The sequence below is a fragment of the Scomber scombrus genome, chromosome 17, assembly GCF_963691925.1.
Source record: "Scomber scombrus chromosome 17, fScoSco1.1, whole genome shotgun sequence".
NCBI classification, from domain to species: domain Eukaryota; kingdom Metazoa; phylum Chordata; class Actinopteri; order Scombriformes; family Scombridae; genus Scomber; species Scomber scombrus.
The window spans coordinates 16320569-16445851 of record NC_084986.1 but is presented as its reverse complement, the minus strand read 5'-3'; the positions used below and the strand labels follow the sequence as shown (position 1 = coordinate 16445851).

Here is a 125283-nt window from a genome sequence, read left to right as displayed (position 1 = left end):
TGTGTGTGTGTGTGTGTGTGTGTGTGTGTGTGTGTGTGTGTGTGTGTGTGTGTGTGTATACAAGACCGCAGGATGAGAGAAATTATTTATGCGTGCATGTGCGTTCATCCTGCAGTAATCCACACTTGCGTTAGTTTTGTTATTTAAATATTTTCATTGTAGAAAATTATTCCCTTTCAATATGATATTTGACCTAATATAGTAATACACAAAATATGAACAAGATCTTACTTTCACTCCTACTTGAACAAGAACAACAGCAACAAATAATAGATTTAAGCAAACTTTACAGTAATGTGTCCTTGTGTATACAGCATGAATGTGAAAACTGTCACAATGCCACTGCTTTTTTTTCAGTCTGTCAGGCATCATCTAGCCAACCGCTATTTCTACCCTTGTAACTGCATGACAGAGCTAATCCTGAAAGCCTTGTTCCTGGCACAGAACATTCCCTCTTGTCTCTGCACTGTTCCCTCTCGCCCAAGTCATTCCTCCTTTTATCAAACATGATATGTTATTTGCCGTTTTCAGAACACCTAAAGCTCTCTACGTCCTGTGTGCATGAGGTACAGTTGTTGGGAGTGAGGGTATGCACGTCATGCCATCCTGATAGAGAGGGAGAGAGAGAGAGATCACCCGGAACTGTAATTGGCAGTGATGTTTGTGTATTAACAGAGAGGCTGTTTGTTAATTGGCAGCTGTTGGCTGATGGTTTGATACAAATGTGTTGTGAGCGACAGAAGAACTCCAGTGTAACCTTGAATGAGTTGGCCTTTGTGTGTGTCTGTGTTTGCGTGTGTGCATGTGACTTTTCACAACTAATAAGAAAATATTTGATTCATAAATGGACCCACATAGTCGGATGATGAAATTAAGTGAAACTAGATACACATTCTAAGTGGTGTGGAGACTGTGGTGCCTCTTTAATTCACTTTCCATTTTGGAGGCAATATTCCAAGAGTGGCTTAATCAAGTACTTTGCTGCTGCTTTTGTGAATGATGAAGGACGTTCTAACTTTCAGGAAATCACTGTCTTTCCTCCTTTTTTGTGGTTATATCTCTATCAAACATATACCTCACACTGTTGTCTTTCAGTGAGGTGTGGTGCTAGCAGATCTCAGCTGGATCTCAACAGTGGCAGCAGTCAAAGGTTCATTAAGTGTTTGGTGTCTTCAGCTCATCACTCAGTTTTTTCAATCATTGATCAAGTGCAGCAGTCTGGGTTTAATAATCTCATTTAAGACAGGTGTAGCTCACCACACACAAGCAGAGTAAAGTACATGATCTTTTATTGCATGGATGCATACATAAATGTATTAGTTCATTTTTATTTTTTAGTTGTTCTATTGGACTGTCTTACAAAGTTAATGGTGCTACAGATACAGGATTCAAGGCTATGTCTTAAAGGAATAGTTCAACATTTGGGGAAATCTGCTTATTCGCTTTTCTGGTGAGAGTTAGAAGGGAGGATTTATATTGGTCTTATATCTATGTTAAATACAGCCAGGAGGTGGTTAGTCTAGCTTTGCATTTAGATTGGAAGCAGGGGAAACAGCTACCTCAACGGTTTTGGACTATGGTTTTGGTCAAAATTAAACAAACATAACATAATGTGTTAAGCTTAGGCAACGCTTGTAGGTGGATTTTTTAAAAATTGCTAAAGCCCTTTGACAAAGTTTTACCCTGCTCCCAGTCTTGCTAAGCTAAACCACACTAATTGTCTCCTGGCTATAGCTTCATATTTAGCGGACAGATATTAGAGTGATATCAATCTTTTAATCTAACTCCTGGTAAGATAGTGTATTTACCAAGATATTCAACCAATTATGCACACAAGGCACATATGTGTCAAAAACATACAGTGTCCTTCAAGTCTCCAAGAGCCGAGCCTAGCCTAGGTTTGTTCTTTTCACCTTTTCATTTACCTGTCTCTACCTTGCACAGGCATGTGCACTTCTCTGCACATCAGCAGCCACACATACACATGCACCCAGAGTGAAACACACACTTCAGCTGACACGCAATGGATACAGTATCCTGTGGCTTATTGGCTCAACATGCAGCAGCATTGTCCCATGGTTGTTACTCTCTCCCTCTGGGAATGAACGTCTCTAGGCCTCAGAGCCTGCTATGCTGATAAAAGGAGGGAGCGAGAACAGAAGCCGGGGGTGCCGTGGCTAAAACTCAGCTCAAACAACATAGAGCCGAAAGGCCAAGCATTTATGATGATAGAACGATAGCAATGAAGGGGAAAAGGTGAGGGCTCACAGATTGACACCCAGCCTTTACTGCAGTAATCCAAACCCCCTCTGTAATTCCCTCTCTACTGCACACACACACACACACACACACACACACACACACACACACACACACACACACACACACACACACACACACACACACACACACACACACACACACACACACACACACACACAAGCTGTAGCCAATGCTGGAGGCTGGACGGAACCCCAGATTTGCAGACACAGAAATGCTGACCTGGTTGCAACTTCATTCTTGTAAACCCAACTATTTCTCACACCCTGCCTCTTCTTGCCTTGGACTCAATCACTCTTCACTCTTCTTTGGCCCACCCTCCAGTAACAGCACCTCTCTCGTCAGCCAGCACAGCTCAGCTCTGCAGACACTGAGGTGGGAGGGGGGTGAAAAAAAAATCAAATAATGAGTTGGGAGTGGTTCACAAAAAAACTGCAACACTTCAGATTTGGCGCAGAGGGAATAGAGCGCTGAACACAAGGTCATCATCAAAGAGAGAAACAGTACCTGTCATCAAATTTAGGTGACAAGAGACCTATAGTGTTAGAAATCCTGTGTAAGAACGTGTTCTGCTGTAACTTATACAGATTAGCTTTCTTATCATATCTTCCTCATTTCCCCTACAGTCCTCACTTATCAATGTCTACAAGATCCTCCCTCGACTAACAATTAATACTTAGTTAAGCTTAGTCTATTCTTATTTGAAGGTCAAACCAAGTCAATATTTAAGCAGAGGAACAGCATGGATCTGGATGAACTCTCTGTGGTCCAGCTTTGTGTACATTTAAAGACTTGCTAGTAACAGCAGAGAGAGGTAAGTTGCCATTCAAAGCACAGGCCGTGGTTGACAGCTGTCCCTCATTCAGCACATCACTACACAACTTTTACGATGGAGGGATTAAGGGATTGTGTGTATGTGTAGGCGCATTGCTTTGTGTGTGCATGTGTCTCAATACATACTGATCAAAGTTTGTTTTTGTATCCGAGTTGCCTTCTGGTAAATTTTAGACGTAACTGCATTCCCTGACAGTTACACTAACTACGACTGATATGAGGGGACTTCAGTGGGTGGCTGCTGTCGTGTGTGTAAAAGTTGCTCGTATCTGTAGTAATCATAGAGAAGGCATTGTGGTAGTCAGGGTGCATCTGATGTAACTTCTGATGTAACATCCTGTTGTGCCGCAGTCTGTCCAAAGTGTTTATTTCAAAAGATCTTTGGATAGTGCTTTTGATTGCCCCACATGTGGTTCTTTGTTTGTTTGTACCTGCACGCAAAGATAAAGCGGTTTATCCTACGTGTGCATGGTGTTAAGGTACAATTCTGTTTAGTGCAGCGCTAATCATTCATCATTTGATGTCGTCTCTTCAAAGCTGTGTCTCAACAGATATGTGGATGAAGGGCAGTAGCAGACTCGGGCTGTCTGAGGGGCAAAGGTGAACAAATATAAAGGGCACCTGATACATTCAGTGGGCTTCCATCAGCAGAGAACAAAGACATATGTTTAGTAAAGAGGGTACTCCCCAATTAATATTAACATTTTATAGAGAGACTTGGAATATGAAGAACACAATGCCTGTATTTAAAAAGGATTTATTTTGCTTACATCTTTGTAATCAAATACAGGGAAAGTGTCACATTTTAAATGTTTATTCCTCAAAAACATCTTTATTAAGAACATGGAACTAATAACATTTACAGAATTAGCTGTTTTGAACAGTCTTGTCAGTAAAGCTAGAAGCAAGACTGGTGAAATCAAAGAATTCTTACAGCCATGAGTTTATCAGTGTTAATGACCTTGTTATGGTCAGTTTGGATGTCCCTCTCAATGGACAACAGCAGAAGATTTGAGAGACCTCCTTCTCCACATCTGTTTCTAAACTGGTTGATGAAATGATGCAGTTACTGACAATGTAGCATTTATTTTGAGGAGTTCTGTCAGCAGTGCTTCTCAAAAGGTTCTCTTTCAGATTTCATCACAGGATACATTTTTTAAAATGTTGTAACCTGCCGAGGCAGAGGTTTAAGTTCCACTGTGCAGCCATCCCAATTGCTAACGGCTAATGCAAATGTACCTTTATATCTCATCTCTTTCTTTGCTGCCTCTAGCTGCATTTTGCAGATCCCTTTGTATTGTCTACAATTATTTGTCTGTTCTTGGCATTCTGTAATCATAGGGTAACTCAATGCTAATCTCCCTCTCGACAAGTGCAAGTTAATCCAAGCTAAAGGGTTTAAACACATTTGAATAAAGAACACTCTAATGATTTCCTTAAAGATGGGACTATATCAGAACATTGATTTTCAGTTTGTACCAATTGAGTTAAAAAAGTATACCATATGCATCTAGCACTACTATCCATGTAGCATATTGTTTAGCATGTTACAGAACTTTGGACAGGCCTAAACATAAAACCAACATAGAAAATACAGTCTACATGAATTAGTAATGCATCATTGATACAATGTAATCATAATTAAATCATACATTAATATGTATTCCAAAAAAGCATTGCTATGTGACCTACCTCTCACTGCACTGACCCAAAGACAATAGAACAATCTAAAGGTGGTGTGACTCAGTATACTAGTGAATAGTACTGTACCAAAATCAACTGAATGGAATGATGTCAGCCACAACCACACAATGATTTAAGGGTGCTTTATTTTCCTAATGGTCAACCTACATAAACTAAACATTGATACACACAATTTCCTTAAATAGTATCACAGCCATTGCTTGAATCATGACCTTGCCTTGAGTGTGTGTGATTGTGTGAGTGGAGACAGGTGTGCTGGAGTCAGAACAGAGCCCCACCAGCTGCAACCTGTTTCATAATCAAGACCTCTACTCATACTCAGCCCTGACAGATCATAGCCTCTGCCCAGTCAGTTTATGCTTCAAGCCATTTCTCCAGCATTTATCCTGTTATCTTGTTGTTGCTTGTTTTCTTGGTCCAACCCTGTTTCCTGTTTCCTGCAGTACCATCTGCTCTGGCTCCCATCCCTGTCTCCTGTTCCCCACAGTCCCGTCTGCTCTGTCTCCCCCTCCATCCCTTCCCTGAATTCTTGGTCTACTCTTCTTCCCCCCCAGGGATTCTACTATGGACATGCTCCCCTTGTCCCAGTTTGCCCCAGCCCGGGGTTCTGGGCTACCAGCCTCAACCCAAACCTGATGTTCCCAGCTTCCCCAGGCCTGCATTTTTCCCCTCATCTTAAAATAAATATGTTGATCCAACCATATCCCTGTCCCCTCATCTGTATCTGCACTTGGGTTCACCTGCTCTGTCCAATGTAACAATAGGGTCTGGCAAAACAACATGAACCTAGCAGACATTTACCTACTCAGACTGCCACTTGTGATGATCACATACTTGTGATGATTTTGGTGCATTAAGGGATGTTTTCCTTGATGAAGAATCAGACTTCTTTACACTCCTCACTGCCATCTAAAAGCAGGACCCTGAGTTTGCCCAGGAAGTGTCTATTTACTGGAAATGTGATGTTAACTCTGTTCCTTATCTTGCTCCTCCCATGCCTCTTATTCCAGCTATGTTTCCCTGTTCCCCCCAGCTCCCCTCTGGAACAGCAGAGAAGCCATGCCAGCTAGCTCCAAGCCTGTGTATTATGTGACTGGCCCCTGGCTAGGGGGTATCTTGGCCTGCTCGCCATCAAGCTGTCAGCTCCATCAATGTCCTGCAGCAGTCAGCTGTCTCTGTTGACCTTCAGCCTCTTGGCCACGCTTTTAAGTGGCTGCATCTACACCCCAGCCCTCAAGGTTCCTGCCTTTAGCATCTCTGTTGACCTCCACAGCTGTCCCGCCAACATTGTCAACCTCTAAAGGGTCCAGCCTCCCTCATTGACCCTCCTCAGAGTGGCCCTGCCTACTTCGTTGGCCTCTAGAGTGGTCCTGCTTACATTGTTGATCTCCAGAGCTATTCTGCCCATCCTGCTTTCTGGTCACTGTCCGTTCATCTATCCTATCTTCCAGTCATGGTTTCCAGCCCCCAGGCCATCTGCTTGAGGGTCCTTGCTCTGCTTCTATTCTGTCCTTGGCCCATCACCTGAGCTCTCCTGCCCTGCTCATCTCCAGTGTCCAAGTTGTCCATCACCTTGCCAGCCCTAGCCTTAGCCCCAACTTCCAAGGTACCAGTCCAAGCTTCCCTAGGCCTGTATTATATTTGCCTTGCCTTAAAATAAATATTTTGGGAGCGCCCTGTTGGTTTAGTGGTTAAAGCACATGCCACATAATCGCAGCTTCCCTGGTTCGAATCCGGCCAGGGACCTATGCTGCAGGTCATTCCCCTCTCTCTCTCTCTCCCTGCTTCTTGTCGGCATCTCTGCCATTTACTGTGTAAATAAAGGCAAAAAGCCCAAAAATAAATCATTAAAAAAATACTTTGTTCCTATCATTATCTCTTTTTCCTCACCTGTGTCTGCACTTGGGTTTACCTGCTCTGCCCTACACAGTAGAACCAGGAGGTATCAGGTTGCCAATAACACAGGGGTGTCATCTCACTATATTGGATTGTAGAATAGCCTTTGCCAATCATGGGGGATAATTGAGAAACTTAATTTACCATCAGAGGCTTTAAGGATACAGAACAAGGGGAGTTGGTCAGTATGATGGCTCACTATAAAACCACTGATCCTTGAGGAAAAATAAGTAGGCTGAATTTCACAGCACCTCCTTGTTTTGCACCACATTCCCCTTTTATTTTAATATATATTAGTTTAGATGGGGCTAAGCAGGTAGAGTGGGCTATCCACTAATCCCCGACTCCTCCTGTCCACATGTTAAAGTGTCCTTAAGCAAGAGTGTGAACCCAGATTGCTCCCAAATGCCAAGCTGGTGTCTGGCATGGTAGCTTGCCACCATGTGTGTGTCTGAATGGGAGAATAAGAGGCAAAATGTAGCACTTTTGATATGAAAGCTGCATGCAGTGCTTTCAAAGCAAGGTAATGATTCTTAACAGACTTTCACCTTTATTGTGTGGACAGAAAGGAATCAATGTGTGGCCACACCAGTTCAGCAACAGCGACATGGTCATGGTGAAGTGCTGATTTGATAAAGTGCAAATTGATTAGAGTTGAAACCAACAGGGGGTGGCTGTACAAGGGAATCATCGATAACCTGTCCTGTGCTCAGCATTGATTATTGCTATCTTGGGTAACAGGACAGGAGACCTCTCTCTCTCTCTCTCTCTCTCTCTCTCTCTCTCTCTCTCTCTCTCTCTCTCTCTCTCTCTCTCTCTCTCTCTCTCTCTCTCTCTCTCTCTCTCTCTCTCTCTCTCTCTCTCACACACACACACACACACACACACTCAAATCCATTTTTGCCTCATTTCCCTTGCATAAATATGCATATGAATGTGCATTAGGGTTAGTGATACTTTTTGAATTCAGTCAGTACTAGAGAATGAATTGGGTCCCTGTCCAACCTGCTACCAGGGAAATCATTGTAGCGTTTGATTGAATGGTATTGGTTTTCCCCTCTGCTCCTTAAAAGGACAGCCAGTAGTAGTGGTCTCGACTCACTGAGTCAGTGACATTGAACTGAGGACAAAGTGGTATTCACCTCCCATGTCTCTTTCTTCAAACTCTGGATGACTGGTTTAAGTAAACTTAATTTTGGCGGCATGCTGACTGCAGCCTCTGTCTAAGAATCTGTCCTCCCAGAGGTCCTGTGTCACTGCAATGCTAACACTGGCAATGCCCTTTCCTTTAATAGTGGCATCCATCTGATCCACTGTATGTATGTGTGTGTTTGTGTTTGTGTGTTGATGGTCAGCTTATACCGCACTCTCTCTCTCTCACACTCACACACACACACGCAAGTTAAGTCATTTTCTGGCTTGTTTGGGATGTATGACCTTATGACCTTGAAAGCTTAATCAAATAATATGAACTAACTGTTCTGTTGGTGGGGACAAATCTCTTCTCCTCTCTTCTTTTTTCTTCCCTATTTGTGAAAAAATGACTTATTCTAGAATTAGCTGAAGAATTTTTGATTGGGAACGCTATGGATGTGATGAAGGCTTTATGGTGTTTTCAATTTCTCCACCCCCATCTCCTCATCTCTTTTATCCTTCCATCAATATTTATAAGCCTCTCTGTAACCATAAGGGTTGAAGGCATGGGACTGTGTGAAGGGATATTTACAGATGTACCTCTAAGCTTTGGTACCTTCCACATGTGACATATTTACATGTGTATTTGGAGGAGGAATGTTTGACATTGAAACCATCCTCATATTTAACCAGGCAGAGACAATCAAGTGTTCCCTTATAGGTAGCGGCTCATTAACTTGCAAGCCCTCTGGGGCTGCTGTGCATTTATGTGTGTGTGTCTCTCTCGCTCTCTTTCTTCAATGTATATTGTCTGTATTTGTGTTAGCTTGGTATGTTTCCTTTTTCCCTACTGACTATTTAGTTGGTGTGAAGGTCCTTGTGACTAAACAACTTGTCTATCTGTTTATTACTTTTAATCACATGGACCTACTTTGTGTGTGTGTGTGTGTGTGTGTGTGTGTGTGTGTGTGTGTGTGTGTGTGTGTGTGTGTGTGTGTGTGTGTGTGTGTGTGTGTGTGTGTGTGTGTGTGTGTGTGTGTGTGTGTGTGTGTGTGTGTGTGTGTGTGAGAGATAGAGAGAGAGAGAGAGTTATATGATGATACTGTACGTCCTCTCACTTGTTAGTTATGGTGCTCTACCAAATATACTTGTTGGATAAGGACACAGCGGTTGAATGCCGCAGGGAGGCTTTAGGGTTGTAAGCTCTAAACTCAGGTGTGCTATAATTTGCTTGATTAACTGCAGCTGCCGGTGAGGGCAGAAGGTCCTTGTCCCTCCAGTCCTTCTGCATGACAGGCAGACGCCCCAAATCTTTGTAACCTACTGTTGTCCCCTGTGTCCCTCTGGGTTTTTCACTTCCTCCAGACAGCATAGGGACTCTGCTGCGATAGGGGTCAAACAGGGCTGACTGTGATGCTGAGCTTTGAGGCTGCACAGTGTGGTGCTGGGGATGGATCATTCATAAGTGTTTGAGAGTGTGACAAGGTCTGTAGCTGTTGGGTCATCTGTGAGAGTTTAAGTGGGTAAAATCCATTAGAGGTAAATTGTCTGTGTGTAAGGACACTTATTTTTACTGCATATTTGATTTTTAAATGTAGAGTTACTCCATCAATGGAAAGAGTATTTTAGCTGTTTCAAGTTTTTTTGGGGGGTGTAATGGCACATTAGTTTTTTCAGATTCATTCTTTATTGTCCCCAGGGGGAAATTTTGTAGTTTTACATTAGTTCATTTTAGCAATGTTGTGATATTTACCATTCCATAGAAACATTTATAACACATTTTCTTGAATCCAATACAATTCAAATGTAATCAGAGTAAAGGTATTGTATTAAGATCAGGGTACATTTGTGCTGCATAGATGTACAGTATGTACATGGTGTATGTATGTACATGGTTGATGCATATTCATAATCTTTATGCAAACATCTGTGTAATGTATGCAAATTTGCTTCGAGTAGGCGTTTCACTTTACTCTGCAAACTGCAGTCCAACAACACACTTTCCCCTCCACTGTATCTGTATGTGTGTCTTTATGAAGAAGAAGTAAAAACATGTCTAAAAAAATAAACAAGTATAGATTGAGTGCATTTTGATTCGGTGTTGTAATAGAGGAGCTCAGCATTGCCTGAGCCAGATGTGTGCCACCAGTGATGTATGTTCAAGGCATTTGACTGAAGCCAGTGGGCATAACACGAATGCACTAGCTGCTTGATACAGTCTGTCATAGTTGCCATGGCTCATATCCGAGCTCATCCAGCCTCACCTCTGACCTGGTATTAGCACTGGATTAGCTCTCTGCTCATGTGCATGACAGCTAATAGATCAGTATGTACTCAATTTGCATATTTCCCAGGGTTGTTGTGTTGAATGATAATACATGGATAATGGAAGGGGCTACAGAGGCAGGATGTTCTGCACTGATGTAGGTGTTGGTCCACACACAGTTGTCCCTAAGAATGGAGTTTAATGTGCTGTAGAAAATAGTTCAACCTGCAAGAAATTAAACTGACTTCATAAGATTAAAAGACCTCAATAAACTACAGAAATACAAAGCTGGACTGAAAGGATAGGCTCACATTTTTCAAGTCTGTCTTACAACAATAGTCAGGTGCCCAAATGAACGCTGAATGATTATGGCAAGACAAACCTATTTCAGTATTCATTTGGGGGACCTGAATATTATTTTAAGACAAACTTGAAAAAAATTGTGAACCTATCCACTAACTGTCAAGTGATCTCTGAAAAAGGCTGTGCAAAAACATCTCATGTTATATACAGTATGGGCTACTTTAATGTGTTTCTACAGCACACTGTTGCACTAAAAGCTTTATTCCATTTTTTCTCAGGTTGTGTTGCTAGCATTTTCAGTAAAAAAATAATTATGAAGATTATGACAGAGAATAAAATAATCCTGACTGCATTAAACATGCAGCATTACAACCAAATATTGGTCAGACATATAAATAAAGCCGCAAGCGGCGATGGCGGGCCCTCGCTCACCCATGCACCGGCGGGGCCTGAGGCATGGCGGGGCTGTGGCGTGAAGCAGAAAGTGAGAAAAAACCTGGAAGGAGGCCAAAAATGCAATGTTTCGTTCATCCAGTAGAGGGCAGTCACAGGTAGTTACACATATGGTCTGGTGTGGTCTGGTGTGTTCAGGGCGGCCACTCATCAGTCATGTGAAGTTTGGAGTGAATTGGACAAAGCATGAAGGAGTTATGAGAGGTTGATGGTTCATCCACCAGGGGGCAGTAGAGTGTAACAAAACACAAGCGGTTGCGTTCAGGGTGGGACAGTGATTACACATGTGAAGTTTTGTGGAAATCGCACAATGATTATGTAAAATATGGCACTTCCTGTTTCCACTAGGGGGCGACACGAGTAAGATCGCCTATGAGCGAATGGAGACGTTGAGGTCGGCACCCTGGACCTGTGTACCAATTTTCATGATGATACGTGTTCAATAAAGCCATCAAAAAGCCAAACGTATTTTCATGGCGAGGAATTGATGGTAACCACGCCCCCACAGGGACGCCATTACTCGTAGCTTCACAGTGTTCATAATGTAGCTTCACCAACTGGTTCTGCATGTTTTAGAAGTTGAATGAAGTTGATGGGGTCAACTATGTATTTTTCATGAATTTAAGTTCACTTCCTGTTACCACCGGGGGGCACTATGAGTTACGTGGGAAGTTATTATATCGGGACGTTCAGGGCGGAGCCATCATCATGTCCAGCAAGTTTGAAGCTGATTGGATGAAGTATGTGGGCGTGAGAGTCACTCGTATGTACATGGCGAGCACGCCAAAGTTAGTTGAGCCCTGGCAGACACGCCCTTTGACCTACGGATGCGCAGAGCACAAGTTAAGCTCAGCTAGGCCTGGATATGTTGCGTACCTAATTTGAACTTGATCGGGCGAACGCTGTGGGAGGAGTTAATTTTAGGCGGGAAAAATCAAAACCAAAATGGCCGACTTCCTGTTGGGTTGAGGTCATGAGGTCAAGAGGCTTTTTTGCATATGTGGGTATAATACATATATGTACCGAATTTTGTGAGCATAGGACAAAGTTAGCAAAATTCCCTATGGGCATTTTTGGACTTTGTAGGGGGCGCTATTCCGCCATTCTGCGTCGGCCATTCTGCGACCACCCAAAAATATCGAATTTCGGATGAGGCCGGACGTCCGTGCAAAAGTATAAGCATTTTCGCATTTGGGAAAGGGGCGAAATTAGGGCACGAAATGTCGGAAGAATAATAATAATAATAATAATAATAATAAACATTACAATTTCAATAGGGCTTTCGCCAGGCGACTTGCAGTCGCCGCTCGGGCCCTAATAACCCTAATCCTACAACCCCACCTCTTGTCTTACCGCCCTCTTTCTTTCCTTTCTGTCCTGCTCTCCTTGCACTTTGCCCCTTCATAAAAAAAAGAACAAAAAAAACCCCCTCTAATACAGCGCTGCCTCAGTGGAAAGCCTTATCAAAGAGCACAAACACAGCAGTCAGACTCTAAATACAACACACACACATACATACAATACAGCTAGATGAATGGCCTGGCCACAACACAATGGTGCTAAATTAAATCACTGATGTCAGACTCGCCAAAGGCCCTCCCCTCCCACATCACTCACTCACTCACACACATGCAAGGATTGACTAATAAGGACCTCTTTGTTTGCCTGCGTAATGTATTCTAGATCAGGAGATATCAGTTGGGGTTGGAAGGTGCGTGTGGTCAATTTCAGTTCATTATGCAAATCACTATTGCAACAATTGTTCTCAAGCCACCATGATATGGATTACTGAATTAATAATTTGCTTTATATCTTTTTGTGTCCTTTTTATTCAATAGCATCTTCCTTTCCTTGATGCATCCTTTACATCAGCTGTGTCTCAACAAAGGACAGCTTACGTGGAAACACATAGAGACTGGCACATATAATCAGAATGCATTATCACAATATGTCATCTTGGCGCGCATAGAAATGCCCTTTTTTGGACTTTTCTCCACTTTAGGACTGAGTTGGCATCAGGTGTTAGCAATAGCGCAAACACAGCTATTACTTCCGCTGCTGCACCCCTGTGCCTGCTGTCGAAGATGAGCGTGTTAGCAAACAGCTCAAACAGGTGGCAACGTCAGTGTCACTCAAGCATGAGCAGCCTCAGCTGAGCTTGTCAAGGCTGGTACTTCCATCTGTGACCTTACAAACACACACAGCTGCACTAAGGTTCTGAACTCATCTTTCTTAAGCTCTTTGGGGAAACATTACCGGTGATAAAGTTGTCTTGAGTGGTAGATCTTTATTGTAGCTGCCCCTGATAGATCACTGTCTGTCAGTCGTACTGAAAGAATACCATGATGCGGGCCACTGAGGTGATGAGGTTTATTTGGACACGCACATTTGTTTGTTTTTTAGACTCTTAAGGGCCATTTTGAGCTCATGGCCTTAACACAGTGTTGTTGCTAGTGGGGTGTATGGAGGTTATGAATTTGGAGAGGACTTATAAATATATATATATAAAAAGTCTAGTAGGATGCATGCATTGATCCCACACTCCAGATGTAGTGAATTTATCATAATTACTATCCTCAGGCTTAATGTTCAGGAGAACATCACAACCAAGTAGAATGTATTTTCTTATTTTGCGACGCTGCTAATATCCTTTGTATCCTGGAACCTTATGTATCTTATCGTACGTTGGGAAAGAGGCTGTGTTACCCCTCAACAAGTCCATCACAGGTTTTACACTGATATAGACAGTGATTCACACTTACAACCTTACCAAATAACTAGTGTATGGACTGTGAGAGGAAACCGGACACAATGAGAACATGAACTAGCAAATGCTAATTAACTGCATCACTTCAACGTATCTGCTACAGTATATTGCAAATAATATATAATAATTTGAAGAGAATTCAAACATAGATGTCCCGAGCTGAAGCACAACGTTCTGCAAGATAATTAAATCCTAATTTAATGCTTTCATGGTGAGAACAGTTTTTAATTTAAAGGATTTATACCCCAGTATTAGAAAAGCAGAAGATAAAACTGCATAATTGAAATCTTGACATCATAGCATATCACACCCTCTGTCCTTATAGTAACCCTCGATTTGGATAAGGATTCTCATGGCTGGATGAACTCTGAGGTCTGGCTTTTGACATTTGATGTGTTGCATCAGTTAAGATGACGCCAGTTAAGTTCAGTTAAGCATCACAGTTAAGGTCAGGGAGGGACATGTAAGGTCACCTCTGGGCTTTTTCCATTCAAAACCCTCCTCACTACCTTTCTCATTGTTAAATATTACTCCTGCTGCATGAGGTCGCACTTGCAGCTGTGCAGGGTTTTCCATATTCAGGGGGAGGGTGTAAATAACAGGTAAACTGTGGGAGTCCACCATAAGCAGGAAACAGCCATCACCATGGATACAGATAGACACATTGCTTCAAAAGGCATTGCTTGGTTTCATCTCCTAAATAAAGAAACCAAATTAGCACACAGTACTGTGTCCTGTAATATACTTACATGATCTGTTCTCTTTAAAATGGATGCCCTGGACATGCAAGTAAAAAGTCAAATGAGTTTTTGGACAAAGTGATACATTTTCTTCACATCATTTTTGATTTAAAAATTACATTATAAGAAACATGTGGCACGTGGTGTTTTTACCCCCCCCCCCCCGCCAAATTCTACATTCTGGCACCGCAAGATTTTATGGTGCACTTCCACTATCCACTGTGGTTTGTTATGGCCTTTAATATGGCGAAGCTTCAAGAGGCGGAGTGGATAGAACGAGGGTGTGTAGTGGATGGAAAAGGACTGAGCCCCTGTCGGTCTGTTTGTCTGTCTGCTTTTCTCTTTCTATACACACTCACACTGCTGCAGCATCCCAACATCACCAGCATCACCAGGTGCAGTGGAGCAAAACCTACTATGTGTGCGTGGGAGAGAGGGATGGGAGGGGGGCGTTGTCGCTGGGGGCAGATGAAAGGAGGAGAGAGAGAGAGAGAGAGAGAGAGAGAGAGAGAGAGAGAGAGAGAGAGAGAGAGAGAGAGAGAGAGAGATGGTAAGGTGGCGGGATTTGTGTTGAAGCCTCTGCTCTGTCAGACATGCGCAAGAGCTGCAGCAGGGGAGGGAGGGAAGCCGAGAGGAAGAGCAGAGCCACCGAGACGCAGTGGGGCACAGCACGGACTCCGAGCAAATTACACCGACGCACCAACATCTCAACGGCCGTCTACAAATTCACACGCCAAGAGGCAACCTGTGCAGTGCGGGCAGAGCCTTCCAGCATGGAGACTGCGCTAAAAAACAAGCATTAAAATGTGAGATTTACAAAGGAAATCAGAAGAGAGAGAGAGAGCGCGCGCGCGCGAGAGAGAGAGAGAGAGAGAGAGAGAGAGAGAGAGAGAGAGAGAGAGAGAGAGAGAGCGTGTGTGTGTGTGTGTTTGAGAGAGAGAAAGTGGCTATCCCCTTTATCTTTTGCGGGTGATCTCAAATTCTGTGCTCTGCAGTCTGAAAATGAAGAAGTTCAACATCAGGAAGGTGCTGGACGGCTTGAAGGAGGCGTCCTCCTCCACCCCGTCTGTCCATGTGGGGCCACAGGAGAACCATCTGATCCAGGAGACCCTTCAGTCCGACCATTTCCAGCTCTGCAAGGTGGGCGAGACTGATGATTTTATTATACAGCTGTATTCATCACGGCTAACCCCTCCGCATGTAGTCTTTTATTCTTATTATGCACAGTTTGCAGTGCACTTATCCCATCCCAGGATACAGCAGGTGCAAGTGGGCTACGTTCACACAGTAAATTAATGAATTGGTAAACCATTTTACTCCGTAGTCTTCTAAATTAAAATAAGCACCTGGCTGGCTGAAGGTCTATTTACTCTTTGGCAAAATGTCCTTTTTAGAAAGGCAATCATTAAAGCGTTCTGTGCCATCCCAAAGCATAGCACACAGCCTATACCTAGATAACTACACTGCGCATACTGTATGGCGAGTGCGCTCAGTCGACAGGACAATAAACAAGTTCCAATATGGTTACATGTTCTGCCTGGTAATTGCAGTTCAGTGGCATAAACCATCTATTTATTTCGGGTATGATAGTAGAAGATATTACCCCTGTGTTAAATGCCACCGTTTTCTGTATGTGCGCTTGGCATGAACTGTTACATCGAGGGGTTGGGCCAAACTGATCCCTTCTTGCATAATCTGCTGGGTTTGGATTAGTAAAAGGGTGATTTCTGGTTGATGTTTGGTTTGGTTTGTGTGTGCGTGTGTTCCCTTTTTGCATTGTCTTTTCCTTGCAGTGTTCATCCCCTTCTTCCTCACCCATATTTATCCTTCTCTCCTCTCATATACACACACCTCATACTTAACTCTCTCACCCTCTCCTTGCACACACACACACACACACACACACACACACACACACACACACACACACACACACACACACACACACACACACACACACACACACACACACACACACACACACACACACACACACACCACTTTAGAGGACATCACATTGACTTACATTCATATCCTGAAGACCTATCCTGAACCATAACCACTACTTGCCTAATGCTAAACCTTACCCTAACCTTAGCATAACATTAACTTAGAATCAAGTCTTCACCCTAAAATGAAAGATTTACATTAAAGGGTCTTGCTTTTTTTCCCCCATAATGGAGGCAAGTCCCCACAACATGACTGTGCAAACAGATTTATGTCTCCACAACATGAGGAATAACTTGAGCAGTCACACACACTGACACACACACTCACTACTTTGCCCCCAGATCATTGATCCATTGGGGACTGATGGCGCCTGAAGTGGGGGCCTGTTTGAAAAAAAAAAAACAAAACAGCTCTGACCTTCCTTTTCTGAATTGGCCACAACAATGGATGGGGTTAATAAACCCTCATGCAATTTACATGCTGTGTGTGCTACATCTTAGTCCCCTGTAATGTTAAATCTGGATTTCCCCCGTGTGCCCTACGCTCATATTGATTTACCCCACACATGAACTTGCAAAGCTGTAACAGAATTGAATGTGATTTCTCGCAAAGGTTTTTATTTGTACATTTGAATTGTAAATGATAGTATCCTTGTAAAATGTTTGCTTTTCCTTATGGGGCATTGTGCTGAAAACACGACCTTTAGGTCAACTGCCACAATATACCAATTGTCTGCATCTTGTTTAACATGGAGAAGTCTCTGTTATCTACTGGAAGTTAACATCATGGTAGAGTAATATGATTATTGTTGTTGTTTAATCAGAGGAACACCAACATAAACTACGGCAGAGTTGCTATAAGGTTCACCTTAGTAAACCGCAATCATCTTTAAAGTTGACAGAGGGACTAAGGAATAAAGAAAAGAAAAAAAACTATTAGAAAACAAGATGGCATAATCAGGAGTTGAGTCTACACATCTAAGGGCTTGGGGGACGTTGTAGTCTACTGACGAGAAGAGAGATTGCAGGTTTCTACATCAGCCTGAATATGTTAATCAACAGCCAGACATCCTAATGAAGTATCTGTGAACAAGACTTTAACCTCCCTCCTTCACCGTCGCTGTCTGTCTGGACAGGAGCTTGCTGTAGTGTTTCTCTGCGAGAAAGGCAGGTGTCTCTGCTGCACTGAGTGCTTCTTATGTAATGTGCTTTAGCCTTCTGCCGCTAAGCAAACAAATCCAACAGCCCACCACCGGCTGACTGATGCCATAAAGCTTCAGTCACACACACACACACACACACACACACACACACACACACACACACACACACACACACACACACACACACACACACACACACACACACACCCACCACACACACACACACACACACACACACACACACACACACACACACACACACACACACACACACACACACACACACACACACACACACACACATACATATATACAGAGGGTGGACAAAAAGAAACCAGCTCACAATGCGATGCACTTCAGTCGAAGGCTCTGCAACAAATCATTATACTCCTTATTGTTGTGTTTTTTGTGTATTTCATTTTCTAGACTTCAGTGTAATCACGACCTCATGTGGGAGGCAGTCAGAGAAAGAAAAATGGGTTAAAAAAGAGAGAAATGAGAGAGAAGAAATCTCAAAATAGGCCTGTGATTATAAAAGGATCCTTAATAGCAAAGCCGAATATCAAGTCTATCACGAAGAACAGGGTACCCATGCATAGAGAGACCATTTGTTCCTGTCTTTCATTTTCTCTTGTTTGCGCAATTTCAGACTTTACATTTGTTTCATAACACTTTTCCGCATCCATCTGTGCCATTTGTTTACCAAAATCAGGTGTGTGACATCCTTTGACAAAACAACACCCTTGCTGTGAAATGCAAACTGATATCCTCTCTAACACATTCTCTTTCTCCATCTCCCGGCGGATCTCCCAGACTGTCCGTCATGGCTTCCCATATCAGCCATCATCCATGGCTTTCGACCCGGTGCAGAAGATACTGGCCATCGGCACCCAGAGAGGAGCTCTCAGATTGTATCCTTTTAGTTATCAATGAGCTTTTACAGGTTACTGTGTCTTTTGGCAGCTCATTTGGGCCTTGCATCCCATGGAGGCAGCAGCAGGTAAGAGAACAGATGTTTGAACGTCTGTAGTTAGATGCTGATGTGCATTGGTGGGTTGTTAGTATATTTTAAAAGTGTGCCGAAGTGTTAATGGCAGCATTCACGGGTTGCCAGTTTGAGCTCTGTATGTGCTTGTGAGCTAATACAATCTTACATTTGTCTCTATCTTCAAATCCAAATTCTAGGTGTGGTAATATGGTAAGATAATTCTTAAACAAAGGCCTAATTAGGTGCTGCTTACACTGACCTTGCTCGATTGTTGCACACTTGCTTGCACATTTTAAATCACAGTAAAGGTCAGTGAAAAGCCTGCACTTATACATATATTGAAGAAAGTGCTGCCATTCAGCTGCAGAAGTAGCTCGCTGAGGTAGCGTTCATCGGCTTCCTTGCAATAAGAGGACGTTTACATAAACAGGGACAACAGCTTGCAATGAAATGGCACCGCAGGGAGTTGTATAGTTTCAGAGAACGCCTGCGAGCTGGCCTGTGTCAGGCTGCTTTAACAGGTCCTCCTTGTGTTCTCCTGCCTGTCCAACAACCTTTGCCAGCTCATTACGGTGTGATGAAGAGCTGCCCGCTTGGCTGTCCCTCGTTCCTACCTGCTGGCAGCTAGCTTTGTGACTCAGACTCAGTTCACCTGCACTGGAAAGGTGAGGATATAAACAGAGCTACTCGCAGACAGAGGAGGGTGAGGCGGCAGATTTGTGATTGTCAGACGATGGCCCATTTACCTTTTTTAATATGTTTCCTGTTCTTATTCAAATCAGAGTGAGAGAGTCAGAGAAGATAAAATCCACCACTTTTTCTCGAGATGACTGAATGTTCCTGAAGGTTCAACTGAAACTGCATGAATTCTTCATCCATGCATTAGAGGAAAGGAGAATCCCTGCTCTGGTAGAAATACTATGATGTAGGAAATGTTGAATAATCTTAATGGGGCTCATGTCTTGCTGGCTGGTACATTACTACCGTGAGCTCCAGACTGGGTAAATTTGTGGCATGAAAGAACCAATCAGCTTAGAGATTCTCTCCCTCAGACTATTCAGAGTTTGGGTGAAATGATCTTGTCAGATGGTTTCTGCTGGCTGAAACTGGTCACTTTGAAATGGAACATAGGAATCTCTCTTGTGTTTGAGTGATGTGGATCTGATAGTCTTATCAGAGTCTAGGGAAGGTGAATTGGGAATCATCTATCTATTCTTCGGTGCCGTTCTCTTCCCCTGTCATTTGCTGTTTAGTCAACCTTGTTTCTTTATCTGATGACAATGATACCTGCGTGGCAGGACGGGAGCATAATGGAGATTTCATGATTCATATTTTTTTGATGTTGCTGTGCTACAGTTTGCAGATGTTTTTTGTTTATGTGTATTGGAAAGTTGCAAGTTGGTTTTTGTGAAAAATGTCCAGGGACTCCTGCACTGATACATATCTATCCTGGAGATAGATATTATGTTCAGTTAGTAGCTACTGGTGGCTGTTGGTGTCTATGCATGTTGGTGTCTATGTGTGCTTGCTTGACTTGCTGGCCTGCCAGGACATTTGGCTGCACCCCTCTCCTATAGAGGATTACAGGAAGTGGTGGATCAAGGACCTCAGCCTGGCAGCGTGGCAGAGGACTGAGAATTACAGCAGGAACAGGACGGGTGTCTGTGGATATGTACATGTGTGCAAGCGAAAATGCGTGTATGTGTTTATACGTGTGCGAATCCTCTGAGGAGACAGCTGATCCCTCCAGCCATAAAGCCAATCATTTCTGTGATCGCCCCCAAAACTGTCCCGTGTTTGATGCTTGCCACTGACTCTGCTTCTGCGTCCACTGTCCAGCTGGGAAGATGGCAATGTCCCTTTGGTGTTGTCCGGAGGAGGGAAAGAGGGGAATAGAGATAGAGGTTGGTGGGGAAGCCAGTGGAGAGAAGAGGCCGATAGATGAGGTGGAGCAGTGAAAGAGAATAGATAGGAAAGAGTGAGAGAGGCAGGTTATCCCCTGCTTCAGGATCTAATAGCCAAGAATAGAATCCTTATTGATCTGTGTGTGGTAATGCAGTGAGACAGATATGCCCAAGTGCACACACTGCTCTCAATTGTTTTCTGCAGAATATCTCATTGGCAAACAGCTTTTTCGAAATAAATTGTGAGCATTTAAAAAACAGGTTTAGCTGTGTAAGCAGTCCATGCACATTAGCTATCCACTGGATTTCCAATGTAGTTTCAAAACGTAAGCAGAAATACATTGTTAAATGCTGAATGAAAGAAGCAGTTTTGGTTTTGGGTGTTATGACAAAATGTTTGTGGTAACAGGTTGGGTTGCAGGTATTAGATGGAACCTTTGTTATGTCCTTGTTCTGTAACCAGCCAACTAATTTAACCCAACACGAAATTTTCGGTCTTTAGTTTGATGGTGGTGGTTGTTTGATAGTATCATAGGTGGTGATATTTTGAACCTTCATTGGAGCTAAACATGACCATGCAAAAAAAAAGAAAAAAGACATTCAACAGAGCATACAGCGCAATCATGAAATCAGTCAATTATGAAAATTAAAACGCATCTCAGCTACAACATTGAGCTCATACAACAGTGTTTTGCTTCTAAATATTCCACATCCTGCCTAAATATTAAGTGTGAAATTCATAAGCAGAAAGAAATGTAGTCCATCCACCCCATCAGCAACCTGAAGGGGCAGTATAGACCCTCACATTTTTGAGTACTAACTGAATTGGATCTCTAAAATTAAGTGTTGAGAATTGTTGTTTAATAATTGGTTAGGTCATAAAATGTCTTATTCTTGGGTCAGATATTTTCTATTTCAAATCTGAAAATATGGAAAATTTGCTCATTTACAACTGTATTTTAATCAGGCAAAATTCTATTATGGCTGCTTGTGTTGAAAAACACATTTATTCCTCTAATTACAAAAAAGTTTCTTATTGGCACTAGATTTGAAAAATGTCAACAATACCCAGCCCTAGTAATGTGTAGCCTTAATAACCAGCTTTCCAGTTATGGGTAGGATCCATCCTGGATGTAAACAAACGCTTTTAAAAAATAGAAAAAACAAATAGTTTATATGTATGTATTTTTATGTGTGTGTTTGCTGGGTGGTTACAGGAGTGATGGTAGCACTATAACTCAAAGACTCCCTGTGAGACAGCAAGATGCAGATCAATAGATCAAATTGTCACTTCATGCTCTGCCAGATTATCTCATCGGCACGCACAGGACATCATAGGACTCACAAATACAAATGGAGGCAGACACACGCACACTCACACACAGTTATTATTTCAGAGAGACGTGAGGAGGTGGCAGAGGTAACACACACAAATAGGCCTTCACATATATGCACACACACACACACACACACACACACACACACACACACACACACACACACACACACACACACACACACACACACACACACACACACACACACACACACACACACACACACACAAGCATATAATGGTAGCTGACTTTTACAAGTGTTAGTGAATGGCACACGCAAATACTGTATGTTTACTGACATACACAGTAGGGCAAACGTTTGCACATGCTGTCGCATACATGTTTGCTGAGACAACTTTGTTCACACACATTCACAAACAGACACAGTAACTGCTGTGACTGGCAGCAGTAGCCCTGTGCAGCTTTTGGTCGTAGCACAGATTGACTATGACATATCTTCATCATTAATCTTCGTTGTGATTCACTCAGTAACTGTGCTACCCTGCAAGCTTTGTCTGCAGCCAGAGGAGAACCTTACTGAGCCATATCTTTGCTGATTGGAGTGCACAATTGAAATGTTGAAATAGAAATTGTAGCCCAGCAAGTAAAAGAAGGTTTCCTTTGGTGTATTACCCACAAGTAAAAGTGTCCAAATGGTAGCTCACATTCTCCAGAGAGCTTCACACTGCGTGTACATGCATATTTCTCTTTGTGAATAAACTTTGATTGTAAATTTCCTTGTACTTCAATGTATGTACGGAATTTCCATTTGACTCTAATGTGATATAGGTTCTTGTTTGAGAGAGCAGTTCACAGATGCTTCAAACAGCACGCTGACTGTAAGTAATTTATATGTTTGTGATAATGATAATGGATTTTGATTGTAATTAGCCATAAGCCTCAACTCTCCAGCTTCTCTCTGCTTGTCTTCAGTGTATTCAGAGAAAGCGGGTTAGTAAATGGTGAGAAAGTGTCTTATGTCAAGCTCCCTTTCCAGTTTATTGCCTAAAGAGTGTGGGAGCTTCTTTTCCGGTCACAGATCATTTGTTTATTCATTTATTCCTCTATCTGTTTTGTTGCATCTTTATTCTCTTCCCCTCTTTTTGCTTGTTGCTCATTGGTGTTGCCACTTGCAAGCTAATTCTTCGAGATGGCACTCCATAGTGCAGACCGGGCCTGGGGTTGTGTATGTATGTGTGTGTGTGTGTGTGTGTGTGTGTCTGTGTGTCTGTGTGTGTGTTTCTGTCATCATTCAGTTATGCAATGTGCTGAAGCTTGGCACATCAAAGCTGAGGCTGACTAAAACAACAACACTCTTATCAATGGAGTTAAACTGCTGCTGCTGTCACTATGCTATATGTATGAGCATGCACATGTATGGTCATACATATGTGCTGATACAATACTGTCCCCATTTTATACTGCTAGAAATCTTCCATTTGTGCTCCTGTGTTGATGTGTTGGAAAATAAATTCCTGTGTCATTCCTGTTACAGTGCTTAGTGTGTTAGCTAGCTATAGCATATAGGGGATTGGGGAACAGGGGAAGAGGTATCCAACAAAATCAAGTAGGATTAGTATCGCATCCCAGTTGACCTTATCTTACTTTCATACAATTGAGACAAGGATTGGCAGGGGGGGTGAGGGGTCGGAATAGCTTGAAATAAAGCTACCCACCCTTGTGGCTGTTGACAGAATTTGGTGAATGCATGTATATCTGAGTGTACAGGGCTGTTGGTTGGGTTGGGGGGGGGGGGGTCAGCTTGTGCCTGCCAGATTTTTTTATTTTTTTTTTTATTGTCAAAAGTAGAGTCTGCAGCGAGGTCATTGGAGAGCTGCTGAGATGTGGCTTTCATGTCAGTCCGGTGCACATCAACTTTACAACTTTACGGGAACAAAGAGTGTGTGTGTTCCTGCAAGTGTTCGTGCACTGTAGTGAAGTACTCTTAATCAAAGACCCCTTGTGTACCAGGTTTCATCTTTCATGCTCTCCAAAAGCACTCAGCATCCTCTGTTCTATCGGTTCTTAGAAATGGAAAACAAATTTTGCTGCATCAGAGCTACAACAGTGTGGTTGCTGCCACTTTCTGTCCAATATCCTGACAGTGTGTCCTGCTTAAGACCTTTAGCCTTGACAAGCACCAAATGGGATTTGGATGATTAAAGTTGTGCTCCTGTGTTGCCTTTCTTCAATAATTTACTGTACATTTAACTTTAGCTTGTATGCCTCTTGCCCCCTGTCCCTTATCTCTGCCTGTTTCTGTCCTGCCAGATATGATATTCATGTGTGTGTGTGTCTGCATGTTCAAGTGAGACATATAACTTTCAAGGTTAGTGATGTTTTACCGACTCACTAATGGGAAAGTTCAGATGAGAGTCAAATGGATTTTTGTCAGGAAGAAAATTCCACACACATGCACACACATGCACAATAACATATCCAAGCACACACAGTCTTTCTCTCCCCAGTGAGTCATCACAATTCAGATATTTCTGTTCAGGAAAGCAATGTTTTGTGGAAGACAAAATATCATGATGACCTGAAGCCTAATAGTGAGGTCTGCTGTCGGGGATCAGTACTAATATTGTATAGAACTATTTTTTTCTTTGTAAATTATGATATTCATAGAAAGATATATTAACAGCTATTAAGGTTTGATACAGCAGGAACTAATTCATTCCTGCTCCTTTTTATTTCATAGGTTACTATAGAAAAATAATAGAAAACTGGCTGTTGAACAGTGTATATGTGCGTGTGATATAGAGCAGCAATGCCTGAGAGGTCACCAACCTGTGCACTAATTATTCCCAACAGACGGCAGGCAACGCTTGAGTGGCTCATCGTAAATACACAGTGACATGTGGTCTGGAGAGAATAAATGGGTACAGATTTGTACACATACACTTTGAGGGCGTACCTAGTGCACTGTTGGCTTTATTCTGACTTGTATATGGTAAATAATCAAAATTCAGAATCAGAAAAAGGTTTATTTTCACCTACAAGGAATTTGCTTTGGTCTGATGATACATAACAATATACATATTGTAAGGACAAAAACAGACAAGTAATGCAAAATACAAGAAAGATAAAACAAATTGAAAATAGAAGATATGAAAAAGTATTGTAAGATATGAGTATATGTCTGGAATGTGCAAAAGTTCTCAGTATGAAGTATGAGGATGTGTGCAATATAGAATATGTGCAAGATGATAGCAGAAGCAAGCTTGTGACAGGAGGGTCGCCGGTTCAATCCTCCACACTGGCAAGATAAATCTGCCCTTGAGCATTGGCTTTGACCGGCTGAACTTCTTCAGCTGCTGCAGGAATTACATCCTCTGATAAGCCTTCTTGGTGCAGTCACTGATGTTCAGCTCCCACTTGAGGTCTTGAAAATGATGGTTCCTAGGAAGCAGAAGGATTCAACAACATCAACTGGGCATTCACACAGGGTGATGGGGGTTGAGGGGGGCTGGATTCTTTGCGAAGTCCACAACCTTCTCCACTGTCAGAGCGTTGAGCTCTGCCATCTGCATATGGACTGTTTCCCCAGCTTAGAGGAAGGTAGAGCTTGTCTTGCAGCAGAGCTGGGACGATGGTGTTAAAGGCGGTGCTGAAATCCATAAACAGGATTCTTGCGTAGTTTCATGCAGGGTCCAGGTGCTGGACGATGAAGTGGATATACAAATTTACTGCATCATCCACCAGACCTCCGTTATGGTTTTGAGGTGGGACAGTACAAGCCGCTTAAAATACTTCATTATTACATAGGTCAGGGCGACAGTAGTAGAGATGCACCGATTGATCAACCTCTGATCAAAAAAGGCTGGTTTTCAGTAGATCAGCCATGACCAGGGGGCGGCTTCCGTCAGTCGACATCTGCTGTTGAAGTTTCTCAAAGTACAGTTATTAAGCATCTCTCACCACCTTGCTAAACCTGTATTTAGACTCTTTAAACTGGTCCCTGTCCCCACTCCTAAACTCCTCCTTTTCCAACCTTAGCTCTCTGAGTTTAGCTGTGAAGCAGGGTTTGTCATTGTTGCAACTAACCCTGGTGAATGATGGTACACTCACAGAAGCTAATGTATGATGTCACAGCCTCTGTGTACTCATCCAGATTGTTGGTAGTAGTCCTGAAAACATACCAGTCAACACAGTCCAAGCATCTGTCAAGATCCTCCATAACTTCATGGGTCCACCTCTCCTCATAACAGGTTTAGAGAGTTTTAACTTCTGCCTGTATGCGGGATCCAGGTGGACTTTGACTATGAGTGTCCCAGTGCAGCTCAGGGGACTGTGTGATAGGCACTGTTGATTGCAGTGGAAAAGTGAGCTAAAATGTTGTCCTCTCTGATCAGGTATTTAATCAGCTGATAGTATTTAGGAAGAGTCTGGGTTTATCTGCTAGACACAATACAGACGACTTTGCCTAGTGTACATGTGCCTGCAGTGGAATATAAACACCAACCAGAATGAATGAAGTGAACTCACAGGGGGCGTAGGTTTTACAGTTGATGAGAAGAGTTTCCAGAACAGGAAACAAGTGCTTCAGCATCATTGTCACATCTTTACACCAGCCACTGTTACATAATTTGGCCAGGCAAATTATATAGTGTTTGCAGCTCTGGAATTGCTTGTCATAATGTTTTGATGCGCTAATTATATAGCATTAATTGAAAGTAAATTGATCGATGCTGCAGTCATGTAGGCATCGTTTACAGATCTTTAATCCTGTCAGAGGGGAACGTTTTGAGAATTGAGAGGCTTTGAATTGCAGTGATTGATTTGGTGTTGGAGGTGGGGAAGCATGCATATCAGACCAACTTGTGACAGCTGATGGTGAATACAAAAAACTTCAGCTGTGAGCAGTGGACAAACTCAATCAAGGCCACACCTTGGAAGATTAAAAAGCAAAGGGACAGATACTGTGGGTGCCAAGCCACATATTGTGAGGTGTTCATGGGAGATGAATGCATAACAGAATAGGAAAAACAGGATTTTAACCCTAAACTTAACCTGTGCTCATTCCAATATTGCACTTCCTTCATGCTCTCACAGTCCCCTTAAGGTGCTATATTAAAGTGCACTGATATAAATTGGCACCAATTTCCTCTTATTTCACTCACTCATTTAGTTTTCTATGGACACATTAAACTTTTAACAAGTGTTTAAGTTTATGATACAAGGTAGTGGCCCCCTGTTTAGTTAAAGAGTTATTATTACTGGAAATCAACTTACAATCATCTATACAACTGTTTCATCCTTCTCCATGCTTATAACATTTATATGTACATTTTTCCGTTGATATTTTTCATCAATGTAGCAAGGTACAGTAGGTACTAGCTAGCATGCTATGCAGGCTAGTGCTTAACATGGTGGAGCTTGCTCACTGTTGTCCTGTGTAATGAGGGAATATTAATGATATTTTCGGTGTGTATATCTTTGGATTTAGCTCCAAATACAGTTATGTAGACACTCTCTGTCTGATCATCTTTGATGTAACAATGTTGCCTTGAGCCCAGATCTTAGCAATTATTTTGTTGAGTACAATTTTAGATAAAATAATCCAATACATTAGAAACAATGGCTGAAGCTACGGAAGTAAGATCCAAGTTGTAATAACCTGAAATTATCCGTTCACTCCTCTGTTGTAAGAAGTGGTTGTACTGATAATGGCAGTGATTTTTTTGAACCTCTTTTAACCATATGGTGTGCAGTATTTGTGCAAATAGACTAGCTGTACTCCTTGGCCTTAATGACAGTGACAAACAGGGACACACAGGGCTGTTACCCTGTTAGGATTTACGACAATCATGTACCTACTGTACTGATTTTCACTCATATTAGTCCCGGTCAATATTCTACTGTAACTTGGCTCTCATGACCAAAGGGTCTGACCACTCTCTAGTCTCTGTACCACAGAGGTCCATCATTGTCAAGAGTCACGTTTCCAAAGTGAATGAGAATGTGCACTCAATTGAATTTGTCTGGTGTCATTGTGCATAGTGTATTATTCGAGAGTTATGATATGTGTCCATTAAAATGAGGCAACACTACTGTATGGGTTCTATCGATTACAAATTGTGGTTCGTTTAAAAGTCTGAGGCTTTCATTATCATGACATTTTCTTGCAAACCTTGAAGATTAAAAGCTTGTACTTTTGTAAACATATTAACAGTAATACCTTTTCAACTGTCGGAATTAAAGTGATCCAAATTGCCCTTTGTCAATAAATAAGGCTGTGTTGGGCAGACTGCTGAGTTGAAGTTGTTGTTTGGTACTTGCCTTGAGCAGATTATGTCATGTACTTATAGCTCTTGCCTGCCCACTGATATAAATAACACTTAATCATACTACATGTTGTAAATTTCGAGTCTTGGTGAAATGTCACTGTCATGGATCAAATCATACATGACAGTGACCGAGAGCTAGCCCTTGGAGATCAATTTAAATGCACTTTAGAGGTTGAATGAGAATCTGATGCTTTTCAGTTACCTTCAGTATACACAGTGTGAGCTCAGGGATTGCTGAGAAGTGACATCTGTTCTATAAGCAAGTGTCCGTCCACAGGTTTAGGACTGAAAGCTTTCTATGTCTCCTCTCCTGCTGCCTAAGAAAATAGTCAAAATACAAAATATGAGACAGCCAATACAAACTAAAATAACTAATGCCAGAAAATGTTTTTGTGTACTGAGTAAAAGACACCTCCGTCACTGGATGAAAATGCTGCATTTGCAGCTTAGGATATAAAAAGTGTGTTGTTGTTCAAGTGTGGAAGTGTGGCAGGGTTTAGTCTAACTTCTGCTGTCAGGTTGGCGCGGTCCCTGTGGTGCTTGTAAGGGGCCTGGCTTACAGAATCCTGTGAAGCACAAAGATGTTTGTCGTCTCGCTTCTCTCCCTGTCCTTCATGTGACCTCTACTGTAGGTCTTTATAGGGCCTCACTGCAGAATTAACTGTGAAGTAGTCCTCCCTGTTTTATTTTCTCTTTCCTACTTCATCTGCTGTTGCACTGCATTTTGCTTTTTTTGAATCTTGTTTATTGTAATTCATATTCCCAGGGATATAATTGTTTAGTTGTTCTAGGATTGTAGGATTTTTGTAATGGGATTTACAGATTTTTTTTGTGCCCTTGGTTCCCTTCTGATTTTCTGCAGCTCATTATTTTTTATCTAGCTACTGTAGGGAATCTTCCTCTCTGTCTCCGGAGGCTCTGTGCTCTCCCAATTTTAATGTTTCATATATTTTCTTATCATTTGCCTTTGTAACCTTCTCCTCTTCTAAGTGTCCCTCCCAAAAATACAGAGGCATGTGTGGCAAGAGGTTGTGCATATTTTAAATGATACTACATCCACTTCATGCTGTAACCACTGTGATAATTAGCCATCATGTGTCATAGATTTTATTATTAATGTGCCGCTTTATGCCACAAGGTTTCTAATCTGATCATATATTCTATCAGAGGGATTTTTAGTTGTGTAGCTATTATAATGTGCTACAGTAATTTCTTATGCTCTATAGATTGTAAATCTTGATAATTGGTGAAACATAGGCTATTGAACTGGCCCTCTCCCATTGGCTGGTGTGGTTACTTTTGAACTCTTGAGTGACATCACCTTGTAACAAAGGCCAGTCAATAGTTTAATCTGCTGAAACCCTTACTCCCCTGCCTCTAAATCCTGTTGTCTTGTTTTCTGTTTCCCAGCTGTAAGTGGCTACTTTAAGTCAAGTGATGAGAAGATATTGTGCACTACTTAGTGTTTTAAACAAAAATTATATAAATGGTTTAATCCTTAGAAGCCCACATATTATCATGCCAAACCTTCAGTCCAACAGTCTATCACCCAAAGATATTCAATTGATTATTATATAAAACAGAGAAAAGCAGCAACATTTCCACTTCACATTTTAGGACCTGCAACCATCAAATGTCGGGCATGCTTCTTTGATAAACAACTAAATGATTAATCTATTATTAAAATTGTTGTTGCTTAATTTTTTGTAGATTGACTAATTGATTAATGGACTAATTGTTTCAGCATTAATTACGATGACACAACAAATTAGTGGCAGGCTTCATTAGCTTTCCAGTCTGCACCATTACCCTAGAAGTGAGCCGTTCTTTTGGCTGATCAGGAAGTCGTTTTTAGAGTAGTTTGGTGTGATATTGTTACGCTATTTGATACTGTGACAGTCCGGTATTGTAGGCCTGTACTAGTTCGGGATAAGATCGTACTATTGTGACAACCCTTTTCAACGCAGCTATATGTCTGTAGTATAACAGGTAGGTTAAGAGAGCAAGACAGTTCTTGTTTGCAGGTGTGTAGGTGTGCAGACGACAAACCGTGAGCACCTAATGGCCATGGGCTGTGTAAATGGTCGGTTATGACCTTACTAAAATCTAGACTGTTTGTCTCTGTCATCAAGGTCCCTACAACCACGTGCGCGCGCACACACACACACACGCGCGCGCGCAGAGGAGGAAGACGACGAGGTTCCCAAGATACCAGACCTTGAGGAATTGCCTGTCACTGTGTTTGTGTGTGTGCTGACATGTGGGTGTATGTGTGTGCCAAGGCTCCTGCAGACAGAGACAGAGCTGTATGTGATTTTAGCTGCATACATACAATAGGTTTGTGTCCTTGCCTGTGGTTCTATATTCATGTGAAGGTAACTCCAGCAAAACATGAATCCAGGAGAATCGTCCGCTGTGGCAGACACACACAGATTTTTCAGTTTTATTCTTAAAAGTGTAGGTCCCAGATTTAGAATTACCCAGATTTGACTGTTCTATTTCACGCTAAAGGCTAATTTCTACATACTCAACTAAACCAACTCCAGCTGGGGAATATTAGTGTCTCTGTCAGCTGTAGCTAACAAGCCTAGACTGCTAGCGTGGCCATGTGGGTAATGTTGCTTTTAGGCATATTATGGAATACATAGCCTACTATAACTAGATATTTAGCTTGCTACTGTTTTCACTGCAGTGAATTCCCTCAAGCAGAGACTATGACTGCCATCCTTGACATACTCCCTGTTATACAATAAAAGTTACCTTTATATGCCAGTCTAACAAAGTGCTCAAGACTTTTATCTCAAGATAATATTTGACACAGTCATAGTGACTAAGTTCTCCCCACAAAAATATTTCTCACCAAGGCGGACCTCTGAAAAAGCATTTTAAGTGTCATGGAACACTGCCTGTAAGTTTCTCTTCACCTCCAGGTGACAGTGGGTGTTGCTTTGTGCTAGGCAAGCTGAGTAGCTCCAGCAATTAGCTTGCTAACTCTATACCGTGTGCCTCTGTTGTGAGCAGTAAATTGACGTTCACTAACATAATTGCTTATCACAAAATTTTGGAATTGTTAGTGCAAAGTAGCTTTTAATTCCATTTTGGGAATTTTAGATGACACTATATATGGCATAAATTTCACATTCAGAATTTAGAATCTCAAATAAATAACAAATACCAAGTAAATAAAGTGCACCATATTGTAGATTGGGAGTAATCTCTGACAAAGTCTGTGAAGAGTGAGCTGAACCTTCCCCCTCTTTCATTTAAGGACAAAGACACTTAAGTCATGCTATCATAAATTATCATTGTGACATAAAGCACAGTGGAGTTAGCTCTGCAGCTGTACTTTTACAGTACTTTCAAACTAGGACAGGGCATGCAACTCCAATTGTAACACCACAAAATAGCTTTTTAGTTTTGTTTGTTATATTTTTGACAATACTGTTGAATATATTATTGTTAAAATCCATACAGTACATTTTATGTAAATGTGATAGTAACTCAAAAATGTTTGTGCCTAATTACTCTTTAAATTGTACAATTAAAATTCACCAGATTCATCCATATGCAGTTGTAGAGGAAATAGTGATTTATGAGATGAGGTTGTTATGTAATGAGATTCTTTTTTTTTTTGTTGAGAAATCCAGTAGTGTGTCAGTAAGCAAACTGGTGCATCACGGTGCCTCAAGTTGCTTTAATCACAGCAGATGTTGAGGACAGTGTGTGAACCCACAAATGATCACCTTTAGTGTAAATACATCTGAACTCATTTTGATTACAGCTATGCTCTGGGAACAACCATCATTTTCTTTTCATTATTTTCTTCTGAACTGACAACCTATCTTGGGCCTGTGGTGTTTCGGTTTTTTCTCCTCTTGCTGACTATGGCATCACAAACAAATTTTCGTCAGTTCAAGTGGGAAAGATGTCAGCTGAAATAGATGGACTTTGCCTGAGTAAAGCCTATGTCCTAGAGTAGACTAACTTCAGCTGACAGAGGCTGTGATTCTCCCTGGATTTGCACAGTCTTTGTCTGCCAATAAGAGCGACGCAAATCTTGACGTTTTCCTTCTTCTACCCTGCTGGTAGCTGCAATGATATGTATCCCCCTGTTGCTCCACTGTAGGCTGCCCTTTAGTATGCTGTCATGCTGAGTGCCTGCAGGGAAGACGCACACATGTGTCGCATGACGTGATGACTCAGGCTTTAATGCCCTGCCACATGGCTGTCATGTGCACAGCCCCCCCGCCCTCCTCAGCCTGTTGGGGTGTGTGATATATGCATGTATATTAAAGTGCGTATGAGTCTTTTTATCTCCAGCATGTGTGTCTGTGTGTGGAACGTGACTGGCCGAGGGGTTGTTTGTGCTTTTCCGTCTGATTGAAGCAGAATGTGGATTATGTTATGATGTGAAATGTGGGAGCAGAGGGGGAGGGGCAACAGAGTAGAGACAGACATAGCAGGACTTGAGGCGATGTATGGAGAGGAGGGAGGTGGGTGGGTGGGGGGTAGTGAAGGGAGATACTTTCATGTTAGTCCAGCGTTACGGTATATTGTGTCTGTTTGCTTCAGCATCATCCACAGGGTGGGAGTTGGCAGACACAGCAGGAGAGATGTACGTCTGATCTTTCACAATACAGAAGACTTTTGGAATGGCGTCTACTTGGTGCATAGCTGTAAAGATACAAATACCTAAAAGGGCTGCAGATGCGTCCTTGGTTTGTCATTCAGTGCAGCACAACCAGACCTGAATCCCTGCAGCTATCAGAGACAGGAGGAAAAGCAACAGAAAGAATGAAATCACTGCGGACTGACGAAGTTGCATCTAAGTTTAGAAAAGTGAAGAGGAGGAAGAGAAATTAGACGGATATAAATGTAAGTGTACTGTAGGAGTGTCTGCTTATGGAGTGGAGCCAGAGTGGTTGCAGCCATTCAGCTCTGTGACTCAGATCCCTGGTGTTGTGTGGGTGGGGTTTGCAGAGATTGGAAAGGTGACAATTGGCTTCTGACCCAACTGTAATCAGACTGCTGTCCCGGCAGAAGCCACCGAACGTTATTTTCCCACTGTAAGTGCAGGATGAATTGTCAGACCCCTAGGAAGTGGGAGACACCTGCCATTTCTCACCCAGCACAAACAGCACTGCAGATCCCCCCCACTCCTCTTCGTCTACACCAAACCACATACAGTACAGATCTTTATGCATTTTGCTTCTCATACATTCAAAACAAGGACAGCCTCTGAAGGAAAGGACAACCTTGCAGCTTGTGCATCACTACTCTCATTGCAGTGATGAAGCAGCTAATTTGTTTGATAAGCCAGAAGCCCTTGTCATCTACCAGACACCAGTGGGAGTGAATGATGAACAGGCATAGCAAGAGGTCTCAGCTAGCCGCACCACTAAGCCCCCATTAAGCCTCGATTGGGGTCTATTGGCCTGATTTCTCTTCCTGTCTGGTTCTTCGCAATGCTTCGCTCTCACATTAGATGCAGGTGTCGATGATTGCTGGTAACACGATGAGGGAGGACAACGGTGAGCACATTTACCCTCACTGGCACTACTGCAGACCTGACAGTATTAGCATCCAGAGAAATAACACTTAATGTTAACTCGTTCACTGAAAGTTAAATCACAGACAGTAAAGCAAGGTCTACCTTTCATGTAATTGGCTGTATATGTCACAGGGAAAGCATTTTTGCATTGTCTAATACTAGAATGACATTCCATCTTGCTCTGTAGGCAGTTCTCATGGTACCAATCAGCAGCTGGTTCTGGAGCTCATTTTTAGAAACTGTTGCTGCAGTGTCATTCATTTTTAATAACCTAGGCCATTGTAGCAGGCTGCTTTCTTTGTGTGTATGCATTTACTCTGTGTTTGTACATGTGTGTCCTTTGTATGAAGTAGCTTGAGTGCTACTTCATACATACCTCAACGCTCACAATATGGAGAAGAGCCAGGTAAGAAGCAGTTGTGTGTAATGTGTCTGTGTGTATGTGTGTGTCTGGGACTCTTTCAGCATATGTGCACGTGAGTGTCTGTTTCCATTTGTGTTTGTACATCGTTTTGTTTGCTAACAGTGATTGGACACTAATGTGATGTGACAGCTTTAGGCCTCAGACACACTCCCTGAATCATTTTGAATAAGACCTTTGGGGCCCAGATTCCCAGAGGTCTGTCTATTAATGCTTCCATGGCTCCTGTGCATCTCTGCAAAATTAATTTGATGCTTTGCCCAGGCTTAAAAAATGGGAATTGTGAAAAATGGAATGGAAAATAAAGTCCTCTTGTGATCTACATGCATTCAACATTTTACAAGACTACAACCACCATCATTTCATGTTTTGTTGTTTTTGTATATATATATAAATATATATATATATATTATGAGCAATAAACTGTGTGCATCCTGGTCAGTTAAAACTGACACTAGATGCTCCACCATCTTTGCTGTAAGCAATATACAGTAGGTTATGGTTAGAAGCTTTAATTAATCCATACTAATATAGCAATAGCCAGCACATATTATCTTTTAATCCTCATCCTACTTAGTTCTTTGAAAGCAACTAACTTAAAAGTAATAATCTAACTGCGTGCTGCAATTTTTAAATGCAGTATGACGAGAGGCTTGAAACCATGTGATCGTCTGGCACGCCACCGTGGCTTTGAGATGCTGCATGTTTTACTGCAGCCTGGCAAGAGTTGATAATTAAAGGCCAAGAACATGAGGTTTTATCTAAAAGCATTTTTATCTAATTATGGTATGCAACTCTGCAAAGAATGAGAAATCAAACAGTAGAAAAATGCTTGTACATTAAATGCATCAGTAATGCATGCTCAATACAGTTGCATCCGTATGCTATTTCGAAATTAGTGTAGCTGCCTCAGTTAATGTGTATTTCAGTTGTAAGCTAAAATTGAATGAAGGGCTGGGCTTGTCCTTCCTGCTTTCTCTTCGGGCAAAGATAGAGAAATAAAACTGCTACCACGGAAGTGTCTGCTGCCCTATTGGGGGATTCTATGATTGATACATTCTGGAAATGAAGCACAAGACCGATGCCACAAATAAATCTATATATGCACTCACAGAGCCTTGTTGCCCTGGTTTCAAAGAACAGTAGCTACAAGTGCCAGCCCATTAGAAATTCCTTTATTGCCAGTCATGTGTTTCTACTTACTGAGTTCAACAGCTTACAAGCTGCAGTGAAGGTATATGTTTTGCGTATATACGCACATGCATGTTGAATATCAGCCGTCATAGTTGGGTTACCTCGCAGGCAATCCTGAAAGAGCAAAGAATAAGAGGGAGGGGGAAATAAGAAGAGAGCGGGATCAGACAGAGAGGCGATACAGATAAAAATGACAGCGATGGTATGAACGAGAGAGGCGGAGGGGCGACGGAAGGGATTAGCAATAGAGCGAGGAAGACACTCTTTCTTTTTTTCTTTTTTCTTTTTGCTTTCACTCCACTCTTTTCCCCGTCCTCCACACACTAGAGGCACTTTTTCTGACACACAGTGATGAAACAGAATACATCCTGGCCTGTGTGCCCTCCATACTGCACGGCACATGTTTGAACACACACACACACACACACACACACACAAACACAAACACACAAACACACATACGAACACACAAACACACATACAAACACACACACTCTCTCACAAGCAGGGACAATCCTCTTGACTTATGTAACTGCCTTTGTTGCACTATGCACTCACTCTAGACCCCTCCCCCTGAAGGCCTGTATATGGTGTTTGATGTGATTATGTGCGCGTCTGCCTCTCTTCCACATCCTCGCTCTTCTTTCTTAACCTAACTGTTATAATCCCTGGCATTACAGAAATAAGGCAACACACAAACACGTACTGTATACACGTCTATATCGCACAGATGGACGTGTGAGTCGTCAGAACGTTGTTTAATTAAGTGCAAAGTGTGTTTGTCTGCAAGTGTGTGTTCCTTTTTATTAATCCTGTCATTTAGGCAGATTGTCTTCCTTTCCTGAGCCCTCAATTACTTAATCCAATCTAATGCATCACCTGCATTAATCCACAGTTTCTCTTCTATCCAGCTCCTCTCTGTTCTCCTGTCATATTGCTTTGTATTTATCGATGCAGCCAGTGATCAGTTTAAATCATTATCACACAATAGTCTGATAATCCTACTTTTGTTCTACAGTATCAAAGGGAGATGTACTGTGTTTAATACAAATGAAACTAGTAGAGGTATAAGGTGGCAGCTCTCTAATAATAGATTAGTTGTTTGGTACATAAAATGTAAGAAAATGTTGATCACTGTCTCCCAAAAGCCAAGGTGACGTCTTGAAATGTCTAGTGTTGTTCAGACCAACAGTCCATAACCCAAAGATATTCAGTTTACTGTTACAAAGGGCTAAAGAAACCATAAAGTATATGCATTTGAGAAGCTGAAATCCGAAAATTCAGAAATTGTCTTCTTTAAAAACAATTACTTAAAACAATTATCAATTATCAAAGTATTAGCAGATTAATTTAATAGTTTGTAGTTTATTAATTTATCAACTAATAATTGCAGTCCTATAAAAAGTACATAGGTTGGTTCATCTATCCCTTTTTAAGCCATTTGTCCTGGTCAGGTTTTTAATTCTAATACATTTACCAAAGTTCTTTTGGCTGACTTGAGGCCTAAAGAAAGGAACATTTCAAAGTCTGCTCTGTTTGTCCAACAGGTTCAGAGGAAAAATTGAATTTCCAACAAATCCGTTAGAGATATTTATGATCCTCAGAGATGAATTTGCAATAATTTTGGACCTAATATCCCAAGGGGAATAAAATGTTTTGATTAAAATATCAACCTTAATCCTTCATTTCCTACTCCCTTTTACTTTTGTGGCTCTGAGAATAGATCTGGGAATAGGAAGTCAGTATCAGTATGATATTCATTCTGTCCAACACTTTATTTATTTTGTACTTTTTTTGTTGCAGTTAGAGATCTCCAGTATCTTCATTTGATCTAAAAAATATGTTTTATTTACTTTCTTTCTCTTTTGCCATACTCGCTCTGCCTGTTTAATGTTTTCAAGAGGTTTGAAATGTGCCTGTCTGAAACGTGAACATGACCAAAATTTACAGAACGGCATCACAGTACAGTCTTGTTCAAGGACACTTCCAGTTAAAGGACAAATCTCTACTAACTTTGCCACCCTGCTACCCTCTGTGTGTATGTGGGTGTCAGAGATCAGGGTAGAGGAAAAAAAAACAGAACTGCAACACAGCAGTGCTTCTATGTGTGTGTGTGTGTTTGTGTGTGCTAGTGCACTGAAAGCCTCCAGTTCAGTGCTGGGGATACTTGGCCTTCTGTTTAGCATTAATCAAAGAGCAAAGGACAGCATTCTAATTAATATTTTATATGCTGCATGACACTTTTGGCAAAATGCCCTTCTACAGCATGCTGTTGGCAAAGTGACAACCATACAATGTACCAACGGTGTGTCTAATTAGTATTAAAGCAGACGCAACAGAGTTCATGCCAGCAGGGAGTGTCGTATAGATAACTCAGTCCATCAGAATGAATAAATCTATAGATATTGTAGGCCTCTAAAATCATCTCAGTGGTAATCTGTTGTGTAATTTCTGCAATTTATAAATCAGGAATATTCTTACATAATTTTTTTTTCTGATTATGGTGTCTGTTTTCTTCTTCTTGGTGAGGCTGTCTTAAGCTTACCTTTCATTTGACCTTTCAAATGATTCTGTGTGTTCTTGTTTTGTGAATAACATACTTTAGATGGCACAGTCAGTCATGTTCTAAAAAGATCAGTTCCATCCCACTTTCTCCCACTGTCTGTGAAACGATTCTTTTGTTTAACATTCGATTTCTTTCACACACGAACCAGTTCCTGAGGTGTGAGTATACAGTCAGCCAAGTGTTACTGCACGGCTGGCAATATACTGATTCTTGCTGTGCTGGCACCTTATAGTTACCTGTCCTTGAAATCAGGGCCTGGCTCTGCATTGGTTGGCACAGTGAAACATATTAAAGGCCAACGGTGGCTAATCTCCCGTGGTCTTACCTTTGAAAAGATTTGTTTGATATCAGTGCCAGAGGGTGCATGCATGTTTATTGCGGGAGGGAGGAGGGGGAACAAGGGAGTGCAAAAACACGCACGCACGCACGCACACACACACACACACAAACATACAGCAGCAAACTTTGCTTTGTTATGGTGTTGGGAATAGCTTCAGGAACAGGCCTCATGGTTGTGTTGTACACCTGCCGATGTTCACTACAGCACAGTACCTAGCACTGTTCTAATAAGATTAATAGTGTAAGTGTTTGATGAGAAAGCTCCTCAGTGTGGATGCATTTCATTGCCTTTGGAGCTTCTATTAGTACAGAGACACATGATCTCACAGTGAATGTGTTAAAGGTTAATTTGGCATTAAGTTACATTCTAATAAAACATTTTCCTCCCAATGACTTTGAGAGGGTAATACATAAAGCCTTCTAAATGCATACGCTGGCTCCCATTCACCACATTCATTATTCATAGACAGGAGAAAATCCAGTTGCAAACTTAGTCCTGCAGTTGCTTGTGTCTCTCTCTCCATCTCCCTTTCCCAGTATACTCACTGTATATAGCCAAATCGTGTTTCTCCTTAAATTATTCTCGCCCTTGTCACTTTAAGTGTTCACTTGGGTTTTGTCTTTGATACCGTAATTGTTGTTTTTTCCTTTTTTCAACCTCCCCTTCCCTAGCCTTATGGTGTCTTTTCTCTTAGCCCTCAAAGCTCTCGCTCATGTGACACAGACATTGATCATAATTGGGTGGAGGATGAGAGCCTTGCTAGTCAGAGAAAATTATTACATTAATACTTTATATAAATGCATACTATATGCATTTCATGTGGATGTGATCTGTGCTTTAAATGCTTCCGGCCTCTCCCCTTTCCAATTCCACCATATCCGATAAGGACTGTGTATCATTACAAAACATTATGTTTACATGCTGGAATTGATCAGATGTCAAGGAGAGTTATGTACCTGTTTCCTCATCCTGACCCTGCTGGTACTAGATACCCCATTGTTTGGACTAGCTGATAGTCTGTTTATGGATTGGACACTGTTTTCATAGCAAGCATGTTCAATATGTGCAATCCAATGATAACAGTGAGCTGGAAAGGAAGCTCCAGCCGATTGTCGAACGTCTGATTCAGCAGGAGCAATGCATATTCTGTCCTGGTCGTGGAACAGTGGAACAGCTCTTCACCCTTGCAAGGATACTTGAGGTGTCATGGGAGTTTGCACATCCAGTCTACATGTGTTTTGTGGACTTGGAGAAGGCTTATGACCGTGTCCCTCGGGTATGGGAGGTGTTGCGGGAGTATGTGGTACTGGGGTCGCTGCTGTGAGCCATTCAGTCCCTATGCAACCACTGAGAGCCGTTCTCTTTGCATTCTCGGAAGTAAGTCAGACCTGTTCTCAGTGGGTGTTGGGCTTCACCAGGGCTGCCCCTTGTCTCCGATCCTGTTTGTGATCTTCATGGACAGGATTTCAAAGCGCAGCCGATGGGAGGAGAGTGTCCAGTTTTGGGACCTCAGAATTGCTTGTCCTCTTTTTGAGGATGATGTGGTTCTGTTGGCCTCAACACATCAGGACCTCCAACAGGCACTGGGACGGTTTGCAGCCTAATTTGAAGTGACTGGGATGAGAGTCAGCACCTCCAAATCGGAGGCCATGGTGCTCTGCTGGAAAAGGGTGGAGCGCCCTCTCTGGGTTGGGAGGGAGTTGCTGCCCTAGGTGGAGGAGTTTAAGTACCTCAGGGTCTTATTCACGAGCGAGGGTAAGGTGGAGTGTGAGATTGACAGGTGGATTTGTGCAGCATCAACAGTGATGCGGGTGTTGCACCAGTCTGTCCTTGTGAAGAAGGAGCTGAGCGTTAAAGTGAAGCTCTCAATTTACCAGTCGATCTGCGTCCCAACTCTCACCTATGGCCATGAGCTCTGGGTAGTGACCGAAAGAATGAGATTGCGGATACAAGCCGCCAAAATGAGTTTCCTCTGGAGAGTGTCTGGGCTCAGCCTTAGCGATAGGGTCAGGAGTTCAGACATCCGGGGGTAGCTAGGAGTAGAACCGCTCCTCCACTTTGAAACGAGCCAGCTGAGGTGTTTCAGGCATGGATGCCTCCTGGATGCCTCCATTTAGAGGTGTTCCGGGCACATCCGACTGGGAGGAAACCCCAGGGTAGACACAGAATACGCTGGGGGGGATTATATATCTCTCCTGGCCTGGGAACGCCTCGGGATTCCCCAGAGGAGCTGACAAGCATTGCTGCGGAGAAGGATGTTTGGGTTACATTGCTTAGCCTAATGCCACCGTGACCTGGCCCCGGATAAGCAGCAGACAATGGATGGATGGATGGATGGATGGATGGATGGATGGATGGATGGATGGATGGATGGATATTTAATATATCCATCCAATATTGATGATCAATATTTTTATATTAACAATTAATCTAATAAATACATGTATATTGACAAGTGTCTCTCATAGGGAAGAACTCGCAAAGAACTGGCACCTGACTTAGCAGCGTCCGACAGCTTCACGGACCTTTGTTGTGTCTTTCAGCTCATTGTCTTGTTTTGATTCACTCTCACAGCTCTCATCAGGCATCTTATCAGGCAGCCTATGCAGGGTGTTCACAATGAAGCTCTAAAAACAAAAACACCAAAACTGCACCAATACAAAGTCAACATCTAGCTTCTGAACTGAAGAATATAGCAGCGTGGTATTTTTCTCAGGACCTGGTGGAGAGCAAAACAGAGCTAAAAGGAGAGTGAATATTGTATTTTAGGTGGACAGAGACACTCCAAATGAACCCTATGCTGCTCTGTGTCTGCTGGATACATTTATAAGAAAATGTTTGCTAACAAATTGGCAATATTAAGTGTGCCTTATCAACTTAAAAGGTCATAATCTGTCAGTGTTGTCGTTTGAGCTTGTTTGTATTGCTCCAAGTGGACACAAATTCAGTTAATACAGGTTAAACATTAAACAGCTAAACAGATATCTGATTGTCAGTATTTGTTATAGAGCCCTGTTTAACATCGAAGCAAAGTTTCAACATCAGTGCAGACTCTATTTAGTTGACTAGCTTTTTCTTTGACTTCCCAATTCTCATTCGTAACAGTTGATGGATATCGAACATTGGACCGTAGAGAGCAGAGAAACTAAAAGGTATAAAGTACAGCTTGGATTTAATCTGAGGCCAGCAGGTGAACTGAATCTCCTTTGCTATATGATAGATGATCGCTGTTATGGTTTCCAGCACAATACCAGTGTGTCTTCTTGTGTTATCTTTTTGTGCAGTTCTTTCCTCTTCAGGCTAACTGACACACACATTCATTGCTTTACTATAGCTGGGACCCGGCTCGGCTGTGCTCTGCAAATGTAAGATTCACCAGGCGTTTTAGATGAAGTTTGAAACTACAGCAAAGTTAGAAATCACAGAGGGCAGATTTGATGTAGACTGCAGAATGAGTTGAGAGCTTCTGCTTAAATCAGTTCAGAGTTCATGCTGTAATTGGCCAAGTGGGGTTCAGAGAGCCAGTGTGTTAGTAGCAGACAGAACGGGTGTTCTTGCACTTGGTGCTGGGCCAGGACTCATGATTAATACATACTCACCTTGTACTCAGCTGATTATGTGCTATGTGAGATGGCACTGAACAAAATGCATACAACCATTGTCCAAATAGATAATTTACTTCTATTTGGTATTAAAATGCTAAAGTAGCATTGCTGACACATACATTGCTACTTCTAAATGCATACATACAAACATTTTCATTCTTGTTGTAAGAATTAGTTCAGAACCAGCCACAACAACCTGCCACTTTTAAACTGAATTTTGCTCGTTTGTCACTTGCAGAGATGTTGTTGTGGCTTCCTGTTGAATATAATCCTTTAACTGGCTTTCCGTTGCTATCACAACACCAGAACTTATGATTTCTGTTAAATCGCTGCCTGTCACACTTGTGTAAAGACTATTAGACTATTAAACAGTTTGACAGTTGCAATAGTAAGGAATCACACGTCTTTCCTGTGTTAGGTTAAATCTAGGATGTTGCAGAGTGCAGAAATTTGTTCAGGTTTGACGCACAAACAGCATATTCTTGTATCTTTATTTCCTATTCACACAGTATCTTCCCCTCTCTGGAGAGTTCATTCTCTTCTCGCTCTTCCTCGCTCCTCCTCCTGTCTCTTTCTGTTTCACCTCTTCCACCCCCTTTTTTTTCTCTACATCTCTCATTTTCTTTCCTATGCTATGCATGCTTTTGCATACGGGTTTGGCCACAAGCTGTTCTGCTGACTCAACATTTGTTCCCTTATAGTTTAGCCCTTTACTCCCTCCCGCTTCCCTTCTATCTTGTCCCCGCTCCCTCTCTGCCTCCACCCTCCCTTCCTCCATCCCGTCTTCGATCCCTACAGCCAGTGAATTTCCAAACCTCTTCCTCCTGCTTTTATTCTGTTCCTTCTCCCTCCCTCCTTCCCTTGCGTCTCATCTCTTTTCAGATATTTGCCTTGGAGTGGCTGTACAGTAGCTCAGTGCTGAGTTATCCTGCTAAAATTAGATAATGTCCTAGGTTGTTAACACCCTAATATTGGGCAGAATTGGCAACACTTCAAGAACCAACACTCCACATTATCACTAAAGAATGTGGGGGGGTTTGCAATTTTTACTGTGCAACACCACTGTGCCCACCTGTGCTGGATCAAGTCCAGAATAATTCATACACAATATTTCTTATTGGGGCTGTGATTCTGATACAACTGACCACATATTCCTCTGTGTTTTAGTATTGTTTCACTGTGATCTCCACAGGTCAGTGAGGAATGATCTCAAGAGAATGGTGACTAGTTAAGTTTTGTGTAATAACCTCTCTGCATTTATTAATCAAGATAAGTATTTAGTTAAAAATGTATCTAACCCTAGCCACTCTAATATTGTTGCACTGTGTAGTTCAGATTATGCATGCATCTGTTCTTTCTGCTCCTAATCAGCTCTCTACCTGCAAACACAGAGCACGCTTCATTTTTAGTTGAATGTGGATTACTGCGATATTGAACAGTGCACCTCAGCAAATAACCATTGTCAAGAATATCATGTAGATGCCTCTTAGGGACAGGGGCTATAATAGCTGTGTGTATATGTCTGTGTATGTGCATTGCAATGCTTTCCAAGGTGAGCGCGAAGAAGCTGAGGCAGCAACAAATATTTAGCAGCCCCATCACAGTTTAATTGTTTGCCTGCATAATAAATCAAATGTGTCAAGGGAGATTATTTATACAAGGACTGTGTTAAACAAATGAATCACCAGTTTGCTCAACTCTGGGTTTTTCTTGGTGTGTGTAGCTGTGTGTCGCTGCCCAAACCTGCCCGTGTGTCTTATTTCCATGTGGCAGTCGTATATTCATGAGGGAGTGCGAAGCGCAGAGCTTCCTTGCATTCTCTCTGTCACTGATGTATTTGCTACTATCTGAATGCTGTAGCAGAGGGAGGGGAAAGGAAAACAAATTAACAGAAACAAGCAGTATTGTACCGCCCCTTTCGAGCTCCGGTGTGTAAGTCTCTGAAGCCAAGAGGGTGAAAACTTGTGTCCAGAGAGCTTTTTAGCTTGCAGTGTGCACCTTGGTGGGATTCTGTAGTCGTTGGTCCTGCTGTTGCTAAGCGACAGCTGAAAACCTGCACATTTTTTGCCCAAGTTGAGATGTTTCCAAATTTCACTGACCGATGTGTTGCTCAGCAAAAAAAAAAAAAGAAGAAAAAAAAAACTAAGAAAAGATAAGCCCTGCCCTCTCTGTCATGTTTTTTTCCCCCATCTGCACCAAGGAAACCATGTCAGCATTGTAAAGAGAGGTCCCTGGTGGACACACAGGATATGCCTCGCTTCCTACTGCTGTAAAGACAAAAAAAGATAAAATAGAAATGGAAGTGTTGACTTGAAGTACTTCCAAATATAAGTTTTGTGGCAAAATCTTTATGGAGGCTGGAATGTGTCAAAAATAATTGGTTAATTAAGTGTTACATTAAAAGCATTTACTGCATTGTTTTCACTTTAAATGATGCACTTCAAATAGCTATTATTGAAAAGCTAATAAAGAGATCATCACATGTGCCAAGTCAGGGTGGAGTGACAAAAAGGCTGACTGAAGGAAGGTAGCGCTAAGTGCCTGGTAATAGCTGAGTGCTGGCCATAGTGCAGGGCTGGATCATGGCCTGGAGTACCTGAGATGTACTGTAGCTCCCTCAGCAGCCTTTAAATTTGATGTAAACAGCCGCAGGCAGTCAGAGGGAGAGAAGGAGAGGGGTGACATGGGAGTGTTGAGGCGGGTTGAGGTCAAGGTGGGCTGCATCATTATGGATGATTTGTAGGATATCACCTCCAAGTGGAAGCTGAGTAATGTGCAGACAAGAAGCTTAGCAGTCTTTTGTGGTTGTGATGGGGGTCTTTGCAAGATTATTGTTTCTCACAGTTTATTACTATGTTGTTTCATTGATTTATTGCTGTGAAGGCATTTCTTATTCTCCTATGTCTTGCTCCTATCCGCCTTCTTTTTTTCATTTTTTCGTTTTCCCTTCTCTGCCATCCTTCTGTTTCTTCTGTTTTCTGCCTCCCAGCTTTCATTTGCTGTCTCTGGGTCCAGTGCAGAGCAGGCTGTGCCCCATGGCCCCGCCTCCCTCTCTGGCAGGGTGATGTATGAGTGGCTAGCTTTGACGTCACTTCAGGCCCAACGTCATAGCAACTCAGTGCTCCCAGGCTCTCTCTTTCTGGTGCTTTCTCTCTGCGCCTCTCCCTTATTCTCCTATCCTCTATTAATCACCACTCTCTTTTCTTCGTTGTCTTTCACTGTCTCCTCCTTTGTGATATCTACTCTGTTTTACTATTCCCCCATTCTCCACATCCATTTTCTTTATCTTTTCTATCATTTTTCATCGCTCTGGCTCATGTTAAGACATAATCTTGCCTTTCTTTTTTGTCCGCCCTCCGTCTTGTTCTGTTGACTTCTGGAGCTTTCTGTTCTCGTCTGAAGCTGCAACCTCCCCTTTATTTTTCAATTAATTCCACACACGGACACACAAATATACAGAGGCATGACATGTTTGAGGTAAGCAGACAAGCAGCAAGCCACCCCCTCTCTCATGTGAAATACAGACTCATCCCTATTCAATTACGCTTATCAAGATCAACTCTATTCCTGGATAACATGGTTTCATAAAACCTGCAGTCTGTTTCCCGCTGTACCCAGCCAATTTTCTCTATGACAACTTTGCTTTGCCAGATACCCAGTGACTCACCTTTATTTGTCACGAAAGTTGCCTGTGGCTTTGACAAAAATAAATACAAGAGGAGCAATATGAAAGTGAATTATCAGTCAACTTTGACTTCCTGAATAACTTGGGAAAATTTCATTGGACTTGACAAGACATGGAGCTGACCCACTTTCTGCTTTCGCTCTTTGTCTTCCTCTCCCTTCCTCTCTCTTCCTGTCTTCTTGTCTCGCTCCTATCGCTGCCTGCGGACAGTCTGTCCACTTTTAGCATCGGTGCAGTGTGGTGGTGGTGGTGGTGGGGTGCGGTGGGGGGGCACAGATAGACACCTCGCTTGGTTAAAATGGAATGAGGAATGCTCTTGTCAGCAACGGTGACACATCTCCTACTGAGCCTGTCCCATGCGGATGGAACAGAGGCACTTTGGAGTAACTTTGGGTCATGTTTGTTAAAATACTAGGGAAATAAATGTGACTATGGCAACTGAGATGTCCAAGAACTTTTCTTGCAAAACAATGCATGTCATTTTAAGATTCAGTAACAGCAACGTGTATAATTTTCAAGGTTTCATTTTACTGGCATTGTCCACAGGAGACATTGATGTAGCCCTTTTTTCAGCTCTTCATATGACTCATTAATCACAGTATGACCAATAATGTCACACATTCTCAGTGTCATCTTTCCATCATTCCAACCAAAACACGGCTGTAGTTGAATATCAGCATAACAATTCAAAACTCCTTTCAACTGTACCAGAGGATTTTTCCAGGTATATCAAAATGTTTTCCCCCAAGGAAATATTGGGAGTAGAAATCATTCAATTAAGTACTTGTATTGAATGGGAAGTTCAAGTTTCACAAAAAAGCATGGTTGTGTTCATTATAGGGTTTCTGAGTTGTCTGGCTTTCTTTCTGTAATATTGTAAAATATACTGTTAATGTTGTTGCTATGTCGAAAGCCATTGATATGAAAACAGAAATTGAATTATGTTATTTCCCATTCTGGCATGAAATCAAGGCAAGGATATACTGCCAGGGGATACATGTATTTTATAGGAAACACATTTTGACACAATAATGGTAAACAGTTGCCCAATGCCGGGGGTTTACAAAAACAAATAGCAAAGCTTTCATGCACTGGGTATAGATTGAATTACCAGCAGATATTGAGAGCAGTGGAAAAGGCATTTAAATAAAATGTAAAAAAAACCTGACATACCTGCAGTATTAAGATGGAGTGATCCTTTTTTGTCAGACTTTATTATAATGATCATTTTAAGTCTTTAGTTAAAGACTGAACTAATTACTTACAAAACATTTATGAACAGTTGCAAATACAAATTTACAAATCATGTGTTAACATTTTTTGAATAGTCATGTTAATAGAACATTGAGAAATAGTATTAGTATTAATAGTATTATTACAAATTATGTTTGACATAACTGGTTGATTAAACTATAAATCATACATGTATTTTAACTTTCATAGTCAGATTAACTCAATTGATGTGAAATGTTATACTAAACCCTCTTACATGCTATTGCTAATCTGTGACAACAAACTTTGGTAAAGGTTGGCCTCAAATAAATTATAAGAGGCATTTGTACTGCTGAATGGTTTACCCTTAGGGTCTACAAGAAACTTGATAAATCTTTCATTAAACATAAAAGAAAAATGATCATGGTTATCTGTGTAATACTCTTTAAAGCATTGAGAAACATTTTACTCCAGTGCACATGAACTAGTGGTTACGTATTGTTACATATAATAGTTACATCTGCAAAGTGTAGCTTAATTGAACATATACAGAGCAGGACTTGTATGCATCAGCTGTTACTAAGGTTTTGACTTAGCTTAGTTATTAGATGTGTTTAAGTGGAGAAATTAAAATTAAACCAGTTGCACCCAGGCGGGGAGTTCGGGTCCTCTGAAATGATGCGAACACGGAAGTAACTTAAAACTGCATTCTATCAAAAGGTCACCAGGGGGCGACCGTTTTGGTGTCGAAAGGACTTCCGTCTCTATACAAGTCAATGGAGAATTCACCAACTTCTCACTTGATTTATAACCTCAGTAATCGTTTTCAAAATGTGTTTATGGTCTCAATTGCTAGTTTAAAGCCTTCTTCAATGCAGTATGATGTTCATTTGTGAAATGTTGGCCTCCCTGATTTTATATTTGACGATAAAGCAGGGTATGCATTAGAGTGTGGCTACGTTGTGATTGACAGGTTGATTGGTTCACAGGTTCAGGAGGGCGCCTCATGCTCCTCCTGATGCCCATATAAGTAGAATCCGTGTTTTTTTTTTACCCAGCATGCACCTGAAATTTTCAAGATGGCGCTGCTCAGATCCGATACTATTGGCTTCCGTGCAGCAGTCCACAAACCAATGGTTGACGTCACGGATGTTACGTCCATTTTATATACAGTCTATGGTTGTACCACACAAACTATATCTTATGTAGAGATTAGTTGTTACTGAATATTTACAACTAGTAACTGCTAGCTTTTGTTATTACGAAGCTAATGGAACCAATCAACAAAACTAACGTTAGCTTGCGAGTATATGACCTGTAGACTGAAAACTAAATGGGTAATATGCAATCTGGTTGACTCATCTGACCTGACACCATTAAAATGGTGTTTAATGATGGTGTAAACTGGGAAATATTTTCTATTACAATTCACAAAAATCTAATTAGAAAAACTTTATGTGGATAACATTAGACAAAAATGACCAAATAATGTTGGTTACGTTGAGTAATTGAATACTGCTGTTTACATGGTTGATTGCTTTTGATTGAAGAGCATCACAGATGTTTACCTACCAACTGATTCATACATTACTGAAGTCTTTCTTAGTGGTTTGATTTTGTAAATCACTAGTTTGAAACTAACTACTAAGAATTACAAACATACTCAGTGATTAATTCATAAATAGTTGGTACAGCCCAGTCTAGGGGTAATTTAGTCCATGGCCAAATTCTTTGCAGTGCTTTATGCATTGAAGCACTTCTCCCATTGGATTCAATGTGTTGTTGTGCCTGCTGCATTTGTATGATAAATGTAATGAACGCATGAACAAAAGCCAGTGTCTTGTTCTTTGATGGTTTGAATTTCTTTTGCAGGATTGTTTTGTATGATCACGTCTGTGTCAGTGTGTGTATGTGCGCTTCATGATAATGCGCATGTGGGTTGGCTGCCTCTTCAGAGAGAAGGCAATGTGAGCAGTTTAAAAAGCACAACCTTAAAATCTTTTTCTCTCTCCTTCTGAGGCTGTGGGAGATTTGGTTGCCAGGCAACGTTAGGAAAGAGTTTTTAATTAAGTCACTTTGGGTTATATCAGGGGTGTCCAAACTTTTTTCACTGAGGGCCATATACGGCAAAATATACGAGGGGCTGGGCCACTTACTAGAGGTGAGTTATATAGCCTCACATCTATTGTATTAAAGTAAGAAAAATCCTTTAAAAGTTGGTCAAATTTGCTATATTGTTGAATATATTTACAGAAAAAATCAGCCGTCATCAAAGCTTTCCATAAATGGATTTTTATTGTTTTTTTCAGAAAAAGGGTTGGTAGCTAATTCTCAGAACAGCAGCCTCAGATTTCTTCTTAGACAGGATGGTGATCCCATTCACAGTACAGAGAAAGAACAATAAAGGGGAAAATGGGATGGGTACCAGGGTTTCCCACACAAAATGTGTTAGTTAAGGTGGTGGGGAGCAGTGAAACGGAGGGGGGGGGGGGGGGGGGGGGGGGGTTATACATTTTTAGTTTTTGTTGACATTGTCAAAAATGTGATAATTCCACTTAGTTTATTACTGAGGTCGTACTAAGAGGTGGTGGTGTACTTAGGTGCATTATATTGAAAGGTGTTCCTAATATTTTGCCCTCCTCATGTATGTTGATGGAATGGACAAAATATTAAGAACACCATTCAATATAATGCATCCTAATACACCTCAATCACTCAATAATGAACATAAAGCAGAATTTTCACCTTCTTGTTAAAAAATGTAGTATAAGCTTCATAAATGTAGAATTTATAGCAGAGCTGCTGTATTGGATTAAATTAGATTGCACAGGTTAGGCCAGTGAGTCTATCTTATATAGTTAACTTATTCTCTTAACTTTATTTTATAGTAATTACAAGTTATATAGTATTTTACAGTTAAGTAGTGATATTCAGCTTCAGTAGCATCACATTTTTGTTGAATCTGCCTCACTCTCTCTCTTCAGGACTGCTGAATGAGAAAACCTGAAACGTGTTGCTATAGTAACGTCACAGTTACCTGTCTGAGGATTAACGTTGTTAATGATGACATCACATGGCGCTGTTTTCATTAGTTTTTCTGAGCAGGTTCTGCCTCAGATGATGTAGATTTATGTTTTAACCAGCGGTCTGTGTTTGTTTCCTTAAACTTAATATCACTGTTAGCTTGTCTGTGTTATGCTAGCGGGAGGTACAGCGAGAGCTACAGGTGTGTTCAGGGTCGAAGTCAGACAGTCGGACACAGCGGTTCCGGCCAGTCGTCCTGCAGTAAACACCGCTGCAGACGTTGGTTGAACATTAATATACATCGCTGTAAATGTGTGCAGGAATATAAGTGTTGGATTTGCGGGAATCAATTAAATTGTGCGCAATACCTGCAATCCCACGCTGAAATTCAGGCCCTGATCATATATATATATTTATTTTTGTTTTTTATTTTTTATTTTTTTAAGACGTTAGTTAAGGCGGCAGGCGTGTGTTGCTAAGGCGGCCGCCTTAACTGTAAAATGCTGTGGGAAACCCTGGGTACATTTCAAGCGTGTTATTTAAGTTATTATGCTTAATAACACACGGATACTGTGTAATATATTTTTAACTCACCTAAAACGGGAACGGCATTGCACTCAGTGGGAGCATTGATGCTGCGTTTTGGACTCAAGGATGGCTGGAAGGTCAGGAGTAAACTTGGTGGTTGAGATGCAAAGCAGTGCGGGCCATATTCTATTCTAATTATAAAATTTCCTGCGGGCCAATTAAAAATGGACTGCGGGCCGCAGTTGGCCCGCGGGCCGTAGTTTGGACACCCCTGGGTTAGATGGACTGGACTGTCACCGGGCCCAAACCATCCTAACTAACACTACACTTGACACTGCTACATGTATGAAGGTAACACATAAAAATGATTATAAACAAGATGTACTGGGAAAAATGGGATGTTTTTTTATTTATTGTGGGACACTGAAAAAATGAGAAAAATCAGGGATATGAGAACATTTTGTATATTTTTTGCCTTATTTAGGGTTGCTAGTCACAGTAGCATTACTGCATTTTTGTTAAAAAAGTTTACTTTCCTCAATTTAGGGAGCAATTTTGAATTTCCTGCAGATCAGTGTCTCCACCATTTATGCAGACAAATAGTCAGTGTCAGTGATTGCCTTCATGTACGATCAGCACATGCACATTTTCCTAAGTTTTAGCAAACAGCAATGACCCTTGTCACCAGCTTCTTTCTCATTGCTTTTTCTCTTCTGAGATTGGAAACAATTTTTTAAAAACATAAGTCAAGCTTTTTGGTGTGAGATACCTTATGATCCTCCTTGAATGAGTTGATATAAGCCCACCCATGCCTACTTCCACAATCCATACAGGAATGTCAGTGTCCCTCTCTTAGTCTGTGACAGTTCAATTTAGCAGCAGTACCCTCCAGGATGATGGCCATACTAGGTCAAGTGGAGAGAGCACTGGGGTCCTCTGTTCTCATGCACTGGCTGTGACAGTGATTTGTTGCACGCTGATGATCTTTTTTTGCCTCTGCCTTATAGTCAGACCACTAGTTTGTTTAATTTCTCCCAGTGTGCAAAACTCTAAACTTTGAATGTTTAGTGCAGCTGTGACCTTCTGTCACTTTACATATTTCATTTTGTTTGAGAAGCCACTGCTGAGACCTCCAAGCTACATCACCATTTTTATCTATTTGTTCATCTATTATGATTCCTTTGTCACCTCTGGTGAAGTTGCTCTTCTTGTGAATTCCCCTTTTTCAATGCCAAGATGAGTGACAGGATGGAATTGTTTTTTTAATTGTTTGAAACCATTTATCAGCTAATTCTATAGATGCAGAATCCCTACAGTTTCACCCTGATGAAACATGTGTTCTGTACAGTATACTGTATGGTCTTTTTATCTCTTGAGTCAGTATGTAAGGTTTGTGTGCACCACATTTCAGTACCATACTCAGCATTCCTTTTATTTGAGATGGCTGGTAGGTTTCTTCTAGTCAGTGCATCACTGACTGGGATCTCTAGGCTGGGCAGGAAGAGGGTGGTGGTGTGTGGGTTTATGTTAGTCGTTAGCCACTGTGCTCTGTGGTACCCATCAGCTCTTCCTGATAAGTGGTTAGATTTAGGTCTAAACTTTAACAGATCAATTAGCACATAGAGTCTCTGGAAATTTGGCTTGAAATAGTAAAAATGCATAAAAATTGAAGAATACAGAAATCAGAGTGAAATCAAACGTTCATAACTATAAAAGCTCATTTTGCTCTTTAGACCATTTCTCAAGCCTGTGTAGACGTGGCAGATCACATTTTGATTGACACTCACACAGGCTACTGTAGGCTGGCTAATGACTGGGTTTCCATGGTGTGGAGCCTTGCCTCCAATAGGATAAATAAACTACAGTTATTACAGCAGATAATTAGCTGTAGTAGTGAAGAATATAGCAAAATGAACTTGGTTGAGATGCAGAAAAGCTAGCAATGACACAGAAGCTCCAGCAAAAAATGAAACAATCCTGCAACATGTCAGTATTTCACATTGTTTATGATTGGTTTGTGGAATTATTGCATCATTTTCGTAATTAATGTCTGAGCATAACCACACCCAGTTCAAACCAATTATCAGGAATTCTTACAAAAACTTAAATGACCACATATCGAATTTGGATATAACTAATTTCTAATACTTGTTAGATGTGTACTATTATTAACATAAGACCCTAATTTACATAGTTAGTAGGCTATTGTGGATCTGGGTTTCCAGTGGCTTCATTACAATACTGATTAGATATTCATGAGACTACAATACACCATCTGATAGAATAACCTGCTATGATTATTTTTGCATTGTAAATTGGCTGTAAACAAAACTGTTTGCTGATGTCTGCTGGTTAGGAAACAGTTGCCTATTTATACATCTTGTAGATTGGACCAACTGAGCAAACTGAAGAACAAGGAATTAACATACATAGTGCTTCTGTAAAGGCCACCCCAAAGGAGAAATGGATGTTCAAGATATGTTCGAGGCTTCTAGCTGAGAAGAAACAAGGTGTGTGGCTTTATTCATTGGGATGGTCACAACACATCTCAGGAATGATTACATGCATTATAGCTTAATAAATTACACTGGCGCTGAAGGCGCGGTTCACTCTGTGGGAGAGGAGGACTTGATTATTGCTGTTTGAATTAGATTTTTAGGTGGAGGCTCTGCTTGTTCGGTTGTTGCCATCATTGTCATTACTAACATGTGATGGTGTTTGTCTTCTGCTTAATGGTTAATTGAAGGAACAGCTCTCTCCCTCTGGATCTATCTGTCATTCTCTCTGTTTTCTGTGTGAATGTAAATGCCTTAAGATCCTATTATAATGCTTGATCAATCTGTATTTAGAAGTAGCTGCATGTCTCAAACTGTGTTTTAGTTGGATAGCTCTGCAGGAAAATTACAGTAGCAGATCACATGCAGAAAACACCAACCCCTCATTTTTACACACACACACATGCACACACTAATGGTGAGCAATAGTGACGTCCCATGGGTTTTACACCTCTATGTGCACCCTGCATGAAAAATTGACACCACCTCCACCTTAGCCCTCAGAGTCATGTAAAGAATGAATGGATAATCAGTAGGCTAACCCATTCATTCTCCAAGGAAGAGGAGCTCGTTATTCTCTGACAGTCCCTTCTCCTTTCCTTCTGTCTCTCTTCTTCCAGTCTCCATCCTTCCACTCCTCCTCTCCTCTGTTTTCTCTCTCCTCTGCATCTTTCATGAGTTGCCGATCTCTGTTTAACTGTATCCCTCCCCACCCTCTCCCTCCCTTTCCGTCTTTGCTATTATTTTCTCATCTGCTCTCGTAATATCCACCTCTTCTCTGCTGATTCACTTTCTGCGTATTTGAATATCTGAACCACCCATCCCCCACCGCTCCTCCTCCCATTTTCTCTTCCTTAGTGCCTGTCCTTGTACAGTTCTGTTTCTTCTCTGCAGTATTGCTTATCTCCCCCTGTTTTATTTAGACTTTTGTATATATTCCTCTTCTTTTGTGTAACATACCACCATCTCTGTATAACTGCAATAAACGGCTGCTTGGTTCAGTATTTCCAAGTAGTTATGAACGCCTGAATTATATATAGTGTTTGGTATCTGACTCTTAAGTGCCTTTATATGAACATATTCTCTTAAAAGGCTCTCTGGTAAAAGTGAGCCCTGTGGTGTATAACTCTAGGGCATATAATGAGGTGTTGAGTAATTACAATATTTCCAAGAAAGGAATATGATTCATAGGAATATGATTCACAGGTATGTGAGGAGTCAGAAAGGGTAAAACTTTAATGTGAAGATCTTGTTGTAGGTGATGAATGTGTTCAAGCTCTGTTGGTAGACCATTAAAAATGTTGGTGTGGATATTCCATTTTCCTTCTCAGCAGGTAACCATGTAGCAGATGTCATGACCTTTGAATCAGCTATAGCAAAGAGCAAATGACCTTCAAAAGGTGTGACACTTGTTCCTGGCTGCCACATATGGGAAAAAAGACACCTCATACAGCTACAGTACATACTGGGCCACATAGTCAAGCAAAAACACATACTAGTGGTCTAGTGATAAATTCCCTAGCTGTAATGTATGTTCCTTGACTAAAAATCTTTCAGGTTTGGTCGTCCAGGTGTCGAGTGTTACTGTCAACATGAGAGTGGAGCGGCCGTCATCCAGCTTCAGTTTCTCATCAACGAGGTAGGTAACAAAAACATGACGGAAACAATGATCACATTGCTTAATTACTCCAGTTAAGTGTCTCTACTCACCAGTACGACAAGTGCCGTCATACTAAGACAGGTAACTGTGGATAATAACATTATTGAAACAATGTGTATATTGCTCTTTAGTCTGTAAAACAAGTCCACTGCACAATGTCATTTAATAAGACTTAGGGGCTGATTCATGAATGTTCATCCCTGGTAATTGCATTTCACCCCTTAAAATGTACTACAAGTAGTTTCAACTGTGTGCTGTTGTAGGGAAGAGTGAATGGCTGATCATATTGGTGGAGTGAAAATAACTCACCTCTCATATCTGCTCACCACTCTCCATTCTTTCCAAGTAATAACACAGTGAGCTTTACTTTTTGGGTATCAAAAGGTATCACTGAAAACCTTTTACTTTTCCTTCCTTTAATCAGATATCTCTACAGCTAATCAGGAAACCATGAATCTTCTCTCATTCTAGACTATATTTTATGGCTGCTTACACTGTGACTAGTAGTTTTCTAAAGTTTATAGCCAATCAGCATTTACACTAACTACAATTTTGTTGCTGGAAAATAATGTTTTATTTGATTCAAGTTGACAATGATGCGCTACAATTTATTCAAACTAAATTTACAACCATTTAGGTGTAAATGAACATTGTAAACACCCAAATCAAAACCACATAAAATGCATAACACTACACGTCCTCAATTTCAGCTCTGATAAAATTGTGTGTCAAGCTCCTTTTGTATGAGACAGATTAAGACAAAGACATAAAACAGGTAGCAAATAAACTTTGTCTGTTTAAATATTTATCAACAACATTAAACAATACAAAGAAGAATAAATCTCTGCAGTAGAGAACACATTTTTTGTTTCCTGATTCAAAATGCCAGAATTCTATATTTTTCCTTTTGCAAGCTGGATATGTGCGCGTGTATGTGTGTGACAGAAAGAAAGAGAGAGAGAGTGAGGTTTTTATCCTCACCAGTGAATGTGAACTGTGTGTAGATGCAGCAGTGAGGTCTGTGAGTGTGTGTTTAAGCGACCTGGCCATGCCCTCAAAGCTGCAGCAGGCAGGCGGGCAGGAGCAAGGGAAAGGGGGTGGGGGGCATTTATCAGTCATCTAAGTGGCTGTAGGAAAAACAATGCTCACTGGGAGTCGAGCTGACAGCAGTTTTCCTCGGATCGATCTGCAGCGCTGCTCCAGTTTATGACAAAAGAGTTCACAAAATGGAATGCCACCCGCCAAAGTGGCCAGTAAGAGTGACTGCTTTTGTTAAAACATTAAATAGTCTAGTCACGTGGACCTGCTTACCAACATGGTCACCTAGGACATTGCGTCTGAAAAACCATTTCCCTCCTAAATTGAATCTTGAAAAGCCTAATTTTGCCATCTACAATTGGTGTGTCATTTGATTACTTGGCATTTTTGAACACTGTTGTTTTTCTCGATGACTGCTACAAGTTCAAAGTCTTTAGCAGCTAAGCAGGGGATCAGCTATGTTAGCATGGCAAGCAGAATGACGCCGAAATCTGAAGGAATGGCCAAGCCCATATCAAGGGCTTATTGCATCAAATGATCTCACAGAACTTCAGGTGACTTTGGAAAAAGTAATGCAAGAGATGTCGCATCTCAATAATGTTCTCAAGGAACTGCAGGAATATGTTTCCTCAGTGAAATCCTCACAGGCTAAAGTTAGTTTGGATATTGCAACTATTTTTGAGAGACTGGAGCAGGCAGATGGTTGAATAATGAATTTAGAGAATAAGAGTGATCAGTAAGTGCTAAGAATGAACTTAAGTGAGTGCGCTGGTTACTGGTGCCTGTTCCAGATGAGGATCGTCCTCCGAGACCTATGAGATTCTAAACTTTTCTGGAACACAAATAGGTGAAGCCTGCAATGAGAGAAATACAAGAACAGAACAGAAATAAAGTCGTACAGCAGGGGAATTTCCTTTTTCCTGGACGTGACCAGAGAAAGAAGTTCACTGAAGTTCAGAGAAAACTACAAGGGATGGATATTCACTTCACACTGGCCTTCTCTGCTTTCTACCAAGGGAAGTGTGTCTATTCTGACTTTTGATGAAGATTGCATGGTTCAAGGTTATCACTATGGGAAACAGCCTGGGTTCACAAAAAACAAAAGACAATAACAATGACACAACACAAGAAAACAGAGCTAGAGTGGGGGAAATGGAAATCCATAGAGTTTAAGAGTGCAGATATGCAAGTCTGCAATTGTGCAAGGCAGGTGTAAGGAATGCAGCCAGAGTACAATTTTCCATTAAGCATATCAATAGCACGAGGGATATATGCAACATGGAATCTCTTAGTACTCTAAACGGGTGCCCTGAAATGATGTCTTGAGGGCAATAGCTTGAACTCCCTCTGGAGTGGATGGCCCTGGTTGTCCAATATAGCATTAACCCTCCTAAGAACCTGCCTGTTATAAATGCCTAAAAGCTTGGCATGACTCCTCCCTGAAATCTTATCAGCCATTTTAGAAAGACTTCCAAGTCTTCTCTTATTAGACATATTTAGGTTCCCAAAGCAAGCAGTAATACAAAAGATTAAAACAGAGAGCAATTATCTCAGAAGAAATATTAAAGGAGTTCATTTTCAAAAAAGTTCAAGTTTTTGCATTAGAAAAAAGCATTGGAATTCACTACCAAAAACCTGAGTAAGCACATCCAATTTGCATGGAGGCCATAATTAATGGGGAGAGGATAAAACTCTAATATATATGCTCCCAATCAGGAGGATACAGATTTTTTCCATAAAGTTAATAAGATTGTCGGGCTGTTGAGAATGGGCCTCTAATATAAGGCCAGGGCTTTAATCAGATTCTAAATGCTATATTGGATAGGACAATGTACTCTAGAATAGTTCTAAAGAATAGACTTGTAATACATCAGCTTATGAAGGACCTGGGCCTAGTAGATGTCTGGAGGCTGACAAATCCAAAAGAAAGACAATATGCCTTCTATTTGCATTATACCCAACTAAATGCGGTGCAAACTAGAGTTGGCAACAAAATCAGTTTGACTGCTTTGTTTTCTATGTAATGTCCTAACTGGCCATTTTGAGGTGAACTTTTGTCAGATGCCCTCCTTCTATTTATTTCCTGTTGCTCGTGTTGAAAGCATGTCATGGACGAGGAACAGCTGATTCATTTAGTTAAAATGAGGAGCTGGCTCATTGGTTGTCATTTCCGGGTAGAAGTACAAATATAGGATAGCAAGTACTCTCCCATCTTGGACAGAGAATGCTCGATGCCACCCAATGCCATGTGCTAGGCAGACCCTCACATAATGTTAGGACACGGTGTAACCAAAAAAATTTTGCATTTTAGAATGGATTATCTTTGTCTAAGTCTGTTATGGATAGTAAAATAGGGGTCAAAGCACTAACCAATCAAACCACAGTGGCGCTGTGCCTAACAATGCATGCTCCAAGAGTTAGGAATAGTAGGTGGATACTTCACACTACTTTATTTAAAGATCCAACATTTAAACAGATAATATATAATCTGAAGAATTTATTATATTTATTAAATAAATGTTGGGTCTACTGAAAAGCCAGGTACTGTTTGGGAGGTCTCCGAGCATTTATTAAGGGCCAACTCATTGCCCACTACAAAACTTCAAAACTGAAACATCAAAATAGTAATAAAATGTTGTATTTTACATATTTAGTCTGAAAACAAATTTATTTTAAAAGTCTGGGTAGAGAATTAAAGGAAGAAGAAGCCACATATATTATATCAGGTACTAGGTTGAATCTGTGGTGACTAAACCTCAGATAATTAACCAAGTCTTAACCAAACATTCTACTCACATCTGTATACTTCAGACACTCCTGTTAGTATTGCAGAAATGGATACATGGTTTTCAAGGACTGATCTTCATAGGCTGTCATCTAATCAAGTAGAAACTTTGGATGCTGCAGTTACAAAGGATGAAGTTAGGAAAGCTAATACATTAATTAAATCAGGTAAGGGTTAGATGCCTTCCCTGTTTATTTATTGTAAGAATTATACCTTCTGACACATTTTTTAAAGATGGTGAGATACCCAGTACATTCAAGCAGGCAGTAATTTTAATGATCCTTAAAGAAGGAAAGGACCTGCTTGATCTAACCAGCTACAGGCCTATCAGTTTAGCAGGGGTTGATTACAAGATACTAATTATGGTATTGGCTATGCGCCTAGTGAATATCCTGCCAGACATTATACATCCAGATCAGGTTGGATTTATAAGTGGAAGGTCATCCTCCGATAACCACAGAAGATTGCTTCCTTTGATGTGGCTACGTACGGAGGATGACACTCTAATCGCAGCCTTTCCCTAGATGCTGAGAGGGTTTTCGATTGGGTGGAGTAGGGTTTTTTATTACATACTATGAAATCTTTTGGATTTGGAGTTGGGTTCTTAAATTGGATTAGATGAAGACCCACAGGCACCAGTCCTCACAAATGAGTTGATCTCACCCTTTAATCTGTCATAGGGAGCAAAGTAGGAAGGCTTTCTCTCTCACCATTATTGTTTACGTTATTTCTTGAAACACTTGCAGTGGCTAGTAGAGCAGACCCAAAGATTGGGTAGGGTCGGGGCTGTTTTTCTATGCTGATGACATTTTGTGGCTTTTTACAAACCCTGCTTCTTCAGCCCCTATATTGTTAGGTTTATTTGAAACACATTCAAAGATGCAAGTTTACAAAAGTAAGTAGTGCAAGTCTGAGGTAATGCCAGTGTCGAGAACTCCTAATAAATCGAGTTTATGGGGAAAGATAAGCTTCATAAAAAAGCATCGGCTACAGCTACAGAACCAATGCAATAATTTACAGACTATTGACATGGAACGGAATTCCTTGCTAGTAGTCTTAAGGCTGTTGGGCCAGACTGATTTTATGTGCCATTAGTAGATAGTTCGATTAGTATGAAATGGGTTTCTGGAATTTATTGCTGGACCTCTTGTAGACCATTAACTGGACATTGTTTACTGTCATGTTGGGCATTGTCCTTAAATTGGACATTTGACCATTTTACTATTTTAACTCAAACCATGATCTTTGCCTAACCAAGTAGATTTGTGCCTAAACCTAATTATTTATAACCCAGACCATGGGGAGGATCTGCATATCATGTGCAAGCAAAAATGTTACTCCATTTTGAAGTGATTTGAATTTGATCATGTAATCTTGCACAATCCATACCAATGTGCATGTGTCATGATTCTGTATCAATGATAAACAGATAATTTACACAGAGAAATCCTTACCAGTAGCCACTTCCTAATAAAAATCTTAGTTGCACTTCAGTTTAATAATATCTCAATAGTGATGCCAGTCAGCATTCTTCCAGGGATTTTAAAAACATTTTATCAGCTAATTAGGGACTTTCTGTGGAGTGGGAAGAAACCCAGAATTAACATTGTTAAATTATACACTACAAGGAATTAAGGAGGGCTGGCATTATGAGATGTAGAGTTGCATGGAATATCATTTGAAATGACAAAATTGGCTAAACATTGGAATAATGTAAATACTAATTAACTTGCTACCCTATCCTCTTGGGGCAAATAGAGGCATTGTCAAAAGAAAATGTGCCAAGCAGTAATAGCAATCCAATTTTGGAGCATTCCAGAGAGACATGGATAAAAGCTCATAAATTGTTACATATCTCTCAATATAAGCAAGGATAGTCATCAATTTGGAACAACCCATTAATCTGAATAGGTGAAAAGGGTTAGGGTTAGGGTTAGGGTGTGTGACTCATGGTTGGATAAGAGTATTAGGAAAGTGTTTGAGCTTAAAGATGATTTTGGCTTAGCGTACAAAAGGGAGTTGTAGTGGTAACTACAAATAGGGAGCTGCATAAAGACCCTATACTAGGTGAAAAGGAGAACAACGTTTTTTAATTTACCTTTTATAAAATCATAATATTATGCATATTAACAGTGAAAAAAGACTTAAGGAGGTATGGGGAAGGATGTGAACTCAAACATATAAGTGGAAAAATGTCATGGCTGACGTTGGGTGGTCATTTAGAGATGCAGTCAGCAAATTTACAAACTACAAAATCGTCCACAGATATTAATATGCCAGTTAATCTAGGAAAAAATGGGACTCATGGGACTAGTTGGAAGTGTAAAAATGAAACGGGTACTTTTCTTCATTTTTTAATGTGGAAATGTTCTTTTGTTTCATTTTTGGAAACAATTAATTGAAAGTATTGGAAAGTGGTTGCGTAGGCCATTGCCAGAATCTCTATCTGTGCTTATTGGGAGAGCAGTCTCTCCTTCCACCAGGTATATACAAACAAAAATCTGGATTTACACTCACAGGCTTTATTGCTGCTTCAAGGATTGTTCTCTGGCATTGAAAGAGCGAGACAAAAACAGATTTTGCTGAATGGTTCAAATTGATAACGGACATTGCCTCTTTTGAATCAAGGATTTATAATCACCAAGGGAAATGTGGTCTAATTTTCTGATGTATATAAAGGAAGAAACCTGGTGTGGAATAACTGGATAATTTGTTACCTAATGGCAGAAAATTTGAGTGTCAGTTTATTCACACAAGGAATTTCAAACAGTATATCAGCTTCTGTCCAAGGACGTTGCTTGGGGACCATACTGCATAACTTACAGTGGTTTGCATATATCCTTTTGTAAAATCACTGGAAATCACAGACGTCAGTCAAGTCTCAACTCTTCCAACCCTTACTAAGCAATTGCTCAGCTAAAATAGGCAGTTCTGTCTATATGTCATGTTAAGCTACTGAAGGCAGCAAACCTACAGGCCACAGTGAAAATGATAAAGCATTTTGTCAAGTGTCGATTGACTAGCTGGAAACATGTTATTGAATACCTACAGCATAGTCAGATTTACGTCATATATGTATATTTATTTATTTATTTCATGTGGTATTTCAGTTGTGTGTTTTTTCTGTGTTTGTGCATGCATGTGAGTGTATGTTCATGTTTGTCAGTGTCTGTGTGACTGTGACTCAGCACCTTAAACAAACTCTCAGGGAGATGGAAATGATTTTTTGTGCCTCCTACACACAAACACGCACGCACGCACACACACACAAAACACATACACACACATTCATATATACATCTTATGAATCATCATCGTTACCTGGGAGGAAGCTGCCTGATTTTTAATCAGTCTGAGTTTCCAGGGAATGCAGTCTGACTCATACATGTGATGCACACAGAGAAAATGTGCAGTCTGTAGATACAGACGGGAGACAAATTAAAGGAAAAACTAGTACAGGTCTAAATGTCTGACCCCCACAGTGGAGGGATCTGGTGGCTCTGTTATTCAGCAGGGGGCATTTTGCTGGTATGGTTTAGGTCCACTTGTCCACTTAAAGGGAAGGGTCACTGCAAATTGACACAAATTTGCTCGTAGTGATCACCTTTATCCTATGATGAAACATTTTTATCCTGATGGGAGTGGTCTCTTCCTGGATGACAATGCATCCATCCACCCCTTGTGCCCGGGTCACTGAATACTTTGATGGAAATGATATGAATCATATGCTCTGGCCTTCAGAGTCACCAGATCTCAACCCACTTGAGCACCTATGGGAGACTTTGAACTGACATGTTAGACAGTGTTGTCCATTACCATCATCTAAACACCAAAGGAGGGAATATCTTTTGGAAAAATGATGCTCATCCCTCCAGTAGAGTTCAGAGACTGTAGAATCAATACCAAGGTGCATAGGAGCTGTTCTGGTGGCAAGTGTTGGCCGAACACTTTACTAAGACACGTAATGTTAGTTTTTTCTTCAATTTGTCGCCCATCTATATGTTTATGGACATTTCTGTAGCTATGTGTCAATGATGTGACCTGTGTTTTCCTGTGTGCTAATCCTTGAATATAACAACAAATTTCCCCTGCTCTTATGACAGGGAGCACTTGTGAGTGCTTTGGCTGATGACACTGTCCACCTGTGGAACCTGAGGCAGAAGAGACCAGCCATCCTCCATTCCCTCAAGTTCAGCAAAGAGAGGTAAGCTATGCATACCAAAACTGCAAATGATGAGAGAGACTGTTTCCTCAAAGTCCATGTGTCCATCTCACTGCCACGCTCCTCTGAGTTCTCTCAACTGTGGGTTTTCAGAGCAGGGGCAGTGTCACAGTTTGTCGCTTGTGTGAACTGTTAGTTTTCACTGACAGTCATACTGTATGCAAACAGAAGGCATTTCATTTGGCAAATATGTTGGTGCGCCTGCAAAACTGTGCACAGGGAAAATGAGGTGACGGAGAGGCTGATACTCTCTCTCCCTCTCTCTATCTCTCCGTTTGTCTCTAACTAAACACACATTATTTGGGTCACTTCCTGCCTTTGAGCCATTGCCATCACTGGGACACAGGTGTGAACATACCCAAACACCTGAAGGTTTACACCAGCAGGTTGTTACATACACACACAAACACAACGAAAATGTATTTACACACACAACCATTTAATAAACACAGCTGCACACACTTATACATGTAAACAAAAACACATTTATATAACAAAATCTATGAATATAGAATAAATAGTATTAAATGGCATCAGTTTAAAAAACACTCAATTGAACACATTTAGTAAATGACAGGTGCTGATGAAAGGGTGCTTGTGTTCATCTGATAGAGCTGCAGGGGTACGTACCATGTAATTGCAACATTTCTAAGTCAAGTACGACGGGGGTCTTTTGTTGCATGTCTTCTGTCCTCTCATTTCCTGTCACTCCTCTACTCTCTGCTATCCAAAAAAATGAGGGGAATTTGCTATAAAAACGTGATTATCCAGTTGCCACCCGGAATCCTTTTGAAAACTCTCTTTGTTGGTATCAGATCCGACATCCAAGAACTGATATTTCACTGACAAGAAATATATGCTGTGACAAGAATAATGTGATGAGTATGGCTTGTTTTTATATTAAAAAGTTCAACAGATACATGAACGCACCAACACTAAAAGCAACACTAAAAACTGCTCCAGCTTACAACTCAGGTATTACATGACCATAACATATTTTTACAATTAAAAATAAAAAAAATAGATAAAATGTTAATTGGGCACATTGGAATGGGAAACAACAATTAACTGACATTGTAATACAACATCAGACAAAACAACCAGAGCATTTTTGTCATTAGGAAATGTCCAAGTTCAGAGTTCACTCATCTTGTCTGAGTAGATAAGATGAGTGAAGTGCAGAATTACCTCACCTAAAGGAAGTTTGTGTCCACTGTGTTCTCCAATCACAGATGCAGTGATTACCCATCCGAGCCAATCATATCATTGGCCATTGATGTGTCGTTGTGAAAAGTAATGAATGGGTTAAACGTCAGAGCCAATGATCTGTGACAGCGTTGATGTGATGAACAGGTGGCCGGCAGCAGCTTTTACGGCGGGTTGTGTTCTCGTGGAGGCGCTTGACCGCCTCTGACATTTAGTTAGCACTGCCGTACAACGCAACAACCCCGAGATACGGCGACACAGAGGAGCGGAGTTACATCAAGAGATGTCAAGATGAAAGAGAAGCTTCAAAGGCACTTGAGACATTTGGAACGGGAAGAGAAGAAGAAGTAAAACTAAAGCAGAAGAATGGTTAAGAATTTGAGGAAATGGCGAGAAGACAGAGGAAATGGGGTGGAAGGAAAGACAGAGAGGAACATGTATCATGAGCAGGAAGAGTACTTGAGCGGGAGCATACATCTCACTCTACATTCCCTGTTCTCATCCCATTAAAAATTCAAGAGGATGAATGCCAGCTTTCAGCCCTCATCTATACATAATATGTAAAACATGGACGTTTTGAGGAGAAAATGCATATACTTTAGCCTCACGAGTGAGACAGTCTAACAAGTTGATCTCAGCATTAGTCTTACTGTTCTGCAAATTACAATGACTTCACCTGAGGGCTTTGCTGTCTCAAAGAATACATATCGTTCTGCTCTGCATATAGTATGGATGTGACAGCTTAGAATAGCAACTTAATAATAAAGAGTTGACATGTTTTCATATTAGTAAGGGTATCTATCAGGTGCTATGTCTTCTGGTTCATTGTGACAGGAGTAAGCATGCATGAATGCATAGTTGATGCATGGAATAATGTGGTGTTGCACAGGTCATATGTTTGGCTTTTGATGAACAAATGTGCTATAACTCTTGATATGACTTTCCCGATTCATTGTAAAATATGAAATATTACATGGCAAGCAAACTTTGAGGCTCTTTATTCAAGCAGTACACCTGAAACTGATTATATTCAAGGTAAATTCTGTCTTGATTTTACATCAATTGTCTGTGTTACAATAAAGTATTTGCAGATCAGCACTTGATTTTCACTCTCTGTGTGCTGATACAACCAACTCTGTAGTCCCCCATTGTTATTAGTATAACAGCTGCCCCAAACAAGAAGCCTCCAAAGTTAATCAGCGTTTAGTTTTGTCCTTATGCTTCATCCTTTCACACAGTGTAGCAAAGTCTTGCAGTCTGATAAGCTTGTAAGATCTCTTGCTCTAAAGGCCACAAATATATTTTATCTTGACTTTGTTCATCATTATAAAAGGTGTGCACCCCTTTGTTACTTGGATCAAGGCTTTTTAATAAAGCTGTCAAAAGAAATAACATGAAGTTACATTTCCAGATGACTATTAGAGGATCACAGTTCAAATTGCCATGTGCAGTTGCGAATGGCTGTGACAGAGAAGCCAAGAAAACTGCGTGGATGGTTTTAGAGACAGATACATTTCACAATTGAATTGGATAGTTCTGTAAAATATATTATATTATATATTCGTCACCCCCTGCCACTCTCTCCCACATTCCAATTTTTACCTTTGCTCTTTAGTTTTTCCCCTCTCTGACTGTTTGTTTCAAAACTTGACACTAACTTGTCAAGCTCTAGAGGACAAGGCAGCCATTTCCTCTGGCAACAAAAGGACAGTCACCCAACTGTAACTGGTTGGGTGATGGTCTAACTGGTTGCCACAACAGCTCGATAACAGAGTGCAAACAGAATCAAAGGATGCCAAATAAAACCCTAATATTTAAATATCTCCAGGTACATCTGCTACCCTGAGGATTGTTTCTGTTTTGGAAATGACAGATTTTATTCACATGTATTGATAATCATCAGTTTTTAAAAGCATATATTGATAATGTAGAAAATACACTTATACACTTGCTTGCCAAGAGTTAGGTGAGAAGGTTTATTGTACTCTTCTGTATGGGGTTAGGGCTGGGAGGTGATTAGCTTAGCTTTGTGTAAGGAGTAGAAGCAAAGTGTAAAAGGTACCCTTTCTTTTTCCAAAGCTAAAAAAGTTTCTTCCAAACACTTCTTACATGTGGCATGTTTATGTAGTCCATACCAAAAAATGTAAATGTGACAATTTGTGGTTTTAGAGACAGTTTCACAGTCTAACCCAACCCAACCCAACCCAACCCTACCCAGCACCTCTGTGCAGCACCTCTGCTGGTTGTTGGGTGATCTCACAGTGTCATTACTTACTATTGTTCACCAAGAAATTGTCCCAGACCAAACTATAAATGTGTTATATTTTATTTCTGTCAGTGTATTCAATAAACAAGATTCAACATGTAAATGAGTGAGGTTTGAAGACAGACCTACATTAGTTGTTTCCCTCTGCTTCCAGTCTTTATGCTCAAGTAATAGTTGACATTTGGAAAGTTCATTCATTCCCTTTTTTTCAGAGAATTTGATGATTATATAGATACTTATCTCATACTCTTGTACACAGTAAAATATACTGCTACAGCCAGCATCCGGTTAGCTAGCTTAAAGCCTGGGAACAGAGGAAACAGCTTGTCTGGCTCCATCTAACCAGCATCTCTAAAGCTCACTAATTAACATGTTATATCTGATTCGTTTAACTGGTACAAAAATCAAAGTGTAAAAATAACAATTCACCATTTTAGCAGCGGTTATGTGCCAGCCTATTTTTCCACAGAATACACCGGGGACAGCTTTCTTGCTAACAATGTCTTTCTTTTTGCCTGCTAGCATAAAAAATCAACCATTATTCCCTTTCCCCACTGTTGAATAGGTTGCGCACGGAAGCTAAAGCATGGCTAACGTCATTGCAGGTTAACAAAAATAAGGAAAAAATGATTCACTGCTGGTCTAAATCAAAATCTAATCCAACTTTTGTTTTCATGACACAATCCATTTTCTTCATGGCTTTAATTCACTGTGTCTATCATCTTAGGGACCGTTCCAATACTGCAAACAGGACCTTCCTTCCTACCTTTTCCTATCCTTCCCTCCTGTGATCAGAATTTGAGGGTGAAAGCAGTGTTGCTGAAAGCCCTCCAGCGTCAGCATCCATTCATATCAGATCATACGCATTAGGAGAGAGGAGAGAAGGGAGAAGAGGAGGAGCTGAGACAGACTGGGCCTCAGCCAAAGAGCAGTGAGTCAGTCTGTGGGTTGGAGTGTGGGGATGGAGGGAGCGCAAAAAGAAATCCTGCCGAGTCATTCTGGCGTAGGATGCTCTCGTCACCTCCTGGCCTCGCAGGAATGCACTGCAGATGTGGAAGCTATCGTCAATGCAGGGTGATATGATGGGAGATAATAAGAGGGGGGAAACAGGGTCAGCCCACCCTCCCACCCCTTACCACACACGCACGCACACACACACACACACACACACACACACACACACACACACACACACACACACACACGCACACACACACACACACACACACAGAGAGACCATGGTCATTTAGGGACATTACAAAGACTTGCATTCATTTATTGGAGGCTTAACCCAAACCCTAACCATCACCACTACTTCACCTAACACTAACCTTACCATTTGGAGAAGACATTGCCAATTAACTGGTGCTGAAATTTGTCCCCAGTAGCCTATGACAGACCACACACACACACACACACACACACACACACACACACACACACACACACACACACACACACACACACACACACACACACACACACACACACACACACACACACACACACACACAACAGTACACATGCAACTGAAAAGAGACCCAGTCGTTTCACTTTTACTCTTACGCTCATTTGTAAGATTTTTTTTTAATGAAATTATTTCTGAAAAAGAACTCATTGTGTTCTTGATATATTTGGGTCAGCCGCGAGAAGCTTATCAGACAAGTCATTTAATATTTGAATAGCCAGAATATCTTGTTTGAGCCTGCAGGAGTCAAAGGCCATGTATTTTTGAAAAAGACATTGAAACATTTACATATATGCTTAGCAGTTTGTCTATCTCAGTTGTGCTTCAGTTAAATGACTTAAAATGTTGAGAAAATATTAATTATTTTGTCAAATAGATTTTACTCAGAGATATTTGACTGATTAAAGTTGCTACTTGGCTTCTGATCTAGGATTTTGTCCTTCCTGTCTCATTTTCTCTCCAACTTAACCTTGTAAATGTGCAGACGCATACTGTATATAAAAAAACTGTGAAGGTGAATTAACTTTACTATTGTTTTAATAATGATTATACTGCAGGCTTGGAATGATTTTCAGTGGTGCTGGGTCTTGCAGAGAAAGTGTGAAAGTGCTTGAGAGATTTGTTGTAAAGACAATCTTGATGTGTTTGTCATCAGATTAAATTCTTCTCAATTCACACCCCATGGGTAGATTGGGGTCTCTTGTCTCTCAGTTTAGAGCAGAATCCTCCATCCAGTAAGGAGCTTTGCCAATTGGACAGTGTATGTTAACAACTTCAATTAGATTTTTAACAGTGATGGCAATTGTCTGCATGTATAAATCAATTGGCTTCTTTGGCTTAATATCCACCAAGTTTTCTGTATTGTCTTTGCCCCAGTAATCAAATACAAAAATGAATGTCATATACTGTAAAACTCCTTTGTTTTTTTATCCTTTCAGAAAAAAGTATTAGCCAGATACAGTACAGTATGAACAAAGGTTTAAAATACAATATTTGATTACTCCACAGTATATGATATCAGCCCTGATGCTCTTTCTGTCAGCATGTTATACTGCCATGATTGTGCACACCAGCATAATGCTTGATTTCATATGTTTGCATACATGTCATTTGCACATAATATAATAAGTCAGTGTTAATCATATCTTATTACAGGAATTCATGAACCACATTACATAATTTTTACAAAACATTACTGTCTAGTCGGCCACTTAGCGTTAGTGACCAGTACTTTGCTCAAGGCCAATTTAAGTTGTTCAGAAAAAGGAAAGTACAGTACCACTAAATTAGCGTTGCCAAGGTCAAACTTTGAAAACTGGTGACTTTCTCGTGACAGTTAGGGGCAGATCATTCCATCTTCAGTGATTATCCTCTTTGACATGATCATCACATAAAACCATGCATTACAAATGATCATTTTCCAAAGTATTCCCTCTTCCAAATTAAGTTGCAATGAACCATGCTCTCATACGCCTAGCCAACAGTGAGGTTAGCCTCAGAGTTGTGTGTGGCAGGCGTCTGTCATTTCTGAGGAAATGTGTTTGGCCCTGAGCCTGCAAGCTGGCAGCTGCCTTTGTGTGTCGTGACCACTTGAAGCTGGAGATTTCACTTAGAGACACGTGCCTGCCCGACAAGTGTGAACACAGTGATGCACACATAAATTCACTCGCACAAACAATTGGGTGTGTATTTACATGTAGGTAGAGAAACTGACACACACACTTAGAAACTGCAAGCAAATTTGTTTAATTATGGTCCTGACACTGCCTCTCTGCTGGCCCTCGCGGACAGGCTCACAGAACAAATAATCAGTTTGCTTGTGTATACCCACATACAGAGATCAAACATATTTATGTACAACATACATTTACATGCAGTACATATCTAAATACATTAATTCATACCAGTGGCTGAGAAGCAGGCACACATGCAAATGAACAAATACACAGAGGCACAAGCATGCACAGGCACATACAGAGATAAACAGACATTTATGCAGAAAGTGTTTATATTTTATAACATCATCGGCCAACACGTGCCCACACTCCAGTCTTCCTATGCATAGATGAGGCCCATGTGTTTGTGCAGATAGAAAAGGACATTACATTCAATAGACAATCTGCCTACTGGATGTTGCTCTTAGTCATCTTGCCTGGTTAAGTGAGTCTGTAAACTCAGTGATCCACTGTCCATGTCTGAGTAAGTGAGCTCATAATCCTGCAACCCTGTCTACTGAAGATGACATCCATAAACAATACACTTGCTTGATAAAATACATTTTGTAAGCATAATGCTGCCTGGATTATGATTTTGTTTTTTTGACCAACAAAAACTCACATTGAACTTGTATGCAAAAAGCTCACAGTAATTTTTTACCCCCCACAGTATCGCTTCTGGCAACTGAAGCATGAGTGATATTTTATGTTATCTTAAGCCAACTATAAGCACTATGAATATAGTTAAATGATTACACTGCTGACTTGAAACATTAGATGGGAAGCAAGGACTTTTTCAGGATTTAACCAAAATGAAGGTTCTTTCAGCCTACCAAAATTCAACAGTATATGTCAGATGCCTCTCAGCCTCATTCTCTGGTGTCATAGGCCATGTCATAGGTACTCCCAATCATCCACAGCCAGCTACTCTCCATGACATCTCTGCAGCATACGTATATCACACTTCCTGCTATTTGGCAAAGCAATGACACATGTATGACACAGTGACACTTGTAGGTGATCGTGTTGCAATGTTGTTATTTTGCTCTTAGTCACCTTGACCGTCAAGTGAGACATACTTTACATGTGCTGTTCCATGTTTGATTAAGCCAGGTCATACAGTATGCCTGCTGTATTTAAGTGTGTGTGTGTGTGTGTGTGTGTGTGTGTGTGTGTGTGTGTGTGTGTGTGTGTGTGTGTGTGTGTGTGTGTGTGTGTGTGGGGGGGGGGGGGGGGTGTGTGTGTGTGTGTTTGTGCGTATCTGCACATTTTTGGAGTGCGTGGATGAGATTTATGTCAAGTAGCCCGGTGCCACTCCTAAAAAATATGAATATATTCATGTGATAGAGCAGAGCATTGGGGCAGAGAGGGAAGGTGTGTGTGTCTTCTGTGTTATAGTAGGAGCTGCTGCTCTCATTACAGTGCTGGAGTGCATTGTGAGATGGACTCACAGACAGAGAGAGGCTTTCTGAGCATGATACACAGGAAAGACATTGAAAGTCACTGCAAGGACATAGTGTATTTACACAGATATGTGCTTTGCTGTGTGTTACGTGCATGTATGTCTACTGTATAACACTATCTGCAAAATACATTCATATACCACCGCATTTTGTAAGATTTTATGGAAAGATTGCAGGTTTTAGTTACATACATTTTTTCCCACCAATATTTAACCAAGACCACAGTCTTCCACTAATCAAGTACTTTAAGTTAACACACCATAAAAACATTACTCATGCTTTACTTGCCAGGAGTGGATAATGAAGGGAAAACAAAGGCAATATGCTGTATACAGCTGATTGCAGAATCCCTCAGTATAAATATTTCCTCATTATCTTGCTAAAAAAACAATCTGGATGCATTACATTTCCCTCAAACTATACTCTCTCATGCAAATTACTTGCATATGAACATAATTTTTAGGAACAGGGTTGTAATGTTATGCAGTTTAGTTATTTAAGTCTGAGTCATGCAGTTATTGTCTTCTTTCCTAGATTACAGTAGAGATTTCTGTCACAATACCATTTAATCTGATTGTAATGGGAAAGACTATTTTATCACAATGCAATGTGTTCTTCATATATCATACCTACTTCATCTGTTGGACAGCACATATTACATTCAAATATTAAACGTGTTGTGCTGAGTGGTTCCATCGCTAAATATGAGCTAATCTGACAGTATCACCGGGGAAATAGTCCAGTGTGTCTTTCTGTTTGGAAATAATGCACAAAGAAGGCAGTGCTGTCAAAAGAAGTAGATACAGCTTTATTTCTCCTCCTACTTTGGTGGGTTCAGCTGAAGAAACAGGGGCTTTGTCTTATGGGTACAGGCCACAGAGGTCTACAGGTGTGTCTCAAACCACTGTGCAGACACAAAAGGATCACTGGAGGAGCCTGACGACCTTGAAATATTAGCAAGCCGGATTACCAAGGTTGTACATTATTATTCTTCAGACGGATTGGAGGTTGAATTGGAGGATGGATGAAAGAACAAAATGATGAAAAAAGGATGAGAAGATGAATGGATAGCCACGCATAAGGAGGGAAGGGTTTATAACCTCTCATTAAATTGAAGTCTGATGGATGGATGAAAGGAGGAGATGAGGGGATGATGACGAAAACAGGAGAATTATGGGTGCCCTCATGTATCCTGTAGGTCTGGAGGGCTGATTGAATGAAAAAATAAAAAGTTAGGTTTGCCACTCACATCTCAGCTGCTTCAACCTGATGGAGTGGTAAACAATCCTCTCGAAGTTTTGCACATTTTGTCTCCTGTTATAAAAGCATGTCGAGTGATTTTTGAGAAACTTCTGTCTCGGGGCTTTCTGTCCCTTCTCCCTGTCTCTTCTGTCCACTTTTTCTCTTCCTGCTAATTTCTTTGCTACTCTTTTAACCCTTTGTCACCTCTTTTTTTTTGTCTTTTGCAGAATAACTTTCTGCCACCTGCCCTTCCAGAGTAAATGGTTGTACATCGGCACAGAACGAGGGAACATCCACATCGTCAACGTGGAGTCCTTTATGCTCTCAGGCTACGTCATCATGTGGAACAAAGCCATTGAACTGTGAGTGTTACAGCCCACGTGTCACCCTCTGATGCTGACTCCCACATTTCATGCTCTATTCTTCTAAATATATTGCATGATTTAGCTTGCTGCTATATAGGTTTTGTGCCATATGGGGGGGGGGGGGGGGGGGGGGGGGGGGGGGGGGGGTGCTTATCCAAACTGAATCACTGATCCGTTGATCAATATTTAAACTCTATAAGAATCAAACTCATATTGCCAGCACTGCAACACAGAGCTCAGGGCCTATTGACTCACCATGCAGCATTTAAGTGAGGTGAGGGATGCTGTGTAATCAGCGTATCACCTTTCAAAAGGTTATTGTAGTTTTAATGTAATGAGATAAGAAAGAATCATTAGTCAGTCTATCATTTCCAGGCACACTATCCGACTCCAGGTAGTGAGCAACCTGTCTCTTCGCTGTTTCAATGCATCTGTCAGCTTGACAGGCTCCATTTTGGTTCCCTGCTGTAGAGACTTAAATTATTCACTGGAGCGTTTTGCTTCACGCTTTCCCCTCATCCCCCTCTGTCCATGTGTGTGCGTGTGTGGAGAGAGGGAAAAGAGGAGGAGGGAGGCAGGGGGTGGAACAGGTGTCTGCCGAGATCAGTGTATGGTACACACAGACGTCTCGTCTCGTCGGCAGGGCTGTAGGGAAGAAAAGGCGAGAGTGAGTGGTGGGCGAGGGGAGGAGGGGAGAGTGTATGACAGAGAGGAGGCAGCAGTGGAGTGGATGAGACAGGGCTTTTGCCAGGGGGAAAAGACCCACAGAGATGAGGAACGATGGAGGAGAGGAATGTAGTGGTGACAAAGGGATAAATGCAGGTAACAAAGGGCAAAGCAGAAGATTTATCCAGAAAGAAGTAGTTGTGCAGATAAGTGAGGACAGAGAGGTAGATGGAAAAGGTTTCCAATTAAAGGAAAAAAAGGAAAAGCAAGATAAGGTGTGATAATGATGAGCTAGAGGGTAGATGTGGATGATAAGATAGAGAGGAAGATACTGGTGTACCTCGTGAGTGAAGGACGAGCAATAACTTCCACTTTTCTTTTTGGTTAACTGTTTTCTCTCTTCTTGTACAGACAGTACCTTTCAGAGCACTGTCTTCTTCTCAGTTGTAATCAGATGTCAATGCTTTATGTCTTTTGCTATCCACACATTATTTGAACCTATGTTTGGGGTCAAGTGCTTTCTAGGAAAGGTCAATCCAGAATGGTAGATATAGTAGCTTGATTCAATTTAAACAGACATTTGTCACAGTCACAAATAACATTAACTCATACATTGCTTGAAATAAGGCAGAAATATTTCCTACAGTAAATGAGAGATCTTAAATGTATAAACCGTCTATTTTCTAATTAATTTTAGGCTACTTTAGCTATAACCTGTGGCAGGATGTGGCTAAAAGGTGGATCAGTTTGTCGTAGATTTAGAAATGGATCCTCGTGTAGCTTTCACATAAAACAAAAGGTCATGCAGCCTCAAAGTACAAATGCAACCAGCCCAATATATCTTTCTTGGCATCACAAATTACAGCAAACTCACCATGTTGGTGGTCTATATAATAAAAATTCATAAAAATTACTTCATGCTTTTGCTTTCACCTCCATTTACTCAACCCACCCAAAGATTCCATTCATTCCCTTAAGATTCAGCTATACCACCAACACACTTTTGTGCAGAACTTTCTTTGACATGTTGTTGCCCCCCCCCCCCTCCTCGTTTGAGGAAATTAGGTTTTCATATCTTTTGGTTTAGGCCTCATCACTCAATCAGCTCCAGGAATTAATTCTCAGATTTGTTATCTGTTTGAGTATATGAGTTTGTGTCTATGGTTCTTTCTTTCTTTCTTTCTTTCTTTCTTTCTTTCTTTCTTTCTTTCTTTCTTTCTTTCTTTCTTTCTTTCTTTCTTTCTTTCTTTCTTTCTTTCTTTCTTTCTTTCTTTCTTTCTTTCTTTCTTTCTTTCTTTCTTAACTGCAATTAGAGCTGTAACGATTTGTCAGAAAATGTACAGAAAATGAATCAAAAACAGCTATGATTATTGATTACTGGGTCATTTATCAAGAAAAAACATTAAAATAATTGCTGGCTGCAGCTTCTGAAATGTGAGGAATTGCTACTTGTTAATAGTTTTGAATCTTTATTTAATATCTGTGGGTTCTAAACTGTTGGTTTGGCAAAACAAGTTATTTCAAGACATCACCTTTGCCTCTGGCAAAAATACTGTTTAACGGATATTCATAACTATTTTCTGACATTTTTGTTGACTGGACACTAGAATAAAGTTCTGTTGCAGCCCTTATTACAGTTGGTTAAGTTCTTGCCTACCTGATAGCATCACTATGCTATGTAGGTCATAGTCAGTATCATTAAGGGCACACTTAGTATTCTACATTAGTATTATTGTCACACACACAGTGTTATTGAAAATTATTAGTTCATTTTCATTTAAAGCCCTGCCTACTACACCTCTGTCCTATTGTGATTTCTGTAATGAGGTTAGGATATGGTGTGTACTCAGGTCATCATCCCTTGGGCACTGCTATTTGGAGACAAGCTGTAGTAGCTGTGCCAGTGGCTCCAGGCCTGGCCTGGCCCAGTGCTCAATGTCTCTGTATGACTCACACCTCTGTTCCCAAGCTGCTGTACTGGAAAGACGAATAGGCAAACACATACCCAACTGAATGGCACTGTAGTTCAGCCAATGCTACAGGCATTAAGGCTGTTGCAGTAAGGCCACATGTGAGTCTTATGTTTGTTCACATCAGAAAGTATTTGTCTGCATGTATGCACTATGTATGAAATAAAATAACATGTGTGCATATGTGTGTGTGTGTGTGTGTGTGTGTGTGTGTGTGTGTGTGTGTGTGTGTGTGTGTGTGTGTGTGTGTGTGTGTGTGTTGATTTGATTCAGCTAGATGGTCACTGGGCACAGAGAGCCAGGGAGAAGTGGGACAGGAGTGGTAAAATGTTAACAGCTTATTATGACACATAGTTCACGTGAACATGTTGGCCTGGGGCCTCTCCTGTTCTGTCCTCATTTTCGTTTCATTTTCTCCTGCTTTCCCACACACGACCCTGAAGCTATTGAAAAACCTTGTTTGCATATTTCATTGTTTTACTTATCTTCCTGTGTTACTATATTTTTATGCATCTGTGAGGTCCTCAGTCGGTATTGTAAGCTAGCACAACCTCCAGTATCCTCAAAGATGTCCACAACCCTTTCAGGGCCCCAGGCTCCAGATGGAGGTGCAGCACAGTGACCTTTTAACAATCAATGGACTTAGAAGTGGAAATTAGAAGACGTTTTGCTGATTCGAATCATTTCATTCAGTTCAGCACAAAGATTTAAAGTCCCTACAGTGTCATTTGCAGTAAACACAGTACGTTGTTCCTAAGGTGCTGCTATAGTCTTGACTTCAGTCTTAGATTCTAAGTAAGTTTTAGTCTGTTGTAGCATGATACTGTGTATGGGTGAGCTAACAATGATGCTTTCAGTCAACAACAAGTGAAGCTCCAATGTAAAACCTACTGATCTGGTCAATTTGATGATTTGGTGGTTAAGTTTTGTTCATGCATATCATGCCTCAGTACAGCTGGGCCAGCAGTGTCATCTGGAATATGATTTTTCAGGCTGGAATAATAGCACATAGCATCATGTATGACTACCTGAGGAACAATACCAAATTATATTCAAATATGAGCTTTACAGACGCTCATATGTGTCAACACCCAGTCTGATGAGATGACACACGGCTACATACGGTTATGTGCGTGCTGCATGAAGGCTGTTGAAGCCATGTTACCGCGGAGACATTTTCATGGTGACTGCGTCTCTCCTGCTTCAAAGAGTGTCACCCGTGGTGAAACCAGATGATCAGGACTTCATTGAGTGTGTATTTGTGTCGGTTAGTGTACATGTTGTGTTTATCTGTATGGAAATAACTCTTCTTGGAGGTTTTTGTGAATGAATAGCTGTGCTTTTATATCTGGAATCATACCTCTCCTACTTTTGAATTCACATGGTGTTGTTTATTGTGTGTGTGTGTGTGTGTGTGTGTGTGTGTGTGTGTGTGTGTGTGTGTGTGTGTGTGTGTGTGTGTGTGTGTGTGTGTGTGTGTGTGTGTGTGTGTGTGTGTGTATATTTGTGAGGGTGTGCCTGCACTGAGGAGCTGTTTTCAAATTCAATGAGGTGTTGCCCTTCGTATCACTTAAACATTCCCCCTGCGACAATGTTTTATCATGCACGTTGGTGTGCCTTCAGGTCTTTATGTGTGTCTGCAACACACACATACAGTAATGGTCCATTTTGTTTTTTGTACTGAAGGCATTACTCGGTGGGAGGAATACTTGATATACAAAGAAGGATTTGGTGCAATCAAGGTTCATAACAGATGACTCTTTGACGTTAAGGTGCCAAGGGGCGAAGATTTTCAAGATTTTATGACGTAATGAACGCGTGTTATATTTGCCATGGGGTATTTAGTGTAGCTCTAGTAGTCATACGTATGTGTGTGAGATGAAAGACCTTGAATCAGTAGCTGCGAGACAGGAATGTGATACTCATGCGAGTTATAAGAATGATGCCATGCTCAGACCCAAACAAGCATGTATAGAAACAAATACAGTTGTGCCCATGCGGGTAAGGCATATTTTTTTATATAAACATGCAAACACTATAAGAGATACACACACACACACACACACACACACACACACACACACACACACACACACACACACACACACACACACACACACATTCACACACACACCCAAATGTTCTGGTCCCTGAAGCCCTTTTTACTCTGTATGCAAAACACAGAGTCATTAGCGGTACACAGGCAAAAATGTGTGGTTACAGGAGCGTGTTGAAGTAGTTAAGCAGGCGTTGTTTGTGTGTGTTCGTGTGGGAGGGTTTTGTGTGTTTGTGGCGGAGTATGGAGGAATTTTGGAAGCCTGTCTGCACTCTGCCCATCCTGCCTCTGTTGCCATGGTGATTCATTTATCTCCGAACCTGAACGTGTATTTGCAGACTTTGTGAATATGTTGATGTCAGATTTGTTTACTGTATGACAACAGGTTTTGACAAAACAGATTTATTACAGAGTCTCATAAGGGGGAACGCAGAGAACTTTGCACGTAAAATCCTGAAACAAGGAAATTTGGGACAGGAGGGCGAGTTGCATTTTCTAATTCGGCAAGAGGGTAATTGTTTGTTATGGGTGCAGGTTTTTACAAAAGGAGTGGGTGTCAAAATGTGTCTGAGTTGTGCTGATGTGCAAATGTATGTGTGAGTGTGTACATGCTGTGGACGGCTGTTTGCTGAGAGACAGGCAGTGAATTGGGATTAGATAAATCAACAGCTCCAGCTGCGGCAGAGCTTAGGTAATAAGGCTCCAGCACTAACAGGCTAAATATAGAGACAACTGACTGACTGCCTGCCTGCCCACTAACTGCTACCTTCTAATACACACACACACACAGATTGCTGTAGACGCTTTCCCTATCGAGCCCTTTGCTTATACTTATAGATTTGTGCAGAGATACAAGTCGAAACAGCCATTCATCCCCCGCTTATAGGCTGTCATCCAAAACATGTATTTTGATCTGAATGTTGATAACCTTTATAGTTTAATGTTTTTATTCCTTTGCCCTGTCCTTCAATGTCAGACTGGGTCACAACAAGGACTTTGCCTTGTCTCCTCTTGCATTACTTACGTTTGGTTGCAGCTTCCTCTTCCTCTCCTTGTCAGGCATCCTTGCCCTTGCTCCATGATACTGGTTTTATGTTTCAGGCTCCAACAGACACTCTTTTTCAGCTGTGACCTTCCCCGGTGTTCCTTAGCTCACATCATCTCTCTGAGGCAGGGCAGGTTAGGTAAATTCTGCTGCCACGTGGCACAGGGAGTGGAGATTTGACATAAGGCTGTCTGGAGGGTAAAGCACAAACAGGAGAGGAAGAGGAGGGGGCGGGCAAGCATTTTGTGCTGTCTTCTTTCGCTGACATGTAAATGCTCACACACACTCGATACAAGCACATACACATAGCCATTGGGGACTGCTTGGCCTGACAGAGCCATCCATCACAATCTTCAGTGAGCTTATGTCTTTGAACGGCCTTTTAGAGCCTTGGAGTGATTGGCACCTCTGTCCTCCCATAGCGGACCTCTTCCACTGGTTCAAAGACACTCACATTCCACCTTAACCTTAAGTACTGTACTGCATCATGGCTTGAATAGAAAAACACTATTTCTCATTCTCTCTTTGTCTCCCTCTCTCACTCTCTCTCTAAGGTCGTCCAAGGCTCACCCTGGACCAGTTGTCCACATAAGTGACAACCCTATGGACGAGGGAAAGGTAAAGGACAACGTTGCCCACACACACATACAATATGTATGAAGTAACAGTCTCTGTTATTCTGTCTTCTGTATCTATCAGTCACATACAGAAAACCCATGTACAGTATTATCAGTTGTTCAGATAGAAAGAAGAGATTGCAATTTGTAATTGGAGTAATAGATCCAAAATCCAAAATGCTTCAAAATACTAGACAGTGGTTTATAATATTCAGAGACAGAACTTTAGAACTCTGCAAACACTTATCACTGTGACAATGTGTTGTATCTTTTATCAGGACATTTGCAAGGTCACCAGTCAAAATACAGTGTTCATGTGGCCGTTGCAGCACCTGGCTGGTAGATACAGCATATTAGTAGGGGCTGCATTTTTTTTTCAGCCTGAACACTGCCTTACATTGCTCACTCTCACCCTGGTTTAAAGTGAAAAGTGAAAATAGATTACACAAGATGACGTCTTTTCACTTGATGATCCAGTGATTCCCCCAGCAAGAAAGAAATGCATGAAATAACGCTCTCCAACCAGTAAACACCTTTACTACTATTACTTTAAACATTAACGTTTGTAATTAGTAATGCCAGTAAACTAGTTTAATCAGTCTAAATTAAAAATGAAGAATGTTATTGTTGTTATCAGTATCTATGGCCCACAACGGCTTGTTCAGTTGACAGTATGAAAGGCTAATCTTTCTCCAGCCCCGTTGCTGTCTCTTCTTCATCGGCTGAGCCATTTTGGCACCACTGTGCCTGGCTCAGCTGTTTGAACAGTGTGAGGTGAGTGAGGTGACTATCTGAGCAGACAATGATTATTCACCACACCCAGTGATATGTATTCCACTTCACCTGAACTCTGTAACACAGAACATACTGTATGTGAATGAAAATGAAACTGTGCTAGAATATTGTCCCAGCTCATGTGATGTAGAACTTGTAACTGTGTTACTCATTTGCAATACACAGTTAAAATTGTATTACTTCTATACCTTTAAAGTGGTGGTACTTAGCAGAGATTGCTTCTATAAATAAATCTTCTATAATTCAAATATTTGATTTGCATTTTACATTTTGTCTTTTATTCAAATCTACTTACAAGTGAGTTAAGACAATCAAAGATTTCATAGATTTTTTATAATATAAACAGCTTTACATAAAAGAAAAAGAAATCTGTATAATCTGTATAATCTCTTGTGAACCTGGATGGGCAGATGTCTTTCCTGAGCCACTGTAGTCTGCTTACACCTGACTTCCTTTCATGCTGCGCATGAATGTCAAATGTATTACTTATTTTTCCTCCCATCATGGGGTCTCTTCTATCTTCGCTCTGTCATCTCTCCTACCTATCTCACCGACTGCCTGACGCTCTTCCTCTCCAGCTTATAATTGGATTTGAGTCTGGGATCGTGGTCCTGTGGGATCTGAAATCAAAGAAGGCCGACTATCGCTACACTTACGATGAGGTAGGCAAATCTCCCCGATTTCCTTTCTTCTCAAACAACTTTCAGTCATTCTTACCACTTCTGACTGTCTTTGATACAAACGTAGGAAATGAAATGACATATTCATGAACCAAACTGTATACAGTGTGTGTGTGTGTGTGTGTGTGTGTGTGTGTGTGTGTGTGTGTGTGTGTGTGTGTGTGTGTGTGTGTGTGTGTGTGTGTGTGTGTGTGTGTGTGTAGACAGTTAATTCCTAGAGCAAACCTAGAGTATGAGATAGCTTTTACTACAGTTGGCAAGGCTTGTGAGTTGAGCCTGTGGATGTACAGCACACATACAGATGAAGCCACTAGAAATTTCCCCTGTTTCCGTGATGGCTCCTTGACCGCCCCTTGATAGGTCCTTGACTGGCCGATAATGGAAGCAGGGGGGAAATGCGATGACGTGTCAATGAGGCCCCGACTGGAAACGCCCCTAAACTGCCTGAGTGAAAACCAGTTGCAATGCTTCATTTTTCCACGGGGAGGCGCAGGTATTAGTGCAGGAGACCCGAGTTAGTTTTACACACTAATATAACTTGTATTTACTTCTATTCTTCTTCATAAAGTAGCCTTATACTATATGTTGTTGTTATTGTCACTGTATCGTCACTATGTGTCTGTGTAATGCTGCTGCTACACTATAATTTCCCAGCTTGGGATCAATAACGTATATCTATCTATCTATCTATCTATCTATCTATCTATCTATCTATCTAATGAAGGGTGCAATATAGTTCAATCCATTAGAAGGATGCAATTGAAGCTGCTGTGCGCCGGTAAAACACAACACAGCTGATCAATTAACAAAAGGCAATATGATTAAAAAGTGCAAGCTTGTTATTCTGAGTCATGCCTGTGTAGTATGCAGTACTAGATACTAGTGTAAAAAAGACTCTAGTAAAAGCAGACGTCCTGATTCAACTCTTTACTCCAGTAAAAGTAAGACTTAGTTTAATGACTTAGAAGTCGCCAAATGACTTACTTTAACGAATTTCGTTAGTTTATATAATGCAGATTTGTAAAATATTACTTTTATGAAGGTCACAGTCACTGACAATAAACTTAGCATTTCATAATTGTGGTAGCAGCGGTGCAGCAGATGTAATGAAGTCCACGCAGCACGCTGGATGCAAACTAATATTAAGCCTTTAGCCTTTTCATTATAATGTCCATGGACATAAACTGAGTTAATTCATTAGAAGAATGCAATTGAAGATACCGTACATTTTACAGGACCTCTGACAAATCATTGTCACTGTCAAACCAAGAAATAGCCCATGTGACATACCCCGTCTAGTGATTCAAAACAGGACGCGCTATTTACTGTAATACATAGTATTTCAATGGACGGTGTAAATAATGTAAATAATGTCACGACTATTTTACTAAGTATTTCTTACTATTATTGTTCTTATAGTTTTTTGTTTGTTCGTTTGTTTTTTTGTATTTATTATTTATTGTTCTTTATTCTTTTCTTATTGCTGCTATTATATTCTGACACTGATACTGGGTTTCCGTTATCCGGTAATTACAAAGTCAAAAGTCAAAATGAAATGAAATGAAATGAATGACGTTGGCGCACAACGGGTTATGAATGGAGGGGGATCTCTCACTCGAGGCACCCCCCGACACGTCACTTTCTCGTAGCCAATCGTAAGCCCTGTTGAGACCGACTGGTTTACACAATCCTTCTCCTGTCGGATTACCTCCGAAATCATCATCCAGCGTGTCATTGTCAAAAGAAAGTAAAATAGATAAAACTTTGAACTCGCTTGAGAAAACACGTCTCTGTCCGTGCAGCTAACATTAACCTCAGCTCCAGTGAGTCTGTTCAATACTTTTATTTTATTGGCAATATGTTATAAAACATAATTGTTAAAATAATTTGATCATAATGAGAGCAGGCATAATAGAGCCGTGGGAGGAAAAATTCAAAGGATTCACAGTTTGCCAGGAGACATGCACAGGTGTGGGGGGAGGGGGGCATTCGCTTTGAAAGACAATGGAACAGGCTCCCAACCATCCCCCCAAACCCATCATCACCCCGCCAAATCCGCACCCCTTCTCAGAAAGTACTGTAGTTGCAACGGCCATGAACACTCTTGCGTGATTTGTGTGGCAATGGAACCAAATAGCCCATTAAGCCCAAACAAAAAGTTAAGCAATGATAATGCTAATAAAGTGGATGGGCTTACCTGACTTACAGCATGCACTGAATAGACCGGGGTTGGCTTGCACATTTTTCAACAATTCTACAATTCACAAATTAGCAGACGCTGAACTACTCATTCTCAGTTTTAGCACTCTGGCATAATTTGTGTGAGAATATTCAAACCAGCATCAAATGAAAGGTTAATCATCCTGTAAATTCCTTGTTTTTACGTTTGTTTCTAATTTCTCACTGTCAAATGTTTATTTTCATATAAATAAAGCTGCGTTGCCTTGTCTTGCCTTGCCTAAAATCAAATACAGTCGTTTACGTTTTTCCATTTCGTATAATTGAAATATGAAAAGCAATTTGTCTTTCTTTTTTGTGTTAGATTCAAAACAAATAACAAAATAATCAGTCAGTAGGCTATTTAATTTTTTGATTTGAAAATGTGTTCCGATTTTTTGCAGTATGAACTCTTGCCAAATCCTGTCACGCACACTTTGTTTCTCTTTCTAGCACAAACATCCCATTCATTTTCCTTTCTTCACTGCTAAACAATAAAAACACTCTAAAAAAAAATACTCTACAGGCAAACACACTTCCTGTTAACCAAGAGAACATCATTAAACACATATTAAACTAATGGCACATAGCAGAGAACCAGAGAATTATCGGTCAAGATTTGATTTCCATCATTTAACAACCTGAAGGTTGTAAAGTCAGTTTTTTCCGGGCTGTATGCATTTACTTAACAAAGTTATGAAAATGCAGTTTTTCCGCTGAAAACATTGTCAATAAGTAACTGCTGCTGCAAAGACTCGAACCCAGGTCTCCCGCACTAATGACGGACACGCTGCCCGTTACGCCACCGCTCCGGTCCTACGTTATAACATGTCTAACTGAGAAACTTACGCTTGTATGCATTCACTGAGGAAAGATTATGAAAATATAATACAACTTTCCCGCCAGAAATGTCTTTAGAACAAACATAAGATATGAAACCTTTCTAAATTCGCCCTTTTCTGTTGGCGTGGAAGATGAATACCCGCCATGTTTTCACGTTGTTATAGGCTACGTGTAGGGTGCAAATAGACACTCCGCATTTTTTATTCAAGATAGTCATGTATCTGTGTCTGCAAATTGTTTGCTCAGTCATGGTCTCTCTTGAAATTTAAAATATTTTTTCTAAGTTGTGGTGCGTGCATATAAAAAGTCAGTGGGTTACGTTAGGTAGTAAGTAAGTTTACTGGTTCGGATGACCAGTAAAAATTCATAGAATATGTGGGCTATTCTGTGACAGAAGCGCCATCACCTGGTCATACCCTGTATTACAATGAATAGGTTGGTTTACAGGAAAAGATAGACACGCCCAGGAGAAGGAGGGGGTTGCTTAGTCGGCTGGCAGCCGGCTGGGAGTCAGCTGCCATTCAGCTGGCTTTCAGCTTGAACGGGAACTTTCAAGGGGCTTCATCTGTACACATTCTGTACATATGCAAGACACACAACTCTGAGTGTGACTCCTCTATCATCTGAGTTTCAATGGTAATGATCATATAGAAAGAGACTGCTGACTAAGAAGGATTTCAACTTTGTACTTCCTGTTTCGTACAGATGGGTAGAGGGTGACGGATCTGTCTTCACGGATAATAGCGTCTCTTCAATGTGCTGTTTAATGAAGATTAAGCTGAAATTACAGTTTTACAGCCAACTATAAGTGAAGTCACCAACTGACTTTGTGCTATACAGCTATGAAAAAAATAAAAAAACTCATCATAATACTTACTTAATGTAACAGTTGTTTCCAGTACGAATGCATGAAATACAAGTAACTTGTCTAAATGAAAACTCTTTTTTCGACTAGCGTTGTGGTACCCACCAAAGAAAAGATATAAGTAGTGCTAGTTATAAATAAGAACTGTTTGTAAAATGCACATTTTCACAATTTCTTCATTTAAACAGCACTGTGTAGTGTGCCATGTGTTCATGTCTCCAGACTAAGGCTGCAAGGCTGCACTGTGATTTTGCTTGCATATTATGGTTGTAAAAAGGGCAGCTTCATTTTGTAAAAGGTCCACCTTTTTAAAGCACTGAGTCATGTGGCTTTATTGGCTTCCCCAGAGGCAACAGTGTGTGTGTGTCTGTCTATAAATAAAAGCAACAATAAAAAAGAGACACAGTGTCAGAGTGTCCAAGCTCCCCTCTGGACTTGGCATATGTCAAACCTACACTGTGGTATACAAATTCAATCTGTACCACATGATACATTACCATTCCCTACATCCATTACAGTTATCTTCACCATCTGTTACCTGTGACTGATTTGCATGCAAAATCTAATTTCTTGATAAATTGAAAATGCCAAATTTTATTTATACTCATGTAGTTGCTGTATTTGGATTGTTTTATGATCTATTATAAATGCGAGAAAATATGTGGCCGTCTATGGTTTTTGGTCAATTGAATATTCAGAAAATCTTGGGCCCATTTACAGTCAGTGTATGTGCTTCAGCTTGATCTCAGTGCAGTCTGACTTCCCTCAGTCCATGGTTTTGTGTCTTATTGAGAGTTGAATATAGGAGGTCTCATTCATAAACCTGTACTTGAGGTTTAAGCTGACTGAATGGCCGTGAGCATGCTTACACCGAAACACGGGCACAGTTAACATGTACATGGTCATGCAGCAGTGTCCATGGTACTTAGACACAGAGCCAAACCGCCTGTTTAAGATAATGAGATTATCGTAACGCTCATGCTGGTGTTCACCTCATTGGCAGTGCTGTGGTGCTCTAAGCACGTAGAGATAAGAGTCACCAAGGACTACATAGACAGAGGAAAGAGTGGATTTTGCATGTTCAGTATGTACTGTATCTATCTCTCTCTCTCTCTCTCTCTCTCTCTCTCTCTCTCTCTTGCTCTCTCTGTGCCTTTACTCTGTCTCCTTCTCTCAGATAAGCTAATATTCTGCCGCTGCTCCTGGGGCATTACAGTCTCTAGTATTGAATCTCCCATGGGAGCTCATCTCTTCTGTCCAAACTCCTTCAGTTACACCTCTCGAGAGACTGGGGGCTGAGTGGGTGGGGGCTCAGGGGAGAGGGATGTGTGGGGACTTGTGCTCCTGATTTCACTCACTATGATTTACTCTGACGAAGCGAAAGAGCCGGCAATACACAGCCATTCTTTCCTCTGTTTTGGAATGTCTTGAGGTTATTTCCCCCCGGATAATACATCCAAATGGTTTTCATAGTCAGATATCTTTAAAGTTTTATTTGGCCCCAAACCAGTCTCCAAGGTCACTAAAGAAAATCATTGCATACTGCTGTGGGGCATCACTAGTGAAATGTTGTTATGATTTATGGCACGACTTCTCTAATATCACTGTTGCGGACAGGGCTGGAGACAAAACTGATGAAATGGACTGAAGTGCTGTGGGAGATTTATCCTGTTGTGTTTATAAGTGTAAATACGTGTTTTGCTTGCTGTAATCATTCATTATACTCATATTGGACTTTAAAAGGTTCCTTCCTAATATTCTTTAAATGTAAATGGTGGACAATCTACACAGGCCTCGTTTTGTGAAAAACTGTACATTTGTCAGCCATCCAAGTTAGTCAAATGAAGTGGGTATCTTCCAAAGTCACATTTTTTAGAATATAATTCACTTCTTGTGTTCCCTATGACAGTGTTACATTTATATGAGCTGTGGTGGCACAATAGTAACAAAATGATGGTTGGTTTGGTCATCAAAAGGACTAACTTTGGAAGTTATCCACTTATTAAAATACATTTTTGCACAAAAGATGGACTGTGGATTTTGTCCAACATTACTTGCACTGATAGCTTGATAGGAGGGGATCTTTCAAAGGGCAGTATTAAAGACCCCCTTCAATGAAAATTAAGTTTTTAACTTTAACATGTCCATATGGCACTTTTCATATGCTACAAGACATATCAGGAGTAATAACAGGAGAAATAAGTAGTGAATGCCATAGCTGAGCATTTCTAGTTTGAAACTGCAGTGTACAATCTAACAATCTAAAAAAACAGGGATTCGATCAGGCAAGAATTCATATGTCACAAATCTAAGGAACCAATTATTAATAATTAAAGATAATTATATGCAGAGTCTACCTCAACTGGTTTTCCCCTAGCAACCCTTTGAATTGAAAAGCTGAGTCCAGCATATTGCCATTTAGCCAAGTTTCTGTCAGAAGAAAAGTAGAACTGTGTCTCATCTCCCGATGAATGTTCAGGCTCAGTCGGATCAGATCCATTTTGTTACTCAGTGAATGAACGTTGACCAGAAAGAGTGTTGGAATGGCTGGCCTGGTTGCGTTAGCTTTTAGCTTGGCTAACAGACCGGCCTGCTATCCCCTCTTCTGCTTCCATGCACACCGCTTCCTCTTGCCTCTAAGCCATTGTAGTCTGCTATGCAAGTTCGCTGCTGCAGGACATTGTGTCCTTAGGAGCTGCAGCCTGCTGAACGCCATTCTGTGCTTTGGAGGAAGTTGTTGGTAATGTTCAAGAGTTCGGTTGGGCTGTACCTTGTTGGCATAGTCACACTGGTCATGTTATCTGCACACTAACTCATGTTAAGACAAGAGTCCCTAACAGTCCCTACCCATAAGCAGGAGCCAGAGAAGCTGTTTTGCATATTCATAGATTTTAATGAAGGGTTAGGGTTAGGGCCTTTTACAGAAAGCAAGCAGAGTTCCAAGCGGAGTATCCTTATATGTCTCAATATATGTCAGGAGGAATGATTACAGCAAGCAAAACCTTCTACAATGTTCATGTTCAGTGCACCTGACTGTTGTTTTATGATAGACCTGAAAAATTGTGACCCTATCCTTTAAGGCTTCAGAGTATACAAGAACTTTGCAAAAATATTTACTACATACATATTGATGGGATCAGTGTAAAAGTAGTTATGTGGAAGGTTTTACTATGTTGGATGATGACATAGACAGTGAACTTCCAACATCAAGATGGTTGCTATGGATACACAGGTCTAATTTGATTTCCAGATATAGATGTTTTACTTTACATAGCTCATTTCTGTCATCGAACATACATTTAACATCACATGTCTATAAGACACATGTAATGCATTGATCAGTAGGTACAATTGAAATTGTTTGCTGTCATTGCCTGACATCATAAATGTTTGCAAATTCCATATCTGTATGGCTTCTGCAAACAATGCGGTCGGGTGAAATAACGTTTTACAGCTATAAAACCCATTGCAAGCTATATTCTTCTTCCTGTGAGCTCCCTCTCCTGCTGGGAGCTTTTATTCAAACACTATTTGCCTAGAAGCTCACTGTCAAGTACCAAAGTTGTCGACTGATATGAACATGAGCTTTTCCTCTTCTTTTTTCAACAGCAGAGTAAGGCGGCAGACCATGCAGTAATGGATTATGATGGACTTTGGAATAGGCATGTTTAAGGCATATTTTAGTTCTGATGGAAATTTGTGGATGTTTAAACAAGCAGAAGGCAGTCTGTGGTTTGGGATTTCCAAGTTTAAATGCTCTTTGTGAGTGATGTTGGCTCCTGTGTTCTTGGCACATTTTTACCCATTCTTGCAAAAGTTCTCACACAACGTCAGCAAATAAGGTGCTCGTGAGGGAAGCAGTGAAATTGTTTTCAACTCAAATGAAGACAGCATTTGTGAGTTGTAGACGATGTCAGAATGCAGAAATGTCAGCAAGTCAAGGGACATAACCTGGCTCCTAGACAACAACAAAGTTTCAGGGAGAGTTTAGACAAACAGCAGAGACAATAAAACTTCAGTTTTTAAAAGCTCCCAAAGAGCTGAGAGAGCATGCCTTCCACTTTTGTGTCTTTCAGTGGATTGTCTATTATTAGGATCATCAGTTTGGGTTTCCAGTGAGTGCTAGCCAGAGAGTATCTGTCACGCTGACCCTGCTCCACTCTCCATCGTCTGAGTCAAAACCTTAGTCATAGTCCAGCCTGATGAATGTTTGATATCACAGCCAGATTGGGATCTCTTCACCCCTCCTTCACCCCCTGTTTGTCTTGTGGTGGCCGTTACTTGTCCGTGTCACACAATGGTTCATTATTCAGTAATTCTGTCCATACAAACACAAGTTTCCTGCCCAGTTTCCTCCATCACAGCTCAATCATTTGAATTTAATTTTTTCCACATTATTTTCCTGTAATGTTTTGTTTATTTCCTCTCCTTCTGTATCTCTTTTTTATCTAATTTTGACTCTGCTCCACTTTTACTCCATTTGCCCCCCCCCTCTCTCTCTTTCTGTGTGATCTCACTCCCTGACTGTCCTTCTGTCATGTCTTTTTGTCTTATTCTCTCCATCAAATCATGGAAAGAGACCAGCAGTTTGTGCTGCGAGGCCCAGTAACTCAGATGAAGATACAAAATTGGCAGTTACCTCTGGTGTGAAGTGCTGTGCAACTGCAAAGATCATATCTGTGACAACCAAGAATCTGTTTCCATATCATAAAACAAAGATTTTGTTCCAAAAAAAGGGTGCACAAACATGCCCCAAACTGTGACATAGTATGTACTTCAACAGAGAATCTGCACCAAAACACAATAAGTTGTGGGGTAAAATGTTTGCTTCAGTTCTATGAGCTATTAATGAAAGCCAACAGTAACACAGTAAAACGTTCAAACTAATTCCAGAAACTATGAAGCATTAATTACGTAATTTCCAACTAGTTAAAAAAGATGTTACTGCTTCAGCTCTGGATGAATTAATGTGAACATATGTGACAGGTTAGGGTTAGGGTGACAGAATTCATATAGTAAAGACCGTGACTGCATTTTCAGACTTAAACTAGGTAGTTGACAACAAATTATTAGCACTTTTTAAAACTTAGTTCCTGATAGGCGACATTCTCCTCAACATACAATTCATTTTAATACATTATCAGAACGTTTTTGTGATATTCTTTTTGATAGAAAGCTCAGTTGACTCCATTTGATATTTCCTTGTGCAGTAAATCCCTCCCATCTGGTCGTCTAAGAAGATTAAAAGCAAATGCTATATATTATTGTCTGTCAAGTCTATCTGACACATGCCTGGCTTCATTAGGAAGTATTCTCTTTCCCACTTAAGACCTGCTGTGAATACAGACAGATATCTTAACTATTCATAGCTGATGGGTCATTTGGCAAGTCTGGTGCAATATCCATTAGTGGATAGAATATCCTTCTTTATATGATGGTCAGTCTCTGTGGGGCTTTTATTCGTCATAGTATTAATGTTGTTGCAAGAATACAAAGACTTGGGGGGGTAGATTCCCACATACGACTCTGACATTCAATGTTTGTTGATCAATTATTTTTGTAATGTCATTCCCAACAAAAATGTGGATGGGCTTGGTTTATTGTGACTGATTTCTAAAGCTGGAGACTTTACTTTCTAGATCCAAAGTGAAATTACTGGAGGGTTTGCAATCAAATTCAGTACATGATGAATCTAAACTGTTTACTGCCTATTGTGTCATCCCTTGGACGCTAGCACAATATAAATTATTCATGGACTGCTGTTAAAAAAATTATAGAAGAACATGAAATATATGTATTGATAGAGTAGACTCTCATCTTCTAAGTGATTGTGGTTATTTGAAAAACAATGTTTTGTCCTTTTAAGTAATCAACACATAGTATACACTTAAAGCCTGTTATATACTTTGTTGATGTTTGTCTACCCTTAAAGCAGTCTGGCAGCCTAAAAATGTCATGAATCTTTGAAAGGTTTATGTCTAGCGTCACCCCAAGAATCCAATGATCACAAATAGTCAAGTTTTTTACTTTAGGCAGGCCTTGACTTTTCATCCAACATCACCAGTGAGTCAATATCTCTACTTGGCTAACACTTCATGAGAGAATACGTCCAAAACTAAGGACTGAATTCTTTTGAGTCTGTTTTGTACTTGCATTTTTTCCTTCCTCCAATTAAAATCTATGATGGCATATCATATTTTTTTGATACAGAAGACATCTTAATTGGTAAATAGAAGCTCACAGGGGCTTGTTTCTTTAAGAGCTTATATAATAGCAAACAGAATGGATTTCATGTTCTGAAAACAAAAATGGATTGCTCTATGGAAATCACTGTTGACATACTTGCCCCCAAATGCTTGTTTTTTAGATTAAGCTTTTTTTTGGTTGAATGTTTTTCTACTTGAACTGAATTATCATTGCAGTGAGAGACTGTGTGTGCGCGAGTGTGCGTGTGTTAAGGGCACTTTAGGGCTAAGCTGTCTTTGTGTCCCAGTGTGGCACATTGCTGGCAGAAGCTATTCTAATTATGTCTGTGATATGCATGCTTAGGCGTACGTCTATTTTCCTTCACCAATCTCATTTTGTGTGTTATTTTTGGTCTTTGTCTTTGTGTGTGTGTGTGTGTGTGTGTGTGTGTGTGTGTGTGTGTGTGTGTGTGTTTGTGTGTGTGTGTGTGTGTGTATTTTATATTTGTGCATATTTGTGGGGACACACTTGCTTGTGTGTGTGACTCTAATAAGTGTTGACTGAATTATCTCATCCCCTAATCCCCCAAAGACCAATCTGTGAAAACTGACCTAATGTAATGAATCATGAAATTTTCTTTTTTTAATTGGTATTGTTTGATATGATAAGTGCCATGTGTTTCAATTACCCTTCTCATTTTCCAATTAAGCACAGTGCATTGTTGCCTAACGGGACTGTCACGGTGAACAATGCACTGATAGAGGTCCATAACTCAGTCTATCACTGTCAGGGCATTTCTGATGGCTGAATGAGGGCTATTTATCTCATAAAAAGTGTGAGACGTTTTAGTGTTTAGCATTGTATAGAGTATCTGCTACTCAAATCCTCCATCTGGGCCACAGCCAACATCTAATACCCTCCTTCACTAGTGTCAGAATTAATTAACATGTGTCTTCAAAACAACTTTTATCTAAAATGTTAGCAATATTACTTAAATATGAACATTTAATTTCATTATACTGATTTCTGGACCTAAATCTATTTTCCATCCAGTCATACAATATATTTATTATTTAACTGTGATTCCTGGATTTGATTGCGAAAATGTTCACAGACTCTGAACTACATCCACATCACCTGGCACTGCACACCGGTGAATCACTTCTGGCAACAAATCCTTGACAATCTCTCTCTCCTTCTGGGCTGCTGCATCCCACCATCACTGCCACTTTGCCAACAAGGACACACATCCTGCATCGTTTTAAATAAGACATCTAAGTGGTTACTCATCATGCCTCTAATTACTTCCAAGAAAACCGGAAATCATGAAACTTCACGACTGAAAAAACACTTGAAGAAATAAGATATTGTAGGTTCAGAGTTGAAGTCATGTTTAGTTTCTGTGTCTTTGTGGGAGTGGAAGGGGGCATGTCATTAAGTGTATCATAAAATAAGTGAGTATGTATGTCTATACAGCATGATGTCACATAACCAGACCCCTGGTCTCATCAAGCCCACAGTGACCTGGAGGAAACTATACTGAAAAGCAGGATAATGAGACCTCTGAAAACCCTCAGGGCTGTTTTCTGAGAGCACTCACCTCAGGAGGCTCTTGTTGTTTTGCCTACAAATATATTCTCTATTAAGTTGAACCGTGTGAGTTTGAGGTCTGGCCATGTAAAACAATGTGAAGAATACTTTCCCAGGAGGCAATAGATTGGGCTCATTGCCCCATCTAGAACAAATAAGCACATTAAAATGTATTCTGGGACAGATAACATTAGATGCCGACATTCAAACAATTTCATTTGACATAATTTCAGAAAAAACTCTTCAGTGAACCTGACAGGCAGCATCATATATGATTAATGACATACTGAAAGCAAAATTGATATACACATGAATAAATAGCAGTTGTAATTGGAAGAGATCGACTTAACCCGAATGTGCTTTCACATCGACAGCAAGGTAATCATTCATTTCAGATGAGCAACTTGAGACAAAGTGTAGCATTTGTGAGAAAAAGTGATAATGGATGACTGGTGGCAAGTTCAAACCGAAACATTAAGTAGAGCTTTAGCTAAAATGGCAAAAGAGAATGTGTCTCTGAAAGAAAGATTTTTTTTCACCTCGCGACAAAACTGGGCTTGTGTTGGGAGATATTACCGATGCTGCAGGTGTTCTGATAAGAAAAGGCCACAAGCACACGGGTAAAAAATTCATGTGACAAACGCTGTAAAACTGCTTTGGAAGCTGCTGTGAGCTTCACGCAGATTTGGTGCACGTCATCATATTTACTTAATGTCAAAACATTCGCGCAGGTTTAATTATGAGTTATGAAAAGGGCATCAATAAGCAAGGTTGCCCTTTACTGGCATACTTTGGTCATGATTGTGTTTTCAATGATTGCTTGTCAGATGATAAATCATGAGCCTGGCTTCCAATTGCAACAGAACTGTTCAGATGACAGGGCAGATGAGAGGGCAGAGAGGGCACTGTCTCTCAAACCCTTGTCTGTCTTTCTTTGCTTGTCTTGGTGTCAATCTGTCAATTTAGGTCTTTGTTTTTTTCACCTGTGTCTTTGTCTTGATTGTGCAGCCCTGACTCAAAGGTCACTTCCTGAACTTTCCTCTTTTAGTACTGGCTTTTCCAGTAAATACTGTGCACATTGGAACTGTGATTACTTCTATCTCCCATTTTAAGCTTGCTGTTGTTTAAACCCCCACACATAATAATTAATGCACATTTTTCACGACTTTCAACCTCAGTCTTTAAATTGTGATTCCTATGATATTCACTCTGTCACTCTCTGTTTTTCTGCTGAACTAAATACTTTTATTTTAACTTAAATCATAACATGGTTTTAAAATCCATGGCTCCAAATTATACCAGATTAACCTAAATCACCATTTCAACTGTGTTTCAGTTATATTGAATGCTGTAGAGTTTTATTAGGGAATATATCTTTATGAAATAGATTTTTAAATTCATAACCATACTAATACAATTGTCTTGGCATTTCTGAATAAAATTACCTATCCATTCTTGCTTCTCTCCACAATCAGCAAATATGTCATGAAAGGCCATTCATTTATGCCACAGGAAATGCTCTGAAGTCACAGATCAGACCCTTTTATCTCACTTTCACCATCTGTCCTATAGTATATAATCCACAGTCTCGGGTCTTTAACCCACATATGTACATTATGTACCGTATGGCCATGGCAATGCAGCAAACTCATAGTATATAGAAGATAGTGGCACATGATGTTTCATCCTGCTAAACTGTTGTCTTCTCTATTGTTGTTTCCTAGGCGATCCACTCAGTTGCCTGGCATCACGAGGGCAAGCAGTTCATTTGCAGTCACTCAGATGGAACCCTGACCATATGGAACATCAGAGGGCAGGGCAAGCCCATACAGACAATCACCCCTCACGGTAAGGAGAGGTGGATACACACACGCACACACACACACACACACACACACACACACACACACACACACACACACACACACACACACACACACACACACACACACACACACACACACACACACACACTCGTGCACACACACTCATGCACACAGCTGTGTGTTGATCTCTCTTTACTTGGATGGGCTGCTAATTTTTCAACCCTAACCTATGGCAGCGTCTGATATACTAACATACTCCAAGCATATTGTATCGTATTGTTCAGACTATAAGGATCTGAGAGAGCTCCCTCTAGAGCCCTAGAATACACTGCACTGTACAACTGTTTCCACAGGCTGAGCAGCACCCTTTTTGGCTAGTAAACTGAACTTGATGTGTAAAATTGGTGGCGTGCCACTTTAAACATTCCAAGCCACAACAGCTTGAATGTTTGTAGTAGTATTATTAGATAATAAAATTTTGCTAAAGTCTGTAGTTCCAAACCTATTTCCTGAGGTAGGAAATATGAAAAAACTCACAACTGAGCTAATTGAGTCAATTCTTACTATATTATACAAATACTTGCAGATGTTAAAGTTTATGTGAGATAGCAATTATCCTTTCCTGAATTTATTAGTTGACACCTCTAAGTGTGTCAGTTCACATGTGGCATTAGAACACGTCTCCACAATAACCTTAAGTGAACCTGGTCACATTAGGCTAACCACTGTTGCTATTTTTGGGGCTAACCCTCTAAAATATACGCACATTGTGCTGCTATGTTCACAGCTATACGGCTAACTTCATTCTGTGCTCCATTTGCTAGCCTTCTTGTTGTTTCACACTTTATTATGACTCTGTTGGCGTACTAATGAATATGTACTGTGTTTACACGGATGATGTCAGTTGAGAAGTTGGGCCTTTAAGGTGGCCCAGGACACATTTGGTATACACTGCAAAAATGATGTAGCCATATGTGGCCCAGACTACCTCCAAAAGTGGAGCAATCAGATCTCAGTGTGTCACACCTGCACTTAGAGTTAATAGTTATAAGATGCATTCATTCTGCTGCGTCCTATCACTTTGTTTTTTACACTGCAAGTTTTACTACACATATACTGTTCAAATGCTTTTAACTAGCTCAGTCTGTCACATGATCCTTTCTGTACTCATCGTAGCCATCCCACAAGAGTCTCCCTACATGGCTCCCTCATCATTCCCTCATTTCAGTTAGAGGATTATTGTCAGTTCAATTATGTCTTGCCTCTGTTTACTTTACTTTGTGTCTGCATATGCATACATTACTGCTGGTGCACTGATTATTTCCTGCTCACAGTGAGTCTGCTCTTTTGAAGATGTATTTTAATCCATTCTCCTCTGTTTCCCCACACACCTACTCACCCCGCAGAGCAGTTTGACAGTCCACCCAGATGAAGGACCTGGAAGAAATAGTTTTTGTGTGTCTATTTGTGTGTGTGGTGTGTGTGTGTGTGTGCAAGTGTGAGTGCGACAAATGGACAGAGAGAGAAAGAGAGTCAGAAAGAGGAACAAAGAAGGAATTAAATAAAAGGAAAAACAAAAACTTCTAACCAGTTTCTCAAGCTGGTTTTGTGTGTAGGGGATTGCTGAAAGGATTTCACCACACAGGCTTTTTAATTAGTTGTTTCTCCCACAGCCACATGCATAATTAGTTTGGTATTTAATGGGCTATTATGCAAATTCATTTGACAGGTTTAAGTAAGGCTTATAAGTCCTCCTTTAATTGTCTTTTTTAGATATATGTTATTTAGATGTAGTTATTAAAAGTAGCTCTTTATTATACAGACCTGCCTTGTATAACCTGCCTTCAGGCTCTTGAAAAATATTCTAAATATATTCAGCCATGTACTCTGCATTCTGTTACAAAATATGAATAGGTTGGCATACATATGATGGATGTGGAGATTTCCTTAATGTGGACTTCCCCTGCAGTCTGGATAGATGGATCCTGTAAATCATCCATGATTGTCACACTTTCTTTGCATGTCCTTGCCCCTGCATTTGTCTTTTCCTTCTCTGATGAATAGCCTTTTGTTATTTCATGACTGCTGTTCAGAGCGGCATTTTCAGTGCATCCTCTCAGGGGGAAAGAAAACGAGATGACAGGAGATGACGGACCACACAAAGAAGAGAGGGGTTAAAGAGGGAGTGAACTTGCAAACTTAAGTAATTTCTGTTTGTTCTGTTTTTAGGAAAACAGCCCAAGGACGGAAAGAAGCCAGAGCCTTGCAAACCCATTCTCAAAGTGGAATACAAAACCACTAGAAACGGGTAGGTCCCTCACTCTCTGTCTCACACTCGCATGTTTACAGTACAGGGATCAAAAGCTGTTTCCGAGGCAATGTGGCTTAGAAATATGTATGTTCCTCAGACTGGGAGCTAACTGGAACTCGGTGTTGCATCAGTCCAGCTAAATCAACTCTTTATCATTTGCAACCCCTCCTCACCAGCCGTGATGTTGTTACTGTGTAGGTAATAATACACCACTGTGTTCTGATATTAAAATAACTTGAGAGATGAAGGAAATGCCTCTTCATGCAATCAGCATTCTTCACTCTAACCTTGTGTTTGTATATCAGGAAACATTAGGGTGTATTGCACCTATGCTATTATCCAGTTATCCAAAAGAAATGTTGGGCCCTTTTACACTGATTTTCAGCTGTCTGCAAAGAAAGTTGACATTTGTGAATGAAATGTCGTGAAATCTTTGGTTGTAAATCCAAAACGGTTGTTTTAGATTGCACCATTAGATATATGCAAGGACGACCAATATGGAGCTATTGACTGGCTCTACACTGTGGTGTTCTGTCCCCTGCCAGCCAAGCACTTTATTAGAAACACCCGTGCAATCTAATGCAATCCAATTTAAGAGCTCTGCCATAAGTTCTGCTTACAAAGCTAATACATTTTCAGTTTTTGTTGACATTATCAGAAAGGTAATAATTCTACTTTATTAGACCCTGTTTGCATTGGTTTTAAAATATGTCTTGGGCAATTGGATCACAAGTGGACAGCGCTAAATGTAAATGTAAACGAACACCAAGACGCATTGTGATCCAATCACTCAAACCACTTGCTGAGGTGGTCTAGGATGCATTTGTCTACATATCTTTTGTAGTGTAAATGCTAATGTGTCCTGATGTGTCCCCGACAACAACAAGTGTAAACAGCCTCTTATTGAGGTTGTAGTGGGTGGGGGTGGTGTACTGGAGTGCATTATATCAAACAGAGTTCCCTGATATTTTGCCCCTCTAATGTATGTTAATAGGTGGTCAAAATATAAGGAACTTTTCAATTGAATGCATTTAGCACACCACCACCACCCACTACGATTTCAATAAATCAAGAACATAAATCAACTGTAATCAATTTAATTAACATAGCCCCAAATCACAACAGAAGTATATAAAAAGCCACTCATGTCCGTGTTTATGTGTGTGTGTGTGTGTGTGTGTGTGTGTGTGTGTGTGTTGTTCTAGGGAACCCTTCATAATCCTTTCTGGTGGTCTATCCTACGACACGGTGGGCAGGCGGCCCTGTCTTACAGTAATGCACGGGAAGAGTACTGCTGTGCTGGAGATGGACTACCCTATAGTAGACTTCCTCACACTCTGTGAGACACCATACCCTAACGGTCAGTGTGGATGTGTGTTTTGTTGTGGCTGTACACACACATGTTAAGAGTATGTGTGTGTGTGTATGTGTGTGCCTGAGCAGCGATTTGTAATCTTATCATCCTGTCTGAGAATGCATTAGGTTCACACACACACACACACACACACACACACACACACACACACACACACACACACACACACACACACACACACACACACACACAAACACAAATTCACAAACACCTTTGTTTTTTAATTATGTCGGATTGCTTGCCCCTGTGTTAGTGTGTTGCTGTAATAAATCTAAAATTTCCCAAGGGGAAGGATCATTTCATCTCTTTGTACACAATAGCCTTCCATCTAAATTAAATTATTATCATATATCCTGTATTCAGTAGTCAACAGCTAAAACAAGTCAGAGTGATGATGAATGGTATGTAATCCAGTATGTAAGCTGTTCAGCAGCATTATCTGGCATATACACTATACAGCTAAAGGAAGGATTAGTGAGTTGTGTAATAATGGTGACTTCATTATGTTACAACCTGATGTCACCACCCACTGATTTCATCTGGTAATGGACATTGCTGGGTTTCTGGATTACACAATACATGTGTGGCTTGTGTGTGTGCAGAGAGTATGTATACATACATAGAATATATGCAATTTGCAGACACATCCAAGATTAAAAGGTGAAGGACAACTCATAAAAAGAGATGCATTGTCAGTCAGAGTACACTTTTTTGACTGCTTGGAAATAACAATTTGACAAAATAAATCTTATCACAAGGCACTTGGTTTTTCTGAAGCTTTCAACTACATCTCGTTGCCTTTCTCAGCAGATGGAGTTGGCTCAGTGTTGAGCATCTGTTGAGAAAGGCAACAAGATAATGCTTTGGAAAAAACAAGTAAGTAATACTTGTTGTGATAAGAATTTATCTAATAAGATGCTATATTTTTGGCCTTGCTGGCTGAATTAAAGTTGAGCTACCCACACACTGTGTGTCTATTCTAAACGTATGTCATTATTTTATTTGCTATTCACATCGTTATAGACAAACTGTGTTTCTTTTTGTCTGACTTGTTGATTAACTGGTTTGTATCGTTAGGTAAATTAGCAGTCAGGGTGGGCATAATGGCTGTTGCTATTTCCACCTCCCAAAAGCAGAACTAGGGGCATACGGTGAGCTGGAGTTGCATAAAAATTCACAACAGGATGTGAATCACCTGTAGACCAGTGCCAGTGAAGTAAAGGGAGAACGACAGTGACAGATGTTGTGACAACAGCTGTCAAAGTATTTCAGCCTTGGGGTACTGTGACAGCCTTTGACCTGCTGCTCTAAACAACAGATTGCTCTCCAGACACCAGTTTGAGTACATGTGTGTGTGATATTATTCCCAAATCGGACACCCAAAAGAAAAGAGGAACTGTTGATGCTCTCTATACATAATTCAAAAAATGTTGCTTTATTACTGCAATGGACATAGACAGCAAGCGATTTAAGGACAGAAAGGCGGATTTCTTTCCTTTCCCATAAATTTAGTGACTTACCCTTTAGGTAAGTGTTTAACCCCCAGCTGCTCTGGTTAAGTGGCTAACAGTAGGAAGCATACGGCTTTGCAGACTTTCACCAAAAAACATATTCTAATGATCTTCATATTCTGTTCCTATTGTGACAATTTCTCTTAGATGTGTATTGTTGACTGTGCTTATATGTGTAAGTCTGTTCATAGAACCAGCACATGATTTTTTATCAATTAATTCATTACAGTGGTTTGAAATCTATTATAATGGAGACTCATCTTAAGGTGTAATATGAATTTTTACTCCCAAATCAAATTGATACAAATATTTAACCATGGAAGTATCCCCCACAGATATAAATCACATAGAAGTATCCATTGTTATTTTCACATACATTTGAAGTATTAAGCTTTCCTGCCCTCACATCTTCAGGGCACAGATATGATAATAACATTTGCCATATAAAGTCTGAGGAGTTCTTCCCCTGTGGTTTGCAGATATCAGGGGAATTTCTCTCTCTCAAGGAATTACATGACTTCTAAAAGTGCGCTGTGGTGAATGGTTTGTCTTGCTGTGTTTCATTGTGTAGATTTTCAGGAACCTTATGCTGTGGTGGTCCTTCTAGAAAAGGATTTAGTGGTGATCGACCTTGCACAAAATGGGTGAGTCTGACTCTTTATGAAATAAATCTCCATCATCCTCAATCCCTCAGTTGACCTATAATTGCTCATTATCTTTATGATATATTGCCCCTTTCTTTCATGATAACAACTTACTTTCATAAATCTCTCTGTACTGTAGCATTTTAGCATTTATTGGATCCTGATTTGGCTGCCAGCTTACAGCAACCATGCAGTACAGTGGTGAATGAGACTAATGCTCTGATACTGGACAGACTAATGTACTGTTATTAGAGTGACTTTGTCTGGGCTCTCTCGTTAACAGTTACCCCATATTCGAAAACCCCTATCCTCTGACTATCCACGAGTCTCCTGTGACCTGCTGCGAGTACTTTGCCGACTGCCCTGTGGACCTCATACCTGCACTTTACTCTGTTGGCTCGCGGCAGAAACGACAGGGCTACAGCAAAAAGGTACTGTATACAATATGTTGCAACTCGTTTGGTGCTGTGTTTTTTTTTTTACTGTTGTGGAAAGAAGATCTTTGATCAACAATAAACAAAGGAAATCATTTACTTCTCAGTATTGGAAGCAATGCAGCCACGATACATTTCAAGACTTCCTCCGGACATGTACATAAAAATACTCTGCTTTAAATAATAATATATGTCTAATATGATTTTTCCTCAAAGAAGTACAACTAGCCCATTAATAACCTTGAAATTCCATCTGCTCCTTCTCCCTCACTGAAAAATGAATCATCGATGAATGTGCAAATATTTTTCATTTAAAAAGTTTAACTGCTGGACTCTGAAAAATCTATTCTCGGTGTTTGTACACTGGAGGCTCCAGGTTTCCACATCATACTTGTGTAAGTTGCATATACAGTAGGACCATAATAAGCCTCCAGACTGGTTGTGTTGTCACACATCCTCTCTTTTTAAAATTCAGATTTTGAATGTGCACAGAGAAACTTTCACTCTTCGTCAGATGATTGTGAAAACAGCCTTCTAGTGTCAAACTCTGCACATACATCATTCTGCAGAGTGAGGGTCAAACATCCAACAAGCAAAACACATTTTTAAGTGGACGTCGACTTTAAGTAAAGGGTTTGGAAAACTGGCAACCCTTTATTTTACGGCTCAGTAATTTCTGAATGTTTTCGTAGTATGTCTGGAGAAAGTTTCCTGGAAAGAAATATGCACAAGGCTTAAAGTTCTCAGGCACTATGCCTGATTTCAGCCATAGAGCAGTTTTTAATTCATATAATACTTTATTCAATACATTGTTAACATTTTCTTTTGGACAACTTTTCAGGCTCACAAATCTTTTCTTGCTTTAATCCATGTACCCAATTTAGTACTAGTTGTACAGAAAACATGAATTTCTTTGAAATTTAAACTCAAGTAAATATACATTTACTTAACTCAACTTATTGTATTGTTGTATCAAAACTTTATTTTTTAACATAAGTTGAATTGTATGCTTACCTGTAGACAGATTTGACATATAGTCAAGTTCAATGGGCCTGTTTTGCACTGACTAAAAGCTCTAGATTACAATGGCAATGAATAACGGAAATTAATTCATTGTGTGTACCAGTTGAACATTATCTTCTCATAATTACTAACAATTGACATAGTTTTTGTTGGGAAACTTCTTTGGAAATTATTAGTAATTTGTAATGAAAAAAACCAACATGCTAACAAAAAACAAAATTAAAAAAATAAATAAACTTCTCGTTCATGAAATAATTCCTCCGGTAACAGATTAATTATGTATAGTATAATAGTATCTCGAGGGTGGAATTTTCCATCACGTTCCTCTGGTTAGTGGTGTCATAAAAGAGCTAAATGCCTAAATTAGAAATGTAAATGTTCCACCTTAAACTCACCATCATGCCACATGCCTTTGAATAACAAGGTGACAGGATACAGGACACACTAAGACATTACCCTGCATGCCATCACTACAAACTACGTTCAGCGTGGGTTCATTTGTCTCATTGTTACTGCGGTATTTTTATCAATGTTTCCATGAAACTAAATGGACTATATAATAGTGTCATATTACCTAACAATCCTTTTCTATCTCTGTACACCTCGTCTCTCCTATCATTCCCTTCACTTATCTTCGCATTATCTGAGACAGATCCCCCGCTCTTTCAGCCGTTATGTATGCCTGTGTTCTTTTTCCTGTCGCCTTGTTCTAGCTTTCTGTCGTAAATGTCAGCATGTACTGACCCAAACTGGCTGCCTAGCTGCTGCTTTATTTTATTTATTTTCCTTTTTTCCTCTTAAGCAAAAGGCCTGGCTGAGCTGCGGGAGGGCATTCTCACATAAAGATCACTATGAGTCATCTTGGTGACCTTTGTATGTGTCAACGTGTTCAAAGCCAAACCCCCTACCAACACACACACACACACACACACACACACACACACACACACACACACACACACACACACACACACACACACACACACACACACACACACACACACACACACAGATGGAGACACACACTCACTGAGGTGCATAATGTATAATTGCAAGACACGCTGAAAGACGTGCATAAAGGATACCTGCATTTTCTCTCATGCGTGCTCATACATGTGCAGTTTTATCATGTCATTTATTCCTAGAATGTTTCTGCTGACACTCTGAACATTGACACAACTTTTCTTCTTTCTGCAATCTCTCATCTACTCTAATATAATATATTATCTGTTGTTTATCCAGGAATGGCCTATTAGTGGTGGAAACTGGGGTCAAGGCACACAGAGCTACCCAGAGATCATCATCACTGGGTAAGACAATACTGATCTCATTAGCATTATCATTATTGCCTTGATGCAACTCCATTATTTTTACCTCTGTTGCACTGTCAGGTCACCACAGCAAAGGGGCCTGTTTTAAAATATTCACTGTAGGTCTTTATATATTCCAGTCATGTGCACTTTGCTCCGTTTTGATGTTTATTATCCCGCACTAAGCTGTCAACAAGGGAAGAGGGGGCGTTTTTAACAGAACACACGCGCTGAAGAAGTGACATTTAGGTATGGGTTTGGAAGTAGGAAGCTCTCGCTCCTCTCCCTCGCCTCCTCTCTTCCTCTCTTCGCTACCTCTACAAGCCATATTCTTATTCTGTCCAGGTTTCTCTCTGTCTTAAAGAGTGCCTCAGCCTGTAAAATATTCCTCTCCCAAACCACTCAGCTGAATTGGCAACAAAACAATGAGGACTGGATGAAAATGACAACAGAAATACATGTTTTTTTCCTGTCAATATAATTTTCTGTGTCAACAAATGGAGAAGCTGTCCCCTGCTGATGAGAGCAATCCTGCCATTTTAGGCGATCAGCGTTGTTCTGTTATTAACGCAATTTACACTGCTTGACCAAAAGTATGTAGCCAAACAATTAAACCCATGTGTAATTGTTTAATATATTATTCCATAACTACAGCTGGGCAGCTGTTGGGTGATAAGGCTCAGAGTCGGTGTTCTAACTCATCTCAAAGGTTTTAGATGGGGTTGAAGTCAGGGCTCTGTGCAGACCAGTACTGGAAACAACTCTCGAAACCATCTTTGAGCACACTGAATTTGTTTGAAAAGTGCTATATAAATAAAGTTTGATTGATTGTATGAAGGAAATGTCATGTTGAATTGGCAATAAAATGTCCTATAATTGGGATGGTCGTGGTCAAGGGTGTCCACATACGTTTGACCATATAATAATAATAATTATAATAATAATGCATTTTATTTAAAGGCGCCTTTCAAAGCACTCAAGGACACCTTACAAGGCACATAAAACACAACAACAGTACATCAAACAATATAAATCAGGTAACATTTAGTGCAAAGATAAAGAATAAATATGAATGTGACTGTATAGTGTACTGACCAGTTCTTACTTGGTTAAATAACCTTGGTACATACTTTGTAGGTAATTAACTTTTATGGGTAATGACAACTAGTTGCATTTTATTAAGAAGAGATGTGGAAGGTGCAAACGTTCATCTATAATTGTAGGACAACAGGATCTCAGAATCTTGCTCTTTTTTTTTCTTCGTCTCTTGAATTCTCAGGCATGCTGATGGAACTGTGAAGTTCTGGGATGCCTCTGCAAGTGAGTTCACTAACAGGATATTTTAAGCTTCAGTTAAATTTGATGTCAGAAAGAGAAGATGATCAAAAGAAAATGACACACAATTTATATTCAAAACGTGTGTACTACTGTATTACTGTGTATATCTGATATTCTTGGATTAAAACTGATCCTATTCTCTTTTCTCCTTTTTTTCAGTAACGCTCCAGGTGCTCTACAAGCTCAAAACAGCCAAGGTGTTTGACAGAAACCGGTCCAAGGAGGACAAGGGCAGCATGGAGGTGTCAGATGAAGACCCTTTTGCCATCCAGATCATGGCCTGGTGCCCTGAGAGCAGGATGCTGTGTGTGGCTGGGGTGTCAGCTAATGTTATCATCTACCGTTTCAGCAAGCTGGAAGTAACTACTGAGGTGGTGCAGGTAGGTAACGGTTTACAATCTGTTGTTTTTTTTAAAATCTATTTACAGAAAACACATAAATTCCCCTTTTTATTGTAACACTCTTGCTACCATACAAGCACGGACACAAATAACGAGCATAATTTTATTCTGCGGCCCTCCATCAAGAATCATTATGAATTGCCCTCAGGACTCACACACTCCGCTGTTTTAAGATATTGAGACACACACACGCACACACACACACACACACACACACACACACACACACACACACACACACACACATCCAAGATCTGCCTAGTCAAAGGCAGTATGGTTGCCATGCCAACAGACGGTGCAGTGAAGAAGCAAAGCTAGACTGTCGTTATAATCTGCCTTGATGGCAACGTAAGTGCTTATGGGGGTGTGATGTGACTCAGTGTTTAATGACATAAAGAGAAATGCTGTGTGTGCATGCTCACAGCTCCTATATTACAAGTGAGAAGGAGCATGAATATATAGGCTTAGTTTCTGCTGTTGGATGCCAGAGTGGTAGAGTGCTAAATTGGTAACCAGCAAGATTATTTATTTATAATTTTGGCAACCTTCTTCTCGCTAGGCAATCATCATTGCTGCGGTGTTGTTGCACTATACTTTACAGAGATCACTTGTCAATCAAAGTACGTGGGCGCTTCTTTGATTTTGTGTTTTTCCTCACGGGTCTGTTAATCTCTTTCAATGATTCTAGCTGGTGGTTTATGATGCTTTATGCAAAAACATAGTTTTCATGAACTGAATATAGGTTGAATCGAGGGCAGCAACTGAAGGTTATATACATTATCAATTCATCTACCGATTTATTTCTCAAGTATGTGATTTGTTGTTTCTGAGATGACAGAAAACAATGAAATATGTCCATCACAGTTTCTTAAAAGCCAAGGTAATGTCCTCAAATGACCTGTTTTGTTCACCTAAGACTAAAATAAGTAGCAAATGCTAACAAATGTGTGTTGGGGCTGTGAATTTCTTTTCTATCGATTGACTTATGGATAATCATCAAACTGTTCATAATAATAAAAAATAATACATTTTATTTAAAGAGCGCTTGACAGAGTAGCTACTCAAAGACACTTTACATAAGAATCAGCAGGCTCTCAGAACCTTGCTCAAGAGCACCTTGACAACACTTGTTGCAGAAGATGAATTACAATTAGAGCTTAGCTTTTAGAAGATTAGGAGGATTTTTGTGTGTGTGTGTAGGGGGGGGACTGCCAGTGAATTTCGGCAACGCTGATGCATTTATCAGAGACATTTCAGGCATTTTTTCCCACACTCCAAGTGTGTGTGTGACTGGGATGTGGATCAGGACTAGATATGCAGTGGTAGCAAGCTGCACTGTAATTAGGAGAACAGCCTCCCTTTGCGCAAGGTTAAACACCTCTCTGTAACCTTGCAGAAATGAAGGTAAAGGAGGACAGAGATGGGGGGGAGTGAGCATCTGAAGATGGGCACTGATCACTCTTCACTCCCACATGTCAGTGGGGCTAATGAGACTGACAGGATGCAAAAGACAGAAAGCTTATGAGCATTGTGTGAGTGTGTGTGTGTGTGTGTGTGTGTGTGTGTGTGTGTGTGTGTGTGTGTGTGTGTGTGTGTGTGTGTGTGTGTGTGTGTGTATATAAATGTGTGAGTTTAGGTGATGTGTGTGTGTGTGTGTGTATATAAATGTGTGAGTTTAGGTGATGTGTGTGTGTGTGTGTGTCTGTGTGTGTGTGTGTGTGTGTGTGTGCGTGCGTGCGTGCGTGTGTGTTCGTGCGCACGTATGTGTGAGCGTGAAGGCGGAGGTTGCAAGAGAAATAGCCTGAAGGAGAACTTAGAAGGAATGGAATATTTCAGAGTTGGAGGACCTCTTTGACTCTCAGTCTGCCTACACACACACACACACACACACACACACACACACACACACACACACACACACACACACACACACACCCATGTCAAATAAATCTCTATCATCAAAGTGACTCTCTGGATGTATGTGGATGTCATTCACGGTCGAATGATTATTCTCATCCTCAGAGGAATTCATGAGGAATTGCTGTTTACAAGAATTTTGTGCCTTTACTTGACTGCTAATATAATTTCTCCTGTGAATGTGTGTGTGTGTGTGTTCGTTGCCTTATATAGTTACTAGAGGTGCGAATGCAGTATGAACTGAATGACATGGAGTCTCCAGACGGTGTTGGGGGTGAACAGACATCAGCGCTTCCCACCCCTGGTGCCTCCCCTCAGACGAGTGGCCCACCATCGCACCCCTCCACCAGCAGCAACAACTCTGACGGAGGCAACATGCCTTGCCTCAAGTATGAAAGAAACACACACACACTTACATAAACTCTCATAAGCACCAGGAGCACTTGCACTCATACCCATACATACTCATATACACGAGAGCCTTGCCTTTTGCCTCAAGCACACTTGCACAGACTTAGTCAGCGCCTGAAGCATTCTCAACCACAGCCTCCCCATCATCCCCGGGCAACCACTTATGCCAGACTCTCAACACACAACTGTTTCAGAACTGCAGCTGCACCACTTGTCATTCTCTTTTTTGTTGTTTCTCTCCCTTTCATTTTTTTCCCTCCTTTCTGTATCTCTTGTGGTCTCTGTTCCCCTCCATTCCATTCTGTCTTTTCCTCTCCAGAGTGCGCAGCACTCCTCTGAAGCAGTCTCCAGGTTACCAGGTAGATTTGGTGGTCCAGTTAGTGTGGGTGAGTGGAGAGCCCCCTCAGCAGATCACAACTCTGGCGCTCAATTCCTCCTACGGCCTGTAAGTATAGACACAGCAACATCTCAGTCAAGACTTAACCCAAATGGAAGTCCTTATTTGGAAGTCTCCAGTGTTAGATTCCCAAAATGTTAAGTATTTTATCTGCATCAAGCATTTTCATCTATTTAGACCATCTTATGAAGACAAAATATGAGCTTAGTGTTTAAAACTGCAACTAAGACAGGCTTACAATCTTGCAGTCCAAGCTGCCAAATGATTTTCCTACAATGACAACCAGGCCTGTCAACATAATTTGTAACTGTGATAAAAATATAGAGATTCCAGCTGTCTTTGTGCTCTGACTACAGCCTTTTTAAGCTTCAAAAACAAATCACCTCCCATAACTAATATTCTTTTACCCATTTCTCCTCTACTCTCTGTCTTTCCATCTGTGTTTCTTGAACTTTTCCTCCCTTCTGCTACTTCCACTTCTTCCTTTACTCTATCACCCCTCCTCAGTGTGGTATTCGGCAACAGTAATGGTCTGGCCGTGGTGGACTATATCCAGAAGACAGTTGTGCTCAACTTGGGGACGGTCGAGCTGTACGGCTCCAATGACCCCTACCAGAGACAGCCCCGCTCACCAAGAAAGACACGACAGCCCTCTGGAGGTAATCACTCAGCACAGCTGAATGATCACATATACTGAATATTTGTCCAGTTTCAAAAGCTAAATGGCTACACACCACATTTTGCTCTGGATGTTGTCAAAGTCTCTGAGATCAGCAAGAGATAACTTAGACCCGGTTAACTCTTCTGTCAGTAAGTTTTCATTATGTATGTGAAATGAAACAATCTTGATCAATTACAGAATATGCATCAGCTAATTTATGAGCAGATATCTCTCAAGTAAACAATGTGTCTCAGCATCTGAATAAGAACGATGATCTGTAAATCCTGCTCTTATTTTAAAGGCAAATGAAACATTTCGGGGACTTTGCACAGAAAATGAACATCTAATACTGCTCCAACTTTTGTTCTCGTATTGTAGGATCAACTTTGATTCTTGCTTCCTGTCAAGAGCAGAATTTATTACTCTCCTTCATAACCATACTGATAGATACTTAACTGAATTACAATAAGCACATAAAGACATCAAAGACAAACAATCGTGTTAAGCTCCAGTGTGAATGAAGCCTAATGTGTCACATGGCAGGTTTAAGGATTGTGGGTACAGTAAAAACAAATTGCATAATTTTATAACAAACTGACTCAAGGAATGCAACATCTTTGTATTCAGTAGCGAAATCTTTGTATTCAGGTATTCATTGTTTATTTTCAGTCAAGGTCTGGGTTATATGACCTCATAGATAGAAATAAATAACATGCATTGTAGCTAAAATGATGATCCTCACTTAGATGATAAGGCTAATGCAAGACAGAGCACTTTGACAACACAAACACTCACATCTGGCTTTGGTCAACATTCTCTCTTTGTCTCTATGTCCATCCACCTCTCTCTTCCTCTCCTCATTCACACACACATACACACACACACAAACACACACACACACACACACACACACACACACACACACACACATACACACACACACACACACACACACACACACACACACAGCCCATCCCTTTTACACACACTGCAGCAAGCTTCATAGTAACAGTGAAAGATAATTGGACACTTTCAGCATGGACACACTGCCACCCTGTGTTAGATGAAGAAAATGCACCTACATAGATGATGCCGCAGTGACATGGTGACTTACCGCCTGTACTCAACCAAAACTTTGATGGATGGATTAGTAAGGAGTGTATGTGTATGCTGAGGGTTTTGTGATACGCATGTACACACTCAGACACAGGCAAATGCTCCCATATAGAAAAGCACACGCACATGTAAATACACACAGAGCATGTGGTGTCACTGACTGATAAGCAGTGGGCTGGCACCTGTCAGAGCTTGGCGAGTGTGAGCAGTAATCAGGCGTCCAGCAGTGCTTCTCTGCCAACAGGGACTGCTGTCTGCTTGGCTTTCTGCCTCACAGGACAATGTCACACACACACACACACACACATGCACACATGCACACATATATGCACACACATGCGGGAAAGGGAGGATTTAGCTTTAAAACGGGATAAAGAAATGTTAAAGTTGGCCTAAATCTTCCTCATGTTTAAAGCATGACTGAAATACCCAAAGTATGAGTGTAATGCTTACCTGTCATATGAAGGGAACATCAGGTGTGGAAATCATCCATTTCTTTGTACGGTATGGTCCAAGCCAGTCTCCCAAAACATGGTGCAATCTTTCAAGGGGCAATTGAAATATGATCTTCTGATGTGGCAATGTTTGATAAAAAGAAGAAAAGGAAGTGTTACAGCTACACAGAATGAACACCCCACATGTCCTTTTTGACTTACTTTGGTTTTAATGAGCTAACTCTGTTGCAGGTCTGTGCGACATCAATGAGGGCTCAGCAACATCAGAGGACCGCTGCAAGTCTCCTACTTCAGGTAACATGTCTTTCAGTGTCTTATTTTAAGAGAAAAATGGGATAAATATAACAGATTCTTTGTGCTAGCTAAATGTTAAAACCCAAACAGTGAACCAGTCAAAAATATCACCATGTATTTGAATGCAAGATGAGCATTGGTAAGGGAAGAGGATTAATGATTCAAAAGCCTCTACTTTTAATGCTGTTTTGTTCAAATTGTTGCTCATCAAACTGGAACTGTACTGAAGGGTTTTTTTTATTGTTGAACAATAGAATTTCCTTCTACCTCAGTCTTTAGAAATGCACAGTTTGAGTTTAATACTGTACATTTATGGGTTTTCGAGGATATTTTTCCCCAGATTCCATATGTGCATGCATTCTTTTTCCATTTTGGAGAGTTAAATAGACAGGAATAAATTTGTTCTAATCTCCTGCAGGATCCTGTAAAACCGGGTTATAGACTTTATCCAATATCTATGATGTTAATTCAATGACAGCTAAGAATTATAAATTGAATGAAACTGTTAAACAAAGCTCTGCATTCTGGTAGAGAAACTCATTAATTTAAAAATATTCTGAATATTAGCTGAAAAGAAAAGGTTTGAAGCGTCGTGGGTGTTTTCACATACACACATATAGCTGCATCATAGCATCATCCTGAAAAATATTCTACGGTTAAATGTGTTATATCACTTGACAAATGACACAAATTAACTTCTGACTTTGACTTTGAGCAGTGATTTCTTTCAGTGAAACTGTACTGAAGCAGATTCCTTACGATTTTTAACATATTCACTTCAGTGAATATGACTAAATACAAACATAGATTGTGCTGTAGGACAAAACTTTTTTTTTCCATCAGCTGGATGTCACTTACAAATATTCAGCCCATTTGAAGATCACCTCTAGGAAGTGAGTTGTGTGTGACAGCAAAAAGACGCTATTTTGCTCATTTACTTGCCTGCTTCTTAATCTGCATCATTAGTATTTCAGCTGAAGGTGCTCAGAGAGAGAACAGCCCAGATCCATCTCATTAGGGGCAACTTGGCATTAGCACACTGAAAATAAGGAGCTATTTAAAAAGGTCAGACAGAAAACAAATCTCAAAGTCGGGAGTCCTGTTTCCAGGTATGATGGCTGTTCCAACACCCATGTCTGCTGCCACCAGACTGTGGCCTTATACATATGTCTGCCCTGCATTATTCATGGGACAGAGAGAGATAAGCTGCCTCCCTGTAAAAAATATCTGCTGTTAAGTGTTAGTCGAGTCATAGCGGGGGTTTTTTCTTCTTTTTTGGTAAGCGATAAAATCTGCCTGTTGAAGAAAAACAATTATAATTTATTTTCCTGGAGTTTAACCTGAAATAATTTGCAGCCTGTTGAATTAAGACTCCTTTAGTGCCAAGATAGTGTCCGTTGATTGAAGATTGGAATAATTTGATTTGCATAAAAAACATATTTCAATGGTCAGTGAATCCAACATAAGGATATACAATATGCAAAGTGTAAAAAACAAAAAAAGTTAGAGCCTGTCACTCTCTTTGTTCCTCTTTTTTTAAACACTTTCAAATCTTGTGACTTTTTGGTGTTTTTAGTTTCTTTCTGTTGTACATATACTGTGTACAACAAATGCTTATTAGCATATTATGTTATTTTAAACTCAAATATAATAATTAAGATGTCATATAGACCTTTCATGTCTGTGAAATTAAGAGATATGAGCATCGACCAGACTTACTGCGCTCAGCTAGTTCTTTGTATTATAAGAAGTAGTCAGTTGTATTATTTTCTCAATGTAAAAACACAACGGTAAATTCTTTTCAGGATGAAGGTTTTTACTTTAAAAAAAACCGTACTTGTGAAAAACAAGTATCATGAATTTTGAACTGGCTAGTTTGCTGCTCACGACCAAAAGAGGTGAACAGTGATAGCTTGTATATAGCAACAAGCCAAAGGGTGTCTCTAACTTCACATTTACTGTACTTTACTTTCCCCTTTACACCCCCAAAAGTGTTGATGTCAAACAGCAATCTACAGCAATTCTACAATGGCGGTGGTAGAGGAGGTAAGACTGGCCAAAGATTTTCATAAGAGCGTCTTTAGGCAGGACAAACCTGGTCGAGATTTGTCCCCCCTGTCTCTGTCCTCAGTGTCATAGTCACCATAGTGGGAGGAAATAAATTCACTGGGTTAGCTTCTGTTCCACTATCTTTTGGTTCTCACTGTATGTAAATATTAACAACTGTGGTTTTTGTTTGGTTGAATGTCAAGGTGCTCCTGTCTCACCTCTGTACTCAAATATTGAGTGCATTAATTGGACAGAAAACTGCATTGAGAACTAGAAGCTCATGGAGCAGAGGCTAACACGGACGTTGGGTGGGACTGCGACTGTTTTTAATACACCTCAGTTGCCTTAGACTCACATTGCATGCTACATGTATGTAGCACGAGTGTCAAACTGTACATGTGCCTGCGTGTGGTATCTGTCCCGGCCTCCTCTACACTGACATGATTGGCGTTCTTTGTCCATAGTGCAGTATGATGACATCACAGAAACAAGAGCAATCATCTGTTCAGCTGTGTCTTTGTGTACCTCCAGTGTGTGTTGATTAAACAGATCATTTCTTATCCACTACTTAAGTATATTTAAACTAACTGACCAGTTAAAAGTGAAGCTTTTTGTGTCTGTCTATATAAGGGAATCTGGAGCTTATCCTTTTTCAGATTCAAGTGAATGAGTGCTGTAGCTATCTAAAATAAGTGGTACATCACAGACTGGAGTTTGGACCTTGCCCAGACCTGCCACTACTCCAACCAGTGTTTTGGATCTGAAACTTCTCAAGGCTTTCTGTTCAAAATATTCTAAGCCTAAGAATGTAGCTACTGGACTAAAAAGTCTGTCTTAAAAGCCCCTAACATCCTTGGTATAAACACCAATCATTTCCTGTGTCTAATTTGAACAAATGTTATTTAATTATTTTTATTATTTGCACCTGTAGGGTAGGATCGTTTCCATTTCGTCATTCTTATTGGTTCATAGAGTTTGATGACCTCACTTAATCATAGTCAGCATAGCTCCATCCAACTTCTGAGACCTGAGTTGAGGTCTAATTAGAGAAATTAAGTGAAAACACCTGTGTGGCCATGCAGAGCCTTTAGATTCCAAGGTAAATAGAAGACAACATTAAAAACCATCACGTCATAGACTTGTGTGTATTAGTTATAGATAGGAGCAAGACAACAGCAAGCATTGATTAAAAAACGAACAGCTGGAAGTGATGCATGCTTCTGCCAATTTATTTTCAAAATGGAAGCAAACTTTTAAAAAATCTAATTAAATATTGGAAAAATACCCCATTTTGAGATATGAGATATCAGGCCTTTGCTTTATATTTCTGATAAATTCCTTTACTTGTAAAGATGAGTTTTATCAGTTTTGCAAGTCCAATGTAAGAAAACCTGCTACTTTGGTTATAAATGTATTACTTCATTACCATTGTGCATATTACATTTCGGTGCACGCATGACAAGGATCCCACTAACATACATTGTTCTATATATTTCTCCTACAGCCAGAGAAATAATATTTAAAAACCTTACCAATTTTCTTTTATATTGACAAGTTCACTCTTTAAGAAGATGGAATGATTGGTTAACCTGATCTAAAGAAGTGGGATCAGGTGATCATATAGTAGTGGGAGTTATTTGCATAGTGTATTTTGTACTTGTTGATACAGTTTGGGGTAAGTAATACAGTTACAGTATGAATGAAAAAAGTAACCAAAGTTGGCCTGCCGTAGCCTCCAAAAACTAACAGTACCTTTTGACTTGTTTTTCCACTATCTTCTTCCATCTCCTGTTCAGTATTTTCTGTTTCCTGTTACTTCCTTGTTTTTGGTGCATGCTCCTGTGGCATGAGGGTCCTGAATGGCTGTGCCGTATTGATGCGTCTCACCAGTCCTCTCTTCTGGGGCATTGTGCAACAGAGGTCACATCGTTTGTTTTGTCTGTCACACAGCATGCCTCTGATACACAGGGTTGTCTTTGAGTTCTCACGCAGTGTCCTCTCCTGTGTGAACCATTTTGGCTCTCAATGTCTGTGAAACAATCTGCAGGCACTTGTTCAACAGCCTTTTGTTGTTTTTTGTGAATTTTAGCTTTGTGCACAGTCCTATCCCAATGCTAGTTATCTAGCTTTGCATGGCATCGTGTGTTAGCTTAGACTTGTGTTTGTAAAGAGGGATGTTCTCTTTTTTCCAGCAAAGATGTCACGGAAATTAAGCTTGCCTACTGAGCTAAAGCCAGACTTGGGTAAGCCTTGACTTCGTGTCTCCAAATAATTTGTATGAAATGCAGCATATTTTTCTCACTCCGACTGGACTCCACCACATTCCATTAGTCCAGCTTTTTCTGGTTGTTAGCCTCAAAATTGGCAAGCTGTGCAGATGTTCTCCTAAGTTTGCATGAGACCAAAGTAGCACTGATCTAATCCAAATTGAAATTCGTTGAACTGAATCAATTTTTTTGAATTAAATTGAGTTTGAAATGTTCTTCAGTGTGCTGACTCCCACTTTTTGACCCTGGTGGGGGTTTTACTAGAGGTCAGTGGTGCTAAACTAATCTATGCACACTCCATTTCACTGTAAAGCTTTCTGTAACTTTTGCAGCTTTCTCTTTTCTCTTCTGTATTCTTTGTTTCTCTGTCTGATTGGGTCCTTTCAAATTGAATTAAACAGGTATATCTGTTATCATTTTCATAAAGAAAGGAACATTACATTTTCCAGGGGTGTACACCTGTTTTTCCTAAGATCCTAAAGTGCCAAGAACCTTTGATGGAGGTTTTTTGTTGTTGTTGTTTGTTTGTTTGTTTGTTTTTGTTTTTTTAAGGGTAAAATTACAGTGTGCAAAGTGCCAAAGATATTTTACTGTGTGCTTTTTTATTTGTCCGAGTGTTAAACTGTATATGTGTAATCTAAATGTCTGATAGCCACTTTTTCATGCATATTTCATAAAACTACTGATTGGGGATAAAACATTTTCAAAATCTTGACCAGTCTGTGTAAATATGCAAATATTTGTATTGTATTTATTTGTCTGTATTGTTCAACACATGAAAGCTGTAATGCTGTAGAGTTACAGCCAAATACGTCTCAGGTGATGCTGCTCTACTTACCTCATTTACTTAATGTTAGGATATAAAGTATGGAACCCAATACTACAGCGATCAGTCATAAACAAATACTGATTCACAGCCGGGATCATCAAGCTCACTCAGGGTTTCAAATGATAAATACAGGTACATTAAAACGTAACTCTTCTGTTTGATTGCTTCGGATGTCTTCAGTGTGCTGTAAACTTTTAACCACCATTTAACACCCAAATGTTTCATTTGTATTATTCAAAACCGAGTCTTTTACTTAACATTTTATTTTCAATGTACAGTACAATGTCCATATCTGTATTGTCTGTCTTGCGTTGTTAGTGCATTGCAGGTACTTTACCTCTCTCTGTTTTCTCCTTACTGTCCTCCTGTCTGTATGCCCGCCGCGGGGTGCCAACCCATTAGACCACCGGGACAATTCTTTCAGCCGCTCGCGCTCCTCCAGTGTCACCAGCATCGACAAGGAAGCTAAAGAAGCCATCACTTCCTTCCACTTCAGTGAGACCTTCGCCCGGAAGGGGGACAGCACTTTGACACCCTGCCTGTATGTGGGCACCTCCTTGGGCACCGTGCTCACTCTGGCTATCACATTACCACCTGCTGGTGAACAACGGCAGCTGCAGCCAGTTATCATTTCTCCTACAGGTGAGTGATGGGATCGCAGAAGGGAGGGAGTGATAGAATATAGAGAAAATGTTGCGATCTAGATGAAGACTGGATAGACAAATGATAATATGTGCAAACTGTAATTTTTAGTAAATTGAATTGGGCACAGACCAAAGCAGCAACAACATGGATGATGATAAATTCATTGAGTTTAATTTCAGTAACAAACCTTTTCCTCCCATTCCTCAGGCATGTTGGTACGCCTGAAAGGCAGCCACCTGCAGATGGCTTTCTTGGACACCACAGGTTCCCTGGTGCCCCCTGCGTTTGAACCTTGGTATGAACCCAATGTTACAGCAGATGGTGAAGAAAGAGAGAAGGTCCGCAAACGCCGGCCCGTCTCAGTTTCCCCTTCAACCTCCCAGGACCTCAATGAGAACCAGTATGCCGTGGTGTGTTCAGATAAACAGGCCAAAGTCATTTCCCTGCCCTCCCAGACCTGCATCTATAAACATAGTATCACAGAGACTTCCTTCATCCTGCGGGCAGATGTGGTGCAGATGAGCCAAGGCGTGAGCCTGGCGTGCTTCTGTGCTAATGGCCACATCATGACCCTCAGGTGAGAAACATGTCTGCCTCAGTCAGAAATAGTGGGTTATTAATAAAACCAATCAATCAAAGTCGGCTTGAATAAATCATGATCCTATCATTAGGTTTCAGTAGATGTCATCCGCCTTCTGTAGGGCTAGGTATGTTTTTTGTGCGCACAGAGAAAAGGCTTCACACTTGGAAGATCACTTGCTAATATTGCTCAGCATTGCCATGATACTACTTCCAAAATCCTTTAAGTAAAAATGCTGTAAAAGTGAATTAGCATAGATCAATTCTGACACATAGAGGAGTAGGACACAGACATCTTCCTGCTTAGCCAGATCAAGCACGAGGATTGAGATTGAAGTTCAGTATGTAGCCATATTTTGGAAAAGACAATATAGGTTTGGAACATTCTGTGCACACACTTTTTTTTAATGATTAAAAAAATGTTTCAGTTTTGGACTTCACTGTAACCAATGTGAATCCAAGCTGACATTCAAGTGATGGTTATATTCAAATAACAACCAAATCAGATAAAAACACATAAAAGCAACATTAATAAGTCCAATTTAGGAACAGTATTTAAATAGCTCTCAATTATGAGACATGTTAACATCTAAAAGGTCATAAAGCTCTTATATTTAAAGTGTTAATGTGTGGGACAATCTGATTACCTCATTAAACCCCATTGAGGGGTTTGAAAGGTACAAGGCTGGAGGCTAGAATGAAGCTTGCTGTGGCCTGCCTGGTTTTGAATACTAAGGACCTGTATCTGCAGCCTTCATTGATCATGCAGACAGTGTGTTGTATCCTGCACTATTTGAGCTTCATTGTCCCTAGTGTTTTTCCTGTAAGTATTACTTTCATGGTACTTGGTCCAGTCCAAGGATATTGGTGCTGATCTGAACAATCTTTTGGAGAAACCAAGCTGTCATGTTGGTGTGAGGATGGATTCAATGTGGCACCTATACAAAAATTGCAGAACTGATTTGATGAGCATGGAGCATGCAGGAAATATAGGCACTGTTGACATTTTGTAAAGATGACATCACTGATGTGTTTAGAAGAGAGTTTATGATCAATGACAGTGACCAGGTACCTATAGCCTCCCTCTCAGTTTTATTCAATTAATAGTGCCCTATATTCTACAAGCGTAAAACAACCAAGGTTTGTTGAAGTCCCAGTTTGGTTTATCACGGCAACAGATTAAACTTTTGAATGGCAGAAATAATTGCTGTCACCACAGAGGCAGACAGGATTGTCATATTATCTCCTCAATTAAACTTCCTTTTTTGCTCAAGTTGCTATTCAAAGTCAGACACAAAGTTTTGTACTGATAGACACCAGCGACAAACACACCCTTTAACAGAAACCTAAACCCTCAACACTGCATCTCTAGCTTAAACCAGTGACAGAAAGAACCTTACAATTTCAAGCAACGTTGCAAGGTTGGAAACAATCCACTCATGCAGAGACACACAGGGTGAGGAGGGGTGTGTCAGTCTGCCACTCATCCTCATTAATCTTCACTTCCCTAGAGGAGAGAGACAAAGACAGAACAGCCTTCCATATGGGTGTCTGACAGAGCAAAGATACCCAGCTGTCTCCCTCTGTGTGTGTGTGTGTGTTTGCTGTCTGTCATAGTCTACTTTTTGGGACAAATTTCAGATATAGGACCAGTTAATTGGGAACGACTTTTCCAATTGAGGATAAAAGCAATGTCTACAGTTGGAAAAAAGATGATTTTTGGCCAGTTAAGATTAAGGTCAGGGTTAGGATTAAGCAAGTAGTAGTTATGGTTAGGTTGAGGGTGTATCTCCAGGAAATTAATTTAAATGTCCCCAAAAAATGACCATGGTCAGGTAGGTGTGTGTGTGTGTGTTTCAGTGTGAATATGGATGATGGTGTTTTACTATTGAAAATGACAAAGTGCATGAATATTGTCATCAATGTTTTAGTAGGTTGAAATATTCCAAATGCAGTTCACGGATGGTTAGTGGTTGCAATAAAAATTGTAATATTAGCCCTATGGACCTGAGGCGTTAGACTTACTTACATTAGACTTGCAGATCTAAGCCTTTTTCAGGAGCATTTATTTGCAGTCTTGCAGTTTTTTTTAGATTCCAAATAATTTTAATTTATTTCTGTGTCCCTTGTCTAGTTTGCCTGGACTGAGACCGCTCATGGATGTAAACTACCTGCCTTTGACAGACATGCGGATAGCAAGGACGTTCTGCTTCACCAACTTGGGTCAGGCCATGTATCTCTGCTCCCCCACTGAGATCCAGAGGCTCACTTACAGTCAGGACACCTGTGAGAACCTGCAGGTCAGTTGACACTTGACATTTGTTGGATCGAAACACTGTCTATTTGAATACAAATTGTGGCTGTTGTTTTTAGCTAAGAAATTTTTATCTAAAGGTATATACATTTGTGATGATGTTTCAGGAGATGCTAGGTGAATTATTTACACCAGTGGAGACACCGGAGGCACCCAACAGAGGTTTCTTCAAGGGTCTCTTTGGGGGAGGAGCACAGTCACTGGATAGAGAGGAGCTATGTAAGTCAAACCCACACAAGACGAGAGTCTTTGTTCACACAGACGCACAAACTCAGATATTCAGTCACTGTGGTTCAGTCCAGTGTTATTCCAAACTCAAATTCACTGTCTAATCTGTTTTTCTTTCCTTTCATCCATACTCAGTTGGAGAGGTAGCAGCTGGAAAGGCATCCCGAAGCCTGGCCCAGCACATCCCAGGCCCGGGTGGCATTGAGGGTATGAAGGGGGCAGCCTCTGGTGTGGTGGGAGATCTGGCACGCGCCCGGATAGCACTTGATGAAAGAGGCCAGAAACTGGGTGAGCTGGATGAGAGGACAGCTGCGATGATGAACAGCGCAGATTCCTTTTCCAAACACGCCCATGAGGTAACAGAAGCTATTATCCAGTTATCCAACACATTGTGCAATGCAGTGGAATGCTTTATGTGATGAGTGTCTCCCTAAATTATTTCACAAACATTACTCATTTATTATATTTAACCACTAGAGGGCGGTATGTGATTGTTAAAAGTTAAGTGTACTGTTAATAAGGAATGTTATGTCATAGAGAAAATGTCTTTCTTAAAGATTTACATTACAGAAATTAATACAGAAATGGAAATACAGCCAAAACATATGGGTTCCAGTATTTCCTACAGCTCTTATATTTTTACTAAACAGATGAAGTGAAAATACTAATCCCATGATTTTTTGATGTATTAAATAAAACATTGTCAACTTTGATATTTTGCAGTTAGGAGGATTGTGCAACTCACTAATTAGCAAACTATTCCATATTTTTTAACCATTAGGTAAATATTTTCTCTGTTTCCAGATGATGCTGAAGTGCAAAGACAAAAAATGGTACCAGTTCTGATCAGTGATGGGGGAGGAGCGGAGCTCCATGGACACGACTGTCACCTTCCATTAGCTCATTTGGACTCACAGTGACCCCCAACCCATCTGTCTGTCCATTCATCCGTCCATCCAAGCCTTCTTCACTGAGACACTTGGGATTTTCTTCCCTAGCACAATGTTGAATACTGTTCTTACCTCAGTCTTAAGGTGGAACTGAGGGGTAGACAGGGGAGAAGGACAACCTCACAGGGAGCAAATAAATGGTGTCTTTTTTATGTTCTTGTCTCTTTGTTTATCTCTGTTCAGCCTCTCCACTGAGGTAGTCAATTGGCCCACGCATCTGGAATTTCTTCATTCTCATTTGCCAAAACGTCCTTGACTTGTTGTCTTCGCTCCAAGCCCTTTAGGGCTGATGTTCAAACTGATGAACACAACTGAAAAAAGACAAATAACTTATGACGAAACAAAGACTACAAAAAATTGAAATGTAAAAAGAAGGAAAAAGAATCTAAATACATCATTATACAATATATACATAAATCTAATAAATGTGCAACGCTGTATCCACTTCTGAGTGACAAGTACAAAAAGAAAGGGATAACTCAACAAGGAGACAAGCGGAGTTGGAGGCTGAAGGGGGCAGCATCAGAGAACCACAGGAAATGCTGTGACAGTGATGCCTCCTCTATGCAGAGAGTCACAGGGATAAAAGCAACTTCTTCTGATGTACACTGGATATTTTGTCATCTCGCTCAACCTCTAGACTCTCCTCTGTATCTTACAGACTTTCATATCGTTACCAACAGTATGTGTGTGTATGCGTGTGCGTGTGTGTGTGTTAATTTCTATTTTCTTGCCATTCCTCTATTTGTTAACTGTTTAGTTATTTGCTCCGTCTGTATTATTGGAAAATCTCTTATTTTTCTATTGTTGTGAAAGTGGAGATGATATTTGGTTTGTTGAAAAAAAAAATGTTTTGTTGCTTTTGTCTAACAACTTAAATTAATTTCTCCTTATGAAAAGGGCTGGAATCTAAAAGGAGGGCAAGGATATAAAAGGCATATATCATTTAGTAGTAGTCACTGACAATGGCAACATTAGATTTCTTGATTTTGAAATTGCAAAGCAAGCACGTATGAACCACACATATTATTGACTATTATTGATCTGATGTGATGTTAACCCGTGGGTGTAACAAGGTTCCAAAGTTTGGCTCAGCCTCTGTGTGACTGTACAAATGCTGGAGTGCACATCGTTATGGAGATTACATACACACAAGTAGAAACCCTATTTATGTGTATTCATATATGCAGGATAATATAAACATGGATGCGAAATCCTTTAAAGGCATACGTTCAGAAACATTTCCGTCGTTCTGGCTGACAGTTGCCTGTATGAAAAAGTTGTCTGTGTGACTTCTTTGTTAATATTTATTTATTGAGGTGCAAGAGACAGTTGTGTTTGGTGTCAGAAACTTCATCTTTATGATCTTGTTTCTATCTCCATATTTGCAGTTAAGCTCAAATGTGGTGTATCTCTCTGTCTACCAGGCTTTTAACCTTTATTTGTATATAAGTAAATAGTTTGACAATCTTAAGACCAACTGGAAAGTAAACGTTGAGGTTGCTCGAGCAACATAAGAGGAGAGAGGCCATATTTTTTCTGACGCCAAAGAGTTGCTTTAGCTTTTCCATTGCATTAACACCTGGCTCATTACTCCGTGAGTCTCAATACCAGACATTATAATGTGCGTCACGAGGCATGGCTTCACCCGTGGAGCGCAGACCCACTTCTTTGGATGCTTGGGTCCATCTGGTCGGCAAGGTTTCATTTAGAAATATTTGCATCTTCATCACCTATCAGGGTTCAGGAAATAGAGCAAGTTGGAATGGATCTCAGCCATTTATATTACTATTTTATCACAATATGTCATAAAATGTAACATTTGGACTAATGTTTAGTGTTTAAAGTGGCCTAAATGTTGGTTGATAAGGCTGTTTCCTCAAAACAATTCCACCATAGCTCAGACACAACATGTTTTATGGTATTCATCTTTGTGTGTGTGTGAATGTGTGTGTGTCTTTCTGTCTGTCTGTGTGTTAGGGTGTGTTCATGTAAATTAAGTGATATAATTTATTATATTATGTTTTGGTTGTTTAATAATTGATGTTGGTGTCCTAGTCTGACCAGTCAGCAGTCTGTGTCCAGTTGAGTGTCTGTTACACAAACTAAAGCCACCAATTACAACAAAAAGAAAACAATAGGATAAAGAGCATTAAAGGATGACCTCTGAATTGTGGTTTCAGTTTAACCTGGCGCATGTTCTGTCTTTGCACACATGCTTCAACCCTCCTTCACTCTTTCAGTCTTTTTACTTCGTTCTCTCTTCTCTCCTCTCTTCTTCCAGTGAGTCTTCCAGCGACTCTATTGGTTTCACAGCTACAGATCTGGCCCTCTCTGTGTTTAGTAAGCATTATAGTGTGGATGTTGGTAGGTAGCTGTCTTTTTTTCCTCAAGGTGAAGAAGCGGGGGGAAAAAACAACAGTTCAGGATAAATAGTTTTAGCTCGAGGTCATCCCTGAAAACTTGTTCAATGTCTTCCCCTCTAGCCCAACTGTTATTGCTGTGTGTTTCCGTTTTTTCTTCTTTTTTTTCTCCAATGTTACACTTGTTTTTTTTTCTCATCTTAGAAGGATTTGTTTCTTTCTCATTCTCTACAGTATGCAGTATTCTAACCCAATACAATCTGCAAACTCAAACAACAAGAGGGAGTCCTTTCTATCTGCCATATGCCATTTTCTGTCCTGGATTCAACAGTTATCAGTGGGTTGCAGTATTTTTCTCATTGTAGCCAATTTTCTTGTACAGTTTTATGCAACTTTCACATGGATGTTTATGACTTTATCTGCTGCCACAAAAATTTAGAAATTCTGTAGATAGAGATTACTGTGCAATGGAAAATAAAAGTGGAAAATGTACTTTTGTCTGAATGCATCTTTTAAAAAAAATGCTATACTGAGATCAAGATGTTTAGAGGAAAGAAATGTGATATATGTGTTGTAATATTTGGGGGTGAATATTTAGGATAGAGAGTACTGACAGGCATAATGGTGTACTTTGTGTAGTTTCACTGTGCCCATAGTATGAAAAGTAGTAGGTGAAAATGTTTCAAATGACTGCCATATTTGCATCTCAGCACTAGATGGCACTAAACACACACGGTTTCCTTTATGTGGAAAAAGACAACATAAAGGATAAAAAAGAAGAAAAAAAGAAATCCCACTGGACTACAAGTCATAATTACCTCATCTAATGAGAAAATGAGTGCCATTATGATGATAAAATTATATATTTATTGATGAAGCAGAAATTGGTCATAACATTTGCAGATCTGTTTAATTTCTTAGTCTGAGGAGTCATATAATCATTCACGAAAATGTCATGTAATAGCTCACTGTATTTGCTTATGGCCTTATGTATGCGTATACCCTCTGTCTTTGAGCAACACAATCCTGAATTGATCACAACTAAGTGACTTCCAAATGCGCGCTCTAGTTTCTTTGGAGCCACAACAGAGGCAATGAAATGTCATTAGCTCTTGAAGGACACCTTTTTTGGGAAATGATAGGTTTTTTACTCCTGGCTGATTTTTTGAATTATGTCATACTTAAATTACATGGCAGAGTACCTTTTAGTTATGTTTATTGTGATTTTTGGTATATGTTCTTGTGTCTACTAGTAGAAACAGTCATTATCTTGCAGTGGGCGGCTTTCTCTAGTATTTTTCCAGTTGACTGCCTTACAATAGACCACTACTATTTGAAATAGACCTCTTTAAATCATAGATCCTATTGTCCACTATGCTATTAAGCTCAACCAAGCTGCTCATGATGACTGTGAGCACTGCTGGGGATCAGTAAGTTCACTCCGTTATGGTTCAGATCAATTACCACAGAAACCAAAGAGGCTTCCAGCTCTGTTTACCATTTCCTGTAGAAGAAAGTATTTACAGACTGTACATTGTCACTTAATGTTTCCTGACCTTGTGTGACTCACGCCTGGTGACTCACAGCTGAAACGCAATGTGAATTAATTAGATAAGACATATGGAGAGAGAGAGCTATATATTTACAGTGTAAAACATAAATTATAAATAATCATTTAGCTTTCTGTAAACCAAAATACTGCCCTTGTCACAAATAAAACTATTGATTGCTGCTGGAGGGATAAACCAGACCATGATTGAATTTTTCTTCATTGTAGCAATTTTATGATCAATTTAACTAAAAGCAGATATATTATACTCTAGTTCCAAATATTGATAGTCCCTTTAGGGCCACTATGTTTCTAACCAAGTCTGTAAAATGCTCAGCTGGTCTGCTCATCTGATTTAAGGACATATTGGGAAAACTGGACATACAACAACAAACTACCAAGCAGCACTATGACAGATGTTCATTTGTTTAAACTTACAGTTTAAAATGTACAGCATGTGCAAAATCTTGAGGTAAGACATCTAGGCACACATTTACACACACACACACACACACACACACACACACACACACACACACACACACACACACACACACACACACACACACACACACACAAACACAAACGGAAGTAATCCAGTTCTTCTTTACAGGAAATGACCCCCCCCCCCCTTCCCTTGTTCTCTGTCTGCCTTGTGGTGTATCACCAGCCCTTCTTTACATAAACAAAACTATCAGGCAAAGTGGTGTCATAATGTTATTAGGAGAGGTGCATGTGTTTTTCATCAAAGATAAGCTTCTGTGGTGGTGAGAGGTTGAAGGGTAAGTTGAGATAGAGACAGAGGGAGGGAGATGGGGTAGGTAAGGAAAAAAAAACCCACAATGTTGATTTGTTCAATTTGACTGAAGCCATGAAGAGAAGGTCACTGGGGAGAAATGTTTGTTGATGCATACTGTTTGAACCGCTGACCTTGTTAGCACACGCACAAACACACAAGATATAGGGTTAGGCAACACAGAGCTGCGCAATACACGGCTCAGCAAATGACACGTCAGTGTAACTGTTGCCGTGGTGACTGGAAACATGAATGACCTGAGCCATGTCTGCACAGCAGGAATCAGTGTGACACCAAAGAGAGGCAGGGTTGGCAGTGGATATTTTAGCCTGATTGAAAGTATCCCCTCATTCAAATGTTTAATGTGTGATTGACTAAAGAGGTTTTCTTTTTGTGATTCACTGTTTAGCATGTTTGAAGAGAAACCATAAACTGAGTGATGACAGGTTTTGTTCGGAAATATATTCTGCATTATGAACGCGGTTACCTGGCTGAATCTCCCATCTAAAATGTTATTATTATATGGGAAAAATACCAAGAGCAAAATTTCTTTGGTAGAAATATGAGATGCATTTATTTCTTTTATTCCCCTTTAAGCCTGAATGGCAATAGCAAAATACTGGTTTAGATTTGTTTGGATATGTTTGGAGAATCTGTTCAGTTAGCCTCTTCAAAAATCAATCCTGCTCAGATCCTCTCTGATCATTCTCCTGTTCACTTATTTTTGCATCCAGGTACAAAATGAAACTTGAAATTAGAGCTCATTTGATTGATATAACTTTAAACCATCTGCTTTCATGTAAAACGTTTGGGAAAGCAGCCCTAGAGCCTGTTCACGTATGACTACAAGCTTTTACATGAAACAAGTGCACAAAGGTGGTCTGTATAAATCATAGACTGTATAAATGGACGTAACATCCGTGACGTCACCCATTGGTTTGTGGACTGCTGCACGGAAGCCAATAGTATTGGATCTGAGCAGCGCCATCTTGAACATTTCCGGTGCATGCCGGGAAAAATAAAAACACGGATTCTACTTATATGGGCATCAGGAGGAGCATGAGGTGCCCTCCTGAACCTGTGAACCAATCAACCTGTCAATCATGACGTAGCCACGCCCTAATGCATACCCTGCTTTATCGTCACATATAAAATCAGGGAGGCCAAAATTTCACAAATTAACATAATACTGCATTGAAGAAGGCTTTAAACTAGCGAGTGAGACCATAAACACATTTTGAAAACGTTTACTGAGGTTAGAAATCAAGTGAGAAGGGTGAATTTTCCATTGACTTGTATAGAGACGGAAGTCCTTTTGACACCAAAACGGTCGCCCCCTGGTGGCCTTTTGATAGAATGCAGTTTTAAATTACTTCCGCGTTGGCCTCATTTCAGAGCCGGATGTTAGCCGCTCAGCCGGCGGAAGTCGCAGGTGTGTCTATGCATTCATCCTGCCAGCGGGGGAATTTCAAACCCGACTCCAGACTCCAAACGCATTATACTACGAACTACAAAAATGTACCTGGCATCGACAGGGTTAATCCGCATTGTGGGAGCTCGTTTGGCAAGGGCTTGAATTTAATGTACGTTCATTTATGCAAAAGTCCCCCACTGCGTTGGACCGCATACTGTCTGTGCTAA

The 125283-nt window shown here is 40.5% G+C and overlaps 1 protein-coding gene across 4 annotated transcripts; it reads left to right on the top strand.

Annotated features, from left to right (window-relative positions):
• The first annotated feature begins 15379 nt into the window (after positions 1-15379).
• Positions 15380-118830, top strand: stxbp5a (syntaxin binding protein 5a (tomosyn)). 4 transcript variants are annotated; one of them, XM_062437148.1, is made up of 27 exons: positions 15380-15517; positions 18303-18400; positions 54247-54328; positions 62276-62376; positions 71982-72116; positions 78411-78474; positions 79847-79930; positions 93374-93497; positions 95705-95783; positions 96992-97146; positions 99244-99316; positions 99600-99747; positions 102016-102083; positions 103363-103403; positions 103581-103801; positions 105953-106128; positions 106470-106595; positions 107055-107206; positions 109011-109073; positions 111066-111119; positions 113315-113364; positions 114578-114860; positions 115071-115440; positions 117577-117742; positions 117864-117975; positions 118120-118340; positions 118789-118830. In XM_062437148.1, exons 1-27 carry the CDS (start codon positions 15380-15382, stop codon positions 118828-118830), a joined length of 3426 nt encoding a protein of 1141 aa, XP_062293132.1. The 4 variants fall into 4 exon arrangements, with proteins under 4 accessions (XP_062293132.1, XP_062293134.1, XP_062293133.1 ...); XM_062437150.1 differs by having other exon boundaries at positions 113315-113365; positions 114621-114860; XM_062437149.1 differs by having other exon boundaries at positions 108996-109073.
• The last annotated feature ends 6453 nt before the right edge of the window (positions 118831-125283 follow it).

Coding starts and splice junctions, on each gene's coding strand:
- stxbp5a (XM_062437149.1), top strand. CDS start 15,380: ATGAAGAAGTTCAACATCAGGAAGGTGCTGGACGGCTTGAAGGAGGCG. Junction 62,377..71,981: donor CTCAAGTTCAGCAAAGAGAG/GTAAGCTATGCA, acceptor TGTCTTTTGCAG/AATAACTTTCTGCCACCTGC. Junction 115,441..117,576: donor GGCCACATCATGACCCTCAG/GTGAGAAACATG, acceptor TCCCTTGTCTAG/TTTGCCTGGACTGAGACCGC.